At 36.6% G+C, this 144,179-nt stretch overlaps 1 protein-coding gene and 2 long non-coding RNA genes across 5 annotated transcripts in view; all 3 read left to right on the top strand.

Annotated features, from left to right (window-relative positions):
• CTNNA2 (catenin alpha 2) overlaps nt 1-14,773 on the top strand; it is a 473,612-nt gene extending 458,839 nt beyond the window's left edge. For all 3 annotated transcript variants that reach the window (XM_084518226.1, XM_084518227.1, XM_084518228.1), the window contains one exon: nt 13,624-14,773. In XM_084518226.1, the coding sequence (XP_084374352.1) occupies nt 13,624-13,911 (288 nt within the window). In that variant the 3' untranslated portion in view covers nt 13,912-14,773. The remainder of the gene's footprint in view (nt 1-13,623) is intronic.
• A 10,996-nt stretch (nt 14,774-25,769) lies between these two features.
• Nucleotides 25,770-109,446, top strand: LOC311436236. The gene is made up of 4 exons (XR_014692685.1): nt 25,770-25,839; nt 50,557-50,593; nt 98,364-98,507; nt 108,406-109,446. It is a non-coding gene; the product is annotated as an uncharacterized lncRNA (long non-coding RNA).
• On the top strand, nt 62,099-78,527 carry LOC311436235. Its single transcript, XR_014692684.1, has 2 exons — nt 62,099-62,292; nt 75,892-78,527. It is a non-coding gene; the product is annotated as an uncharacterized lncRNA (long non-coding RNA).
• Nucleotides 109,447-144,179: the final 34,733 nt, after the last annotated feature.

Below are 144,179 nucleotides of genomic sequence, written 5' to 3' on the forward strand. Positions count from 1 at the left end.
AGCCTGATTGATTAAATACTTTATTTTCAGGTGACTAGGTGGCTTTGAGGAATTGGGTATAGGATGCAGAGCTTTCCGTCTTCTAGTCACTGGCATGTATTGGGAATTTGTCAGTAGTGATGGATAGATAGACTCAGCGATGCTCTTTGTATGAATGCACAGGAGATCTGAATGAAATTCTGGGAAAGTCTTGTTTACAAAGCTAACAGAACTTTCACTAATGATTGTTTTCCTTCCTGTTAGAGAGAAAAATAACGACCAAGAAGATAAAAATTGGCTCCCCAACAGGTGGTAGCTTTTCTGGCTTTGAATAACATGCTCAAGGAGTGTTATTGTTACTGCTTATTCCTTTTAGTGAACCTAGCATTGAAGTCTCCAAATCTTGTTTTGCAAAGTCAAGAACTTGTCTAGCAAATGTAACTTCCCTGGCAAACTCTGATCTTTTAAGTAGAAAAGGAAAAGCAGGTTAGTCAATTTAATGTTTCATTGGGAAATCTTTATAGGAATAGGAAGTGCTGTTGTTAAAGAGGGTTTGAGGTTTGTTCTTCTCATAGGCAAATGCTTTGAGGTAAAACTTAATTTAGATCCTAAGCACGTCCTTTGCTGATGAGTTTACAAAATTGTTTTTTCATGTAATTATTCTTGCATAATGCAAGAGACTTTAATTTTTGCACAGAATTGGCAAAGCATAAGGACCAACTGAACAGTGCCCCTAATCTCACTGATATGAAAGCATATTGGTAGCACAGTGAGATAAATTATTTTTAAAAGTGATATAAGGATTGGGAACAGGAAATCAGAATTGGTATCATTCAGTAATTAAGGTGAATTAGAGATACTGATCATCACTGGGGGGATATAATGAAACAGAGATGTCAGTGGATTACTTTAAATCCAGAGAAAATTGCTCTCTAAATTTATCTTATAAGATGAGCAAATCAGCAGTTAGTTGACTTATGTATAGGGGGGAGTTTGTAGAGGGAATTATACGCAAAATGACATAAAGTGTTGTAATAATTAACCTGGAATCTGCCTGTGCAAAATCTAGTACCAATTTTTTGTCATGCAACCCCAGGATATGTGTTTGCCTGAGTAACTAGACACTATGAGAATAAATAGCCTAATTTTACATTTACTGAGCTAATTCCCCTCTCAAATTATTTTACTGGCAGATATCATTTAATAAATAAATAAATAAAATGTCTAGAATACACAGGTTCCTGCATTTTCAACGTTGTCTTAAAGGTGTATTTTGTCACCTACAATGTTTCTTTTAACTTCATATTATTTACAAATGTATAGACATAAAAGTAAAATATAATCAAGCCTAATTTTCATGTGATTTCACTTAGTATATAATACAAAACCTTTTGAAAACAAATATGTGAGCAACTTGTTCCAATATATGCTAATTTAAATTAGTTAGATCTTAAGTGTTATGTAAACTTAAATCTATTTTACAGCACTATTTATTTATAAAAATAAAGATGTCTTTAAAATTGCCTAGGTTTAGGTAGCTAACAACATGATGTGTTAGTGGCTTAAATAAAAAACAGTAATTGGTAAATTTATACATTTATATTTTAGCAGGTCACTATTGAAATTACAGGCTTGTTCCTCGGTCATATTGGCAAAGGTGTGAACAATACCTTAATAATGGAGATCATATGTAGGATCAAACATCTTCTCAGTATGATTAAGCTAAGTGTAATTCCCAAATTTTTTGTATTTTACAGGCTGATTTCTCTCACAAGCTGAATTAAAACTTTGTGGGTTGGTTCTTACCTTCTTCTTCTATATGAGAAGTGAGGGAGAGCTGTGAAATGCACCATCTGTTCACAAATGGTGTCAGCTGGCAGATAGATGTTCATCACCCTGCCCTCTCTTACTGTAGTTTTAGGCTGTTTTGACTCAAAATGAATTACTTTTGGTTTAATCTTGTTTAAGCAAAAGAAGTCACAATGATAGTGCACGAGCATTCTAGAGGACTCTTCATGTTGATTTAAACTGCAATCCTCTTAAACTTTGACCTCAGCTCATTTAAATTGTCAACAAAAATGCTCAACAGCACTTTGAGTATAGGGTTTCAGAGGAATCTAGGACTGCCTTAACACTCAAGACTTTTTGTTCCTGGGACAGTTCCATCTCAAAGACATTAAGCATGATTCTGTTCAATCATAATCCTTTGAATTTTTATCCATTCCATCTGAGTGTCTCAAAGCAAACACAATAGAGTATCCTTGATCTATAGAATTATGAATTTGAAACAGACTTGAGTCCTTCAAGACTTTGGCAATTTTCAAGACCACCTCTGTCTTACATTCTACATCTTTCATACATTACAAGAGTAATAGTGTAATGAAAAATGAGTATATTACTATTAATATATATATATTCTTATTGAATTATGGAAAGGCTTTGACTATTCTCTCTAATGTTTTGTGGAGAGTAATTCATCTAGCCAAGTGTAAATAGCAGATAGGCAAAGGCCATATATTGTTATCTACAGCTACCTAGCAGGAGGATGTAGAAGAGCCAGATTTCTCAAAGGTGGATGGTGACAGGACAAGACACAATAGAGAGAAGCCTGAACATGAGAGATTCTAGTTAGGTAGAAGGAAAAAGAGTTAACTCTGAGGATGGTCAAACTGAAGCACAGGGTGCAGATTTCAGTCTAGAGAGGCAGGAGACTACCCATCTTTGGAAGTACTCAGAATTTGAGCAAAGTACTGAAAAATCTCATCTAATGCAACTTGCTTTGTTCAGGGTATTGGGCTAGATAACCCCCAAAAAGTTATTTTCATCATAAAGTGTTCTATGATTATATGAATATTTGCATAGTTGTATGTGAGTAATGAAAATGATTTTTTACAACTCAGAGCAAAATTCTACTCATTTTGATTTATTATTTTCTGTCATCTTTGCTTGTTCTTTCTTTGTGCACTGCAGCATCATTTAAGATTTGTCTCTGCTTTATTCTGTTTTCATTTGTTTGCAGTCTCCAACAATTCTTTCCTGTTCTTGATTATTACTGTTATTTTATTTTTCAATAATATTTAGTGTTAGCTAAAGCTAAGCACACAATGAACAAATACATTCACAAATGATGTATTTACTGTTTTACCAGGAAAAAAAAAATGTAACAAACACTTATTTGTTCATGTTGTTTAACCATTGATTAAATTGCTCAGACAAATAGAACAGTTAATTCAAATACATTATTCACAATTAAAATGTCAGAATTTCCTCTACAAATAATTTGCCATATATTATTAAGTCCGTTCTTTCAGTGCTAGGGCTTTTCCTAAAAGCTGAAATGTGTCTCTTGAAAAACACTTCAATTTTGTTTCTTATTTTGTTGTATACTGTTGTTAAAGTTGTAAAAAGTGCTCAGGGAATCAAAGAAAGAAATGTTTCCATTCACTGAGTTGAGCCACGTTTCCTCAACTCCAAGGAAGTAAAAGCCTTTTAGCACCTCAGAAATGATCGATATCTTGAATGAGCAAGCCTTTTATATGCTTCTATGAGATGTAAAATATGCATGAAGAGCAGCAGGTACAGATTAGGAAGCAATGAACAACGTCCTGGTAGTATCTTCCCAGAGAAAGATTTTGTTTAATTCATTTTGACTCTGTTTGATGCATGCCCTTTCCCAAAAAAAGCCCTTTCCCAAAAAGCAGCTTGCCAAGTCTCTCTGTGCTGAGATGGGCAAACATAACTTTAAAGGTACAAATGTAGCTGAAGGAGGAAGTTTGTCTCAAAATGTGACAAATGCTCACAGTAGAACACGCATAGATAACTCACATACAGCTACCATTCTGACATCCCTACGAATTAAAAAATAAGTTGGGAAAATGTCACATTTTTCAGCTTTGCAGTCTGAAATCCTATGTTATCCTGCTTTGCTTTTAGTTTTCATCATAACAAAATCAGGAGAAATAATAGTAGATAATACATTCCCATGTAAGGAATATAGTTCTTCTGTGCTTTATTAATTATTTGTTTATCCAAATTCTCCTGCATTTTATCACTGAGAGTACAATTTCCAGCTAACCAGGCATGTTTTGGACTTCTTGGAGGTAAGACTGTAAAAAAGACATACTTCTCCTGTTATATTCTCTAGATAAACAACAAAAAGTTTGCTTCCAAAATTCTGTTTGAAGAATTGCTAGATTTTTGGGGGCTTTTAAAAATAATTACTATCTTTAAATTGCATACAGGTCAAAGGTTGGTAGCACAGACTAGTTAAATATCCCATATTTCCTATTTCAGATTTAACTGCAATTGTATGTGAAAGAAGGAATTTATACACAGATGCGTTTGATGGAGTTGTAATTGCACCTTTCAATCTGTGACGTCAGGTTCAGATTATTTAATATTTTGTTACACTGACCACTTACACAAAGTTTTGCACTGACTTTTTTATTGTGACTGATAAAGAGTTTCAGTAGACTTCTTATTCTAGTCTTCTTTAGTAAGCCTCCTGTCAATATCACAAAACCTTTGACAGGATACGCTAACTGAAGCCATATCTAGTATATTTTTTACTTCAATTTAGTTGCATTATTTTTTTTGTTCTCCTTGAAGATTAGGTAGAATCATGCCTTCAAATCATTCACACCAAAGTCTGTTTCCTGTCAGGAATTCCATCCAGGAATTCACACCCAATCATTACCTAGGACAGAATGATTTTAAAGATGTAAATGTGGTTATACTAATTTTGCTAAAATTAGTAACACGTCTTTGAAGGCCATTAAAGAATTTTTTTTTTTTTTTTTTTTTTTTTAAGATTATTCTTAGGGCATTTCTGTTATAGGCATTATAACAATACATTGTTCTACACAGAATGAAACAGAAGATTTAGAAGAAGCATTTCTTCCTCCATCTTCAACCTTAGCAAAGAAAAGAGTGTAGCATACACAATCATAGTGCTGGAAAAGTCACTGGGTGAAATCCTGTTGTCATCTACAAAACTCCTTTGATTTCATGAACAGAATTTCTTACTTGGTCTGTGGAGTTGTTCCAGATGTTTGGGCGTTCAGACTGTCTAATATCCTAATGCAGTAACAGAATCTGAAAGTTTTGAGGCAGTATTATAGCATGAAAATGGCTGATAAAGCAAGCTAATTTAAAAAATTCAACCCCAGATATGATTGCTTGTCCTTACAGCATTTCTGGTATACGATATGAACTGTGCCATTTTAGCATCTTTTCCCTGCCGTGCAGTGACAGATAATGAGCAGAAGAAAAAAGCGATGGTCTGAGAACTTTTTCTTTTTTGATGAACATACACTAATGTGTTAGAATTGTTCTTGGTAGCCCACCATAGTCAGGAAAATAAATAAATAAATAAATGAACAAACAAACACTTTGGCAACATTTACAATTGGGTTACTACAGTATTACTGATTTACACTAGGTTACTGGATACACCCAGTAAGCAATTGAAGTGCATACATAATTTCTTAGAGCTGGCTGAACAGCAGAGTTGGAGATACCTAATATCTCTAGTGCTATAATACATTCTGGGGCCAAAGACAACCAGATTCAGCACACTTTTTTGCTTACAACTCCAAGATCTGAGGATACTTAGAGGATTACCAGACTGTAACTTGTGAGTGAGACTTGCATTGGTAAGGGGAGAAGAGAGAGCAGAGTAAAGTAAGCATACGATGCATGCTTGTAAATAATCATAATTTTGATGCCCACATTTCAGTCTCTCAACTGGGAAGGCAATGTTATTTTTCTTCCAAAAAAGAATTTTTTCAGTGCTCTCTGGTAGTCACTATGAAATTTATGCCCCATGTCTGCTGGATGAGCATTTGAGTTGGTGCATGGTGCACTACTTTGGGTGCTAACTGTGAAATGAACAGTGTGCAGGGCTCCTGTTGTTTCAGCAAAGTAGCCTTTATGTCTAGGATAATAAAAATATTTTTTTTTCTGTAGGACTGCCAGATGTATTTGAGGATGTGGAGGTTGTATTTCTTAGCTTTACAGAGTTATTATTCTTATTTTATCAAAGACTTTGAATACTGTCAGTTAATTCTACAAAACTCTTCACTTAGGGAATGAAGTATGTCCCACAATTTCAGTGATATCAAGCGCTGAGTTATCTTTAATGATTATAGGCATATCTGCATATTCTTCCTTTTTTTTTTTTTTTTAATTTCATATTAAGCATTCTCTTCAAAGCAAATTAATAGGGATATCATTTTTTCTTATACCTTTCTGCTTTTAAAATAGGCTGGAGTAAGTAAATCAACTGTGTAAATGCATCTCTGCAAATTGTCTAAATTATATTTGCGTATTCTATCTTTTATTCTGAATGCCATTATTCAGAGTATTTTTTTATATATATATAGGCTCTTTAAACTTGTATAATGGAGTTGACTTTGTTAAGTAGATCTGTGTTTTCAAGGGGCAGTTCATAAAAGACAGAAGATGTCTGTAGTTCTAAATATACATGTGCGCTTTCTGTTGTGCTAACAGTCAGCCTCTGTTAAATGCAACAAAATGGATTTGGGAGTCCTTATAGTTTACTTACCTGTAATAGAAAAAATGTAGATGAGGACAGCTGTTGAGCGGATGGGCCAGTTATAAAACACAGCTACCCCCAGAATTAATAAAATATTCAGCATGTCTGAAGGAGTAAGTTAATTGCAATCAAATGTGAAAATTCACAGTTAGGAAAAGAGGAGCATAATACCATTTTCTCTGTGTACCCACATATCCCTTTTTAACCCCATTGTGACCACTTTACATCCCAAATTATTACTTTTTGCTTGTTGTAGAATTTCAAATGCATATGATAGTTTTCTCAGAATAGACGCACATCGAGTAAAATCCTTATGCACATCTTCAAGTTACTGACTGAAATATGGCTTCAGGCATTGAGTAGTAGTGCTGATAAATAGCAGATGTCTCCCACCGTAGGGATGAGTGCATCTGAATACCGAATAGGCCATTCTTGCATTGGCTGTCACTAATAGTATCATGTTTTATGCATGCACTGTGCTACAGAAGTGTAAGATGAGTATTATGAATAAGAGCTTTTTCTTTTATTTTTATATATATTTTACTTATATATGTAGGACTAGATTTATTATTAAGCACAGCTGAGAGGAAAATGTTCTATTGTGTAAGACTATCATCTGGAAAAATGTTATTTCTGATTCACCCTCCAGATTCAAAATTGTTTCATGTAACCTTAGTTGCTCTAGAGGCTATTAACTAACTTTTGGATTGTAGTAACAGAACCTATAGCTGTCCAAAAAACTAGCTTCAAAAAGGAGGAGAAGCAGGGAATGCACCTAGAATTCTCAGATAGCCTTAATGGCTTGACCATGCCAAAATTATTTTCTAAAGGCATAAAATCAAGTCTTAGCCAAAAGTATTCAAAGGGTTGTGTGTTCTTTTCCAATGTAGAATCATAGAATGATCTAGGTTGGAAAGACCTTTAAGATCAACTGCTGCCCAGGGAAGTGGTTGAGTCACCATCCCTGGAGGTCTTTAAAAGACATTTAGATTTAGAGCTTAGTGATATGGTTTAGTGGAGGACTTAGTGTTAGGTCAGAGGTTGGACTAGGTGATCTTGGAGGTGTCTTCCAGCCTAGATGATTCTGTGATTCTATGATCATCAAGTCCAACCATCAACCTGACCTACTGAATCCTGTCACTAAACCATATCCCCTAGTGTCACATCCACACATCTCTTAAATCCCTCCAGTGATGGGAAGCCCACCAATTCCTTAAGCAGCCTGTTCCAATGCTTAATCACCCTCTCATTGAAGAAATTCTTCCTAATGTCCATTCTAAACTTCCTCTGGCACAACGTATTGAATAGACAATTCCTCCTCCCAATCTGTACCAAGTAAAACAGACTAAATTCTATTAATCAATAATTTTTGACACTAATTTTCTGCATTCATACATTTCAAGGTCAATGTGGGCCATTGTTATCATTTAAGCTACCTGCCTGCATAAATGATGGGTAGGCTCCCTGAAATAATATGCTTTGAAAATCTCCGACAGTTATGCTAAACTAGAGTATACATATTAAGCAAAAACACCCAATATTGATTTTACAATTTCTAGAGATAGAATCACCATCCTTCATGAGTTCTTGTGATTAATTACTATCACTACTAAAACTTTTCATCTAATTAATAACTAAAATTACATGCTTTACCTTCTAGCCATTAAATTCTGTTATATCTTTGTCTTATCTGTTAAACCTGAAATATTATCACATTTCTGTTACCATGTACTTGCTGATTTTGATCAACTCATTTTTCAATAATTTTCTTTATTAGTGGAAAACACAGAGCTGCCTGAATCTTTCCCATAAAACATGTCTTTTTTTCTTGATCGTTCTTTCCATGTCTTCAATGTTGTTCCTACATTGAGAAGAGAACTGGGTACATATGACATATTGAATATGATTATTTAACCTTTTTCATCAGCCTCCTCCTTTTTATGTTCTCAAGGTTCATATTATTCCTTTTCCACAATTTTGCTGTATCTAATCTAATTATCTGTACTGGTTCAATGAGATGCTGACTTACTCCTGCCTATGATAAAGTTCCTTATCGTGTAAGTAGGTATCATCTGCTATAAAGTTGTCCAAAGTAAAATCTACATTTCTGACTTTTATCAGCTTATTAGATATCAATCACTCGTCCTCTTTACCAGCATCCCAATTGTTATCTGCAAATTTCATCAGTTAAGTTAACAGCATGTTAACGAAAATAACATAAAGGTGACAACAGGTTTCTTCAGGAGACCACTGCAAAAGTCATGGTGTAGCAATGATTTCCCTGCCTGTAAATGATTTTGGAAATTTAGTTATTATGATTTACAAGCATTCTATAAGTGCCAGGTTAATTTTGTATCAGCTGAGTTTTAGTAAAACTGTTATGCAGTACCAAGGAAAACACCTTTAAAAGAGCCAGTTATACCAACAGCATTGTTATAAGCAACACAAAGTTAAATCACATCAAAATATGATGTAGGTTACTTTGAAAATAAAATGGTTTTACCCACAAAACCATTCAGTTACCATTAACTGCATTTTGTTCCTCCCTTTATTTACTGAGTGCGTATAGATTTTACATTATTTTGTCTGGAAGTGCTCTCAGCTGAGCTGGCCTATAATTTCACAGGTCATTCTACTTGCCTGGCTCAAATATTCCCTGACTAGCAACTCTGTACAGTTCTCTTCTACTTCTTCAGGTATTTTGGTACTGCAATTGCTGGTTATTTCATTTCATGTATAGGTATAAGAGGCATTAAATCCTTATTGTAACAAGATTCTGGAAAATTCTTCAGATAGTGCTGGAAAAATGCACCACAGTTTATAAGCAGATAAAAAACTCCTCAAAGCGTTATGGATTTGGAGAACCAAAAAAATAAATAAATAAAAAATCTTGGCAGATAATAAGCTCTGCTGCTTTGCTGCTTCCAGCCTTGCATTCATTAATTGCAAAGTTAGCTGGTAGCATTTTTTTTTTCTTTCTTTCTTTTTGATTTTTTTTTTCTGAATGATTTATGCCTTCCCTGAGTAGATGGCAGTTTTAGCCTGCATAACTGACCAGTTCCAGGTTCTTCAATGATTCTGAATCTTCCCCGGTCTTCTTTTTTCTTGAAGTTTTATGGCCCAATAACCTAGATTTATTTCTTGTGTTTGAAAGGGATCTTTTTCCCAAATGGATTTGTAAACAGATCTGAGTAACAGAACACTCTTACTTTGTGTAGCTAGTCAAAGACTGTTAATTGTTTGTACAGAAAGCTTTCATTATATTCATAATTTCCTAAAAATTGGTAGGGAGTGAAGTTTGCCTCCTGTACCGTGCAATAATTTCGTAGTGGTACTTTTATATGAGATGTTAATTCCCCCTTGCTTCCCTGCCTCCTTCCTCCCCCTCTCCCCTACACTTTATTGTTATTATTATTATTGTTAACAACATTAACTGTTTGGAAAAATGTATGTCTCTACACATGGATTTTGTAAGGAATTAACGTACTGCTGCCTCATGTTACCTTTATGACACTAGCTCTGCCGATGCGAAGTACAGCTTAAAATTGATGTAACACAGCGGTGTATTAAGATCTAAATGTTAATTGGAGTGATGTTCATTCAGTTTAATTCTTCTTTACTGAGCCAAAATGCAAGCAACGAGCTGGAGGCAATAAGAAAATCACTGGAAATGCTTAGGTAGCCAAATTAGATACATTGGGTGGTTACCAGCGGGTTTTGGAGAACACTCATATCCTAATGCTATTATGGGATTTTTATGTCTCTTTTCTGATTCCAAGACTTGAAAGCATATTACAATATGAATGGGTATTGAGGACAAGGACTAAGTACCTGCACGTTAAAATTAGATTAATAATGGTGAAGATAGGGAGCTCTTATCTGCTATAACAGCAGATTGGAACTAGAGGTAATTAAAATGGCATCAGAATATGTAACATGGTTTTCTAAAAGACATCAATACAATTCTCATCTGATCTTGCAGAATTACACGTGCTTCTGCACAACCTTATCAGTAAACACCATAGAATTATTAATGTGTTTAAAGATGTAGATTGCACCCTTTGTATAGATTTAAGCATCTAATTTATGTGCCCCCTCATTTCAGCATGCATTCTTTAATCATTCAGTTCCTTAGAATATGCCCCGTTTAAAATAACTTCCAGAACTCTTTTCACAAAGAAATGCTGGAAAATGTGAGACTATTAGAAGTCTTCAACAAACGGAATTCATGGGAATGCACAATATAAGCATGATCCAGTCAGTTTATCCACATTGATTACAAAGTAAATGCTATTTGGCGGTATCACTTTATATTCAGAATCAATCCACTGGTGTTTCAGAAAGAATTATTTAACAATGAATAATGTGTGATTGTAGATCTCAACAGTAAATTACAATATCCTAATTTAATAGAGTATGATCTGTTATTTGCCAACAAACATACAGATTGCCTTATAAATCATGCAGTGGTGCAGTTATAGAATAACACTATACTGAATTATATTTCATTACTGCCTATTGAACAGTCATGTTTTTGCTATATAATATAATTTTCCATCTTTTAACTTAGTTTCTTTTACTAACAGAAAATGCAAATTAGTCCCGAGGAAAAATATTTTCTGGGGACAGGCAATTAACTATGCATTTCAGGGAATGGCACCAACTACGTGAAAATCATCAAAACGTTTTTCTGTATTGGACCTCTCTGTATGTAACTGTTTATGTATTTAATGAATTATATTGAATATAAGACTACAGCTGAGGAAATCAAAATAATAGGTAAGTCTATAGATGAATTTACTTCCAGGTACAGGATTTCTGTAATGTCTATTTTTGTTTCATGTTGGTCACTGACATTTTTCAGTATGAGGTTTCTCCTGCAGTTATAAACTGAACTCTCTTATTCAGTTAATGATTCAAAGTATTTGAGGTGAATTGTAATATTTTTTTATTATTATTGCCTTGTGGGTATTTGTCCCAGTTACCTTACTTAAAATTCATGTTAAGAAATTGTATACTCCCAAAAGATATAGAAAGAAAGGTTTGTAGGGAGACAAGCCTTTTGTTCCAGTTAAAAATAGCTAAGAACTTATTGTGAAAGCAGGGTGGAATTACAGAATCATGGAACAGCTGAGGTTGGAAGGGATCTCTGGAGATACCTAGTCCAACCTCCCTGCTCAAGCAGGGTCACCTAGAGCACATTACACAGGATCATGTCCAGACAGGTTTTGAATATCTCCAGAGAAGGCGATTCTACAACCTCTCTGGGCAGCCTGTTCAAGTGCCCTGTCACCCTCATAGTGAAGATATTTTTTCCTCACCTTCAGGCTGAGCTTCCTGTGTTTGTGCCTGTTGTTTCACATCCTATCACTGAGAACCACTGAAAAGAGTCTGGCCCCATTGTCTTAACACCCTCCCTTAAAACACTGGTATACATTGGTAAGATCCTCTCTCAGCCTTTTCTCCAGGCTAAACAGGCCAAGCTCTCTCAGCCTTTCTTCATAAGGGAGGTGCTCCAGGCCCCTAATCATGTTTGTAGCCCTCCTCTGGACTCGCTCCAGTACTTCCGTGTCCCTCTTGTAATGGGCAGCCCAATACTGGGCACGATACTCCAGGTGTGGTCTCACTAGGGCTGAGTAGAGGGGGAGGATCACCTCTGTAAACTTGCTGGCAGCACTCTCCCTAATGCACCCCAGGATACCACTGGCCTTCTTGTCCACAAAGGCCCATCGGTGGCTCATCATTAACATGCTTTCCACCAGGACTCCCAGGTCCTTCTCCAGAGAGCTGCTTTCCAACAGGTCAGTCCCCAGCCTGTACTGGTGCTAGGGGTTATTCTTCCCTAGGTGAAGGACCCTGCACTTGCCTTTGTTTAACTTCATGAGGTTCCTCACTGCCCAACTCTCCAGCCTGGCCAGGTCCCTCTGAATGGCACTGCAGCCACTCTTCCCAGGTTTGTGTCATGGTGAATCCATGCTGACTAAAAATAAATTGCATCCAAAATAGTTCCTTCAGACTAGGAAAGAGTTCTAAAAATTTAAGCCAGATTCCATAGTAGAATTTAAAGGCTTTATCACAAACAGTATATACCAATTTTTCAACATTGTAGGAAAATCCTAAATAGTAAATTAAATTTTTACAGTACTTAAGATCATATTTTTAATACCTATTGATTTGAGGATGTCTAGTTGGCAAGTGCCTAGTTTGTATTTTGGAACATTGAGATATTGGTTTGGAAGTCCCATTATCTGCTTACCTTTTTTGAAATATTTGAGCAGGGACATGTACTTGATTTCAGTATATGATGGAAGCCTGTTGACTGGAAGTCCAAATGGTTTGAAGTTCAGCAAGTTCTTGAGGCCTCTTCCACAGGACCTAGGCACCTAAGGCAGTCTCATGCACAGGAGAAACACAAGGGTATATGTACATAAAGCCTGCTAACCATAAAGTATGATTCCTTGTGAATATGAGTAGCTCAAATATTATAGTAACTACAAAAACCTGCACTTAACTGTTTCATCTTTTTTGTCCTTTAGGGGTTTCAAAATCTCCTTTTGTCTTTTCAGACGGTGTTCCCTAGCAAGCTTTAGACTAGCCTCACACTACTCCTTTAGACATCACTGGGGGTGTTATCCTGGGCTTCACAGGAATAGTTAGAAAAAACGCTTGGGCACTTGGGAAATCTCTGCTGAGCTATTTTGCTGTTTCTGACATTTAAAAGTAAATTTGTAAAGGCTCAAGTGAGAAGTAACTTTCTTTTTCTTTCTTTTTTTTTTTTTTTTCTTTTTTGAGGAAAAATTAGGAAACTGGATCTTCACCCATAGGAAAAGAATCATTAACAAAAAACAGCCAACACAAACTTTTCCTCTAAAGTATTAAAATAGTTTATGATAGTTTATGTGAAGTACCATAGTCTTCTTACATGGTGCATGTTGCTGGTGCTTGTTACTACAAGCATCTTGATTAATCCTCAGTGTACATTTCATCTTTAATGAGATCTGAGAGTACCCAGACTTCAGTCAGGAAGTGGTCCAGTCACCCTGTCATGGAGTAACCCTGCTGTATTTCATTGTGTTTTCTTTTCATAGCTGGACAGTGCCACTTCTCTCATCCAGGCAGCTAAAAATCTGATGAACGCTGTGGTCCTTACAGTGAAGGCATCGTATGTAGCTTCTACTAAGTATCAGAAGGTCTATGGTACTGCTGCAGTGAACTCACCGGTTGTATCTTGGAAGATGAAGGCCCCTGAGAAGAAGCCTCTAGTAAAGAGAGAAAAACCAGAAGAATATCAGACAAGAGTGCGAAGAGGGTCCCAGAAGAAACATATTTCCCCTGTACAGGCCTTAAGTGAATTTAAAGCTATGGATTCATTCTAAAACACTAAGCTTTACCAGGAGGGTTTTATATTCTTTTTGTATGCATACCTGCCGACTTGTATGCGTCTGGCATGGGGTGGGGGGAAACTGTCAATCTGCATGCAACCTGAGACTCTATTGAAGTTACTAACTTTCTGCAACGCCAAAATTTATGGTGTTCTCTTCTAATGTTCAGTGGACTTATTCCAAGCTTACTTTTTAATCTAAACTCTAGTATTAATTTGGCCAAAGAATTTGCATCACAGGGGTATGTGTGAATTAAATAACAAATTCCAGTCTAAACCCAGAAATTTTTATGCATGCAAGAAACATTAGGTTGGCAGGTATATTAAGTGGAAAAAAAAAATAAAAATGGAATTGTAATGGTAGACCATAAAGCTTGTATTGCTTCTGTTCCAGTGCAAAAATGTACTAGCCAATATGCTTAAATGTGTGGCCCAATAATTAAATGATATAACTTTTAAGTCATCTTCATCATAGTATGTGAATTTTTAAAACAAATACAAACTAATTCATCTTAAAAATGCTTCTTTTAAACCATATTTTGTTCTTTATATTCTAGTAGTGTTATGATTGCTCACGTTTCAATTAATCCCATTAATATGAAGAGAGGTTTACTTTTGCCAATTGAATTCCTTATGGTGGAGTATGAAGCACAATATGGTGATTGACATTGCCTTTTATATTATGATTATGATTATGATTATTATATTAGTAATAGAAGACCTGGTGGTGGAATGTTTAGAGACACGGAAACTGACAATGTGAGAATTTAGAGGCAAATATGTAGGTGTAGCTTGGATTACAGGTATCTGACATACCGTTGTAACCACTAACTCAATAAACTCATTTAACCTTGGAATCCTCAATATGGTTTGTCTCTTAATGAACAAGTATTTTCTGCATCATAGTTGAGGTAGAGAGATTAATTTTCCTCATGTTTCCTTTATTTATTTAGTCAAGGAAAACCAACATTACACTCATTTTCTAATTATTATTATTTTTTATAACCAGGATAGCCAAATACGAGCAATGGGTCAAAAAGATAGTTTAAATCTTTACGTGAGACATACATGCTAAGAAGGTGATGACATTTTTTGTTCAAATACACCACCTCAGAAACAGCATGAAGATAGTTCATAAGTTTTAATAAGTTTGTAAGCTTGACATCTAAGAAACTTGGAAATCATCATCATGCCACACTGTATAGATATGTATAAAGACCACTGCATGAAGAAATGCAGTACCTGCGTTTATTCCCTTTTGATCCCTACAGTTTTCTGAACTACCGAGGTTGCATTATAATTGTGAAAAGGTCATGGTATATTTGAAAACAAAGCAATGAGCATGCATTTACTTTTCTTGTAATTATATAATAACAACATAAGATAACTTTTGTGATATCATAAGGGATATGAAACACTGTGAGAAAGTGAGATATACCATAAGTGACACGGCTATTCCTTACAGTGTTTTTGAGAGGTGTTTGGATGCTTATGTCAGATTTATTATTCCTCAGAATAGCAATGTACCTAATTCTGTTCTATTGCCCTCCTACACAATCTAAAGAAAGAAATATATTCTCCAAGGCTTTCTAGGAAATGATGATTTTTGCTTTGTTTAGTTCTGTATAATAAAAAGGTCTGACATAAAGTGTAGGAATAAACTAATGGATGAGGATTTGGGAAATGTTCAGTACAGCCAGTCCTCTACAGCAAAAGGGAACTCATCACCAGTGTAGTGTTATGAAGAGCTATGATGGACCATGGATCAGAAAACTGTGTCTGTTTCTTTGCAACTATCATCTTGGTTCACAAACCAAATGTATGGGTACCATGCATATTCTTGAATACATACAACCTTGAAAATTTTATCTTCAAATTTTATTGACAATGCATAAGAAGCAATTATATTGCTACATCTAGAAAGTACAATTGTAAGTTTCTTAATCACAGAAATCAGTTATTTTTAACTAATGATTTGTTTCTAGCAGATGAATGTGCAGAAAATGACTGGTTTGAAGATCAGTGTGGAGGTCAGGCAGGCATCCCTGAACGAGGGGCAGTTTTCATTCCAGCCTTGTCTTCCATGCTGTGGTCACTCTTCACATTATTCACATGCCAGCAACTGTTTGTTCTATGTGAGAAACTAGAAACTGGAATTACAAGAGTGACTTATATGTTTCTCCCAGGAATGGCTGTATCTTTTGATCTGCAGCCATGAGGAGAAGGCTAGAGAAAGGGCTTTGGCTTAGTTCCCACCTTAAAAAGCTGTGGAAAAAGGGCTAGCAGAATATTTCAGTTTTGTAATTTACTTCTTCAGCAAGAACTGCAGCCAATTTCTGAATTAAGAAGTCAGAGAAAACAGAAAGTCTGAGAACTTTTAGATAACTTTCAGAATCATTTTCCTAAGATTATTTTTCCATGGCGGTTTATTTATTAAATTAAGAGTTTAAAAATGAGAAGAGTTGAAATGGTTAAATAGCTTTACATCAATTTGCTACTGAACAAAGTGTAGTAATACAAAGTAGTAGACGTTTTGGATGGGACAAAGAAATGAAACCTGAGTGTGGTAAAGTAACTCACTGCATTACTCATAGATAGCATTTCTTATCCTTAATTCCCAATGATGTCAATTACATCGTTAACCATATACATGAATTTAATTGCTTGGCTGCATATAAATGGCAGTATTCATGTGCTTAAAGTTGAACAAATGCTTTGATAATAAGGAAGTAGGGGATAAAACTCAACACAGATTCACTTTGATCCCATATTTTCTTGCTACCGTGTTATTAGAGTGTGAAATACTGATCAATAGTCCAGCTCTTTTGCATTTTAAAAAGAGGTGGAGCAAGATGTTGAAATGCAGTATAGGAAACAATCCCACATAAACAAAACACTGGGTAGATATATTTTTATATATATATATATATAAAACATTTTACACATCAACATGGAAGCTGGTCAAAACAAGTTTCCTCTGTCTTTATGAAACTCATTTAATAAAGAAGATGTATATTTATAGGCTCAAAATGAGCCTGCATTTGAAAATGTATATGTCAAGGGGATTGTCAAGCAAAAACCAGAATTGCATTGTTTGTTCGTTTTTTAAACTAGCTCTCCAACATCAATCTAAACCAATGGCTTTTAACTGAAATAAGGCAATGTAATGTATCTCATTTCACTCGATATGCCTTCAAACAATCTTTCACATCAGACTCTGTTGTTCAATTATTTTTGCAAGACAGAGAAAGAATTCTTGTGAAGTCAGGAGACTGGAACAGAGTATGTTTTAAACTTCATCAGTACTTTGTCTGGAAGAGGAACGTCACAGCTGAAGCTGTTTCCAAGGATGGACAGTTCATCCTATTGCATCTTAGTGATCACAGCAATGAACTTAAGCATTTATTTGGAACATATTGACCTTGCTGTTGAATTGCACCTGCAGAGATCAGGAATAGTCTCAGGGATTTTTCTGGTTTCTCACTGAATGACCAAGTGCAACCTCAGGCGAGGGTTCACACATTTATCCTGCTTTAGATATTTTTCTCTTTATGACTCAGTTAACACCAAGCTACGGAGAACATGACAGCTTGATAAAAGCTGTGGGAGGTAGAAATGTTGTATTTTCCTGCTCTAGTTATAGTTTTAAATGAATAAATATTTAATTACTTATGCAATGTTTCTTTCTTTTGGTAATGTCAGGTGGGGTGACATAGGTGAGAAGCTGCTACCTAATATTAGTTTCTCTTGGTAAACCTTCAAAGGTCCAGTTTAGTAATTCCTGTGTAAAATTAGACTTGAAGCAGAATGTGAAATTTTTTACCTACCTGCTTTGTCCGTGCTTGCTAAAATTAAATACAAGGAAGAAAGAGAAACAAAGTGATATTTCCAAAGCCTTCTGTAATATTCAAAGGTAATTACTTTGCTAGAAGGATGTATTCAATCCTTTTTTTTTTTTTTTTTTTCTTTCTTTCTTCAGAAACTTCTCATGCAGAAATTATTAAAGAAGGGGTTTTTTGGCCTGCATTTGCAGGAGGTCATATTAAATTGCCTTAATGTCTCCATCTCCCCACCTAACCACAGATTTGGCTGCTAGAAGGAGGATAGATTAAAAACAAACAAACAAACAAACAAACTTTTCTCTTAATATCTTCAGTGATTTTTCTTTAACTCTCTGTGTTTGTGTGTACTTTGAGTGAGTCTATGCATGTACACAGGAGCATTCCCAAGATACACGTACATTTATGTGGCCAAAAATCTAGCCAGTAGCAATCTACTCCTCAAGAAACAGTTGTTGCCTTTATTTAGCTTGAATATCTTTAGGGTTTCACAAGACCTTCTGTGTGGGCTGTATTGAGTTTTTAAGATCTCTGAAGATCCTGATGACCAGCTTTTCATCTTCAATACGTATATGTGTATGTATATGTAGAATCATAGAACAGCCAGGTTCTGAACAACCTCAGAAGATCATCAGTTCCAACCTTTAGTGGGAAATAGGGGCCTAGATGAGATTATCTAGAACCCACACCAATCACATCTGGTATTTATGTGTGTGTTTATATATATATAAATAAATATTTGGCTATATGGAATTCAAGCCTGTTTCAGACGAACCACAGGCTCCTTGTTTTCATTAACCTGCCAGCAGTGGTACTGCCCAGCATTAGTCAGCCAAGTGCAGGGAACCTGCTGGAGCTAAGAGACCCTGTTCTCATATACAAGTTTTATTATCAGTTAGACCCTGGACTACAACTGAGACCTTAAGGAATATACATTATTTGAGACATAATTGTGGAGTAAATTAAGATCACAGGGCTATGTGAAAGACTGCACACCTTGTTGTTTCATTTGCTCCTGAAGACAGGATTTTAAATCTTCAGTATGCACAGCTAGCAGGTCAGAGAAGCTCTATGGTATTTCAGTGAGCCATTTGCTTGCTTTGGGAAGAAAAGCTCTGTGCTATTCCGTAGTGCCATGATATAAGGTGATTTGTACACTTGTGTCATTGTGTAGTGTGTCTGTGTGTGTTGGTGGGGGAAAATAATCTCTTTTCTCTTTATGGACAGTGACTACTAGAAATCACATTACCTTCATCTCAGACACTACAAAAGACTCACTGGAAGCAGTTTATATTTATATATATATGTATAAATTACATAGATTATATAGATTTATATTAGCATGGCTTGGTGGGATCATTCCCTGCATGATACCATGGGGTGTACTACATGTATATTACGTCAGCTATATTACATATTGAGTAGTCAACAGCACTCCATAGGAAGAAAATTTAGCTTTTCACATTGTGAACCTTCAGGTGCTTCTGTTGTTTACAGAACTCATCTTAATTTTTCTTTTAGATACAACACTGACTTGTTAAGTGATTAAGTGAAAATAAAAAAATCACAACTTACATCCTAGCACCTATTCTGCATGCACACACTACGAAAGAAGTACCTATGGGAAGGGTAATATAAGCTCACAAATCATAGGCATTTTCTTGACTGACAAAAATTGTATTAGGTAAGACCTTGTTGGCAGCTTTCTCTCTTTCTTTCTTTATAGCTTTCTTCCCTGCTTTGATTGATCCATCTTAGCTGTTCTTTCTTTTTTACAGGTACTACCCATTTTTAGTTAGAAAGCTTTTATTTCAGCATGAAAAAGCTGTAGTGTGAGTGTTATGGACAGGAGAGCTCATCTCAAAGGCTGGAACAGTGGAAAGTCTCATGATTGAAGTGGACTTATGTAACTGTTTCACCTAGTAACATTTTAGGGCTAGTATTTGAGTTTTAGACAATTGAAACAAACATTTTCCTCACTACTTTACTTTTAAAAATGTCACGAGAAGAGTTTGTATTCTGTTTCTGAAAAATAGTGTTTGTGCAAAAGACATGCTATTTTGTACTTTAATAACACTTAAGTGAGTAACTTTGGGAGGAGGAGAGTAGAAAACACATTTCAGCATCCCTGGAATGAAATCTGGACCACATGAGAAATGGCACATTTATTAATGTGGTACAGTCATCTCAAAGCCATCACAGGATCTCGTCAACTATGACTATTGTCTTGGAAATCAGTGAAGAAAGAAAGGTTGAAATAACAAAAATAAGTGTTTATTTTGATGTAGCTTACTTGAGGTTAAATTTTGAAGAGAAGGCATATAGACATCAGCTGGGCACATCATGCTTTCCCTGGCTGATGCATTAGTTCCTACTTCACTTTGTGCTAATACCATGGGTCTACAGAATGGTGTTTGGACAGGTCCAGGCATCACGGCTGCAAGAGTAAATGTCACCTATAGCATTTTAGAGCTGTGCCAACCTTGTTCAAGGTAAACATCTGCAGTCTGACTCCTATAGCTAGAGTGTGGCTGTGCAGGACAGGACATGGTAGGCAGAGGTCAGAGACCCCTGCAGAGATCTGGGGGGTCTCTGACCTCTCTGACCATGCTGCTCGGTCTGTGTTCCATCCCTGGTTCCCAAAGCAGCAGACAGAGCAAATGTAGCTTGCTATGCAATCAAGAAAACAGATGAGAAGAAAATAAATAAGTAAATAAATAAACAATAGAATAAAGCCTGCTAAGCTTTCTCATAAATTCGTAGATGGAAAAAAAAAAAAAAAGTCTTGATCCACTAAAACTGCTGTCTCTTCTGAAGTAATGGAGGCTCCTGTTTAAACACAATCATCCAATGCATGACAAGAAAAACAATGCTGAATGTCAAGTAGTAATCCAAGTCTACACACACATGCACAAATATTGTGTTAGTTTATTATTGTACTGTTGTGGGCTGGCTTTTCAGACATGCATTTTTATTACATTTTAACCATCATTTTCATCACCCAAATATTTTTTAGTTAGTGGGATTTCTAGGAAGCTTAGAAGAATAAATAAATACAGTTCCCACCACCACCACTGCCCTGATAGATGTCTCTTAATTCTTCTAGATATCAAACATACCAATTTTACACCTCAAACAAAATCACTACACCTGCAAATCATCTCCTCAAAAGCCTGAACTATGTGCACACTAGCTTTCAAATTCAAAACATTTTATATTTCTCCACCTAAGAATTCTGTGGATTAAAGGAAATTTTCAAGACTAGGTCTATGATTATTACCTCATATGTGTAAACTGACTGGATAAAGATATTTCACATTAATACTTGTTTTGGCCAAGATGAATCTAAGCCCCAGTACAAATTAGACTGAGATAAAATGGCCTGACTGATGATGTTCCCATATCATGGAGTTATGTATAACTAGTCAAAGTTCTTTCCTTCGGCTACAGAAAGATAAAGCAGAAACCTTCACCCAGACTCAAATAGAGCTGCAAAAGTCTGACATTTGTCTCTGTTTCAGAAGTTACTGTCCTGGTTTAATGAAGATGGGGAGAAATCACTCCTTAAACTTCTTTTAAATAAATAAATAAATAAAAATTTCTGAATGCTTTTCAGATGTAAATATATATATATATATATATATATATATATATGTATGTATGTATATTTTGCTAGGGCAGTTCCAAAGCCTGATAATTTATGCTGTTCTTACTAACAAAACTGTCTGGCAGAATATGGTTTGTTAACTGACCTTATAATTGACCTGTAGAGCATCATGTGCTGGGCATACTAAGTTGTCTCATGATAATGCTTTCCCCCATCAAGGCTTATTGCTTTAGTACAGCTCATTAGTAAAAGAGGACATAAATTATACTTGAAAAGAGAAATGGAAATGTTGATGTGGGAATGTCTCAGAGTATCTCATGTGTTGCAGAGGGTATGTAGGCCTTTTCTTCCTGATGCTTTGGCTAAGGAATGCATTTATTTAGGAGTTACACCTCCCATTAAATTTAATTGCTTCCCAGGAGGCTCCTGTGGTAGAAGCCTAATTCATTCAATGAAAGGTGGATCTTATCTGAGAGTATGTGGTAAAGGTATGGCTAATGCAAGGGAGAATTCATGTTAACACACTATCTTATGTGGGCTTCCATAATGTGGGTGATGGTGGTAGTTTCAGAGGCTTATACTCAGATTGTCAGACATAGCTGAGCAGCATAACAGAGTACATATTTTATGGTATTACAAAGGTTACGCATGGTAGGTAACCTATATTCACAATGCTTCTACAGGAAGCATTGAGCTAACCTGCATGAACTAATTCAAAAATGGATTTCATTCATTATTGATGAGCTAGTTTAGATTGCAGAGAAGTTTTTATTTTTCCTTTCAGAACTGGTGTTTCTTTATTCAGGAGTTCTTTTCTACATTATTAATTCAATCATGCAGAGCACCTTGCTGCTTAATTTATTGCTTTCAGATTCTTCTCAGTCCAAAGCCATGGGATTTTAGGTTTGCAGCAAAGCTCTATTCTTACTAAAATAAATACTTTATTATTTCTGATTTTATGGCTTTAAGGCTCTAGCATCATGCCCCAAATACAGCTCCTTTCACCATTTGTTTTTGTTCGTTTGTTTGCTTGTTTGCTGGTTTTTTTTGTTTTTTGTTTTTTGTTTTTTGTTTTTTGTGGTGTTTTTTGTTTGTTTTGTTTTGTTTGTTTGTTTGGTTGGTTGTTTTTTTTTTTGGTGGTGTTTTGTTTTGTTTTCCTTCCAAGCATTTTGTGTTCAGGAGGCATCATTATTTATGATCCCCTAATTGTGTGGACATGTTACGATACCTCGCCATAATAGCATTGGGAAGACTTCTCTGTAGCCTACAATTCAAGAAAGATAGTTTCCTAACATTTCTATCTTTTATCACACATTTCTGCAAGAGAAAGCTTGGACATGGTCTGAACTTTTGGGTAGACCTGTGTGATGTCAAGAGTTGGACTTGATGATCCTTAAGGGTCCCTTCCAACTCAGGATATTCTATGATTCTATGATCATGTGCCTCTATAGCAGAGAGGTTTTGATAACACAAAATGTTTTCATAGTTCTTCCTCTTCCGCCACTCACAGCATAACTGCCTCTTGAATACTGCCTATTCTGTACAGGTAGAGCCCTGATGAGTACCATGGGTTGAAAATGCCCAAATTATTCAGTTTAAACACAGAAATATCATATTTTTTCCCTATAGTAATCTTTCCATAGGAGACCAAAATAACATTAAAGTCAAGATTTGTGAGGATACATACAAAAACATTTTTCAATGTAAATAAGATAAAGAGGTGTCTTGAGTAAACAGAATAGTAATTAAAAAATATATATATATAATAAAAAAAAAGGCAATGTAAGCAACTTTCCACTTGTCTACTGCATTATTGCAGCTGGTTCCTTATGTTCAGGCTTGGTTTCCATCAGTTATTGGCAGCAAACACAATCCTCAAATAATCTTTCTTTTCATCTCCTGCAATTATTGGACTGTAAACCTATTGTATTGTATGTACATCTGTCTGTACATCTACTACACATCTATTACATGCATTGTGCAGATATCCTTCTCTGAGCTGCCTGCTCCCTTGTTTTTCTCCTTTCTTTTTCTGGCCCCATTCTGGAGGCTGATTTACCCTTTCTCCAGGGGAACCTGCTTCTTCCCATCACTCTTCCCAGCATTTCTCAGTCCACTCAGCTGAGATTCTCAGATGAGAGACTTGAGATGCTCTGCCCTGTTTGCTGAATCACAACTGTCCAAAGCAGGGCTAACCCAGGCCACCTTCAAAGCATTGTTTGTCAGAAGCAAAATGTTCCCTCTGGGTTACATACTTTGTGCTGATTGCAATGAGAGGAGGAATAATAGCTTTCTCTGTATTATCTTGTTGCAATACACTCAGCAGTGACCCTAGATTAATCTCTGCTGTCACCTCATTCAGTTTGCTCCTCAGGCACCTGAGAACAGCTTGGTTGGGATTCCCCATGAAAACATCTAATGGGTTCTCTGCTGTTGGTCAGCAGGATAAATGCTGACACAGCCAGAGGAGAGGAGCCCACTATTTCTCTACAGCAGTTCCATACACTTCCCAGCTGGTTCAAGCTTGAAACCAGGCTGTTTTCCCACTTTTTTTTTTTTTTTTTTTTTTTCTTGTTTGTTTGTTTTATGTTTTGTTTTGTTTTGTTTTATATGGTTGATATCCTGCCAAGATGCAGTTCCTCCATGTAGCCACTGAAGAGAGAGATTAGTTTCTGTCTTCTGTGACAGGTTTGTGAGTGTGTCCTACTAAATGAAATTTTGCTTTGCATGGCAGGACTCTGTGTGCACTGTCTATTCAGCATTGGCCCTATTATCAGATCTTTTGCCTTTAAACTTCTTATTCTAGGCTTTTAATCTCCAAAAGTACAGGTAGACCCTGAAATGCTTGTATATTTGTTGTGGTTGGCTCCCGTTCTGGGCAAATGCCTTAATTTGTGACACTCACAAAACTTTTTAGCAGTCTGCAGGATAGAAAAGTGAGCAATTAATAACATTTTTTTTCCCCTGTAAATAAGGCATATAAAACAGTATTGGGGGGTCTAAAATGATCATTGGTGTTAGGTTGGATTTGGAGGTGCAGCTAAGATTTATTAGGTGCTTTCCTAAATGTCAGATTTGTTTTTAAAAGACTTCCAAAAAGAAAAGTAAAAATCTGGCAGACCTGGGAACTAGTATTGGTGGGAAATAAAACCAGACACCCCTGAAAGATAGGTGAGGATGTTTTTCTGGTCTCTTCAAAATAGCCAAATATCTAAACTGAGGGAGTTTTGGGATGTCTTTTTTGATCAAGGTGGGGAAGAAGTTCATCTTGCTGACTGGTCTCTGTGTTTAGAATGAAACCATGACTGCACAGAGTGCTAGGGCTGGCTGAAGAGGTCCCAGAAGCAGCCTGTGTACAATAGCATGAATCTTGATAAGGGTTTGTTTAACCTCTTTGCTTCGCTTTTATTCTCACTTCTGTCTGCCTTGTCTCATTAACCTGCATGATCTTACTGGATGTTTGCACGAGGCTCAAACTCTGAAGCTCTCTGCTGGAGGAAACTTCAGAAATCAATTTCAATTTGACAATAAGTGATCAAGAAATTGCTGAAGACCTACTTCTGAATTAATACAAATATATCAAGGTAAAATAATAACAAAATAAATAGGATGTTAGGTAATATGCTATGTAAAATCTATCCACAATTAATTCTATATAAAAATCCATACATTGGCAGATTAGGTCCCAGTAAAGAATGGCTAATATTAAGGCAATCACTCATATCACCAATGCTGCAGCTCCTTATGAAGAAACTTATCAGGAAATCATATTAATCTTATTTGAAATTGTCACAAACATCCTTTATTCTAGTTATCTTTGCCGGAGGTTCTCTTAAGAAACCATGTACCATTTTGTAATATAAATGCTTCACAACTGGGTTCTTGTCCTGTGCAGTAACATTAAAGTGACTTTTTCTCACTTATGTATAAAAATTGAATGGAAGAAAATTCAAAATATGCTCTTTAGCATAAAATGCTTATTTTGTCACAATAACCCTTCAGTCATTTTAGCTTATAATACACTCATAGCGAATAAAGATCTGGTTCTTATAAATCACTACTAGTAAAGAAAATAGATATGACTCAGATTTAAATTTTCATTATCAAGGATATCTTTTCCATGAGCATTTATTTTTAAGAAAAAATCAAAAAGTATTTATTTTATTATTTTAATCAATTTAATATCAGTGAATGGCAGCTCACTGCCTTTTTTCAATCTTATTGCCATTTTAGTGGGTTTTGGGGGTGAAATTTAAAATATTCACCCAGATTTTCCTTTGGTACCCCTAACACACAGTCTCAGGAATGCTTGACCACTGGGACTTGGCTACTTGGCCTTACAGGGATCAGAACTAATTGAAGTAACCTGTGACTAATCCATATTATGGAAGAAGGCAAGGAGGCACCAGAGAAAGTACGTGGGAAGCTGCTGGGTAGTACCCGAAGGCCTGTTTCGTCTTTTTTGAACTCAGCAAAGGTAAAACAACTTGAGAAGCAATTTACCCTGTTGTTGAGTTCCTCTCTTTTACTAGAGAAAGAGGCAAATTACTGATATTTAGCTAGACTAATGCAGGGTCTTCTATATATAGATTCATCTATAATGGTTTGTGCTTCGGTGTACACCTTTTAAATTTGTATATCTCAAAAATTTGTGAGATTCTCATGATGAAAGCAAGAGCTGAGTGTGGTCCTAAATAGATTTAGAGAGCTTTGGCTTTACCAGCAGGCTGTTTGAATTAGCGTGTTCAGGTGAGCTAAGAACATTAAACTACCTAAATTTTCCAGTGAAGGCATTCAAAATGTAGGAAACAGTATTTATTTGATGAAGTCTCACCAAGAATTCTAAATAATAGGTTCATATCAAATAATGGTACTCAAGCACAAGAACATTGCAATAGTTGCATGATGGCTGAAGGTTTATTGTTGAATACAGCTGTCCTCATGCATGTGCCTTTTTATTATTAACTTCACAACAATTGTAACTCCACAACAATTTCTGAATTTCTGTTTTTATTCAGAGGTCTTGCTGAAGGCATTTAAACCTACTCACACAAGCATACCATGACTACAGGGCACAGCACCATTTCAGTTTGATCATAAAACTAAAAACAAAATCAGAAAACCTTGTTACTAATGAGTATGTGTCCGTATTAAAGCTGGGGTATTTAAGATTACCTCCTGAAACACAGAGCACCTTGGCACCAAGAGACTTAAATGTCAAGTAGGGGAAACATACAGATGGGTAAGAAAATGGTCTTGAAGTTTGGAAACAATAGGGTTTCAGAATTTTATAATGTTTCAGAGCTAAGTGAAGAGCCTTTTGCTATGCTTTGTGACCCCAGGATAGTCAGTGAACCCTTGTGATGCTCCATGTGAGAAATTGTAATTGGCAGCTCTGAACTCTAATAAACTGGCCAGTCTGGCTATTCATTTTCCTGGAGGAGGACAAAAAATAAGACAGTAATCAAATCATATGTGGTATCAATAGCTCTGCCATGAAAAGGAAGTATAATTTTGCAATAATTTTACAAGAGGTCGATGAAGATTTAAACTTATCAAATACATCCAAAGCTTGAAAGACTTCTGTGCTCCACATCTACCTAGTAGTACAGTAGCCAATGCTATAACCAATAGAAAAGCTATATTTTGATATATACTTAAGCAAAATCCTCCTTCCCTCTTCTCAGTTCTTCCTTAAAATAAGTATAGGAAGACTTTAGATATAACAGACCTGGCTAGGAAACTGCCAAATTTACTTAGAGGAGGGAAAAATATTTATTACATTCTTTCTTTAATATTTTCTGAGCGTTTCATTTAGGGAAAAATAAATCCAATAACCATTGTTTCCCAAAACACCAAATATATTTCCATTCTCAGTAAGCAAAATCTATACTGAGGCACTGAAGGATTACAGTGAGCAACTGATCTTCCTGCTGTCATTTTTTTTTTTATGCATAAAAAGTTTTCTTTGATTTAAAACGTGTTTTTTTTTTTTTTTTTTTTTTTTTTTTTTTTCTTGTTGAAGAAAAATTTAGGAATATATTTCCAACTAGTTCTGTTTTGAAGTGAATCAGAGTCTCTCTGATGAAGCAGAGTCTGATCTGATTTAAGCCAGAATGGTCATGCTGATATCGGAAGTTAATTTCTTTAAGCTGTTGTAAGTTACTAACAACATGATGGTTTACTGCTTTCTTCACCTGAAATACAGGCAGGATTCATCAGTCTGCCTACTGGAATAGTTACCCACTACATCCCTTTAAGAGACCCACTTTTTGAATGCTGTACATTTTGTTAAGCCATAGTCTTTAGGACTGACATTTTCTACACAGTGTGTTTACAAACAGTCTGAAAAAAAATCATCTGGACCACTTCCATCCCTTATGAGGATGGGGAGGCAGTGTGTGTATGTTGGGGAGAAATACTCTGCTTTGGTCTGAGTAAACAATCAATATTGGTTTTGCTGGAGAGCGGGTTTTCTCTCCATTGTCTGCAGCTGAGCCACCATCCCTGGTCCTGTTTTGCCTGAGACCAGTAGGTACTTCTGAGAACCACTGTCCATCACATCTCTTCAACATATCAATGGAACATTACAATATGTCATTGGTGTCATTAGCTCAAAAGGCTTCTAGGGTAAACTTGCGTAGCACAGATCAGCTTTCATAGAGATGTACGTGACTTTGAGGAAACAAGAATGGTCAACAGAAATAAGAGATGTTTTTAATCCATCCTTATACATGGTACATCCTCTCAGAACTGATTCTTCATTTAGAGTTGCATTTCAGTAGAGAGGTAATCTGTTGGCTAGATAGTTGTCAACACGTTAAATATTCCTCCTGAGAGTTAGGTATTCTTATTTTTAAACCAAATAGTGTATGATCCCATGAAATAATGCCTTGTACAAATCTTGAGTATTTAAAACTGACACCATAAACTTTTGCAATCAACCAAATGTGTAATTGCATGAAAGAATGTATCAAATTAGTTTGATAGGATTTGCTTTCAGAAGAAAATGTGAATTATATTACCTTCCTTTAGGTCTTTATCTGTTATATGCTGTGTCAACCATTATTTTACTCATAACCACTGTCAGGCTGATGTGCCTGTAATTACTTTGTTTATCTAAATACTAACACAATCTCCAGCTGAAGAATGTAGATGCAGGGCATATGGGATTGCTATGTTTTCAGATTTATATTTTCAAAGATTGGCAATTGCAGACATTCATCAGACATAATGTGGATGTATAAATCTTCCAGTCAAAGATGACACTGCTAGGTACAGCTGAGCTCCAGTTCATTACATCCTAACATCCTAACCATGAAAAACATGATATTAACTGAGCCCTCTAGAAATGCTTATTTCCCACTATTGGTTATGAAGGGAGTTTAGGATGATGTGGTAGTTTTACCCAGCTGGGCAGCTGAACTCCACCACAGCTGCTCTCACTCTCCCTCCTCAAAGGGAAAGGGGGAGAAAATACAATGAAAAGCATCCAAGGGTTGAGATAAATACAGGGAGATTACTCCAAAATTACCATCATCGTCAAAACAGACTCAGCATAGGGAAATTAATATAATCAATTTCCTATTACTAACAAGGTAGAGGAGCGAGAAACTAAAAGCAAGCTAAAAATACCTTACCCCCACCCACCCTCTTCCACCTTGGCCCCCTGAGAGGTGCAGGGGAACAGGGAATGGGGACTGCAGTCAGTCCACGACACTTTGTCTCCACTGCTCCTTCATGGTCACTCTCTGTCCCTGCTCCTGCATGGGGTCCATCTCATGGGCAGCAGCTCTTCAAGAACAGCTTCCACATGGCTCTGTACCTCGGGGTCCATCCGCCAGGAGCAAACTGCTCCAGCATGGGTTCCCCATGGCTGGCAGTTCCCCCCAGACCCTCTGCTTCTGCGTGGGCTCCTCTCCACCATCTGCAGCTCTGGCCCGGGGACTTCTCCAGTGGGGGCTCTCCATGGGCCGCAGCTTCCTCCAGGCCACATCCACCTGCTCCACCAGGGGCTCCTCCATGGGCTGCAGCATGGAGATCTGCTCCATGTGGGACCCATGGGCTGCAGGGGGACAGCCTGCTCCACCAGGGGCCTCTCCACAGTCCTCAGGAGAACTTCTGCTACGTGCCTGGAGCCCCTCCTGCTGCACTAGCCTTGGGGTTGCAGAGGTGCTTCTCACTACTTGCTCTCCCAGCTGCTGTTGCTCAGAAGTTTTTTTCTTAAATAAGAAGTTCCCTTTCCTAAATAAGTGCAAACAATGTTGGTCGCTGACTCAGCTCTGGCCAGCAGCGGGTCCCTTTTGGAGCTGACTCTGATCTGACATGGGGCAGCTTCTGGATTCTTCCGCCTCTGTAGCACCCTGCTATCAAAAGCTTGCCACGTAAACCCAACACAGATGATTTGCTCATAGGTATCCACACAGCCCACTTTTCAAATTAAACATTGTTCAAAGAAAGTAAATAGGGCAGTGGAAGGAAACCAAAGCCTGTCAGTTGAGCAATGTTTCTCACAGAAGTAGAATGTGATTAAGTGACTGCCAAGGTGGAAATAGCTGTGTTTAGTATACATACATCTATGCATTGATAAGAGTACATCCTTAACATTGTGAAATTTGATACTAAGAGTTAGGAAATCTTGTTGCCTTCTACCTGCATTTCTCAGTTTCTATTCCTTGTTGAATCTACACTATGATCCAGTCTTTAATTACATAAGTACAGACAACTTTATTATTATTATTTATTTATTTATTTATTTATTTATTTATTTATTTATTTTACAACATGCTCCTCTCTTATTCCACATGTATGATGGACTTTTGGGCGTAGGGGAGGAGCCTGTAGTCTGTGACAAACTTCAGTCTCACTTACTGTCAGAAGCTGTACTGACAGAGCCAAAAGATTGCAAAAAGAGGAGATAACCTCGTGGTAAGCTAGCTGCATGCTGCTCTAGGAAGTTAATTATATTTTAGCCCCTATCTTTGACATGTGTGATACACAGAAAGTCATTTAAACCAGACTTTGCATAAATGGTCATTAATTGAGTGTCCCTCACTTCCTGGTCTCTTACTTTGAGACCCTGTGTGATGACTGGACGCAGTCTCACCTCCTGTTGTAGCAGCCAAATCACTGGGTACTGTGCTTGCAAAAAGTTTGATATACAAGGAAAAGTACCCTGAAAAAGTTACATTCCAGGTGTTTCACTCTGGACATTCCTAATTAGTGCATATATTTGTTTTAATCTCTTTGTGCTTCTGTTGGTAGAATGGAGATATTGTTTCCTCCCAGCAAGGGTATCTTAATTAATATTTATGAAGTACTTGGTTTCTATAGTGATGAGCATCCTAGAAGGTTCAGGAAGAACTGAATAATTATGCTTTTGAAGCTAGAGTTTACTAGGGCAGCGTAGCTAAAATAAGGGCCAATAAACTAAGAGATGAGAGTATCAAGTGGCTGCTGATTAAGTGGGCATTGTCCTTTTTTGCTGAATGAGCTGTGAAACAAAAACAATTAGCTTTCTGTCTGTCATGAGCAGCAAGTAATTAGATAAGTGCAAAATTGGGTGGCTTTTGCTATACAGCAAAAGCTTCAAAAAAAAAAAAAAAAAAGGAAAAAAGCTTTATCATGAAAGCTTTTTAGAACATTTGCTATCCTGTGGAAATAGCTATTTTCCCATATTAAAATAATTAGAAAATCATTCAGAATTGCCATCATTCAACTGTAAAAGCATTTAACTCAAGAAACAGGTTTCAAACTTTAGAGACAATGATCAAATTCCAATTCTTTCTTTTTTATTGTGTAGACTTCCATGATGTCTCAAAGCAGAAGATACTCATAACATATATTAAAAGTGTACACGTAAAGATCACCTGATTTTCTGTCCCTAAGAAACACAAGTTTGTCACCTCATTGTTATGATGTGGGAAGAAACAAGGTCAATACAAACAAGATTCACTTGTTCAGTCAGTAGTTAAATGAAAGCCAGAGGTATAACTACAGGAACTTATTTTGGGTGATATTATGAAGGAAGAAGTACTTCAGATTCCTTACATTTCATGCATTCATTGTGCATATGAAAATAATTCTGCCCTGCAATAACTGCAAATAATCATTGAGAATGCCCTTTTTTAATCAAGATACAATTGTACTGAAAGTGTCTCAGTGGTACATGCAACCACTGGCTACTCTGCAGCCACACTTGTAAATTCATTCAGCAGCTGCATTTGAGACCTGTGTTGGGAAAACAAAACAAAACAAAACAAACAAACAAAAAAAAACAGAGAACAAAAGAATTCTCATATGATGCATCTCATCATTGGAGTTTTATTAAAAGAAAAAGAAAGAAAGAGCGGAAAAAAAGAGGAAGAAGAAAAAAAAGGGGGGGGGGAGGGGAGAAGCACAACCATATTTTACATGCAGAGAAATTGAGGTCACTTACATTACAGACAACAGAAAGCGAAGTATCATAAAATGCCATTTCCACAGTATTGTACATCCTAAAGGTAGAATAAAAAGATGTTCGTTGCTGTATTAAATAAACAAAGAATTGGTATAATATACAGCAGATCAGACAATCTTCTTGTGCTAGATAAGTCATCATCCTTCAGTGCATTACCTATCTGCAAATGAAAAGACTGAATAGCACTCTGCTATCATATTTAATAGAGCAGTTTGAAAATGTTCTATTGAACATTTTTTCTTAAAGTTAGTTTTCAGAAATCTGACAAAAAGTCTAAGACTTTTTTAAAGTGAGAATTATCTTTTTTTTTCAGTTTTCAGATGAAAATCTGCATATGGGAACAATCACATCTATACTAGTTAAAGAAGAAAAGTAGTAATTTATCTCTGTTTCCCTGAAAAAAGCTCCCCCTCCCCCCCCCTTTTTTTTTTTTTTTAAATCCTGGAATCCTGGATATAAATACAAATGTTTGCTTTGTCTATCAAAATTTAGATCCAGATATAATTTTCCAATTGACTATGGAGAGCATGATGTTCAAGAGTCTTGTTTTTTTATTATTTATTTATTGATCCTAAGACTAAATGAATGACTTGTGTACTGCAAAATATTGAGGGAAGATTTTACAATCTTTACCCTGAGAATGAGGCATTTTCTGAGGGTTAAAAACATTGCTTGGTAGGAGCAAAGGTGGAAGAATCTGCTCACTAGCAGAGATAGCCATGAAATGTCGTGACTAATTGGAAAAGCTACTCTGAAATTAGCATTTGCTGAATGGTTTAATAAAATCAGCGTGGTATGAAAAAAATAACAGCAATTACAGTGTTACATAACTCCCAGGAAACATCTATCAGACATCACAGACTAGCTGAAGATGTATAATTTAGCATTCCCCTTCCTCAGAACTGCTTGTTCTTGCTCAAGATGGTCTCTTTCCACCCTATCCCCCATCTGCTCCACCTCCGCTTCCTATCCTGTCTGATTGCTTTTACTTTTTTTTTTTTTTTTTTTTTTCTTTTTAATTATTATTACTGATCTTCATTTCAAGGAATCAATATCAGTTCTGGGGTTGAATCTTCAAACTGCTGAAGGCCTCTTCTGCCAGTTAAAAAGTGATTCCAACTCTCATTATCTTCAACTCACTGGTTTCAGTTTAATCTACCAATTTATCTATCTAGGTTCTGATATTACTGTCTACCAGTGCTAGTGGTGTTCTGGTTGCAATTGTGTGTTGACAGGAAAATTTCACAAGAGGAATCTCTTCTCAGCAGTGCTGCTTTAAATTTCCTGTGTGTGAGTTCATAGGAGTTCAGAAACACTGAAGAATGTCTGGGAGACACCAGTGTGCTCTCAGGTTAGATTTACCCCAATGAATATTAATTCTTATATCTTCTTATTTTTATTTTTCTTATTATATATAAGATATAACTATTTGAATGTGTTTGGTACAACCTAAATTGAACTTATGAAAACTTAACTGAGGCTTCCACACGCTGGGTCATAACTCTTTAGCAGCATTTAGGAGGGCATTAAAGACCATTCTGGGATGTGGTTTGTACAGATGGCATTTTTGTGAAGATAAGCAATATAAAACTCCCTGATTCAATGCTGTCACAGCTTAGTGTGGGAAGGTGATGTGAAGAGATGGGTACAATGATCAAATCCCTAGTTCCCAGCAGTGTGACCCTTATCATCAGTAACCCAAAATGCTCTGAATCCCCTTCCATACTCTTCTGCATTGCACAGCTCCTGGCTCTACATCTGCTTTTTGCAGGTCATCTGACTACGCAAACTACCTGAAGGCTTAATTTCAATGAATGGTGCTTATAAAGATATGTAAATCACCTAAGATAGGACAAAAGTTTAGTAATAGCTTTGCTGCCTTGAAGATCAAACTTTTTTTGTTGAAGAAATTTTGATGGAATAATCTGATCAATTTACATACTTTTAGATGTATCCAGATGATTTTCTAGCGGTAACCCATGATCTGTGAACAGAGAAAAAGAAATAACCCCCCTGCCCCCCCTCTTGCATAATCTCAGATGTCTGCTATCAATGTTTCCAATTTGAAAACATCTCTGCCAGACCACACAGCCTCCTCCTTAAATGTCGGCAACATATGAGTTTCCAGCTCTTACAGAGAATACCTTTTACTGTGCATAGATTCAGCATGTGATAAAACAGACAGAGGCTTAAAAATGCTTGTTTTTATTTTTATTGAGTTTTGATATGTGTAAAATTACTGTAATATAAGGTGAGTTAACAGTAGTCTGTAGTTGAGAGTGCTAAAACAGTGTCTGAAAATGAATGGCTGTTTAATAATCACAGGCAATTAAATAAAAAGTAAAAGGGTAAGAATCTTGCTTGCCTAATGAATAGGTCATTAGAGAAAAAGTGGTAAGAGGAAAAAAATCAATGATTTTGACATGAGTAGAAAGGTAAAAACCACTGAAGACTAAATTTTCAGACCTACTCTGACAACATCATTTCCCATGATGGTGTCATAATTGTGCAATTTTGTGTGACAACAAAATTCTAGTTATGCTGTAAGAAATTTTATGGTATGCTATTACAGCTTTAAGTTTCCATGAAATGGTCACTCCATGAATTCTCCTGCAATTTGTAACTTACACTTTTGACCACAGAAAGGACTCTTTTTCTTGTTTTCTCATCTTATTCTACTCACTCATGAAAATTTACACTTGTCAGTAGCAAAGAAACAGGATTCAACCTTGAGGACAAATGATTGTTTTGCTCAGCTTTTCACTGGATACAAGGAGTATATAGAAAAACCCAAATTGTCCAGGAAAGTCATAGAATAGGATCATAAAATATCTTGAGTTGGAAGAGACTCACAAAGATCATCGAGTCTGACTCCTGGCTCCACACAGAACCACCCAACAATCAGCCCGTGTGTCTGAGAGCATTGGTCCAAATGCTTCTTGAACTGTGGCAGCTCAGTGCCCTGACCACTGCCCTGGGGAGCCTATTGCAGTGCCAAACCACCCTCTGGGTGCAGAACCTTTCCCTAACACCCAGCCTGACCCTCCCCTGTCCCAGCTCCATGCCATTCCCTTGAGTCCTGTCACTGTCCCCAGAAAGCAAAACTCAGTGCTTGCTCCTCCAGTCCCCTTGTGAGGGATCTTCAGGCTGCCATGAGGCCTCCCTCATCCTTGAAAGAAATTTAAAGAAAAACGCTTACTCTCACAGATGGTTTTTTAGATGAGCCAAGTGAGCACTTGTTTTTGTGGAAGGAAATAGATTACATATTTATGTAAAACATTTTGCTGAAACTACATCCTATCACAAAGTAGCTATACAATGAGTAGTAGCAAATATCATACTAGAAAAAAAAAAATAAGGGGCTCTAAAGAAAATAGCCTCACTATGCTTTTTTAATTGGCATCACTATAAAAAAGCTTTTGATTTGTACTCGTGAAAAGTCTTGTCTATTGGCATGTACAGTGGGAACATGGTGGCTACTATTATCTCAGGTTCCTTGTGGTGATAAATAATTGTTGTCATCACTTAGAGTAATTCTACAGAGAGCTTATGTCCTTTCATATAATAAGTCATATGGTATTACCTGGGCATTTATCTACAATTACCTTAAAGGAGGCTATAGTGAGGTGGGGATTGGTCTCTTATTCCAAGCACCAAGTGATAAGACTAGGAAATGGCCATAAGTTGCACTGGGGAGGATTAAGTTGGACACTAGGAAAATTTTCTTCACTGAAAGGGTTGTGAAGTATTGGAACAGCCCAACAGAAGTAGTTGAGTCACCATCCCTGGAGGTTTTCCAAAAACATGTAGAGTGGAGTTTAGTGACATGGTTTAATGTTGGAATTGGCAGTGCTAGGTTAAAGGTTGGACCAGATGATCTTAGAGGTCTTTTCCAGCCTAAATGATTCTGTGATTCTATGGTTCCATTTCAGCAAAAACAGTTGAAATTATAAAGATTCTTGTATGAAAATTATTGTACAGTATAGATCTGTCTGATTTGTGTCTAACAGAGTAAGTCTTGATGTTCCTAGTGGAAGTCTAAATGATCAGAGATTAGATGTTCAGAGTTTCACTGGCTAAAATTGCATTGTATGAATCTGATATCAATGGTAAGGTTTTTCTGAATAAAGATAGATTCTACAGAGCAGCTATTCAAGTTATTATGGCTATTCACTAAAGACCTTTTATAATAAAGGAACACAAGCAAGAAATGGCAGGGCTTTGTTAATTGCTTGTTAAAGTAGGTATTTACCTTTGGTCAAACAAATCACACTCTGAGATATTTATTTTTTTCCTTTGACTAAAAGAGAACCTGAGGTGACTTGATTAAGTGTGGAGGTATCAAAAGTCAATCTACGTGCTCTGGAAGAGACAGCATTAGTGAGTGTATTGGCAGGTGGGGGACTTGTATTATTTTGTTAATAAAAATGAAGAAAAAATGCCTTATCTTATATAAAAACTAGAAAAAAATCAAAAATTACTCTATTGTGATTCTTACTGACTTTCAAGTTTGTTTTGAGATGGAAATGAACTTTATCCTTCAGTTGGAGAGTTGACAAATTAAGCATGATGAGGGCATAGATCAGTAAAGTATGTGACATCTTGTGAGAAGAGTTTAGTTTTTTCAAGCCTTTCCACAGCTAAGGATTAGCACAACTACTACAAAGTTTTTTAAGCAAGTTCAGCATTTCCTAATGTAATATTTGCTAAATTAAAAAGAAGAGTGCTCTGTGACAGCATTTAAAAGGCTGCTTATTTTATTCCTTGAAAGCAAGGTATGGTTCCTAGCATGTTGCTATTTTTTATAGGACAAATATGTCTCAGTGTGTAGTCTAAGATTACAATAGTTTTTCTCTTCCTGATTGTATCTATTCTTCTTTAAACATCAGGAAGATCAAAGATTTCATGTCATATATAAGAAATATATAAAAAGTATTTTCCTGTTCATGACATTATTCATAAGAAGAGTCAGATGGAAGTCAGATAATACTCAGATGGATGTCTTGTGAAGATGGGTTGTTCCATCTAGTTGTTCCATCCTAGTGGTTGATGGAACAACCACTAGGATGGCGATTTAAACTCTCTTTCCCTGTCTAAACTAATGAATCTTTAATTGTATTATATGAAATTAAACAGACTCAAAAGGTCAAGAATTTCCTTCCCTCTTTTCACTCTAGAACAGTTGTTATCTGGAGTTTAGTGCATTCTCCTGGAAAAAAAAAAAAAAAAAAAAAAAAAAAGTTGTTTTCAGTCCTCTCAGGGAGAGTAAATCAGGCATGAGGCATGTGTTCCACATCCTGGATGAGTGCACTAATTTCTGAGCTGCTGAAGAAAATGGAGACAACTATCTTTTTTGGGGTAAGCACAAGAGCTGAAGAATAAACCAGAGTCTATTTGAGTCATGAAGGCTAGAAGGGACCTCTGGATGTCAGTAAGACTTGCCTTCTGCTTAGACCAGGCCACTGAAGTTGGATCTAACAGTTAAGTTAGAATAAATGCTCAGGGCATGGTCCTGGGATTTCTTCAGGGGCAGAGATTCCACAACTTCTCTGTGCAACTTGTTTCAGTGTTTGAATATTGTTGTGGTTATTATTATTGTTATTATTATTATTATTATTTATTTATTTATTTATTTAACTGATTTTCCCTTGCCATAATTTATGATCATCACCCTACAGTCTGTAGTTTTGAATATGCTTGTACTGATGCACAGGATAATTTCTAATTTGCAGGTTTAGAAACAAAATCAGAGACAAGCTTCCCAATCTATTCTCCAAACAAGTCTCCTGGAGGTTGTGAGCTGATAAGGAGATATCCAACTTTTTCCTAAGGAAGAATAAGCCTTCATTACCTGAAAACATCATGTAATGAAGGTGCGCTTACCTATAGACTCTTTCTTGTTCAAGAATACAAGATGTGCTTGGTTGCACACAGTCTGGATCCACAGTGCCTGTGATTCTTACTTACATGAATTCAGATACCTTTTAATGTTATCTGTATATCTATCTCCTGGAGAGCCAAGGAATTTTTCAGTGTTTCCTGATTCTGGGAAGTACTATCAAAATACCAGATTAGAACTGAGCATAACATAAACTCATTTTACACATAATGCACTCATTTTACACATAATACACATATTTTGGGGAGAATCTGGGTCCAGAGGAGACCCTTACAAAGACAAACAAACAAACAAAAATCATAAAATAGAATGGAATAGACTCACCACGAGCCACCTCCTTTGAACATAATAGAGGTTGAAGACTTCCCTTGAAGTATAAAGTTTTATGAAAGAGACTTCATTTAATTGGATAAGATTAAATGAATGTCCAGGATTTTGAACTTCACCTGTACTATATATAGTCTTAAAAACTGGGATAAATTGAAATGTTGCTTACCTTTAATCTCAATTGATAAATTTTGAAGAGTCATTATATACTATCCCCCCAGGATCCACTTTTTTTAAAGCAACATTGTTGAGATTGCTTCAGAAATTCAACCTTCCAGTGACTTAATCATCAGTGTATTTTTCAGGTCATACATTATCATAGTATCCAGCATGTCTCTTTTCTACTTTTCTAGAATATATTTTAAATACTTTAAGTTCTAGTACATAAAAGAGGAGAGGAAAAAAAAAAAAAAAAAAAAAGCAACCCTTGAACAAGGTACCTCAGTACACAGGAAAACAAATGAATAAAACTATTTTCTGTTGACCATGCATGATACTGATATAAGAACTAGATCCAATTATATTTGCTCTTTGACATGGTTCACTTGTTCATTTTCTCATTCATTTTCTCTCCTGCACTAGAGTTCTGTCCTCACTAGATAACGAAAATACTTTGAAATCTGAAGAAACACTGAGTATGCGAATATAACATCTAACACATGTAATATTCTTCTATTCTGAAAAATTGATCTGTGAAGAAAACCTACAAAATCTTGTTTGTGATTTGAATGCTTTGGACTAGTTTTATAAAACAGTGTGACCAGCAGGGCTAGGGAGGTGATCGTCCCCCTGTACTCAGCTCTGGTGAGGCCTCACTTCGAGTACTGTGTTCAGTTTTGGGCCCCTCGCTACAAGAAGGACATCGAGGTGCTTGAGCGGGTGCAGAGAAGGGCGACAAAGCTGGTGAGGGGCCTGGAGAACAAGTCCTATGAGGAGCGGCTGAGGGAGCTGGGCTTGTTCAGCCTGGAGAAGAGGAGGCTCAGGGGCGACCTTATCGCTCTTTTTAGGTACCTCAAGGGAGGCTGTAGCGAGGTGGGGGTTGGCCTGTTCTCCCACGTGCCTGGTGACAGGACGAGGGGGAATGGACTTAAGTTGTGCCAGGGGAGTTTTAGGTTGGATCTTAGGAAGAACTTCTTTACCGAAAGGGTTGTTAGACATTGGAACAGGCTGCCCAGGGAAGTGCTGGAGTCACCATCCCTGGAAGTCTTTAAAAGACGTTTAGATGTAGAGCTTAGGGATATGGTTTAGTGGGGACTGTTAGCGTTAGGTCAGAGGTTGGACTCGATGATCTTGAGGTCTCTTCCAACCTAGAAATTCTGTGATTCTGTGATAAATTTAGTTAGAAGAAAGGAGTAAATATTTTCTTACGATATTAAGTCACCCTAGTTATTGAACTTTATAAGTAATGATTTATATTCCTGTGATGACTTCTAAGCATTCAAAACTAGGTTTTACCAGTACCAATAAAATCTCAGTCTGTAGAAGACAGTTGCAAATCTGCACATGTCCAATAGTATAGAAAAAGATATAAACTGAACATGGGCAGGAAATTCAGAAGAGCTAGGACATTTTCTTAGACCTGATGCATAATCATAAGAAATATATTTTGTCCCTCTGCTCCACCTTCTATGCCTTTGTTTATGTATTTAGAAAGCTATTTGAATAGTAATGGTCTTCACAATCTGTGCAGTACCTGTCATCACTGCTTCTCTGGTATTGACTGAGGACTCCAGATGTGACTACAACATAACTAATAACATAAAAACAACATAAGAAGGTGGGATAAGAACAGAAACTGATTTTATATTGTCCCCAAGGGCCATGTTTCAGAATGAAAAGGAAGAGAAAAATAAAAGAAAAAAAAAAAAAAAAAAAGAAAATGCAGCAAAAATGCTTCTTGAGAAGAAATACAATAATCTTGTTTAATCCTGAATCATTGTTGCAATCAATTCAATTTTGTAGGTAGACTCCCATGACACATCTATTCCAAGAGTTAACAAGAAACAGAGCTGAAATACCAACAACTCCAACAGGCGACCAAATTTTCTCTTATGATGAAAATATCTGCTTGGAGAGGTTTCAGATCTGCATGATCAGTGTGAAATTGAAATTACTCCAAGTGATTTTGATGAGTGACTGTCTTCACAGATGAACTGTTTGATGTTAATGCAAGAAAGAAAACAGAGTGATATGAGAGTAAATGAAAGCTTTGGGGGAAAAAAAGGCAAGAAAAAGCTTTTTTTTTTTTTTTTTTTTTTTTTTTTTTTTTTTTTGTCTAATCATAAATGTGTTTGATGGAGTAAAAAAATATTGAAATAGGACTAGAAAGGTGAGCAGGGTTAGACAGATAGGTGGGCTTTATTCTTTACACAACAAAAGAAGAAATGAACAGCAGCAAAAGGTAATGTTCAACAGCACATAAATAGCTGAAATATGCATATATCCACTGTATACCTCATGTTGAATTAAAGGAGAATTATATTAAAACAAAAGGGTTCTCATGCAATTTGTGTAACTTATAATAAAGATTCTGCCTTTAGCAGCAATAAGACCTTTTGATCTTAAGAGGCATTCATAATGACAAATAAGCCCAACTTCTTCACCTCATTTTTGTTACCAGCAGCTCTGACAGAAATTGGGCCATTCTTAATTCAGAAGCTGGTGCTGTGCAAGGTGACACGTACTCCTACTTTCCTTTCACTGTGGATAACAGCTATTACTCTGGAATTAACTCTTCAGTCTCTTCCATAAATAATCTGACCTCTCACTAGGGAGACTGATATTTCAGCATAAAACCTGATACATTTGCTGTGTAAGGAAACTTCAGTCTTAGTCTCTGAATGTAGGTGCAAGTATATGCTGGCAGTTTTTTAGGGATCAGTATTGAGCTTCCCCAGAACTGAAGCATTTCAGTTTTCAAAACTATTGTTTATCAATGTAGCACATTGTATTGTCACTAGCCTTTACAGTGTAAGGTCACAAAGTATTGGAAATGTGCAATAAATCTCCTGGTGTTTATGCATCTTTTTCATTTTGACTTGACAATATAATATATATCCTTTCCCTAAGACAGAATTGCCTGCTGTGTTGTAAAAGTACAAAATACCTTTAAATGCTGCTAATCAAACTCTGGGGGCAGCTAATGGAAGTAATCTTAGCCCATGCTAAGGGGCTATGAACAGTTTTGCTGTCTACCATGCAGAGCTGCATCCAAATTGTGAACTTCAGGAGTTCAAAAACTTGGTCCTTGCTTAATCCTTACTCTGGAGGACAGGAAACTATGCCAACTCTCTATTTGGCATGGCTTAGTTCCTCTTACATGCTCACTCAGGTTGGCTCAGCTCCACTAGCCAATGTCTTGGCAAGATGGAATCAACACTCAGTGTTGTTTGTTTTTTTTTTAATGATTTTTTTGTAAAACTCATCATCCTCTGTAAAAGCTATCCTCCCTTAAGCAGAGAATGCTAACATAGATAAAAGCAGTACAAGGCTACCTTTCTGCCTTTTTTCCTTTACAAATCTGTAAGTGACTAAGAAAAAAAAAGAAAAAAAAAGAAAAAAAAAAAGAAAAAAAAAAAAAAGAAAAAAATAGTTTTGTATACTTATGGGGCCAACAAGATTTAAAATTTTATTTTTAATTTTTGAAAGCGGATGGCCAGGACAAATATAGACAAAAAAAAATGTAGTTTTGTTTGCAGGAAAACCCCTAGGTCTAATTCTTAATGTCATGGGTCTTGACTGACTTGTTCAAAAAACATTTAATTCTTCAACATTGCTTGCATTTAATATGGCATATTGTACAACTATTAAAAATGATTTCTTTTTCTACTTTAAAGAGATTTTTCTCTTCTCTTTAGACCAGAAGGCTATGTAATTGTCAGTTCTACATCCCAGCTTAAGCATGACTGTTTATGTCATGCAATTCATTCCCTGCTTGGTCTGGTTGAACTGAAAATCATACTGAATAGAAATTAGGTCTGTAGACAATATTACTGTAGTTTCAACATGCAGTGATACCATCTATCATATTATTTTCTAGTTGCAATAACAAAAGACCTGAATTTTCAGAATGCTTCAGTGCCCAAAGATGCCAATAAAGATCTAGAAAGATACCCAAAAGCAAGAATGTTAGTCAAGTACAGTCCTTCCATGTCTTTCCTTCATTCAAGTCATACAGAAAGATGGAGGTGTTTCTGAAATATCCCTTTATGTTTGCACCTCATTAGACAGTTGCTTTTAAAAATCTGGTAAAAGCTCAATACAATGAGCTTCATGCCTTTCAAAGGTAAGGAAATAAAGAATGAAGGGAATCTTATGAAACTGGTGGTATGGAACAAGTATAAACTAATAAAGAGCTCTGTGAAGTATATTACAGTGGGATTAATTTTCAGATGTGCTCAGCGCACACAGCTCTTCTCCAGCCGGAAGATGCTGTTGTTCCTCTTTGCTTTGTGATGTCCTTATGATATTTGTTTATGTTAAGGCCACAACAAACTGATATTATTCTCTTCCAGAAAGGCATGTTATGGACTATAAACATTTTCTAGACGTCTCTTTAGTACCAGGTTATCTACCAAATAGATTTTGGATATTAAAGGAATTTAGAAGAGAGCAAACCAAAGGAACAGATGTGTGAAAAGGATGAGTATTTGCACCCTAGACCCTCTGTGTCCTGTGGCTGAATAATCCAAGTCTGACTAGTCTTATTATTTATATTTTTTAGAAAAAAAAGAAAAAAAAAAAAAAAAAAGAAAAATGTAGAAGTTTTATTTGAAAAGAAGTTAAGTTTATCTTTTCTCTCATGCTTGCTTTATTTACAGAAGATTGACACAAAGCTTCCAAATGTTAAGTTTGCCCCATCCCTGGAAGTGTTTAAGGCCAGCCTGCATGGGGCTTTGGGCAGCCTGGTTTAGTGGAAGATGTCCCTGCCCTTGGCAGGGGGTTGGATTTAGATGGTCTTTAAGGTCTCTTCCAACATGAGCCTTTCTATGAGTCTATGAAGATTGGAAACCATCCTGCAGATAAACAGGAAATTGAATACGTTTGTCTCTGTTTTACTACATATGTAAAGAAAATCAGCAGTCATTTGATCTTCCTAAAATACATTGTGTAAAACAGTGAAAATTTGAACAGGTAAATCTGTCTTTAAATATCACCATTGAATCAAGACTTGTTCAATGTGGAGGAACTTTCAGGCATGTGTTATCTCCAGGATAGTACCCATAATTACTGGTAGATTTTAGAGGAAGGATGAATGACACATTCTGAATGAACATGCTTAATGAATCCCTGGTTTCTACTTAGTGGCCTCTGCAGTGGCAGTGGAATCAAGAGGTTATTGAAATAAATTACTGAATCAGTACACAATGAATCAGTGGCTGGCTTTTTTACCCAGGGTAATAACCTTTCTGTCTGCTGCAGGGATCACAGCACTTGGAAAAAAATTCACATTTTTTTTTTCTTTCAGTTAGACATACTTACGGGGCCACCTAGCTAAACATGTGAATGGCAGTGACAGTCTGGGACAGTTTGCATCTCATCAGCCTCTGTTGGACAATTAGTTTCATCAGAAGACAGTTCTGTTGCTAAAAGCACAATCCAGACCTCTTTGAAATAACTGGAAAAGCTGCCATAGGTTTTGGATCAGACCCCCTAATGCAAGCTGGATGCAAGAAAAGCTGCTAAATTCAGCTGGTATTCTTTTCATACAGATAAAAGATAAGCTCTTACTCAAGCTGTGAACTCCCAGGGGGAGAAAAATGAATAGAAGAGTTGTTCAAACACAACAGGCTTGATTGTGCCTGACCCCGTGTGGGTGCAAGGGAAATGGGAGCCAAGTGCAAATAAGCTTTCCCGTCTCCCTCCTGAGAGTCTACCCCAGGCTAGACACGGTTGTGCTCCCTGAGATCAGGGAGACCGGGGGCTAGCACAGAAAATGATGCCTGTAGCAGCGAAGAAGAAAGGGATGTCAGGAAGTGGAACCGTTTAGCCCCATTGGCACATTGTGAATCCTTTAAATTGGGGCAGCTGCCTCTGCACGGAGGGAGGCACCAGCATCAATAAATCTGTTCAAATAGGCATGTGCTTAGAGTTGTGCATAAACTAATCTGCTTAAGGAGATTTGTTTCTGTGGTCCCAGAAAACCTTGCTGGGATGGTATGCATTGTAACTGTGCTTTCTGCACAAGGTTAGCACAGCAAAGAGATCAAGCAGTTTATATTTATATATATATACATATATATATACAGCTGCTATGTGTGCTGTTGCTCTTTGAGGATGCACCTGGTTCTTCAGTAAAAGACAAAGAGGACCAGGACCGATGGGTAAGAGTAGAGATGCAGATGGCAAATCCAGGCAGGAGATGGACACAGAGTGTGAGGACTAAGCATCAGCAACAGACATCTGGACTGGAAACGTGGTGGCTGAAGTGGTGGACAAAATGATGGGATGTGTGCAGCTCTGAGGCTGTTTCAAATGCCTGGATGCCAGTGAGTGCTCAGCATCCTCCCAGCTGCAGCTCTATAGAAAAAAGCCATGATCTGTCCCGAAAGTATTCTCTGTTTCTCCGCTAAAGAGGACGATCATTTATGCAAGAAACATGAGACCACCACAGCTGTTCAGAAAGGATTTGGAGAAAATACATGCACAGAATGATACTTTGGACTGTGCTTTCTGTTACTGCATTTCTGTACTGATGTATTGAAACAAGTTCTGGATGTTTTCCTGATCCAACAGATCAGATTAAGGCTCTCAAATTTGATATTATATTTGTAGCAAGAGAAGAGTCTGCATCAGTATTGTTACTGTTATGGGGTAAATAAAACCAAAGAGAAGGTAGCTAGTGAACCTTGCTAAGAGTTGATGTAAACTAAAGCAAAGTGTTTGGTGTCAGTGATGGTTCATAGCTCTTTAGTAAATTTTTTTGTTTTCTTTTATTTTGTTTTTCTGTCCATTTTCTGTATTTTTTGACCTTTATAGTCAGTAGGAAAGGTTGTCAATTCTGTCTCCTACTGAAAGAACATTTCCCTTTGTCACTGAAAGAGAAGTCAATGGGACATTTTTTGTGAGCTGGCATAACTCCACAGACCAATGTATTTCCAGCTAATTCAGGACCTGTGATGACAGACTCACTCATTTAATGACAGAACAGGCAAGCACACCAGAGGTGATGGCAGTAAAATCTTATGTGTTCTTCAGGATTGGACCATGATAAGAAGGTTGTCATTTCATTCTCCAGTTTAATTCCTTTCTTCTACTGAATTTGCCATTCAGTGCCAGCTGAATGTGCAACTCATCTAGAGCTGTGAAAAAAGAAAAAAAAAAAAACACGTTTCAGACAAAAACTATCTGTTTGGATGTCACCTTTTAAAACTGTTTTATGCTGATAGTGGGTATAATGAAAAGGAATATTGTTTCAACAAGCAACATTGAGTAAGTCTGCTTTGACTACATCAAATCAAAAGAGTTTGGCCTTCCTGAAATTATCATAGAATCATAGAATCTCCTGAGTTGGAAGGGACCCTCACCTTTTTTTTTTTTTTTTTTTTTTTTTTTTTTTTTTTTTTTTTTTTTTCCTGTTGAAAGCATTTAAGAAAAGTGATATCACTTTTCAAACCTTTGGAGTACAACAAAATCAGCATGTTTTGAATGTCAATACCATTTGACTTTAAAACTTATTTAAGATAAAGCATTGAAAAATTCACTGAGCTTACATGAGTTTACACCTATATCTTAATAAGTAGATGAGTATTGTTAGTGATTGACACAGTGCCTAATACACCATGTTATGAAGTAGTTGCCAATGCAATCAGGTTCTGAACAGGCACTGACATGTTAATCTGGGAATAGTGATATGAGATCTTTATGAGCCCTTTTGTCATTTTTTCAGCCTCCTTTTCTCTGCCCTTGTACCTCCCTTTTTCTATAACCCCAAGCCAGGACTTAGTCAGCAGCATTAGTCATTTGACTTCCGTCCTAACATTCAAATACAAGGAAGAAATCTTGGCTCTGTTTAAATGCACTGCAGAAGTCCTTCTAACTTCAGCATGGCCAGATTTTCACTCTGAGGTGTTGGATCTTTATAAAAGCAGAAGAGTCAGTGACATTTTGCTGCATCACTAAATCCATGCAAGCAGAAGTTACTTTTGCCAAAGTGAAGAATATGCACAGTTAAGCTTTAAAGGTTATGCCAGAACAATTCCTTGAGTCTTTTTAAATCCAGCTGAAGGTGGCATCAGATTTATTTTCATAAGTCTTATGCAGGAGAATGAGACTGACATATCAAATCTGTCTCTGAACCAAGTCTCTCTATTTGGTAATCTATACTTTGGCTATATATTCAAGGTGTTTATATATATATATATATATATATATATATATATATATATATTTATAATATATATATATAATTTCATTGAATTGTTGAAGTTAGTGGGAGTTTTGTGATTTATTTCATTGTGTATAGATGCATTATGTGTCACAGATTATTGAATACATTGTTCAGCATACATATTTAATTTCTTATATTAGAATTCATAACCACACATAAAGATAAGGTGTTTGAAATGAATTATTGTATCTTCAGTGGTCACATCTTGACTAATTTAAGCTACAGTGCTAAAAATTAATAACAGGAAAACTGTGTTTGCAGCTGTTAATTGTCTATTTTTACAGAGAAATACTCTTTCAAAGGTGGTTGGTTTTGTTGTTTTCTTTTTTTTTTAATCTCCCTTTAGAACATTCTTCCAAAACGGCTTTTAAGCTACTTGAGGCAACTCTGGTTCTGTGCTCTATGCCCAATATTTTTACATAAATAGCAAGAAAAAATTGTATTAACTGTATTTCACAATTTCTACCCGTAGCTGTAGTTTTCTGAGTTATTGCACTGTTTGTGTAATCTTTAGAAAACACTTACATGTTTACTTATGCTTAGCTCTCAATATGCCTTCATTATGTTCACAGTGAATATCATTTTTCTGTGTGGGAATGACATAAAATAGAAGTAGAACAAGTTAACTGAAGCCGTTGCAGAGGAACACAGTCCACTGGGTATTTCTTGTGCTGCACCAGTTGTCTCTCTCATACCTTCCTGTTCTTCCCATTCCCTTGAAGCCAAGTCCTATAGGTAGTTGCTTGTACTCAGGGTCCTCTGGAAGTGTGCACTCCTTACCTCCCCCAGGGAATAGTGGCTTTTCATGTATACTGTAAAACACCTTTCTGTTCTTTGGCAATGCATAAGACTCAGGAGGTTTTCAATGGTGCCAGATACTGAAATGACCTATCAGTACTGCTAAGTACTTAGAGACTGTTTTCAACCCCTCCAAAATGATAGCCTAAGTGTGTATTCATATGTGGATAGTGGATTTATAAAATGACATATGAGAGGAACAGTTTTCTCCTTCTATTTTCCATTTTCCATGAGGTTAAGCTGTAACTGGGTACTCTGAGGACATCCTTGGCTGACGTAACCACATGGTGAGGGAATTCACTGTTTATGTCAGATACAATTTGTGCTGTGGTTTGTCTTTAGGAGGTACCTACTTCTTGTTTGCAGGGAGAGATAACACATCACATTTAATTTAGAAAATCCACATTTTTTATTTTTTTTTTTCATTAGTATTGCTGACAAGTATCAAGAAACTGAAGTATTTTTGAGTCCAGGCAGAAACTGAGTACTTTAAAGCAGAATCATTTTATAAAAAAAAAAAAATAATAAAATAAATTGTAAAAATCCCCAGCTACTGGGTTGGTATATTCATTAAAATAAATTGGTAGCAATAAATAATGCTTAATTTTAAGTGGAAGTTTAAAGTAAGGTAAGTGGGAGAATTTAATAATTACTACCTATATGACCACAAGACAATCCTGTCCTATTTACTCCCAAGGGGTTTAGGCACACTACTAGAGTGTGCCTAGTTTACCTAGGTCGGTTTAGGTGTCTTTATTTGTTGCATTCCCTTTTCATTCATAACTGATAGCTGTAGTTCTGAGATCTTAAATTTCACTTCATCTTTGCACAATATCTTTTTAGGTCAGTTAAGTATTTTTATAGTAGGTGGTTTCCAATTATGATTAAATTTACATGATTACCATAACTTAATTTGGCAAACTTTGTTTGCCATGCGAGATTTGAAAGCTTTTGTTTAGTTCAGCTGGTAGGGGATTTTGGCTGATGTTGTGGAGATGCCAATGCCATTTTTGACTCTTTTGTAGTAAATTATTCAGAAGTATGTGGAGTGGTAATATTTAATAATAAAAAAAATAAATACCGGGAAGATCTCTGAGTCTTTATTGTTCACACATTACTGCTTACTGGTGATTTGTGATCTCCCTTCATCAGATTATGTCAAATGGCTACACATTCTGGTATGCCATTCTCATCATGGAAGAACAGGTTCTGCCTGGTTATACCTCCAGATCTCTAAGCTTCTAGTGCTTTAGCAGGGATGGAAATCTAATTCCATAGCTTAATCTCTCACAGAGGCTGTGCGTGTGTTACATGTGACCAAGTAATTAAAATTTGTCACATTTGCTCAGTGGTTTGAAATAGACATTTTCATAAAATTTACACTTGGGATTGTTTTGCTGGGTTTGACTTATCAATTCCTGGTGCAGACTTCTGAATAAATAAAACATGGACTGGTATTACTTAATATCATTTCATACAATTGGTGAAAACTAATTTGATGATCTTGTACAGGGATTTCTTATTTCCCAGAAGAGCCAATAGATGACATCTACCTAATATGCCAGTTAAAATTCGTACGTGTAGTTTATATGAGAAAATTGATTGGAACTCATTTGACTATTGAATAAGATTCACGTCAGTAAATATAGTGACTGCATTAGTATTAGCTAACCTTCCAAACCACAAAATACATTTTGTCTCATTTTATTTGTAGAAGAAAGGCACAATTATTTTGTGAATAATTTACTTCTTAATCTACTCATAATTACATCCGGTTATAATAATTAAAATCACACCCTTTGATTTAGATTATTTGAATGGAATAATGATTTATAAGCTTAAGGTTTAACTAGATCTATTTTTCTCTCCCAATCTTCAAAAAGCAAGATTATGTAAGATCATCTGTTGGTTGCACACTTCTGTTCAGTTTTCATCTAATTTGACCCACAGTACCAAAGAACAGATACTTGAGTACCTGTGATTGAAAGTCAAGAACTGTATTATTTGGGTTGCTCTTGGTGGAGATGAAATTTTCTTAAGGTTACTTCCTCACAGAAATATAATTGTCATTAAGCTATGACTGAACTTTAATTTACTTCAAAATCTTGTGCTTTTTGGTGTCTGTCAGATAGTGCAAAATACTGTACAGTACGCAGTTATTTTATGTATGGCATCAAGGAAAGCTCCTTAGAAAATGTGGAGGGTTTATGTATATTCCTAATCCTTATCTGTATTCACTATTTAAAACTCTTAAGTCTAAAGACTTAAATATTTGCTTTCTGTTTTTAAATGCACTTTGATCCACTTATGAATTTAGATACCCTAACTGCTGTGTTGGTCCTACATCCTACGTTTCAGTAGCAAATGAGGTCTGAGGAATATTTGCTCAGCTGCAGACTTAAGGAAAGATCCTTTCCCTGTGTCACTAGCCTGAAGGAGGACGGTTTTCTAAGTAATCCCTTTGCTTGATCCACATTTCAGCACCCAAACAGGGCAAAAGACAGAAAAAACATACACATGCCTTCTCTCTTTCAGTTTTGGTGATTTTCTTCATGAATTATTTTGCTCTCTGGCAAGCGTCAGAACTGATATTTCACCTAATTATGTTCAAACAAAGAGCAGGCTTCCTGCCAAGCCCAGTCCCTCATAATGCTCTAACAGATCTGATACAGGTGTTGATAGACCTTCTGATGTTTTCTGCCATCACTTTTCACAACAGCAGCAGAACAAGATGATTGCCTTAAACTTCCCAGTTTCAGCTTGCACAGCTGTTCAAGCAATTACTTACCCCAAAGTTATGTAATGGGTAAGCTGATGTTATACAAAGATTTGTTTGGGAATGTTAATGTTTAAATATATATGAATTAACCTAAAGGGCATATACGAAGTCAGCACCCGACCAAGTCACCTTAATAGTCTCCTATTTGCTTTGGACACAGCTCTGGTTACTGCACAAAGTCCCACATGGGTGTAGTCTTTCATTATTTGTAACACAGCTATGCAGACACTTCGTAAGAACAAAATATCACTTCAGAAGGGATGAATGCCTACTTTTTGTTGAAAGATATATACTGGATTATTTAAACATAAATAGAACTACCTTGAGAATGTGCTGCTTTCTGCATCAGTAATCTCAGTGCCCGTCTAAACACAAACCACAATTTAGTAATCAAAAAGCTGCAGGGTATATTAACATTCTATGATACTTCAGAGCTCCTTTTTTACATTCATATATATTATATTTCTGCATATGTGTTTGCACAATTTAAATTATGGAGGCATCTAATTTTCTTTCTCTTCTAATATATGTTGTTATCCTTAGCTTTACCAAATGAAACTGTGAGAAGAAGACGTAGTAGGTAAGATATTCAATATTCTGAGTTTCTGTATGTCTGGTCATCCATTTTATGAAAGTTGAAATCTAGCATGTAAAATGTCTAAACGTCTATACTACATTAAAAGTAGCACCCAGCAGTACTGCATAATCAATTAGTACTTCATGAAAATGCCTACTATCTAGCAGTTTGTATTCGAAGCATAGTCTTGTGGTCTGAACAGTACTATAGCTTTAATTTTTGACCATGCTTCAGGTTTTGAGTATAATAGGCTCAGCCCTATCTACTTAATGGGAATAATAACGTATGTCTGTCTCAAAATGGGGTTTTAAAATGAGGTTATAGAATATACATATAACATCAACACATTTTAAACAATGTCTAACCAGTGCAATATCATACACTCAGCTTCCAAGTCATCTCAAAAACTTCCTGTCCTTATAGAGAAGCTTAGAGTCTCAAGAGCCTCAAGACATTGTAGTACTGTCACATATGGAATTCCAGGAAATCAAACAGGTTTATCTAGACCCTAACTTTCCACAGTAAAAAAAAAATAAATAGTATTTTTATATGATCATGACTAGTCCAAAAAATAAAAATAATATATGGTTTTACTTCACACATTTATTGTTTCCACAGATTACATGCTTAATTTCTTTTGAAGACCTAAAAAATCTGAAGGCTTTTCTTCTAGGCCTTTTCTTATTTTCAGTCCTGAAGTAATCTTTTTATGGTTTGCACATTTTGTTATTTTCTGTCATAACTGCAATTAAAAATATAGCAACCAGTGCTAAATTTTATGCAAACCCAGAGACATTGACTAAACAAGCACTGAAGAGTTAGCACCCTCATAAACAATATAGGCAGAGAATACGGGACCTAGCCCTTTAATGAACAGAGAGAATAGTAAAAGGAAAATCAAAGCTCTGGCCATGATAAACAGTAATGGCATAACATGCAAGAACAATGTTTATGCAAGGGAAATAACTAAGAAAAAGGAAACATGGAGTGAACAGGATCCCATGAGGTCTATAAGAAAGACAGGCATGGAGTGACATTGATGCCAATGTACTGTAAAGCAGCGTAGACAGTCAATTGGTGTGAGAGACAGAAAATTCAGTCAAGACTGTAGGTAGAATTCTGCAAAAGAATAAAATTCTGCAGAAGAATAAAATTTTGCCTGCTTTTAGCTACTTTTATGTTGATTTTCCCACCAGGTGCAAGCTCTTTTAAGTCCTCTTAATTTTTTCCCCTGGTGACAATGCAGGAAGAAAAGATGCCATAGATGCCCTGATATCAATAACACATGTGTGCCAAGCAGTTTGGGGTATAAGGGCCCAGAAGCAGATTTTACTCTATATTTCTCTCCTCCCACTGTGACAATATCTATTTTATTTGATCCTGCTTCTTAGACTGTCATCAGAATTTAATTCATCTACTGGCATTATCACTCAAAACTGTGAGTTTTCCATCAGCACTTTGAGAAAATATTGATGATCTCATCAGCTTTGAATGCTGTTTCTGCTTCAGTTGCTGAACACTACCAAGTTGTTTGCACAGACATTGCCCATCTCACCTAACTATATGCTTTATGTGAGGTGCTAAATTTGGTAAAATTGCTCCTCATGTCTCAGTGTGTGGAGGGTTTTGAAAGAGTAATATGGAAGAAAGAGGATGGTGTTTTTTGTTGTCGTTCATTTCTTTATGTGTTGATTTTGAATTAATAGGATAACTTCCCTAAATTAAACTTGTGTCTTGAGATGACAGAGAAATAGAATAGATGTATCCCTGCTTGTGAAGAGATATTCCACTCAGGAAAGTCTCTTGATCTCATGATGCTGAAGCATCATGTTGGAGATGGTAGTGGTTTCTTCTTCAGAAGAAATCAGAAAACTGAAAACTGAACTTGTTGAGAAAGTTAAGAAAGATGCTTGTGAAGTTGATATGTATGGGAGAGCATGTGGTAGGGAATAGGAGTTTCCATTGTGTATATGGGCTTGCTGGGAGATGTGGTGACCAATTTCTGCACCACAGTGAGGCATTGAATAGCACCTAGGAAGTTACTGGAAAGATCTGGAAGAGAAGAAAAAAAAAAAAAAAAAAAAAAGAAAAAAAAATAGAAAAGAAAAGAGAAAATTAATCAGGAAAAAAAATAGCTTTGTCTTTTTGCTATAACTGTATATTCAATCTCCCACCAGCATAATTTTGAAAAAAAATGATACAAGTGTGGTTTTTAGAAGGTAAGCTCCCAAGAACATGATTATTTGGCTATTCTTGTTGCTATAAATAACAAAATTGGAAGTTTATGATAGTTAATCTCGTGCTGTTTCTGAGGGTTTCCTCAATGATTTGGACTCAGTGGGGCTGATTTGATGAATTAGTTTGCTGCCTGCCAAATGGCTGGAGTTGAGTGGCACTGGGATCCAGCTACCTGCAGAGCTTTTTCTAGCTAGAAAGAGCCAGCACAGTATTGGATCTTGCTTTATGCAGCGGCTGCTGCATTTGTAACTCTGACCCTAGGCTGAAAACGTGGCTCTGACAGGGGTCTATTAAAGTCCCTGAATGTCTTGGTGTAATCCTGACAGTTTTTATTTCATCTGCGATGTCAGGCAAGACAAAGTTCCTTAGCCACTAAAATTCTACCTCGAGAATCCAAGCTTTAGGCAAAATCTCATACCCCAAAGCTTCTTTTTTAGCTTTGAGGCTCAGCTGGTACAAAATCCCATCCTAATTTAGAGTAGTTGTAAACTAACTGAAGAGCAGATTGCTATGCTGTTGCTGTAGCTAAATGCCTGTGAATGAAACTTCTGTCTTATTGGAATCTAATTTATAGATTCTATTTTATAGAGCTTTTTCCTATTTTTAAAACTCTTGTGTGTCTTTGGTCTTTTTCTCCTTCATGGTAGCTGAGCGTATGACCTCCACTTCAAATGTGATAGATTGCAACGACAGGTTGAGATTCTGGTGCTTGTTTAGTTTGGAAGTAATTGCCACATTTCTTCACCTGGGATCCAAAAATCTGGGGGGTGGGGGGAGATAGGGGGGAGGGAGGAGGGTAGATAGGAGAAGCACAGAGACCTTGTTTTTCTGTAGAATGTATGGTTTTAGCACTGGATTCCTGTGCTGCAGGCTAAACAAGAAATTTATTTCAATACATAAAGCAAAGACAGAACAGGATAAAAATTGGCTTAGTGAGATGAGTGCATTATAAAACCCTCTTCAAATATGGTAAGTGCATTGTTTGCACCAAAATATGTAATCCACTTACTAATCAAGAAATACAGATAATAAAAGTAGTATTGAAATGGTTCAATAATATTGTTTCCTGACTCTTTCTGTCCTAAGGTTGTGTTTTCGGCTGTTTATAACTCTACAATATTTATCCTTTCTTGGTGGCTGCTCTGTGCTGAATATTTTAGGGTAGGATTTTGTGAAGAAAAGACATGTTCAGAAGTCTTAGCCTTTTTTTTTTTTTTCTTTTTTTTTTTCCCCTATAGAAAATAGAAAGTGTAGGGATGCTAATTTAGAGCAGGGACAAAACTATCTGATAAAAGCAACTTAATAGGGTTATAGCCTGTGGTGTAGGGTCAGTAAATGAGGAACAGAATATTGGGAAACAGGAGAGCTGGCAAGAAAAGTCCCCAGAAAAGTCCCCAAAAGATTGGGGACTGACTAGCTGGACTAAGAATGGATATCTGCTGAGTCAGCTGGAGAAAGAGAAGATGACCAGTCAAGGAAGATGAAAAAAAAAAAAAGAAAATGGGGAAAATGGGAATGGATGGTCTCATTACTGAATATAGAGTTAAGAAACATGATGGGTCGATACTAAAATTCAAGAAAACAGAGATCATAGAAGAAAAACTCAAATCTGGGAATAAAAGTGCGTGTACCCAGAGGCCTTTAGGGCTTGGTTTCAGGTCTCATATAGGAAAAGAGTTCAATGTTCAGTAAATACCTGAGAAATGCACTACATCCTATTCTGCTCTTCTGTATATTCCTGTGAAGGATGATTACCCACTTAGGGTTATCAGAAACTTTGTTAGTTTACTTAGCAGAGAACCGTGTGATGGAAATGAGTCACTAAGCCCACTCATGAACCACGTGGTTGTCAGTATATTTTCTTATACTGGGATTGGATGGATATTTTATTTACAGTTAGCTGGTCTGAAAAAAAAAAAAAAAAACACAACACACACACACATAAAGCTAGAAAAACATAAAAAGTATTTATTATTTTAAATTATATATCTTGTGCTTTAATTATGTCTTAATTCAAGCACTAAACATTGAGAAACTGTCAGAATAGATGTTGCTTCTGCAACTTTCATTTAGTTTCTGCGCATAATATAACACCGTTAAGAGTAAGATATGGTGCACTCCCCTCTACACCTTCTTGAGATTATTATTTTGTTCACTGACTGCATAAAAATGCCTTACCTGGAGATGTAAAATTAAACCAAATCTGTTGCTGGACAGATTTACAAAATGAAAAGTAGGGCTGACTGTATTGTTTCATGATTGAAAAAGGTTAGGAACTCCTTGGAGATGGATTCTCCCCAAGACAGTCTTAAGGACTCGTGTAAGTTTAGGAAAGTTTACTAGCTGCTGCCACCTCTGTGAGTGCTGGCTTAGCTGTGAGACCCTCAGTTCTTCAGTACTCAAGGAAAAACTGTGTCATCCGCAGAAATACTGAACTAAAGATGGTGAGAGCTGTTCTTTAAAGAGAAAAATGCAAATATGCCTAAAATGTTATATTGAGATGTTTTGAAGGGGAGATCCAAAATGAGTGGTCTTAATCTTCCTCTAACTCAATTCCCTTGTAGCAAAATGAAGGCAATAGTATTTTTCATGCCAGAGAGATGTCTTGAAAATTAATTAATGTTTATGGAGCATTTGGTTACTATAGTAATGAGCATCACTGAAGAACTCAGGAGGAAATTGAGCACTATGTACTCTGTGTAACAGTAACAAAAAACAGAATTAGCATGAGTTCATGTAATTAGAAAGTATATTAAAATGGACACTGGAGTGCATTGGCTGACTTTTGTAGTTTTGATTGTATGACCTTACTAACCTTCTGGTCTTTTATTTATTTATTTATCTGTTTGTTTGTTTGTTTGTTTGTTTATTGTATTATAAATGCTATAGTGGTGGTCTGGCCAGCTATTCCTGACTATAAAATATTTCACTTATTATGTTGGTGCTTAAGGTACTTTCTGTTAAGGCTTTGTGAGAATTCTTAGAGTGCCTATGCATAAATAGCAGACATTGATATACTGCTTTCCCTGACATCTAATTTGTTATGTGTGTAGCATAAGTATTGGTCAAGTGAATCGATAAACACTGAATACATTAGCTCTTGTATGAAGAAAATGAATCTAGTAACTATTCAAGCTGTATTACTTGTGATTTCAGTCACTTTGACTGATTCCCTTTCTCTTTTATTTGGCTGTATATTCCCGTGACAACAGATGAACTTTGTCCAGAAGATGTGATAGGAAAGTGTTTAAGACCAAAATATACACTGTACCCTACTTTTCTTCAGTTTTCATAGTTTCACGTCAGTCAGTACGAAAAGTTATTCGTTGCTAGTTTAGCCATGTTCTGTGAATGAACATAAGGAAAATAATAACACTTCCTAATCCCCCTTTGTGTTAAAATGAGGACATTAAAACTTGACTTTCTTGCACCTTGTACATTTGCACATTGTTCTTGTTTGCTGCTTCTACCCATATATTCTGGATTTTCAGGTGTGGATTTTTACATCCTCACCTCCACTCTGTCCCTTTAGGAAATAGATTAGAATTCTGCTTTCTGACCCTGAATTGAATCCTTTTTTCAGCTCTAATGGTTCCCTACCTCTAAGAGAGTGTTTTATACATTCTATCTTGCATTAGACGTATATTGGCTTTAGTAGGTCATATTGGTAGACTAGCTTTTGCATTTTGAAATGCAATGAAAGAGTTAAAACAAGTAGGACCATATCCATATCCATTTTTTTGACAAGTTTGTTCCACTTCACTACATTTTCAGAAGTCTTTGCTGGAATAGCTTGATGGATCAGGAAAGTGGTATAGAAGAAAGATTTTTTTTTAAGGTATTTTTTAATGGCTCATGGGGAACTGAGTGGCAAAGTGGCAATTGCTGGTATAAGAGGAATGACACTTTAATATGTAGGTGACACACTTGATTCCTGTGTGGGAATTTTAAATTTTTTATAGACCAAGAGTATCACTACATTGCACTTGATGTTGTGATCTCTGTCATTACGTCAGGGCAGTGTATTAAGAGGATATATTTTTGTCCCTTTTAACTAACAGTGTAATGATAACTAATAGGGTAATGGTCAGTGCAGGTAGATGATCACTTAAAGGGAATCCCAATTGAGGCAGAAAATAGAAGGTGTTTGGGTTAATTTACAGTCTTTTTCTGGGCACCGAGGCACTCAAAATAGCAGTTGCAGAAACTCAAGGTCACATTTTCTTCATGCAGCGCTATATGTTTTAAGGACCAGAATAATAAATCTCTGTGATATTTTGAAAACTCTGGCTTTAGCTTCCACTCAGCAGCCATCCATCTAGGAGACATACAACTCACATCACCACAATATCTGAATGCCTTGCATCTTTAATGTATTGATCCACACAGAATTCCTGAGAGGCAGAAAAATGCTATTATCCCTATTTTAGAAATGCAGAACTGAGGCATAAGGAGAGATAAGGACTTAAACAAAGTCATAGAACAAGTCTGTTTTAAGTTGTGATGTGATGCCCCAAACATCCTTCACCCTTCTTAAATGAGCTTACAACCTCTAGTATAGAAAAGGCTCTGCTATGCTTTTTAATATTCCCTATTCTTCATGAAGACTTTAGGTCAGAAAAAAATGAGAGTTTAACTTCTAAATCTTTACACCTTTTCCTAGTATCTGTATAAAGATATACTTATTTTCCCTGCTGCAAAAACAAATCTGAAAATCTTGCATATTCCTTTTCAGGCTTTTGATTTTTGTGTGCATATATTACTTCAGAGCTACTTCACAAATTAATTTTCACTGATACAGTTTAACAGTTCACCATTTTCAAAGCAGACAAGATCTTGATAACATAGAATGCAATCAAAAGTTTTTAATGTTAATTTGGTAATCTGTGTTGAGACTGTATTCATTCAAAGTAGTATGTAAGAATTTTTACATTGTTCTTATCTCCCCTTCATTATGCCCCATTATTTGGACATCTACATAAATTACTGTCAATTTATTACAGTCTTAGTACTTAGATCAGGCAGTCAGTCAACTGGGTTTGTTTTAGAAGCCTTACTATGCAATTCTTCATGTGACTTGAAGATCATATGGACTTGCTATGAGTCTTGTTTTATAAGACAGGCCAACCACACTGTAGAAGGGAGATCCTGTCTGTGATGATTTTAGTTTGATAATGGTTGTCGGTTAATTTGGGGTTAAAATTTGAGGAATTTTAGAGGAAATGTTATTATCTAATAACTAAAACTTGGATTTTTTCTTGGGTTATTATTTTTGCTCTGGATGGCTCAAAGCATTTTTTTCCAAAGAACTAGTTGAGGTGTTTTAGATTTAACTGCTGTGAGAGCTAGATGTAATCTTTTGAAATGAAATGTAGAATATGTTCTAGACTGTGTAGCCTAGTTTTACTTTTAATGCATAAATGTTTGTTATAGCTCCAGTGCTTCAATCTGCAGTTTCTAACAGCAATCCAAGTTACCAGCTTTCCACCATTATCTTGAAGCTGTTTATTTCTCTTCTTCTTTTTCTCTTTTTCTCTTCTTCTGGGGTTACAGCTAATTCAGGCTTTCTTGGAGGAAAGAATACCCTAAACATTAGTTCCAGCTCTACTTGTGATCATATATGCATACACTTTACAGAAATGAGAACAGAACTTTCCCTCAGAACTTTCTCATCAGAGAAACTCAGAGAACTTTCTCATCGGCATTTTATGGTAATCCATCTCTCATCTAGCCAATATACTCATGTCTACACAACACTTAAAGCTTTGAGTTGTGATTTAAGCTGGCCAGCAGCTGAGAACCGCATAGCCATTCTCTCACTTCCACAGCAAGTGGGGGAGAATGGGGGAGAGAATAAGAAAAATGTAAAACTCGTGGGTTGAGAAAAGGATGAAAATTTCTGTTTAATAGGACAGAAAAGAAAGGGGAAAATATAATAACAATAAAAACAATAAATATATATATATACACATAAAAAATGTATAAAGAAGTGATGCACAATGCAACTGCTCACCACTCAACAACAGATGTCCATCCCAGCCCTGAACAGTGGCTGCCCTTCCCTGGACAACTCCCCCTAGTTTTATTGTTCAGCATGACGCCATATGGTATGGAACATCTCTTTGGCCAGTTTGGGCCAGCTGTCCTGGCTCTGTCTCATCCCAGTTTCTCAGTTTCTTGTGCACTCCTAGCCTCCTCACTGGCAGGGCAGCATAAGCTGAAAAGTCCTTGGCTCTGTGTAAGCACTACTCTGCAACAACTAAAACATCAGTATGTTATGACACCCATCATGATGAGTCTAATGGGAGAGGCTCTCCAGATTCCCTTACAGACCCAGAGTAGTTACTGCCTATGGGATAAATTATGAGACAGTTTTATAACTGATGTTCATAATTAAGAATCTTTATCTTTGACATCGGTTGAGAATTTGGCCATTTTATATAACGGTTCTCTGAATAACCTTGTTGATGTGTCTGTTACAGAGGACTTAGGAACAAAGTCCTCTGTAACAGTCACATCAACAAGGTTATTCATGTCAGTTCTTTCTCTCTCTCACCCTTTCTCTTATTCTTAAACCATAGGTTACTAAATCATAAACGTAGGGTTCTATAATAGGTTAGGTGGAAAGTATTCAGGCTAAATAGCTTTATATTCTGATCCTTACTCAAAAAACATTGCTATTCTGGAAAATACTTGGGGCTGGTTAACTTCAGCGAGACTGGCACCAGATAAAAAGCAAACAAATAATGTACCTTATTGAGTTAGGACCATTATCTGGTTTTCCACTAATGCAATTCCACTGAGTTAAACTGATTTCTGACAAATGTAGGGAGAAGAAAATCAGTGTCAAGGTCCCACACTGCTCTCCACAGCTGGTAATTTATGGGGGAATGTGAATACTGACATGAAATCTCCAGACACCATTAAGTTCTTTTGAAATCATGTTCCAAAAGTGAAATGGGACTTCCCATGAGTGACTGATATGTGTAGCTTATGGAATTAATTCTGGTGATGGTGTTAAACTCCGTTCATGAGCAGAAGCTTTTGTTGTTATTTGTTGATTGCCTTTTTAATATGATTTTTGGAAACAACCTAAGAGCTTAAGCAGCAGTTGTTCCAAAAATAGAGTGAATACAACCTTTTGTTTTAGTGGGAAAGAGGCTAAACCTTTGAGTTCTTTCTATCCTACATCTGTGGGGAAAATGTTGTAAAAGGAGTCCCGCGAGGTAAGAAAGAAATCACTAGGCAGGAGAAGAGGTGTCTGTCAGCATATAGAAGGGAGAGCTGGAAGAATTAAGGAGATTTTCTGAAATAAGCTTACACTTATTAAAGGGAAATGATTGGAAAGTAATGAACTTTTAGGAAAAGTTTGAACCAACATATGTGTATATGTGGGTAACCTGAAGATAATAAGACAGTGATTTGTCAAAGACTCAGAAGTGATAATATACTTCCCTGAATATACATATAAAACTTTGATTTAATCAATTCAGATAAAGAAAAGGTGTTTTCAGGAACAGAAATGGCTAAAGCCCAACAATTTCTCCTCAGTCTTGAAGTGGTTGCTTTTCACTTCCTTTACCTTAATCAGCTTGAGGAGACTGAACATTTCATGCAATTGAATGGGTTCTGTCCTGGAATTGTTAAAAGGGTATGCTAAATTTGTTTGAGATTAAAGCAAAGAATGTAACTTGAGAAGTAAAACAGGAGCTGAGATCTCAACTGCTATTCATGACACATCAATTTGAAAATGACTAAAGCCAGCACACTGGTCATGATATAAATTACTTTAAAGAATTTTGAAAAAAAATATCCTCTTCAGCTGTGATACATGCTAAAAATAAAAACAAATTTTAGATTTTAGGATTTAAGCATTTCTTGAATGTACTAAAATTGTTTTGTATGTTCTTGCCTTGCTGGGTGCTTTCAGCCCTTCTAAATTTGATATATTTCAACTGTATTAAAAAAAAAAAAAAAAAAAAAAAGTTTTTTTTTATTTATTTACTTTTTTTTTTTTACTTTGAGATAAAGGAAAAAGAGGGAGAAAATCACACCTATTTTAAAAATGCTTGCTTAGCCTCTCCACTTCTGAAATGTGAAAACCTGAGCTCTGTAAGTAGCTAAAAGCAAAACAAGGAAGGAAATTTTACAAAAGTATCGTCAAATTCTTTCTTGCCTATTGAAAAGACTGATGTTCACAGTATTCCTATTTAACATACTCTTCTTATTCTTCCTTTTATGTCAGCCTACGTAGCATGGGTATATATGCTAGTATATAGGTTGTAAACACGAGAAATTAGAACAGACTTTTTGATAAGTCTGATGAGGTTGGAAGGAACAAAATACGAAAATATGAATCTGCCTCTGAATGTTCATCTGTATGTTCATTCTGGGATCATAAGTTATCCTATATTTTTATTTTTTTATGAATTCAATGTTTCACTAATGATCATTTAGAAAAATATAAATAAATTACTCCAGAAGAAGGGAGACTGTAATTATCATTTTTGGCCCAGAAGGAGACCAATTGTAGACTCCACTGTTCTAAGTCCTGTGCAAAACCAAAGCAAAAAGGTGTTACTTTTGCTGAACTTGAGGGTTAAGTGTAGGAGTATATAAAATAAACTGAGTGTTACCAAGTGTTTGAACCCCACTATTTTTGAATGAGAGGACAGCAGTTTCAGGGTAGCTTTTGACAATCAGCCAAGAAATCTCAATTTTATTTTTGTTTTGCTTAAGTCCTTCTTCATGAAGCATTTAGTGTGAATTTGTTCTCTGGAGTCTGGTTATTTGTACTGTCTTTATTACAATGGCTACAAAGTGTCACACTGAAGGTAGGTAGTGATGAGAATATAGTAAGTTTTTTAAAAGAACTGTCATAGACGTTAAAGAGGGAGAGCCTTGAGACAAATGAGATAAGGACAAAAAGTCACTGCAGAGATTTCATAGGAAAGGAAAAAGAAACCTAACATGTTCTGGATAGATTTGCCTTGCTGTAGAAATGGAGAGAAGTAAGTTAAGGATGAGTGTTTGAAGTGGCCTTTTTGCAGACACAGACATAAGCAAATCAAATTCTATTAGAAGGAGATAGGGAGTGAAGTTACCCATAATACAAGAAACTGAGAGGAAACCTAACTTAGCCCTTGGTGAAACACACACTCCCATCTCTGATTAAGAACTTTTGGGTTCAGGTTGCAAAATGCTTAATTAAAGTAGCAATTTAAAGATAATTGCCATCAGGGAAAGCTCATTTTGTGCCCCTTCCTTTAGGGCAGCAAAATGGTTGTCTTACCAGTACACAGCCATTGAAGAATTTCTGACTCAGTATTCCTGAGGACCCGACATCTTTTGGTGCTTTCATTTTTGTTGTCTCTTTTATGAACCTATTGCCCTATGGACAAGAGGCAGAAGAAATTGTGTGAATTTGCCGAAAGGATGGAAATTCGGCTAGGATGTTACAGCAGGTATGATATATTGCTCATAACTGCAGTATGTAACACCTACTTTGTAGCCAGGAGAAAATAATTACTCAAGAAATCAGCATGGACAGAGCTGTAAATAGACCATTCTATCTCTTAGTAAAAGGAAGGGGGATGAGAAGAAAAATGGGTGGGTGTTATGCTGAGAAAGGTCAATGCAAGGGAAGACAGGAGAGAGGTAGGTTATGTTATTCAACTGTTAAATCAAAAATCTAGACAATTAAGCTTTAATAGTTTTGTTGTTCATTGAACTGCTTGTTAAAATGATGTTCCATGTTTATAGTTAAACTGTAAAATTCCCTCCTGTATCCAAGGCTAGAGATGAAAGGTTGTATCTCTTAATTTTGAGAAGATGCTTACAGCCTTATTGTCAAAAATAAAATACTGTGTGGTGAGGGGAAGTTCTATTTTCAGAGAAGTCTGAGTTCTTCTTTCCCCTATGTGCTTTTGCATATGGTCAAGTTATTTCTGCTAATCTACTGGTTGTGTGCATTCCTCTGTGGCTGACTCTCTGCACAGGTGCTTCTGTATGCAAAGAACATATATAATATCAAGTATTCTGATTAAAGTCAAATGTCAGATTGGAAAGCTGTGTGTGACATTGACTTGAAGCAGGGAATGTGGTTTTTGAAGTGATGGTTATTAGAGTTTTTTTTTTTTTTTTTTTTTTTTTATCTCAGTGATGCTCAGTTTGATAGCTCACACTGACACTGCCATGAGCACTTCACTTCTCTGTAATTACTGTTTTCTGCCTTTGAAGAACACATAGGGGTAGTGCTGACTGTGCTCCTCTAGCTCTTGTTGACCCAGTGCAGGTGGAAAACATGTAACTTAAATATATTCTATGAAAGCAAGTGCTTACAAAGTCTTGAAGGGGTTGCTCCTATCAAGACACCACTTATGCCATGTGTTTTCAATGTGCAGTGGCTCTTTGTCCCTAAAATCCAAGTGGGGGCAAGTAGCTGAATTTCCTAATTTGAACATTCAGAGTTAAACCTCCCCTAAAGTAAAGGCAAAGGGGACATCCCAATGACCAGGGACTAGTTTAGAAAAGCGTGGGCTTGAATTTGTATCAAGAATCATGTCAGATCTGGAGAGGGAAGTTGGTGGGATGGATGAGAAAGATGTAGCATTAATATATCACTGTATGGCTTGTGATAGAGCCCCATTTCAAAGGCAGTAAGGAAAGCAATATATCATGAGCTGACTCTTGATTTTTTGCTGTGTCTCTTGTGTTATATTGCCTGACCCCCAAAGCTGCTGATGTACGCTCTCCTGTTATGCTATTTTCTTCCCCAGTTGCCCTGCTTTCCACTGGCAGCTTAAAAGTTGAGGAGTAGTTCAGTTTTAATCAGAGTTTGAAATTTAAGCAGAGAGAGTTTTAGAAGTTTATGTTAACAGTACTATGGTTTATTCCCATTAAGGTTTATTTTTCTGAAGGTTGTTGGGGTATTGATGGCGACAAAGAAAAACGTCATAAAAGCTGATTCAGATAGACTTGCATTTCAATCTTAATACTGCTACTACAGGTTAAAGTTTCCTACTCATCAATAAAGCTAAATATAACAATAAACACCACTATTAATATCTAATTATTAAAATATATATATATCCAAAGATGTAATCTTTGAGGGGGACATTTCAATATGTAATCATTGTAGTGACACCAAAAAAAAAAAAATAATAATAATAATAATACCAGAAATGGTATTAATGGGTAATTTCTAGCAGCAGGACCTGAAATGTTAATGAATATGCCCTTGCATACTAGCCCTTGGAATTTTTGCCATTACCAAATTAAAGGTAGAGAAAATGAGAGAGAGAGACACAGGTCCTGCAATTTTATGCATCTAGTATAGGTCATCTAACTTCTTTCTCTATAGATCCTGGAGACAGACCAGTGCTTACAGTGAGCAATTCAATTTCTTTTAGTTGGCTTTCTGAAGACATTGACAGCTTGACTACAAGTTAGATTTCGATGAGTCTTACTTTAAGTGATGCTTTCAAGGACATGTAAATCTCCTATGGCCATCTGGGGAATTGAATGCAAATCTTTCTTATGCAACTCAGGAAAGCATATCATTTTTGATAACAGTACCATAGATATTAGAAAGGACTAGCACCAACTTCTGAGAGCCACCGAGAGCTTTGATGGAAATGAGGTGGAAAGAAACAAAATATGTGAGTGTCTTTACAGCTTACAGAGGCTCACAAATACTAGCAGTTGAGTATGGAGACTAAAGCAATGTCCACACAGTGAATCAATTTTCCAAAATTGGAAGAAAAAAAAATATTTTTTTCATCTCAGTGGGGGAGAAGAATTTTACCTCTGCATTAAAGAAACGTATTTAATCTGCTTTATTTTTATTCCAGTGCCCAAAACAAAAGTCTATTATTTAATTTCTTTAGTTCGGTTCCATCAATTTAAAATATATTTTCTTTAAAAATTGCTACTCTTCTACAATCATGGGCCTGTTTAATCAGTATTAATATTCCTTAGCTTCTACAATTCTGTTAGTGACAGCCTTGTCCGTAGTTTGTTGTGGGACTTAAAATGCTGCAAACGCTAATCTAAACTACTTAGAATCAGTAGCTATTATTTGACATAGTCATTTCTCTGCTTGAAACCTTTGCTCTGTATAGTAATTAATCAAAGCTTTCAAAAGTCTAAGTAATTAAGAGCACGACAGTTCTAATGGAAGAATTGTAAGCTGTCTGTAATACATCTAAATAAGGCAAGCAGTTAGTGTAATTATTTCCTTGGCACAACATAGAACATCTGACCCTTTCCTTCTCTACCTTGCCTCTAAATTTCATGTGTGTCCACTTTTTTTAATATTTAGAGAGAAAACAAAGTACTGAAGTGCTCAATTGCTGGGGGAAATGACCTTGCTGGAAAGATGAAATCTGAAAACTAACCACCTTGCCACTTGTGAGTGTAGAGAATAAAACCTGCTATTTGTGAACCTCTCAGGATAAGAAGTACTTCAGTAGGAATGGTTTTAGCAGACTGCAGTGTTCCTTAAGAAGAGGGGAGAAATCTCTGTTCTGCTCTGATCATTTGTTTTTGTGCTACAGTAGTGCATTCAGCTCAGCAGTCGATCATGCATTAATAAACTTAATGCAAGTGAACTTTTGTGAAGTGTTCTTAAAAGCACGCAAATCCTGTCTGAGGATCTGCAACATGTAGCTGACGTAGCCTCCTCTACCTGAAAACACATCAGTCATTAACCACTTAGTTATGTCTCTGGATGAATTTGGGGAGTGAAGTGAGGAAAAATTAGATATGGAAAAAGAAACCTAATTGGGTGAAAGCTAGTAATTAACCTTCATTGAATTTGGCAGGAAAGCTAGTTAATATGTATGCTTCAAGATGTTTCAATTTTAGTTCTTAATGGTATTTTTGTAATAGGTTTAAATTTCCTTGAGCATGCTTTAAGTGATCAGCTATATCTTTGACCACTGTTACCTCCGATAAATACCCAGATCCGATTGCTTCTACTCTATCACAGCACAGCACCTACACACCTGACAACAAGCTCTGTGTTTAAAGGCATGATCCAAAGTTATTAGTCACAGGTATGATGTGTGATTTTGTAGGATTCCTCCTATGGTCCTTGACTTATTTTGACATGATTACATGATTTGACATGATTACATGAGTGCTACAGGTATGTACTGGAGGATGCTGTCCGATTTACAGCACTGCATGTATTCCATTGCAGGGGACTCCAGTCAAAACTGGGTTAGGTAGAGCTGATTCAGCCTAGGGAAATGATGGTGGAGTGGGTGGTACTTTATGCCACTCTGAAACCTTATTATTTTTTTATATGTCTTTAAAGCTGAGCTCTCAAAGCAAAGTTAAGAAAAAGAGATCATTCCAAACTGTTCTCAAGTCCAAATGGATTTGGAATCACTTTAAATCAGATCTGTATCTCTTCTGTACTGGAGTTAATGCAATAATCTTCCCATAAGACCTTCATAAACTGTTTTTTTTTTTTTTTTTGTATGCTTTAGTCCTGCTGCTGATTTTGATCTTTTCAGCTTGCATAGCTGCACATACTGAAAAGCTGTTCAGTTATATCTTATTTTTATGTTTCACTATCTTATCAATGCACTCATGCACACAGATGGAAAATAATAAAAAAAATAAATCTGAAGTACAAAGTTATATTCTATGCTATAATGTGATCATAGAGACAGGTTTTCAAAGAACAGTACCAGACTATATTTTTAATGCCTTTGGCATTTATTTCCATTATGCTGTATGGTGCAATTCTGATAAAACTTCATCAGACACATTCAGGCTTTAAGATATTGCTGTGAAGTGTTGGTGTCACTCTGAAATCCAAATGAATCCTGCAGTACTTGTTCTGTACTGACAATAATAATTAGTGGTAAATATTAATGTGAATGCAGAAGTGTAAAAAAAACATTAGATACAACATCAGTGAAGGCTTTATGCTCTATAAAGCTCCAGAACGTGACAATTTTCAGCTGTATATACAGAAATAATTGCAGAGAGATCTGCCTTGATGTGGGTAACTCCTGTATGTTTTTTGGTAGATGAAGACAAATTGCTACCATTTATGTACCAGTTTTAAAATAAATCTCTTAAGGAGCATATGACCAGCCTGAAACAGGAATAGGATACATTACATCATGCTGTAGTTCAATATTTAATTACTGAATGTTGGAATAACCATGCTGTTGTTTTTTTTTGTTTGTTTGTTTTGTTTTGTTTTGTTTTTTCTTCCAATTTTCTTTAAATATAAACCCATTAATTATTTCTTCATTTAAAATTAAGTGGTTTGAATGCTGAATTTGTTGCCTGAGATTTACTGTCTGGTGACATGTAGGACCAGTTATACAATTCTTTTCCCAAACACTACTTGTTCTCCTTCTCCCCATTCTGTGCTCTCCCCAGCCCCCAAAGCAACCCATGACAGTCTCCATATGTGCATTGCATGACCCAAGAGATAAGCGAAGTTGCTGCTTTTTTAATGATGAAAGCACAAAAACAAACAAACAAACAAAAACCTCCTAGGCTCTTGGGAAATAAATAAGCAGTGAATGTGGAAGCACACAAACAATGTGATATTACGGAATCTGTTCTCTTTCTAGCTAACCAATAACAATAAAACCGTGATAATAACTATGAATTCCACTTTCTCAGTACAAAGAGACTATTCTAATACTATTGCTAATACTAATACTATCAGAAAAATAAATAAAAACTTAAATTTAAAAATCCAGACCAGTTCTTTTATTCATTAGTACAAGCTCATTAGGTACAGTTGACATTGCTCTCTGTTTTCTCTACCTTTCCAGAAAATCAGCAGTGACACTCCAATATTTGAAAGAGAGAATACCTACATGATTAATACTACTGCTGTGCAAGCCCTTCCCACAACCACACTAGTGATAATTCCTGGTGTCTACCTGCAGTCACTAAAATATTTCTACTTTTCCCAAGGTAGCTGCAATGGGAGCAGAGGGATTTGCAAACAGCAGTGTGTGAGATGAGGAGGCTGTGCTGACAGCTATGGGTGAGGTTCTGCTCTTTCTGTGTGATCGAAGGTACATATCTGTCAGGGTGGCCATGGATACTGTCAGCTGCAAGGTGTGAAACTTCTACAGTCTGTAGCTACAGTGGTAAGTAGAAGATCACAGCATGGAATAACGAGCAATGTGTTGCAAGAGGTGTGAAAGTGATCCTGGGAGAAAATTAGAGGGTTCAGAGAAGTACAGGTATCTTCTCCAGTAGAGTTCAGTTAGGGAGGGAGCTAGTAGAGAGTTAAGCTAGTGGATTTCAGCTGCTTAAGAGGGTGGGGTGATTTAAATGGGGAGCAATAATTATTATGAACCCTCCGTGTAAAGTCTGCGTGCACGAAGTGTTTGAGGTTATCAGTGAGCATACAGTCAGAATTTCATTTCCATGTAATCTAATTCTGTAATCTAATTCTAAACAGCAGTCATTGCCTGGCTACATGGCTGCTAAAGTTAAAGAATATCTCATATCGTACAACACTTGTTAGAAGCAGATCATTTTCCTTTGTAGAGGTGGAGAAGGGAAGGAATGGGAGGGTGGGAAAGAGGTGAAGTACTTCTCCAAGGCCACTCTGCAGAACTAAAAAGTAAAACTGGAAACTTTTGAGTCCCAACTCAACAGGCTATTTACTGGCAAAATAGCTATTTTGTGATTGCAGAGTATTATCTTCTTTACCTCTACTGGTCTTATCCAATTAGTCATGGTACAGTGTAATCAAAATTTCCACTTTGAAATGTTTGCAGCCTTATTTGACTGGAAGAGACTGAACTTTCAGGAATAGTATAGAGTTTGCCTAAATTTAGCCACATATATAGCCAGAGAAATAAATGGAGAAAGTATTATGTCATGGGTACAATAATAAGTGCATGAAAGAAAGCATAGTCCCTTTGATATACACACCAGGCTGAGTATCTCCCCAGCAACAACCACTCTTGCAATACTCCTGAGTGTCTTCCCTGTCCTCAGACTGTTTTTGTTGTTGTTGTTTTCTTTATTTTTATTTATTTTTTCCTCCAGTATTTAAATTACATTGTAGGTTTTAAAATAAAACATTGGTAGCAAATAATTCTCAGAATGTCTGTAAGTCCAAAGCCTACCTTTGGCAGTGTGTCTGACAGATATAATGATTTAAATTTTAAGATTTAAAGATTAAAATCATGCTCCCTTGATTCACATAGGTCACTGTCCTGGTTAGATATCTTGATATCTTGATGTGCAATCTGCACTATGCTACCTATATACAAGAGTCTCTCTCTCTCTCTCTTTTCTCTTTTTTTTTTTAAGAATCTTGTTTCAGTATTATTTCTTCACAAAAGCACTGGACATCATATACCAGATGAATACTGAGCCACTATAATCATTTGGAGCACGATCAGTGTCATTTCTATATCCTGAAGTGTGAAGGGGAGAAGAAAAAGTAGATCCTCTGTGTAAACTTAATGAAATAAAGCTTTTGGTTAGGAGCATGCTGGGATGATGTGTAGGAACTAGCTTTTTCCAAATCAAGTTGTCAAGGTTGAGCAAGTGGGGACTACATGATGCTGTCGCTTAACCTGATATAACATGACTGCAGTACTGACAAATTCACTGTTGTATGGACTTTCTCTTGGTTTTGGCTGCTTAGTTTTCACTGTACAGCCTACTCATTTTTACAAAGGCATTTTGCTTCAGGCATAAATCTGAAGCTTTGTGACTCTGTTCAGATCTTGTAGTAACACTGGTTGTTGTTTAAAAGATCATCTGGATTATTTAGGATCATTTGAGGAAAATGTTCTGTCACCTCCAGAAGACATAGCTCACAGGAAATCAATTCAGGCAGTCATTTAGATCTTGGCATGTTTACAGAAGACAACTAAACTGAGATGTTCCTAAACTTTCTGTGGCAGAGCTGTTCTTCTCTCAGTGCTGCTTGACAGGTGTCAGATATCTCAGTGTGTTTTCTCAATGGCAAATACCTATCTTGCAAAACATGGGAACTGATATAGTGGGTGTCTGTGCTCATTGTCCCACCAGAGATATCAAGGACTGGATGACCATGAAAACTGAACTTCATTGTTCCAGAAATGTCATCCAGAAACTCTACATTACCTTTTTATTTTTTTTTAACCTTATTATTTTTAGTGTTTTTTTTTCACAGACCTTGAGAGAGGTTTTATGTTGTTTCTTGATGCTGTGATGTGGTTAGTTGATTCCTAAGATATAAAATGTTATGCATTAGTTTGTTCTCTTTCAGTAAATGTTGGTGTATCAGTTCATGTGATAACAAAGGATTAGTGATTTACATTCAGCTATGTTGATCATCTAGTTCAAATAATTAAATAATCTGAACTTCATCTTTGTTTTTTTCTTTTTTTTTTTTTTTTTTTTTTTGTCATGAGGGTTAGAGTCTTGAAATTTTAAATACTAAGTGGTATAATTTTTAAAAATTGAGCACATCAGCTGCCACTAAAATAACTTGACTTCATATGTTAAAGCTTGAAAAAAAAAAAAAACAAGGAGTAAGACTAATATTTATTTTTGAGAAATTGAGTGAGTTAATCAATATTCCTCTTGAATTCTTTGAAATTTTAAATAAAGAAACCTGAAGAGTTTGGGTGTCACTTTTTCCTCCATCTCAACACACACAGTTGGAGCATTTTAAGATTGTTTTAATCTGCTGTAACAGCAGAGAAAAAAGACTCTTGTGTTCAGTCAGTCTTTGAGCCTACAGTCCTTTTTTACTGTAACACAGCTTATAGCTTGCACTCACATAATCTCTCTCTCTCTTTTTTTCTTTTTTTTTTCTTCTTCTCCTCTCTTCTCTTTTTTCTTGCTCCAAAGTGTAAATTGTTTCCTGCCACTCTATAGAATTTTTCTCCCTTAATGATATGGAAGGAGATAACTACTCACAGTGCTGACAGAGGTAAGAGTACCAGAACAAGTAATGCTTCAGACACAGGATGATATACTGCTACTGGGAGTAAACTCAACAAAGATTCATATCCCAAAACACCAGTTAGTCTATCAGCACTTCTGCCATTATCTCTTAGACCACAAATCTGAGAGAAAGTTTCAAGGTCAGTTGTAACTATATTGAAAATCTGCAGATCTAAGAAAAGTCCAGTGAATTAGCAACCTCTTCCTTCTTGAATTGTATTTCTAAAGTGAGGACTTAGATGCCTCTATTTAACTGGATGGGTGTAATAGGATAAGGGTAAATATTAAAGCCTGTGCACATAAAAGACATGCTCGGGGAGGGGAAGGAGTAGCATTTGACAGAAGCATTGGGTATTTTATACCACAAAAAGTATGAGGTCAGAAGGAGTTAGGAGTTTTATGATAAGGAGTTTTATGATTACCTGTGTAAATAAACTTATGCTAATAACATTGATGGAAGTATGCTAACTTGTCCATAACAACAATGAAGTGAATTGGATGTTTTAAAACTGTCTTTAATTGTTTCAATGACTCTTTAAAAACAAAAACAACAAAAGCCTAAAGCACAAGTTAAAGTTGCAACTTATGAGCCACTGACCTCTAAAGGAAATTCAGGTTTTGTTGGTTCCTATAAGAATTAATTAATTTTTATATTAACTAGAAAAACTGTGTGTTCTACAGTGTTCACTTTTAGTACATTAATACATTTTTTCACTAACTGATGTGAAAAAAAAAATCATTCTAATCCTTGGAAGTCTTCTCCACCCTTCCCCTTCAGTTTATGGCATTGGACATATTACAAACATAAGTAAATGCTGCCAAAACAAAGGAAAGACAGATAGCATTGTAGAGATGAACTTTAAAGCAAAAAGTTAAGGAAGCTAAGGATCATATGCATTATTAGGAGGGAAAAAAATAAAAGTCTTGATTATTCAAGACAGATCATAAGAGTGAATATAGAAAAGTCCAAATCAAAATGAGAGAGATCATTTGGTCTTTGGGAATGCTTCCAAGATGATCTTCAGTTTATTAGCTGGAAAAGAAAATAAAGTGAAGGTGCTGGTCCACAACATGAAGAAGAGTAAATCTTTTCTACAGATAGGAGACGGGAGGAAGGAAAAAGGCTTAAAGCTATAACACTTCTTGCATTAGCTATTCTGGGAAGGAAAACTGCACTTAGAGCCATTCATATCTGTCACAGATACTAAGTTCTTTTCCTGCGAGAAGGACATGAAGCAAAAAGTGAAATACGTATTTGGATTGGCTGGGGTTGATGAACTTAGGCTGCTGAATAACTGTGTGTCTCATTGTCAAATATTATTTTCTCTTTTAAAGGAGGTATCAGGAGGAAAAAGAAACAATATTTCATATAAAATTCTTTCAAAAGCAAGTATGATTCAGGTCACTACCAGAAATGGTGCCAGCCACCACCATTCTTTTTAATAGTACCATTCTCCTCTACTCATATTTGTACTTGGGGAAATAATAATAATAAAACACCTTGTGAATCCCTGATGAGTATAAAATTATGATTGAGGAGTGCAAAAGATCTGCTTTGGAGAGTATTTAAAATGAGTCACAGACAGAAAAGTAAGCATGAATCAAAGGAGGCTCTTCAGGGACATATCCTAATGTGGTGCTATTAAATATTTCCATTAAGATCCAGATGATGGAATAGAAACTTTACTTATTGAATTTCAGGCAGCACCAAGCTGGGAGAAACTGCAAGTACATGGGAGGACAGGGTGAGAATTCAGAATGATCTTGACAAATTGGAAATATGGCCTCAAAATTGGGTTGAGATTCATCAGGGATAAGTTCAAAATTCTGTATTTAGATAGAAATAATCAACTGTAGTGTGGACCAACTGAAGACAAAAACAGGAAGAGTGATAAGGAGTCTAGAAATGTTGCCTCTGAGGAAAAACAGAGGAATTTGGGTTATATCTTTTAGAAAAGAAGAGACAGCATACAATAAAAGTGTTGTTACAGAAAAAAAAAAAAAAAAAGACAAGAAAAAAGGTGAAGGGACTGGAGCGGAGAATAAAAGCTTAAACATCTCCAGCAAAGAGCTGGGTTAGACACTGGAAGGAGGAAATCAGGATATAACAGTTCATTTTCTGAGCTTGTGTTGTACCTGACTTTTAAGTATTGATTACAGAATTATGGTGTGTGATACAAGCAAGCCAAGTCATATGGAAGCCAATGACAAATGCAAGGTTACAGCTACTTTGTTGGCCAACTATTCATTATGAGCTTGCTCTTGGACAATCTTGCAAAGTTAAGGCTTTCACTGCATGGGGTAGACCTGTCTAAAATGAATTTCTTACTGGTATCAAACCTTGAGTCTTTCAAGAAAGCATAACATCTTTTGCTGTATTTTGCTATCCTTTATTTCCCTGGAATCTATTAGCATGAAGTTGAAACATATATAATTTCTACACATGAAAACAGGAACAGTAAAGTTATTGTAGGAATATTGTAGGAGTTATCTGTTCTCTTCTGTTGTTTGCTTGAAAGAAGAAATATTTGTATCTATCAATGAATTTGAAACTGAAGTGTACATGCTTATAGTAAGCTTTAACCTTCATCTTAACTTTTTGAGTAGCTTTTTACATTAACATTCTGTAGCTTTCTCATAGCCTAATATTGCTATCTGAATTTAAGACTGAAAGTACATCTAACTTCAGCAATTGCTTGTCACTCACCTGTTGAAATCTGCATTTATATTGCTAATTACAGTGAGCAATTTCTTTTCCCTAGCACTATGCCCACTAGACTACCTACCATTTACCTGAATTTTCAGAAACCATTTTCCATGATAGGTCAAGAGAACTTCAGAATAATATCCACTCTGCTAATGCAAAAAGTATTTTCTTCTTTAAAAGTGCAATAGTTTCAGCACTTTCTCCTCTTTGTATTTGTTCATGCTCCCTGGAGCTTAGTATTAAATGAAACAGAAGCATGTTGGATGGATTCCTTCCTTCTCATGACCTGAAATTAGCTTTAAACAGCCATTTAGGAGCAACTCTTGCTCATCCTTACTAAACTTTAAAGACTGTACGTGATTATGTGGTCGTGTAGCTTCTCAGACTAATCATTTATACCATGTCTTATCCCTTTCCAAAGTGGCTCTTTGAACACAAAATCTTAAACAGCAATCATGATGCTATGTTTTCTTAAAGATAATCTGTCAGGTATCTTATAACTGTGATGAAAACAGTAAGTTGTCTTTGAAATTAAATAAATTGTGCCCCTGTTCATGGGATGCTGGTAGGGGAATGTTAAATAGACTTTTAAGTGTTCATATGGTAAGGGGTTCTTTAAAGCTACCTTGTGTGAACTATATTATAGGAATATTTTGGTAAGGAATATCTAAACAAAGCATTAAGTTAGCATAATTATAATTACAAAACAAACAAAAAACACTAAGATTTTATTTTATTTTACTTTTAAGTAGTCAAAGAAGAACTAGGAATGCAGTGGAATGTACCATTGTCTGTACATTCAATGGGGAAAGATATTGGAACAGTCATAGGATGACTGATCTCAACTCAATTTGGGATTTTAAAAACAAGGTCTGAATTATCATCCAGAAGATTACTTCTCTTACGAATATTTTATATATATATATATACATACATATACATATATACATACATATATATATATGTGTATTTCCTGTTTTTAACTTTAACCCTACAATTGAAAATATCCAAGAGCCACATATCTCTTCAAAGAGACTGTTATATTTAGCATTTACATGAAATGGGAGAATCTTGTTCCTAATTTGAACTATTTTAGATGAGTTTTGAACGACTGTAGCAATGCCAGTGATGGTATGGGTGTGCTGTTGGCTGCAGGGCTGAGGCTGCAGTCTTACAGTGTTCTGAAAATCCTTGGAAGCAGTAGAGTGATCTGAAAATCATGGGTAGAGTTGGACATCATTTAATTCAATTTGCAAAATCTGGTGTTTTCTCTCTGCACCTAAATATCAGAGGCTAGAAAAACAATCATTTTAATTTTCTTTCCTTATAACTCCAAGTAGTGCATTTTGATAGCAGCTAACATATGGAAAGCTGGAAAAAAAAAAAAAAAAAAAAAAGTTCTTTGAAATGTAAGTCATGCTTGTCAGAAATAGAAACCATGTAATGATCTGACAATAACTAAAACAGTTTGCGTGGCCCCTTAACTATATTATTTGTTTTGATTTGACTGCAGTAGAAAGCACCCATGCAAGTACTCTGCCTGGCTTGTCAGTTATTTAAAATCACAAGCTCTAAATCAATGCCATCAGATCCTTCTTTCAGCTAAATAACAACACAATCAAATACTACCACCTGCAGACCCTGATCTGCATCTCTGTCTACCTTCTTACAGAAGCCAATGAAAAACACTATACAGAGTTAACTAAAGGTCTAAAGAATCTCTTCTATATAGCTGTGAGTTTAATTTGCACTTGCTTAGTCCTGTCTTCAGTTGGCACCCTCATGCAGTCTGTGTCCTGCAATCATAAAAAAAAATTAGGTTGGGAGGATCTGCAGTCCAACCTCCTCAAAGGACTAATTTCAAAGTCAGAGAATTAACCATCTGAGTCTTCACAGTTTTCAAAGATAAAGATTTGAGCCACTCCTTTGGAACACTATTCTTAACAAGTTCATGGTGAACTCCCTTCCACCCTTTACAAAAAACAAAGCTAAGCAGAGCTAAACAAGCTCTGTTTCCTCACCATTCTGTGTACAGCCCTCCAATGTCTTAATCGGTGTTGTACTGGGGTGGGGGCACAAAACTGCACGTGGTACTGCAGGTACCTCTGCATCTCACAAATGCTGAGAAGAAGACAACATTTCCCCATGATTGACTGGTTTCACTCTTTCAAATGCAGTCAGCTATGCAGTTTACCATCACTGCTGTTAACACACACAATAACTCACATTCAGAGTCTCCACCATGATACCCAGACTCTCTGGCTAGCCAGCACACAGCCTGTGCTGTTTGCTTTCTAGAGCTTACAACTTCTGTCTTTCATCTTTGTTCCTATTCCTGTCAATGTATTTCTTGAATTTGTTAACCTGCCATCTAGCTAATCATCTCTTCCCTAATTTTGATTTAACTTAGAACTTGATGAGATTTCCTACAATCACTAGGAACCTGAGATGAAACTTCTCCCCTGGTCCTCCATCCCTGGGAGAGATGGGAAAGAGCTTGAGTGAAAGAATCTAACAAATTTTGATACCTGCAATGGCAACTGGAAAACACATGCTGTGGATTTGGGGTGCAAGTGGAAAAATTTTTTGCATTTAAACATCATATCAGTACCAGACTGTTGATGATTTCCACATCAAGGGAAAGGTAGCATTCAAGTATATTCCACAGATAACTATGCAGTTGAAAAACTGTCCAGAGGTGATGCCAGTGGAAAAGATTAAAAGAACAGTTGTGAAGGAAAAGGAACTAATTTGGAATGGAAGCTGTACTCAAAATCACCATGTCCCAGTAAGGCTGATCGTGATTCTTTCTGCTTCAGATCTGAGCTTCTACATCTGAGCTACAACAGAAGCTGCATTCACCGTGGAGAGAGGAAACATATTCAAAAAAATCAAATATGCTTAATGAGATATATATTTGGAACGAATTTCTCTGTGAAGCTGAGAAGGAAATGGCTTTGCCTGATAGCTCCTCCTGAAGGGACTTTGGCTCAGAGCAGTATCATACTTGCCTTCATCTTTATAGTGAAGCAATCCTGGAAGCAGATAAAGTGGGCTGAACGAACACAGAAGAAAGGTGTAAGTTTGCCAGTGAAAAATGGCACTCATTCAAAGCCAGAGAGAGTTGTTTCAGTGGGGTTCCTCTGCTTTATTTTGTTAAACTTCAGTCTGATTGCAGCTTGAACTCAACAGCATGTTAAAAGCTATGACAGCACAAAACCAATCATCTTATTGTCCACTCTATGTCATCTTATTTTGGTACAATACAAATGTGTATGTGCTGTTGTATGCTCAGTGCTGTTGTATGTGGATTTAGTTTAGTGCTCAGCCTTCCTTTACAATTCCCAAACTAAAGATGTTAAAGAAAACCATCAAAAGAGAAGTAAAAAAAAGCAACAGCACCTTTTCATTTGCTCTGTGAATCCATATGGATTCTTGTGTTTATGATGTTATATTTTGATTTCTCTAGGAAAACATCTCCCTCTTGGATTGATCAGGCAGTGGCAATAAGGCATAGATTTTATTTTTAGATACAAAGCAAGTGGCTCACAGACACCTTGTTTAATGAGCTTCTATTATATACTGCAACAGGGGCAAAACTTCAAGTGCAGGAGTGTAAATAAAGAGCTCTCCCAGCTGAGGAAGTAACATTGTCACTGCAATCCTCATGTAGGTTAATTCCTTAACCCAAATCACTGAGGCGTCTTCAAAAGTGAAATATTTTCAGCAAGGCAGGCTTTAGAAAGCTGCTTAAGTATTGGAAGCTGCAAGTAACTCCTTCTTCTCTTTCCAGAGGACTAAAGAAGGTTTTCTAACGGTTGTAGATATCATTAGCCATCACCTTCCTCCCCTTTGCTACCTCCAGGACCCAGAACATAGGTTACATCCATATGGTGGATTGAACTAGGACCCTAACACACTAATGAGCTTCTTGTGAAGAAATTCAGAGCATGATTTAGGAGTCAGGACACTGCTAAGGTCATTCCCAACAGTCTACAATCGGCTATTTATTTATTTATTTTTATTTTTTTTCAGACCCTGGAGCTGCATATTCTTTCCCCTGTATTTAGCTTTGGAGGCTGTGTTAGCAGAAGTACTGAATCTAGTATGTAGCTATAACCAAAACCTCTTTGACAAGGTGGTTCAGGAGTAAGGTCACTAGAAGTCCATAACTATTACTTATAGTCTGATTCCTGGTCAATAAGACTACCTCCATGGGTTTCTGCAAATTTCAGCTTGCTTTATGTTTGGCAGCTCAGTCTATTAAAACATTGGTACTTCAGATGGATGATTGTGAAGTCTAAGAAATATGATAGTACCTGGTTGTTTGAAGTCACAGAGTAATGAAGAGACTTCTGAAAGAAGGTCAGAAAACGCTCACTGAAATCTGGTGTTTTGTACATGCAAAATTGTTGGTATAACAGAATTAATTTCTCTGGGCAAAAATGTAAGGAAAGAAAAAGAGCAAGTTAAAGAAGTGAATGATGTTTTGAATCAATAAAGCTGCTTTTTTTTTTTTTTTTTTTTTTTTTTTTTTTTTTAAGGCAGTAAAGCAAGTGTAGTGGGAACGCCATTAAAACTGATGATTTAAAAAATGCATTTAAAAAAATATACACGATAGACAGGATTTTAAGACTGTCCATACTGCTATGGGCATAAGAATACTAAAATGTATTTCTGTTTAAAGACTGACTCTTTGCAAGGCTAAAATCCAGCAATTTTTCAAAAAATGACACATTTCATTTAGTTGGGTTTTGGAAATGACACAGGCAATGATCAACAAAAGTTACATGAATGGTTACCTGCAGAAACTTAATCTCTCCTCCTGCACATCCCTTGTAATGGAAACTTAACTGACATTTCCTGGTGATCCTTGGTTATATGAATATTTCTTACCTTTTTATGAAATAAGAAAGAGCTGCATTTTCAGCAGGGAGCAGAAGACTATATATGAATCCTGTATGATGTTCTCCTCCATTTGACTGAACCTTAAATTCCATAGGTACTAAATCAAAAGAAGAAAATAAAGACTGCACGTTCCTGGCCTGTTTGAATCCATGTTCATTGGGATATCTCATATGAAATTTAGCAGCACACTGTTAATCAGGGTCAGAGTTGTTTTTATTTATTTATATATTTATTTATTATTATTTTTTTACTGATTAAGGCTTATCTCAGAGAAGAGATTTCCTCGATTGTTTGTTATTCATATTTTATAGGGATTGAGATGCCTCATGACCAGAAAAATGCTCCAGCCTGAGGCAATTTAAATGGATACTGTGACTTCAGCAATGGCTAGAGTTCAACTTTTGCTACACTTACTGTATGGGTTTTTCTATGAGAAACACTGTAGCTGTGAGGATGGGACATTGCCAATGGGCACATTATCCTGATTTAGAGTCAAAGAATGGTTTCAGTTGGAAGTGACCTTAAAGATCTTCTAGTTCCAACACCCCTGCCATGGGCAGAGCCCCCTGACTTCCCCCAGCCGCATCCATTCTGGCCTTGGGCACTGCCAGGGATAGGGCAGCCACAGCTTCTCTGGGCAACCTGTGCCAGTGCTTCACCACCTTCACAGTAAAGAATTTATTCCTCATATCTGATCTAAATCTACCCTTTTTTTAGTTTAAAGCTATTACCCCTTTCCTACAGCCCCCTTTACGTACAGGCAGGCTGCTGTAAGGTCTCTGCGGAGCCTTTTCTTCTCCAGGCTGAACAACCCCAGCACCCTCAGCTTGTCTTCATAGGAGAGGTATTCCAGCCCTCTGATCATGGCCCTCCTATGGATTTACTCTAGTATGTCTATGTCTTCCGTGATGAGGGACCTGGTGCTAAACACAATGCTTTGGGTGGGGTATATGTCTCTTTCGACCTTCTCTGTCTGAAATACGTCAAAGTCACTTTGAGGGCAAGAAACTTTCAGAGTTTTCCAGGTGCTCCTCTCTCTACTTGGCCTTCAAGGAAGGTCTCTTTTTAAAGATGAGGTTGGTAATTGTATAAGAAGCATATCATTCAAACCTTACAGCTTATTGGCAGTAGCATAACAATGTATGGTAGCATATTTTAACGGCTACCTTAAAAAATGGAAAACCTTAGAGAGTCTCTCCACTCCGAGAAACTGGACAAGTCTAGCAGAGAGGATTTGGGGTTGGAGCACAGGACATACATGGGATGATGATCCTGTACAGAATGGGATGAGAGAGCTGGGAGAAGGGAAGGTGCAAAGGGAATTATAACAGTCTTCAACTACCTATGGGGGGATACAAAGAAGACAGCAGCAGACTCCTATCAATGTTGCACAATAAAAAGTCAAGAGACAAAGGCTCTGGGTTTCAGCAATTGAAACTCTAATTTGATGTTAGGAATTCCTTATTCTCCCCCAGCAGTGTTTACAAATAGAGATAGAGGTGCAGTAAGGTGGTGGAACCTTGGTCCCTTGTGATTTTTCCAATCTCATCTGAACTATTTCCCAAGGAACCTGATTTATTTTTGAGGTTTCTCCTGCTCTGAGCAAGAGTTTGTAGAACAAACCTCTGGAGGTCCCTTACAAAACAAAACAAAACAAAAAAAATACTCACCTTATTCTGTGCTTCTAATAGTACGTAATCACTCTTGGGGAAAAGGAGACCCCCTCTGCAATAAACAAGAAGCAGTGATTGCAATGCTTTTTAATTACGAGGATGAGCTCAAAGGGGTTGTGTCAGCTCAGTTCAGAGCAGCTATATATGGCATAGTACAAAAGTCAAGAAAACCAAAGTTGCAGGGATCTATAAATACTTCAGAGATCTCAAAGGGCTGTCCAAAGTGTGTATATCTTCTGTTAATAAACCAAGCATTTCTAATTAGTGTAAGTGACTGCAAAACTCAAACCAAAGAGCACAAATTAGAGCGAGCATAGTCTAATTTAATGACTCTAGAAGTTATTACCTGTCTACATGAAGCCTGACATAAGGCAAGTATTGACTGAATTATGTGGATTGGATGAGAATTTTGGTGGTTTTGTTCCAAGAGAAAGCAGGGAGGGAGTGACGGGTGGAAGAGAGGGGAAGCTTTGGTTTCTGATGGTGAAGCTCAATTACCCCAGATATGAAATCCATATGCTTGTTAACTAGGAACTGGCTACATCCCAACATGAAAAATGAAGTTTACATTGTGTGTGTGAACCAGCAATTTGCATTGATTTGCACATGATTTGTGTCTAATTTGCTAATCGTTAAACTCCATGTGATATGTAAATAGGTAGGAAGTTAAAACTGAGGTTTTAAATTCATTCACTTTGACAATTTAATTTTGTTGGCAAGAACTGCCTTCTCACACAATCTGACTCTGCTGAAGTTCACCCTATGCAAAAGGCAGGCAAAAAGATCTTTCACTCATTCTGTTTCCTTCCATTACTAGTGTCCAAAGCTTGATTAAACTTTTTTAGCAGTGACCAGTTTTTTGAGGTATTTGAATTATTCCACAGCTATTTATATGTCTTGTGGTCCATCTACAGGTGAGTCTGACCAGCACAGCTAATTATCATTGTCAGATACATGAAATATAGATGAAATGCAAGGCAGAAAATGTAGAAGGGGCAGAAGTGAAAATAACTGCTTGCAAGATGCTGAAACGCTGGTTTTAATGAGAACAGAATAACACCCCAAATTTGCAAACAGATATTTTATTTCAGATAAATATATTATTTTATTTTTAAATGATTATAAATGCAAAAAGACTGCCACCGCAACATGTGAAAAAAAAATAATAATAACTTGTTCTTTTTTGACTGAAATAGTTATGAGGTGGCTAAAACAGGATGTCTGATACTATCAGTGCCTCAGTAATCTTGAGTGATTTCAGGATCATAAGAGAAGTGTCATTAACAAAGCTGTAACAAATGAAATGAAAAAGAAAGTGCCAAAGTCCAAGTATCTTTTCCTTTTTTCTAAAACATTGTTTTAATAAGACAGAAGGATTTTAATCTGCTTACCACCAATGGTGTACTTTCTTCTCATCACAAATGTAATTGCAGAATGATTATTACTGGTAAAAAGATTTGTCCAGACCAGTAGGAAAGCTAAGATCCAATAATGAAAAAAATAAAAAAGGAAGAAAACTAAACAAATAAACAAAAAACAACACTTATCTGAGAAGTTGCCTATCATTACCAATCTGTGTATTTGGACCACCTATAATAAGCAGTGCTGAGGTCATCTGACATGCAGGCTCAGCAGTATCTGTTTGTATCTGAACAGAAGGAAAATGGGCCTTCTGGTTCAATGTCTGTATATAGAAAAGAAAAAAAAAAAAAGTGATTTCTTCAAAGACAAGGGGAAAACAGTTACCTATTTGTATTGTTACCTATTTGTATGGTGCCGTGTGACATGGAAACTTCTAGGCAAGAGGATGGAAAAGACAGAACTACCCACAGCGTGTTGTTCTGAATGGTTTTCAGGGTAGAGGATCTGGCAGCTGATTTGAAGATGTGAAGATAAAACACAGTACAAACAACACCCCACACAGTACCCCCCAACAATTCTAGGTCAAATTGGTGGTACAGGAATTTTGTTCAACTAGCTGGAACTTAAGTACAAAATTTGTCCTTGGGGTGCCAAACTCTACAGCTAGAGTGAATTTGGGATTTGTTTTAAAAGGAGCCAACAGGTGTTTTAAAACACATCTTACGTTGACCTATTTATAAACGCTATTGCAACCATGAATAGAAAGAGTTGAAAAACTGATGTTTAGAAGTACATAACAGATCAGACAATAGGTAATGTCAGTGGACATAGTCCTTCACCAGTAAAGTCAATGGTCTTTACAATACCAGACTTTTGAGTCTGAGGTCAGCCTGGATCATTCCAGCAATCCCTTACGAGTCCTATGAGTGCCCTTCCATTTTACTGCCTTGTGCCTTGCAGCCTTTAAATATTGGAGTATTTAATTGATTTAACACTATTTTGATAGTCTTACAATGCGAATGCTGACCTTGATAAGGGAAATCTTTTACTTCTTGACTTTTTTTTTTTTTTTTTTTTTTTTTGCAGTTGTCAGCATAGCAATTAATACATACTTAACAGAATCCAAAATTAGTCTCTCCTGAAAGTAATTATGTGTTAATTATGCAATTATTTTATTTTATATAGGCAGAAAAAAAAAGTACTTCAATTATAGTTTTTTTTTAAATGAAAAATCAAGTCAACTACTACTTGACTTATATATTCATTTATGAAATAATTTGTCACTTGACATTTTAATTCTTCAGGTATTTTTACAGCACAGTTATTGTGTACATAACAAAACTAGTTTATCTGAGACTTTTTCCAGTGTTAAAAATTTGACATAGTTTTATCTTCTATATTTGCTTGAAATTATGACTCTGGGAAGTTTGGGCTGAGTTTGAAATTACTCTTTTAAAGTTAAACTTGAGGTGAGGAGAGGGATTGGATTAATTTCTTGTGTAAGGAAGGCTGATTAGATCAAAGTCTTTGTATATCTTTTGCTTTATTTCCTTTTTATACATTTAAAGTCCGTTGGCTATTGTTGCTACATTTGTCAGAAGTGGCATCATCTCGAGAAATAGAAAAAATTCTATTTTGAGAAAATTCAGTGAGTACCCAAACTAGTGCTTACAATCAGAGAGAACAATATAGGCTCAGTCTGTTTTATTTGGCAGCCAGAGTGTCAATCAGCATATACTTTATGCCTTCTGATCGTGAAATTTCTAATTTTATAGGTAGACTGAAACCAGTTTCAGAGTGAGCAGCTCCCTGGGGAATAGCCTGGATCCATGATGAGGTAGATGGAGAATTGCAGTGCCTTGCCCTGGACAGAGCATTGCAAAGAGGAAAAGATTTTGGGAAGAGATGATGAGGGAAAGCAGAAGGAGATAAGACTGAAATCCACAGGAAAGCAAGCTGTTTTGGTTCAGATGCCTATGAGTTATTTTAATTCTCCTCTAAAGGATGTCTCTACAGTGCTTTATCTCCATAACAATATTGTTCAAGACAGTATCTGCTGTGCTCAGAGGGAAACTCTCATTTGTGTACAGGAAACAAATAGCGTCAATCAAATAACACTTATGACCCTTTCTGCATAATACTACAATAATATGGTTCTGATTTACGATTACTCTGACTACACTGGTAATTAGGAACTCCAATGAATTTGAAGCCTTATTATTGTAAACAATATAGGAAGACATTCATAGAAGATTTACAAAATAATATGCTGTTCGATAGTTGGGAGTCTAAGGAGGAGAAGGGTAATTTATAAACCTGATATTAAGTCCTTACTGACTCTAGTACTTAATAAGTCTTCGTAGATACTAAGTGAACTTTATCAAAAATCAAGCAATATTAAGGAGTTCACATTTACTAATGAAGAATTTGGCAAAACATCTGTAGGTCCTGTATAGAAAAGCAGTATTAATTCTGCTACCCATTTTTCCAAGATTGCTGGCTGTCCTTTGATCCATGGGTATTTTTACCATCCTCTTGTCATGCAGCTAGTCACAGTCTACTGTTTCCTCTGGATGTGGCCATACTGTTGTTTTGTCAGAAATTTTAGCATGGAAAGGATAATGCCAATTTTATATTTAAGTGTATTGCTGGGATGAAAAGGGAGGTTTTCCATGAGTCCCTGATCCTCCCACCCAGCAAAATATGCCTAGATAGTTTTCCCTGAGGGTCTGTCCCTGTTGGGTATCCTATAACCCAACAATACTTGCTCTTTCCTAAAGGAGGGGAGACTGGGGGGGTCTCATCTGAGCTTTATGTTGAAAGAAATAAGCTGTATGGATTGGATCTTTATCAGTTGCTGCATAAGGAATTACATTGTAGGGAGTCTGATGATACTGCTAAATACAGAAATATTCTCTGCCATCTATCTTTTCCTTTAGTGCATTCTGTAATCAGCTCCCTTATTCTGTTTTTACCTCACTAACTCATACTGCTGTGATTGACTGGCAGATAGAGACCACAGCGTTGCCAATTTGCATTTGCAATCAATAGAGCACTTAGATTTCCAACGACATTATTAACATACATTTAATAAACAACAAAGTTAACTTTCAGCTGACATTTATGACTATGTATTGAAGCAGAAACACTTAACGCAGAGCTCTTCATGCATTCAACTGCTTCGTATACCTCTACTTTCCATTTTCCTTCTCACACACCACTCAGAGAACTCCTGCTGAAAAGCTCCAAAATATTTTGCCTTCTGGCATCAGCAAATAAATGTACACTATTTTTATTGAGAGCTAGGTAACAAAGAAACAGATACACAGACTTCAAACTATGGCATAATTTCCTTATTTTTAATTTATTTATTTATTTATTTATTTTTTCTGGGAGCTTTATAACATTTCTTTTATTCTAGGCTATGTTTGCTTTGCAAAGTCACTTTAAGTAATCACCACCCAGATTTGAGCAGGAAGGTTAAGCTAAACCACCACTAAGCACCCACACTGTGAAGTTGACTTACTGGGTTAAATGTAAGGAATTTGCCCTTCTTGTATTAAGCTGTAATGACAGGGTAAGCTTTTTTCATCAATTTTTTGCGTCAAAGAGAAGCTATTACACAAATCTGTGTTAAGACAGTGCATCATTTTCTGTGACTCCTTGGGGTATATCACTGTGATAGGAGATGGATCAGGAGACAATGCGTCTGGTCTTGAGCGTATATGGGTGAAATGGAAAGAAAACTGGAGAGCTGTCAGTGCAAGGCCTTATTTCCCTTCATTTTCAGAGTGGGTATTTTATTGCTTTGAACTTTAACAAGCTGTCCCAAATCCAAGCCTCTAGCTAGGCCAAGTCTATGAAACCATAAATGCAGGATGAAGGTTGTGCTTGATCAAGGGAGGCGAAGACTTGTGAATGAGTGAGAGCAAGACTCAAAGTACACACAGGAAATGCTCCAGGAAACTGCAGTGAGAATATAACTTTACTTTAACATCGGGGGAATGGATGTTGGGAAAGAACAAAAGAAAAGCTAACAGGCAAAAGATCAGAGGATGAATGTCTCCTTTGTTATAAAGTGCAGCAGCTCTGAGAAACAACTGGACTGTGCAGTCAGCTTAGGAGTTTGCCGAAGTCTAGCAGTGAATTGGATAGTAGCTATTGTGGTTTTGTGGCTGTGCACACCTCTTTCATGTTCAGGCTCATGATCTGTCACTAGAACTGCTTGTGCTAGAAAGTCAGTAGAAATTTCAGTTAAGTAGCTGAAAGCTAAGTGGATATACACAAGTTGAATTGGCACTAAGTTGAATTGGCCTTGTTTTGTTTATAGTTTTTGTTTTGTTTTGTTTTGTTTTTGAAGAGGAAGCAAGAGTTCCCAGAAACATTATTTTAAAAAGGTAAAATCATTCAGGAAAGGAATTCATTCAGTGCTTCCCATTGGCAGGCAGGTGTTCGGCCACTTCCCAGAAAGCCAGGCTTATTATGCATAATGCTTTTTAGGCCATCACACCCAATGTCTTCTCCTTCCTCCTCCTTTAACCCAGCTTTTTTTTTTTTTTTTTTTTTTTTCTTCTTCTGAGCATTATGCCACATGGTAGGTCAGCCATCCTGGTTCTGTCCCCTCCCAGCTCCTTGTACACCCCCAGGCACTTGCTGACAGGGCAGCACGAGGAGCTTAGAAGTCCTTGGCTCTGTGAGCACTGATCTGCAACAACTAAAAACATTGCTGTGTTATCACCACTATTTTCATCAAAAATCCAAAACACAGCATCATACCAGCCTTTATGAAGATACTTCTCTCAGCCAAAGCCATGACATACCCTGGCCTCTTCTCCATTCACTGATTCACTGAGAAGCATTCGGCTCTCTTCTCTTTGTCTCCATCAGGTGATTGTACATGTTAAGAAGTTCCCTCTGAGCCTTCTCTTCTCCAGGCTGAAAAATTCCAGCTGTCTGTCTCTTCTTGTATGAGAGATGCTCTAATCCCTTAATCATCTTTGTGGTTCTTTGCTGGATTCACTCCAGACTATCCATGGGTGTCACCAGTGCTGAGAGGAGGGGAAGGGTAGTATGTCTGATCGTTGCTTTCTACCAGCTGTGTTTCCAGGCTTTTTGAAGTTTTAGGAAGACAACTTTCCTCTAGGTATCTTTTATTTCATGTTTTGCGGTTCTTTTTTTTTTTGAAAGCATACAGAAAAAATAGTCTATATGTAAGTGGCAGTGGAAGGGAGGACATGGTGGGAGAGAAAGCTTCAGCCTAGTATAACAGATTTAAATTCTGGTCCTGGGGAGGAAAAATAATATTTTTTATTTTATTTATTTATTTATTTATTTTGTAACAGAAGATGGATGTTAAGGATATCAAGTTTGGGGAGCTCTTCTCATGAGTTTAAATACTTAAACTTATTCTAAAAGTAAAGAAAATTATAGTGAATAATAATAATAATAATAATTAAAGAATGTGAACTTTTTTTTTTAATAGAAAATTTCAGGAGAAGAAGTTTTAACTCAGAAAAAAAAAATCTAGTGGACAAGAAAAGCAAGATATTTTAGCAGATATGTTTAAAAAAGACTGTTTCTTTTTATGGTGTTGTTTTCCTTGTGTAAAATTTAAAATATGGACTATACCAATGTTTGAATGACTGTGTCACAGCAGAAATAAGTAACTATGTTGTCCACTAAAATAGATTTATTTTACTTGCTGGTACTAATCATTCAGACATGAAATCAAACATGCCACCTGCAATTCCTATTAAGATATTTGATCTTTCTCTACTGTTAGGCTTTCCTATAAATACATCCCTAGGATCCTTTGGGTCTTGTGTCTTCTTGTCTTAATACTAGTAATTTGAAGATTAAGGAAATGCATTCTTAGGTTTTACAGTTAGAAAACAAAAATATGAGTTGATTTTGTTAACATATAACAAAGAAAAGGGAAAGGAAGAAAAAATCATGAGTTGAAAAAGTAAGAGCCTAAAATTAAGTTTACTGATAGAGAAATTGGAGAATACCATTGCAATCCATGTTGGTTTGCGTTAAGTATATGTTCATTTTTTGTCAAATGAGTTTCCTTTCATAATCAACTGATCTCTGAACCCTGTCTTCCCCTTCTTCTTCTTCTTCTTCTTCTTCTTCTTCTTCTTCTTCTTCTTCTTCTTCTTTTCTTCTTCTTTTTTTTTTTTTTTTTTTTTTTTTTTTTTTTTTTTTGTTCTTTAAATCTGATGTATTTTTAAATTTTAAAATGGGTGATTTAAAATTTATTGTGATATATGGGCTTGTATCTCCAATAAAAGAGAAGAGTAGACAGGGTCTGGTCCTTAGAAACTGCTACACCCCAAGAGCTAAAATGACCTCATGCTGATGAATGGTAATCCTTGAGGTATATGCCTGTTCTGTTGAGTGGCTTCTGTTTTCTTTAGTTTGGTCTCTTAATCTGTTTTTTACTTAATATTGATTTCAGTTCACTGCTTTTCTGGAAGTACAGTACCAAAAGATTATCTTTCAATAGTCTCCAAGCATGAGTGGCTTAATAGAAATCTCTCATCTTATTAGAGGTTTATATTCTTACAGCAGTCTCTCTTTCTCTTCTAACACATAGGCTGTACTGCAGCCAGGTGTATCTACAAAGACATTCTTAACTCTTTACGTTAATGTTTGCAATGAAAATGAGATCTGGGCATGGATAATTTCTTCATGTCCATATTTTACTTCGAATTTTGTATCCAATTTCTTTAAAACAATTTCTCTCAGAATAGTTTTGGAAGAGATTTTATGCAATTCCTGTTTGAAATCCACTAGGAAGATTTTTTCAGAATAAAGCAGGGGTAGTGGACAGTGGAAAATTAATTAAGTGGATTCAATTAACTATTCAGGCAGACTGATGTGTGATTAAATAGATAGTATCCAGGAAAGTATTATAATAACCAGGCATTTCTTAAATCTAGATAAGTCTAATAAATTTTAGTTTATTTCAGTCTCTAATGTTATATTTCAGTTTTGTGTTAGAGTGACGGTGTCGTGGTTTAACCCGACCGGCAGCTAAACACCACGCAGCCGTTCGCTCACCCTCCCCCCTCCCTCTCTGGGACGGGGGAGAGAAATGGAAAGTGAAGCCCGTGAGTTGAGATAAAGACAGTTTAATAAGACAGGAAAAAAAAATAACAAAAATAATAATAACAATAATAATAATGATGATACAATGGTGATAATACGAAAGTAATAATAGTATTTACAAACAAGTGATGCACAATGCAATTGCTCACCACCCGCTGACCGATGCCCAGCCTAACCCCGAGCAGTCCCGCCCCCTCCCCCCGGCTAGCCACCCCTATATATTGTTTAGCATGACGTCAGATGGTATGGAATACCCCTTTGGCTAGTTTGGGTCACCTGTCCTGGGTCTGTCCCCTCCCAGCTCTTACTGCACCCCCCAGCCTGCCCGTTGGCAGGACAGAGCAAAGGCTGAGATGTCCTTGGCTTAGTATAAGCACTGCTCTGCAACAATTAAAGCATCGGGGTGTTATCAGCCCTCTTCTCATTCTAAGCCAAAACACAGCATTCCACCAGCTACTAGGAAGAAAATTAATTCTGTGCTAACTGAAACCAGGACAGACGGCAAGATGAAAAGTCCTAGACTTGGACTTTACTCGACATCTCCAAATGAAATGACCAGAGATAGGGATAAAATCCACAAGAGCCCCAGGGTGCTTTTGGGTGACGTGATTTTTCCTGCTCAAGTCCAGTCATGATCTTCAAAACTCATAACTAATTTACTAGGGTTTGTCTACATGGCAGGATGCAGTACAGCTGAGAGATGCCCGAGCTATTTGAGAATGAATTAATGCCAGGACTAGAAGCAATCATGTGCAGCTTGTCTATAGTCCCTTGTCTATCAGAGAGTAGACTTAAATAACTTGGGTCAGTTTGAACAGCTTTGCATTATGCCACGTTCATAGGTATCTAGCACTGTTCTTTTTTTGTGCCCTGCAGTGGTCCCTCTTGGTATGACAAACAATCTTAGAGTGCTTGAGCCTCTGTGAGTCTGCTGTGGGGTCTGGCCTTCTCCCTCTGGGCCTATTTAATGCACCGCTATCTAATGCACACACACTGCCCACCACAACCCTAGACTAATTCAAATTAAAAAGAAAGCAAAGGCTAAAAATTTCATCCAATCTAAGTAGAGTTGGGCAGTTTCACTGTAGAAAAGAGATGTTAAGGTTTTTTTTGGAAGAAATGAAACACAGGCTTGTTTCCTTGGGATGGGGGGAACCTGAATTCAAGCTCTTCTAGGAATGTTTTCACTGTGTTTATAAAAAAAAAAAAAATCATCACTGGGTTTCATGTAACACAACTTAATGCAAAGATACTTCTTTCTGTCTCTTAAGTGATTTTGGCAATTCTGTAGCTTACCTGTACAAACATGAAGGCTGGGATCTGTGAGCTGCAATCTTTCCATTTCTGAATTCTTTAGACTGCAGAAAACAGTATCACTGAGAGGACATCCTTACGGGACAGTTTTTCTGAGAACATTGCCCAGATTGTAGGTCTCCAAGTCTGCCACACAGACATTTGAATCACAGAGACAGGCAAGATTATACATAGGAATTGTAGTATCTGTCTCTCTACCTGGAAGCTATTAAAAATCGCTTAGAGGCAAATTATAGTCAGGAGACAGTGGGAGTGTGATAAAGCATCCTCACTAATATTAGTCTGCATGTCTGGATGTGCATTTAGCCTTTACATTACTCTTATTTCCACTTTCAAAATTTTGTTAGAGCAGATTTGAGGATTTCTTGCCCTGCTTTGAAATATATGGAAATCTGATAGTCTTAACAGAGGAAGCATTGCAGCAACCAGACAGTTGTGTATGGAGAAACTTCAGAATGTTGATTGTTGGTATTAGTGAGTCCAACAGGGAAGAGAAAAGAAGCTGTGCATTTATGAAGAAGGTTGGACATACATGTTAAAAAAGGCCTCTGCACACCTGCTGTACAATGTCTATGTCTAGTAGCTATTTTGCTATGATTCACATCTGCATAAGCCAAAAAGATACCAAATGTTTGTGCAATGATACCTGTGCTGAAAAACTGTGGAAGATGTTGTTAGACTAAATTTATTCAGTTTTTCCTATAGGCCTCTTCTTTTGTCAGAGACTGAATTCTGATAACAACTGCAACTATACAGCAGTAAGTCCCTGCCAAAATGCAACTGTCTTGAAAGCCTTTTGGGAATGGCTTATTAAAAAGTAAGAATATGAATTTCTTGAGAATTAATAAAATACAGTTTAATTACTTGAAAATTCAGCTCCTAAAAAATATAATAATAAAAAATAGAACTCCTAAGGGTATATTCAGAATTCATGCAGAATTCTGAATTGATTTGATTAAAGTAATAACAGCTACTCTTCCTTCTCACAGAACTCCTCCCCCAAAAAATGACTACAAACAGTGAAGAGGAAAATCCTCATTTCTAATTTGAACATTATAAAGACCTGACAGATCCATCTGCTTCATTCTTTGTAGGAGAAAATAGATGCCGATTAATTCTGACTTTATTAATCATTAAAAAACAAATGATCTGAATTCTATACCACATAATCCAATACATAAAACAATTCTACTTATATTGTCCTTCCTGCCCTTAGTTAATGTTTCTGTCTTTTGTGGAATTACACCAATCATCATTTTTTTCTCTTTATTTGCCAGATGTGATTCCATTTTTCACTTACTGTTTCTTTGCCATATTGGAGTTCATTTTCTTTAGCTTGTTGGGTTGTGGGTTTTGTTTGTTTTTGTTTTTACACTTCCAACACAAACTTTGATTGCTTTTTAACAGACAGCTTTTAATAAGGCTCTTTCTATTAAAATCAGACTAATGTTACCAGGATTTAGTATGCCCATTGTATGAAATGGGATTTTATATGAATACATGAATTTCCATTTGAAAGGGAACAATTCTAGTTTCAATGTTTCATATTTATTCATAGTGGCATTGGCCACTTCAGTTAAACCATGATATGCATCAGAAAGCAATCTTTCCCAGCATCAGATAAATGTTTGTCATTTTGGATTAAAATACTTTTTAAAAAGACATTTCATAATTCTTTTTTCAATTCAGGACTTTTCTGTCCATTCTTGTTTAGACAGTTGCAAAAATTCACCTAGAATGGTCAACCTTGCCTCTTAAATGCCAAAAGTATATCAAATAAAATAAAGTAAATATCAAAAGCCTGGGCTTGATACAACTTTCTGAAAGATCGTTGATCTTTAGTAGTAAGTATAACATAAATTGTGAGGTAGGAGTGTATCTGACACTCCTTAGAATGTTTTAGAATGCAACTACTTTGGATTAAACTGCTCACTCTTCTCAGATTTGGAAACACTATGATAGGAAAGTAAACAGATGTAGGTTGTTCTGATTTCAGATTTGGTAACTTCTCATTATGAGTAAAGTAGATGTATTTCTTTTTTGTTGTTGTTGTTTGTTTGTTTCTTCTGATAGTTTTCTGATGGGAAAAAGGACACTACATGAGGGAAATAAAGCAAATGATTTCTTATATTCCACTGCCTAATTTTATCTCAATGTATATTAAAGAAAAAAAAATAGTGTCTTACCATATTAGAGAAAAGAAATAGTGCTTGCAAATTTCATGGTTTATATTCTCCATGCAGATCACAGCATTTGTGCTAGAGCTGTTTGAAAACTGCAAGCAGTATTCACAAAGCTCATTATCTGGAATCTTTATTACTACAACCTCCTCTTCTTGTGCCCTTGACAACTGCTGTCTTGCCCCTCAATTTATTTGAAAGGCTTCTCTAAGATGTTCTTTCTAGCTCAATGCTCTGATCATATTATCCATTTTCCCCAGATGACAATGACTCCTCCTTTTTCATATCTAACATAATCTATTTGTTTATGTTAAGGTCCTTCCTGATTTAGTTTCCATTGAACTGTGGCTTTTTTTTTTTTTTTTTTTTTTAAATGGTGCCATGTGATAATTCTAGTATAACTCAGTTTCCTAGTTCTTCTTTTTTAGCTCTTACACACAGACAATTTGCAAATAGAAAGCCAAATGATCAGAGAAAATTTACTCTAGGCTGCTCACTCAGCTCTAAATCATCTCCAGGCTAATTCACATATGGTGGATTCATGTTCATACCTGTTCATTTTTTGCCAACTAAGTCTTCTTTAGTGAACATAATGTTTTAAATGTTCAATATTTTAAAGAAGTTCATGTATTTTATGTTCTTGATTGTGTTCCATATTCCTGATCCTCTGGATTGCTCATAAATCTAGGCCGGTGGGTTGCCATTTTCACTCCAGTACTTCCTGTAGCCTTTGTGGGATAAAACTGGATAGTTCATCACATTTCCAGTCCATTTGAATGTAACATCTGTCACACAACATAAAACTGTTTACTGTCCTCAGCTGAATAAGACATTCATAATGGGGGGAGAAAAAAGTTTTCTTGAGGCTGAAGTAGCTTATTTATTTATTTATTTATTTTTATTATTTTTTTGAATGATCACATTAATCATAAGCTTGGTTTTGATTTCCTGGTGGACTGAGACTGCCTTGAAAGTAACAGCAGCAGCTACTTCTGCTCTTTGGAGGGAGAAAGAGGGGGGGAATAACATCATTAATTCATGCCTGTCTCTAGCAATAGTCTGAGTATGGGAAAAAGAACTGTTGAATGAAAATGCTTTACTGCCCTCAATAAAGAGAACAGGGCTTTTACTGAAACACAATTCCAGCTCTTCTCCATACTGTTCAGTTGTACATGGGGATGTATGTGTTGCATCCAAGAAAAGATAGTTGATTATTTTCAACATCTATAGCTTTCAAGGGTCTGTTCACCAATGGCTTTCTTCATTTGATATGTCTGTGGGATATAGAGCAGGTGGAGATTTCCTGAATCCTTGCACCAACCCCAATTCTTTCACAGACAAACAAAATCAGCATGCTCCGTTTTGAAAGTGGTGAAGTATATTATCCATGCCACATCAAATTATACAAATGCTTCCCCTCCATGTTCCAATATATTATCTGTCAGGTTTCACTTCAACATAGTTTTTATGCCATATATTAAAAGTGTTATATATTAAAAGTATATATATGTATATATATTATACCAGAATATAGTCATGCATTCCTCTATTAGAGCTATAACAGAATTAAAAGAAAGATGTTACAACTACCTAGGTCATCATAACTGATGTTTAAAATTTGTTTTAAACATTTTCATTTCTAAAGCACTTTCTTAAAATGATGTAAAAATTGTGTTTGAAGAAGCCACTTATTTGTATGTCAGGGAAATGACATTATGGCCTTCTAATGTTGTCATTTTCATATCACAGGCCATGTGCTGACACATCATAACAGCTATATCACACTGTGAGAGTAGCAGGAGGGATTATCATTCTTAGCACATGAGTCTGTCTTTCTTCTGGCACAGCTGTCCATAATAAGGTGTACTAATCTGGTTTACATACTCAACAAATAGTCCTTTGTTTTCTTCTCAGGTACCTATGTTTGATGAGTTTTCTGGTAGCTGAAGTTGCCAGATATATCAGCATCATTTTGAATTGCAGTCTAATTTGATACATTGAGGCAAAAATAACCTTTAGTGAATTTCCAGGTGGTATTATTATTATTGTTATTGTTATTATGGTTTTTGTTATTCTATTTTATTTTATAACAAGGCCTGTTCCTCCCGCTGCTGCCTTAATAGAAAAATATATTTATATATATATATATATTTTTTTTTTTTTCATGCTTGGTTTTCAGATACAGAGTGATAGTTATCTTCTCTCCCCTAGCCATCATTCAGCCATGCTATACATAATTAGCTCTTTTAATCTTTGCTAATAATATTTCATTTGATTAAAAGCTAGTAAGGCATTTATTATAAAGTGCACTTTCATTTTAAGTCAGCAAAGCCAAGTCATGTCCTAGAAAAGTATGTCAGAGCAGCCTCAGTTCTCTCCTTGCCAATTTTTAAAAGGGCAGTAGGGCTTGCAGGTAATAGAAGATATTGGATATAATTTAAGCTGGAATCACTGTTTTCCTTCAGTTTAGATGTCCTGACTGCTTTTTCCTGTAGCTGAATAGAGAATATAGACAAAGAAAATGAATATTAATAAGATATTTAGTCTTTTTTATTGTTGTTGTTCAGACAAAATTATTTATGTGAGCAGATTTGGTGGTATATTGTGTTACGAAGAACATTACAATCTTTCAGCAGATGTATTTGAACAAAGTCCTTATGGTGGTCCCTGTTTGGCCATGCACATACATGGACAAGTTGTCTCTGAAGAATAAATCTCAGCTGGCTTAGAGGCACATTTAAGAGTCCTTGGGCTATTTTTTTTATGTCTGTCTAGCCTTTTCTTCATGTCTCCTGACAGAAGTGCATACTATACAAGTAACACTGCACCTGTTTCATCTTTTTTATTTTATATTATTATTTTTTTAAGACTTTTTAATGTGCAACTGCAAGACATTGTAGTCTTTACATTAACACTTTATGTATATACAGCAGATATGGTTACTGTATTTGGAGTTCATTGTACCTATATGCAGGAAAATATTAGGAAATATCACAGAGATAGGCAGATTAATTGTCAGATAGGGCCAGTTACTTTTATAGGATTTATAGGATAAAAGGATAATTCTCAAAATACATACCTGTGTTCCTAACTTAGTTCTCATTTTGTTCAAGATCAAGATTTAAACCACCTCTGGGACTCTTTAAAATCACTGAAGAAAAAAATATGACAAGAGGCAATGTGTTTGTACAATTTGTTTTCCATGCACTTTTCCTTATTGTTGAGATTTTGGTTTAGTGGATAGCCTTTCAGTGGTGTATGCAGTTTAAGGTCAAGACTGTTGTATGGTGAATATTCTCTAACCTCCCAAACATAGAAGTATATCTTTTATTTTATTTATTTATTTGTTTGTTTATTTATTTATTTATTTCCTCTTGGTGAAAGTATTTCTTTTGCAGAGAGATCTAACAGTGTCTTAGTCATTCCTGCTGATGCTCTAGCTTTTACGTCTGTAAGCAATATTGTTCTAAACCTCAGTGATACTTGCTTCTTGGGGACTTTGCATTATTTTAAATGTGAATTTTTCCAGATTCTAATTCAAATATTCCTCACTATAAGTTATCTTCTGTTTCTTTGGTCATTTTTATTTGTTTTCTTTCTTCAATATAGAGACACACAAATGGATGACCTAGCTTTTTATTTCTCTAATAAGACAGTTTTACTTAGCTTTGCATTAATACCAGTTTTTACAGAACATGTGACGTTGTTTCCTTCTTTGATTTTTCTTTGCTATATTTTTATTTGTTTCGCAAACTTAGGCGGTGGAGCTGAACATGATAACTCATGATAGTCTTGCATGATAGTCTAGAACATGATAGTCTTGCAAAAGAAGGAAATGACCCTTCAGTTCTACTAATGCTTCCTGTACTAAACATCCTATAATTTTATCAATCTTCTTGTTGCAGTGCTGTACTGAATACTGCACTGTATAGTGCATTGAGGTGATTATCATGATAACCTCTGATTTCTTCTCTAATTCACTGTTTTCTGAGCCAATATTTTCATACTTTCAAGAATTACTTGAGTATTGGGTTCCCAAGTGTCTTATTCAGCCTCACCTTGCACTAATACCCATTTTGTGGGTTTACAACTGACTAATCAAGTTACCTTGTTACCTTTTCAGTATAAATCTGAATTTGAGTTGAAGATCTATCAGAAGAGATTTTTCTAACATTTACATATAACATTTTGTTAGAAAATACTGCCGGCAGTAGACCAAGAACAGATTATGGGGAGACACTCTTCAAACTGGTCTCATTCACTGATATATCAGCAACACTACTTTGATATTCAAGAGTGATACAGATTTTAAATGATTTTATGTGGAGTAAAATGTTTTCAAATGTGTGTCCCTTGGTACCTGCTCAGACATACCCGTCTTAGTTAACAAAGTAGTAATCTTGTCAAAAAAACAGTAATTCTAGCATTTAGGTTGACACTTTCCAGAGACAATGGTGGCTTTCACTTACTGTATTTCTTTTGTTTTCTTTTTGAGGGTATAAAATGAATGTCTGCTTCTTAGCTTCGTAGTTTCTTAGCTTCATTAGTTTTTAATTTCTGTTTCTTTATGTGAAAAGAAAATATAGAAATAGGGTGTTGCAAAGCTAGTACATGTATTTATGTATAAGATTTTTAAGGTGTTTTTTCCTTCAGCATTATTAATTAATATTTTTCTCGGTTAGTGTGCTTTAGTATTTGAAAAAGAAAGCTTGTGTGTTGGAATCCTTGAATTTCTTTGTCCTCAGGGAATCCAGTTTCTGTGTTTTACTACCCTGTTTCTAAGTAGAAGATTATAAAGTCCCTGCAAATTTTGCCTTGTTCATTATTCATTATCCTTTGCACAGTAGATGGTGACAAATGTCATTACTTTAATGGCCATCGTTATCCATTGTCATAATTATGGGAGATCATTTAATGAAATTGAATATAACATTGCTTAATGTAACAAATTAAGAGAAGATGTCATGGCTAGGTACACAACATCACCCATCATTTTTACAGATGAATCAATAAATTAAACAATTCCTCCTTATTAGTTTGACAACATGGTCTTGCTAAAGATTCACAAGGGCAATGACAAAGGATGCCAGATGGTCCTTTTCCCTTATTGCCTCCCAATTTGGTGATGACACGGGAAGCTGGATTCTTCTGCCACTTTCTGGGGCTTAACCAAGAATATTTTGTGATTGCCATAATTATGCCTGGCTTGTGTATGGCTGCACCTCTTTGAATAGTCCATTAGGCATGTCAGCTTCAAGTAGCTGCAGCTTGATATTGCTATAGCCAAGAAATGTCTCCTTAATTTAAGAGACAAACATCTGTGTCCCTGCAACAGATGGCCATGAGCTCTGTACCATGGATTACTGTGGGTGGTCTGGCATATGTTTCAGAGGGCTGAAGCAATCTCAGCACCAGTCTTTTCTGCAGAATCCATGCTATATGAAGTGCCAATGCTCTGTAATAGATATGGTGATAATCCTGGATAACGAGGGAAATTTATTGAATCATGGCAGCTTCCACTTCAGCCAGTAAAGTCCACTGCTGAGAAAGCTATTTCACCTTTGTAGGGTAGATGTACCTTTCAAGAAGGATCAGCATGAGTGAGACAGAGTTGACTGTTACGAAGTGAATCGAGTAAAGCAAATTCAGTAGGTTGGAATGTGAACAATGAGTCCACATGGAATGTGGAATGGAGCAGGCTTCTGACAGCTTCTTTGGCTCTAAGTGACTTCAGAGTAACACAATGCTTATGTCTATATCTGATGGTCAGAAGATTATGACATGGGTCAAAAACTTATTTTATACTTTTACTGAACCAGAATGTGCTCCTCCCTAATGTAACAGTCTCTTCAGACACCTATGTACACGAAGGCATTTTATTATGTAGGTGGATTTCAACTGTATTTTGTGTATTTTTGTTAAGGTAACAGAGAAGTGAAATGGCAATGTGGTATGTATCAGAGGTGCTAAGTAGTCCATGATTAAAACTTCATGCCCCTGGTGTGTAGTAATGGAAAAGCAGATGCCAGTGAATACAGATTGAATTATTTTGTTTCCTAGGGATAGAACAGTAGTCATACTTTTGTAGTATGCCTGTAAGCAATTTAAAAAATCAGTAATGATTCCTTGCACATTCAGTTGTTGATATTTAATCAATTAACTGTGTTGGATTTTACAGTCCTATTAGTATAAATCCTTGTACAAAAATATTTGATTCGACAACACAGACAAATTTTACCTACTGTTGTGGTGGTTTTCACAAGTAGTTACTATCCAGATGTATAGGAATTTCTTGCTGCTGTATTACATAAAAACTTTGTCTTTTTCTCCAGGACACTAATTTGGGTGGATACTAATGGTCTAGTCAATCTCTGAGATCCTGTAGGCCATCTGTGCTGACATAGCACAGAACATGTGCTGATCATGGGATTTTGGATTTTGATTTGATAGTAAGATCAGGAAGAACAGAGCATATGGTAAGTGGGCACAGAGGAAGAGAAATCTAAAGAAAAAAAATAAGGGGGGGGGGGGGGGGGGGGGGAGGAGGGAAGAGATCAAGAGGGAAGGACTGAAAAAATCCATGCAGCATGGGTCAACAAGTGAGGAAAAGTATCTGGCAGGCATGTGGGAGGGGGATTTAGTCATGGATGATTCTGGCTTTGGAGCACGTTAAGGAGGTCTAGAGTCATTTATATGGTCTACATTTTGTCTACATGATCAAGGGATAGTCACAGAATCACAGAATGGTGAGGTTGGAAGGGACCTCCAGAGATCAACTAGTCCAACCCCCCTGCTCAAGCACAGTCACCTGGAGCATGTTACATAGGATGGCGTCCAGGTGGGTTTTGAATATCTCCAAAGAAGGCGACTCCACAACCTTTCTGGGCAGCCTGTTCCAGTGCGCCAATCATCTCAACATCTTGCAGAAAGAGAATTGCCTCCTCAAAGGGTACGAGGTTCAGACAGCAATGAATATGTGATATTTAGAAATTGTTACCATAGACAGAAAGAGCTGGAGAGGAATAGATGGTAGGGAGCAATTAAGAAGATGATATATTCTGTTAGAGCTCTTGCCAAAGGAATCCCTCACCTCAGAACTAAAACAACTATTAAAACTACAGTGATGTAGGCAACTCATGCAGATGTGTATATGTTAATAACTCGGAAGACTTCTGTTAGCAGGCACTGACATTGTTTGTTTTGTGAATCCAACAAAATCAGGCTAGTAGCAGAACTAATTGGCTGCCTTGCCAACATATATTTTCAGATACAAAGGAAAATATCTTCTGGTCTGCAGTTCTGATTTAAGAATGAGCCTTAGTTCTGACAATGAGGAGTACACCAGAGTTTAAAAGATTAAAAATTGTAGCGTTCAGGACTTTTTTTTTTTTTTTCCCAGAACACAGTCATTTCTTAAAAATATTAAGGGTTGTCAGTAAATCAATGGACATTTAGCCACATTGATTGGGATTGATAGACTGCAAAAAGCATTGCACTCCTCGAGGAGTTGTTTTTTTTTGTTGTTTTTTTTTCCTCCCTCTTAACGGGAACAACTCTGAGAATGTTTTCAGCCTCAAGGACAGAATACATAATTGTGTTCATGAGGTACATCTATCACAATAGAAAAGAAATTCCCTTGTGAGTATTAAATGTGAGATATAGGGAAAGAAATACTAAGACAAGAAAAAAAGAAAAAAAAGAAAAAAAAAAAAGAAGATTAAAACCCATTCTACCTTCACTTCATAACCTTTAGATCTCAGCTTTCACTATAACTTAACTACAGCAGGAAGTTGCATAATGGGTAATCTCTTTCCAGCCATTTTACATATCTCATTGATTCCTGGATTATCCTAAAGCACGATAAAGTATGTGTATTTCTAGTAGCCAACAAGAAAGTACAGATCTCATTAAAAATAATAATAATAATAAAGACAAAACAAAAAGCACCCAAAAGGTAATGACTCCTCAGGAAACCCATCCTTCATTTTCACTCTCATCTTTCTGAAGCTTAAGAACAACCGTATAATTTACGGTTAGCCTTAGCGTTATTTTGATTTATGCACTGTTTATACCTAAAATATCACAAGAGAGCTGTAAACACTAGATCAATTCTATTTAGAGAAAAATTCCACTGATGCTGTCCACAATGTTTCCTTCTTGGTTTTCACTTTTCAGTACCTCAATGTTAATGTAAGGTTTTCAGTCAAATTTTGTTTCATTACACTGAGATAATACAAAGTGACTTCACTCAAATCAGTGGAGATATTGAGAACTTACCCCATTTTCATTACAGTAAAATTACATTTCAGTAAAATTAATAATTTCATTTATTCATTTTGTTATGGAGACTCTTTGATGTTAAAGAAAGTACCATCCCATGACACTGAATATTCAGTCAACCTCTGCACCAAAATGAGACTTATAATCAATTGGGTTTGCAAGCACAGATCCGTAGAAAAACTGGGCTGTAAGTGGTTCTGAATAGTTGTTTTTCAGTAAATTCACAGGGTTATCTGAATGTTACTTCACAGCACACTTTTCTAATTTCTGTGTGTTGAAAAATCCTGTTTAAGATGACATTTGATAGAATAGGAAATGCACCTTTTCATTTCTGAGAAGTACAAAACTTAATTGATTGCTTAGAATACAGAAGGGAAGAAGGAAAACCAATTAATGCAAACTATCTCTTTACCATCTCTTTTTTAATTTAACAGACAACATAAATGTGTTTCCTCAGAACTTTCATGGTGCCTCTGAATATTCGGTGTTACATGTAACTTAGAACAGTTTTATTTAGAACTGAAAGGAATGTGTTGGGTGTGATTTTTTTATTTTTTTATTTTATTCTTTTTTTCTTTTTATTGGCCTCTCAGGAGAGTGGTAAGATTTCATAAATATTTTTAAGAGTTTTAGATCCTTGGATAAAGTCCAAGGAAGATCCTTGAAAACAACAACAATAATAAATAGTGTACAGAGTTCAAGTGAGATTCTTTGATTATTATTATTATTTTATTTTTTTCCTGCAATTTATCTTCCTTATCCAGTATTCTGGCTGGCCTGTGTACTTGAACCTACACCAATTCTGTGCTTACATTTCCAAATTAATGTAGACTTCATATAGAAATAATATTTTCTTGTTTATGGGCAGAATCTTTCAACAACTAAGGAAATGAGTGAGCCATGTGAACAGTTGGGAACTGAATGCTTGTAATAAGTAAAAAGGCAAAGACTTTTATCTCCTACAAACAGCTTTGGACTAGAAGAAAAGTTCAGATGTCCAAGTTTTACATTCTACCCAAGTAGAATACTTTCATGATGTAGCAGTGATCTTGTGAATATCAGGTTGCTGCTTCAAAACAGAAAAGTTCTCTGACTTTCTTGGTTCTATCAGACAAGCTGTGGGAAAGAGTTAATTAATCAACTCAGACAGCAGGAAAAAAAATATCTACTAAACTGTAATATTTCTTTTTCTCCTGAGGTATGTTCCAAATTTTATGTATACATATGTTCATATTGTGCTTCACACCAGTTTAATTTTTAATGCCAGAGGGTTCAGATTTATTGTCTCAATTTGTCCGCTTAGGTATTAGGTCCTGTGACTGTCAAGAGGCTCCCCAGGAAGGTAGCCCTGATGTTTGTATCTTGCTTCCTGCAAATTTGTGGGTGTTCTGATTTGGAGTTTTTACATATAACCTTTTTTTTTTTTTTTTTTTTTTTTTCTCCCCTGCTTGAATAATTTACTTAGGTGCCAACTTTGTGAGATAATTTATCCTGAGCTTCAGAGTTCTTTTTTTTTTTTTTTTTTTGTAAGTGCTGAGTGTGATCTTTGAGCATGCTGAATGACAGACCTGAGAAATTCAGCTAGAGTGGTTCTTTCACTAAACATGAAATTGTGAATAAGAGGTTGTTCTTACCACATAAAAGCAATATCCAATGGTATTTGTGCTCAAAGTGTGAGTATGAACTGGTAATTAGAAAGCTGGTTTCCTCTCAAAGGAGGCACTTCATGGTGACATTTATGCCTTGATATTCTCCTTCTAGGAGTTTTAAATTTCAAGAGTGATGAGCTGCATTAGATGAAATATATTTTGGAGGCTATGAGCATCATTGTGATCCTAGCTCTATAAAATATTCTGCAGTTCCCTTCTCCTACGCAGTTATTTAGTTCTTTCTCAGAAAATAGAACAATTAAAAAAAAATAAGTCAGTGGTACTTCAGACAATTCGTTTCAGTGTTGTGTAGTGTGGGTTAAAATTTGGCTTAATACCACATCTCAAAAATTAAGTTTAAAGAAAATGATGTTACTGTATATTAGTGATGGTCTGTCAATTGCAGTCCTTCAGTGACTAGTTTTATATATAGTTTTATATTCAGACTAGATTTATATCCGCTTTTATCCATGACTTTACTCATAATGTAGCCTGATTTTGTAAATTTTGTGGTATCCATGCATAACATAAGTATAGGCTTAGAGATCTCCTGAAAGAGATACAAGAATTGCTCAAGAGCTTGGATAGTTTTATAAAGAATGGTATAGTTAACTTCATAAGACATAGCAGAAATGAGAAAATATCTGATGCTGGAGGGGTCTTTGAATTAGAAACAGAAGCATCTGAATATCCAATAGCTCAAAGGCAGAAGATGGCCAAGCTACAGGAAGTTCACAATGTGGCTTTTGAACTGTTGGTGGAAAAATAAAGTAATATCAGTACACGTTCATTTTGAATCAAGAACATTAAGAATTAAGAATCTCTTCTTAAAAGAGATTCCTTCATTCATCTGTAATTTATTGAGGCTGGTGCTGAAACTGGATGGACCCTGAAGATTATACTACCTAAAGTTATTAACTGTTGGCAGTCTAGTAGGAGATGTTGTATAAAAAAACAAACAAACAACAACAACAAAAAAGTACAGATAGTTTATCTAGTGAGTTCATAAAATGCACCAGTAAGATTTTTAGTAGGTTTATATCAGCATATCTTCTTCAGAGACAAAGATTATACGGATTTGGTACTCTTCAAAATTTAAATAACTATTTTTCTTATTTTAACCAACTTCATAAAAATACTTGCCTACTGGAAAGGTTTTCAGGATTGTTCATACTGCAGTTTCAAAGCAGGTTAACAGCAATTATTTTGTTCATTTGTAGAAGCTGACACCTAACTTCTAAATAACAGTCATACTAGGACTGCAGGGCAACCCAGCACAAAAAAAGGGTGTTTTCATTCTTCATGGAGAGTTTCAATACAAAGTTTGTTTTCTGTTTATGTGTATTCTATTAGTGGACCAACTTCAGGTATGAAGTGCAGCACAGTAGACATCTGTTACAGTTTGTATTATGATGGTGACTTATTCTAGATAGATAAAGTTCATTAGCACTGTGGTTCTTATGATCTTTCATCTGCACTACATGTAATTATTTTATGGAACCCTACCAAGTGTCTGATGCACAGCAGTGCTCAGTTGTCTGTATTGTTTTCAAAGAGATTCACATTTTTTGTGGAAACTAAGGCACATTTTACAACTCTGTTTTCCCTCTGAGTTTGTGGGAGGGTTGAGTAAAATGCCAAAACATGTGATTCTTCACACAGAATCACACTCTGCTGATTTTCTAGACCATATCTCTTGCATATGTTTCCTACATGATTCTACTTCTTCACTCATGATCTGGAATTTTGTTGAAACACTGCTTTTCTTTCTGCCCTGGTACTAAAAGTCATTAAGGATTTCAACATTTTGAGCAACTGAGATGATAAATGGTGCTGAATGACTGGCTAATTACTGATCTTTCTAACTGTATTTTGTGGTCTCTGGGCAATTACACACCTGGCAGAAATTAGTAAGCTTGGAAATACACTGTCAGGAGCTCCATGTCCTGACACATTTTTCCATTCCAGCTTTCTGATTATCACCAAGTCAATGTCTTGCTCACTGAAGCTTATGTTATTTCACAAAAGTTCAAACTTGTAGAGATGCTAGCAGGTGCAACATTTCAACTCTGCTACGAGCCAGTAAGGACACACAGAAGGTCAGGTTACACGTTTATTATCACTTAATGCTCAGAGTTTGAATGAAATGGATGTCTATCAGGTCATGGACTCTGAGAGATTTCTGAGCAAATCAATCACAGAATCACAGAATACCCTGAGTTGGAAGAGCCCCACAACTGTCACTGAGTCCAACTCCTGGCTCTATACAGAACCAACCAAAAAACAGACCATATGTCTAAAAGCATATAGTTGCAAAAGCAAAGATCCTAGTGCCACTAGAAGGATCCTAAAATGTCCTGGTTGATGTCCATTTATTAGTTGAAAGGGATATGAGTCTTTTCCAAATCCTGCACCATATATGCCATCCCCACCACACAGTTAAGTTTTGGTCACAGTAGACTGTGACCTTAATTTTAATGCTTAATTTCCTTAATTCGGTTTTTATTTCTAACTTCATATTTTTTCTATAGTATGGAGCTTTGACATTCAGAAAATATGTTTCAAATCGTGATCTGATACAGGAAATAAAGATTCTTTTCCCCAGAATTCTTGTCTTTGTATAGGAGAAGTAGTAGGGTTTAGAGGATGTCATCGTTGCAGTGACAATTACAATGCTGCATGCAAAATCAATTTAATACTGACTAGAAATACAAAGGTATTATTGCTAATAGTTAAACCATTAAAGTATGAACATTGCAGAATTCAAAATGTTCAGAAAAAGAAAGACTACGCTTGTTCTGGGAAATCTGCCTAACTATAGCAAATGAATAAATAAATAGATAAAGAATTCAAATATTTAACTTAGCAAATTATGGTCAGGAGAGTATCTACTGATGTTCTATATAAATTCATCCACATGAAGAGCAAATTTCTGAAAGCAAAGGGCGCTTTAATCCACTGGGGAAAAAAAATAACATAAGAAACTGTAAAATGCACAATTTCATCAATTAGTATCACTACTCATTACATCAACAACTCTATCACTTTTTTTTTTTCTTTTTTTGAATTGAAAATTAATGACACTCTAAAAGGTGTTCTAGGTCAAGTACAATTTTTTAATTTTGATGTAGGAATAGTTTGGAGAAATTTTTTAGTGACATATTCAAAACATCGAGTTAATGAAGTAGCTAAACAGAGACAATTTACTGATGAAAGGGTGAGAAAAAGTATTCTTATTGTCTAATAGATGATCTCTTCTGCCAGGATCAACATGTGACAGACTCTGTATTTTGAAGAACTAGATAAAACTTGACTTATTGTTGAGATTTATCCTTTCCTTTTTCTTTTTCTTTTTCTTTTTTTTTTTTCCTTTTTTTTTTTTTTTTTGTGTATTATTTATTTATTTATTTATTTATTTTAAATTATGATTATTTGTATAGTTAAATGTCTATCTTCTACATAGAATTGAATTAGTTTGGAAAAGTAGTCTAAATGTTAGAATAGCCATTTGATAGTTCAAAATCAAGGAGGACAAAAGATATGCAGTAGCTTACCTACATATTAGTCTTGGAATTAAACTTATAGTTTATAATTATACATATTTCTGTGTTTGAAATAAAATTTTGGACTAAAAGCAAGAGAGGAAGAGACTAACTATTTTTGCTATTTACATATGCATATGTACATTGACTATCAGTGTATTACTTTGGTTATTAACAATTCTAACTCCTAATTTATTCTTTTACCTTCAGGTTTCCTACAGTCAATTTGAACTTTAAGAAACTGTAAGACTGTTTGTAAGCCTTGTAGTCGAGGTCAGTTGCCTTGGAGCAGGCACAGATGCAGCCACAGCACCTGACCATGCATTATGGGGGGATCTCGGGCCTTTGTTTTGCCAGGGGAGAGTTGGGAGAGCAGCGTGACCTGGCCACACTCGCCAGGGCAATAGCAACTGCGCCCAGGCCCTTTGCCTAGAAACAGCCTCTGGGAGGGCAGCACTGCATCGCTGCCCACCAGGCACAGGGAGGGGCACCCAGCGTGTTATAACCACTCACAGCATGCTGCAGTTGTGGGTGTGGGAGTTCATGTGGTGGGGCAGAGGGATTCTGTCCGTTCTCCCTTTCAAATCCATCCTATCTACTGGAAGTCTCTGTGACCACAATTTTTGCCATGTTCTCCACCAGGCCAAGAGCTTGGCTCAAAAAGGCTGTGGTGACCCAAATGAAGGGCCTACCCAGGGAGGGCTGCCCAGGGAGGTTGTGGAGTCTCCTTCTCTGGAGATATTCAAGGCCCATCTGGACTCCTACCTGGGCAGCCTGCTCTAAGGGACCTGCTTTGGCAGGTGGGTTGGACCCAATGATCTTTCGAGGTCCCTTCCAACCCCTTCAATTCTCTGATTCTGTGATTCTGTGAAATGGCCACAAGTTGCACCTGGGGAGATTTAGATTCAGGGAGATTTATCAGGAAAAGTTTTTTCTTTCAGAGTGGTCAGGCACCCAGGGAGGTGGTGGAGTCACCATCCCTCATGGGGTTCAAGAAGGGCTTGGATGTGGTGCTATGAGATATGATTTAGTTGCTTGGTGGGTAGTATTGGTGATAGGAGGATGGTTGGACTGGATGATCTTGTAGGTCCTTTCTAACCTTGTGTTTCTATGAATCTATAATTCTATAAACTGTAAGACTGGCACCAAATTTTTATGTACTGGGACATTATTCTTAGAAATATTCCACTACACTTTGTAATTCAGTGTAGGAAAAATGCAAGAAGGAAAGAATTAAATAATGAACTTTGAGCATCCATTTTTTAGTTCCCATGCACAATAAATCATATATAGTGAAGCCTCTTACTTAAGAGATAATTAAATTTGGGATTAAGAAGTATGAGGTGCCATGTTGGAGACAAAATGAGAATAGTTGGAAAAAAATAATGATTCATTATTGTGATCCATAACAGAAAGAGAAAAAAGGGGAAACAATCTCTCAACACCCTCTGATATAAGAATTATAAGAAAGCTACCTACTGATGATGGTTTGTGGGACAGATGGATGGAATTCACTTTTTATTTGTTGTAATTTTTAAATGTCACATGAATATATAAAGACTATATATTTAGTTTTGCTCTTACCATCTTCCCTTTATTTATAAGCTCCATCCCACCGTCAGTTTTGTAAATCTGAAACTGGAACTACAATCCTTGAAACTCCTCCATTCAGCTGCTACTTTACCCCAAATACTCTTAAGCTGTGGTGTTCAATGTTAATTTCCAAAGCACATGAAGTTCCGATTTTTGTCATGACCACACTCTCAAAGCCCACATATCATTATCAGCCTAGATGCATGTATCACACCTCTGTGATATTGTTCCCATTCCCCTTCAAAAAATATTACTGCTGGCATTTTTTTTTTCCTTTTTTTGTTTGAATGTGCCTTAGAGAAACACCAGGTGAGTGGCCATGAGCCCTTTTCAATACTGGCTGCAGAGAATATAGTCTTTTTTTTTTTTTTTGATTAAAAAAAAATATATATCTGACACTATCGTCCTTACCATTGTTTGTTTTCATTAAGTCTCCCACTAAAATGACATATCTAAGCCTTATCAGGAGCTACAAATTAGATGTTTGTTCATGTCAACGCAGGAGTTATGCTGGCTGAGTCAATGGTTTACAGAAGTACACATTCATCACACGATAACTTTTCCTTCTCTAGAACAAAGCCTAGAGGTTTCTATCTTAAATCCACACAGGTGAATATTTTAACAGTAGCTTGAAGAAGAAAGTTGCTATTCACTCAGACATTTCTCTGTTCGGTGGAATAGCTTCAATAAGAGAGTAAGAGGGGTGGAAGCCACTCCCTCCACCATTTTCCCATCCCCTATACAACTGTTGCAAACTACTCACTAGGCTTTTATTTAAATACTTTAATACTTTTCTTTCCTTTTTTTTTTTTTTTTTTTTTTTTTTTTTTTTTTTTTTCCCCTTCATTATTTTTCTTTAAAAAAATGGCATGTCTTCTGCTCTGTTATTGGATCAAAGATCACAAAGGCCTAGCTTTAGGAAAAGCTTGTGTTTTTGGTGCCCAGTGTAATTTGAATGTTTGAGTTCTGGAGAGTAGTTAGATTTAAAAGGCACTTTATTTCCAGTGGAGGACCTAAAGTAACCCACTCATAGAACTACTCGGCAAAGAACATAACAGAAAAGCTTACACTGTAATAAAGAGCTATTTGTATTCAGTCTGGCTGTTTTTACATATACTTTTTGGAAACTAAAAAAACAACTAACCAACCAACCAACCAAAAAAAAAAACCCACCAGCAGTAACAAAACAAAAACAAAACACTCAGAAATCAAATTAAGAAAAAGGAGCAGGTGATATGAGAATCAAAAACACAAGAAGTGAGAACTAAATTTTGAAAATGGTAAAGCTGAAATCTTCTCTATTCCAACAGAGAAATGTGTTCCACAGTAACAACTAGGGATCCATAACTGATAATTAGAGAAGAAAATGAAGAATGAAGCAGGTTCTGGCCTATATAACAACAAGAAATAACACAGGGACCCACAGTCTCCTGTGGTGACGCTTAACACTTGAAGTATATCAATTATAGCCCTGCTAATTTGTAGTGTTTGCTAAATAAATGTACTCTATCCTGTAGTCTTTGATAGCAGAATACTGGTGAAATGACATGCTACTCTATTTGTGCTTTGGAGTCTCACAGTAAGCTGGAGCTGGTATTTACCCATGTTGATGAGAGTGCCCTGCTTGTTTTTCTTTAAGTTCTCCTTGGTGAGCATATCAAAACTGTTCCCCTAATCGGCAGCCTAAATAAGATCCTTATGTGGGCAATAGAGATGAAGACAATTAAAACTAACTGTTCTAATATTGAGTATGATGGTACATATATCCTTGTCTGTATTTGAAATTTAAGATACTACCAGATCAAACATGTCTAACAGTAGCTGTGTATTAATTTTAGAGTCACTTTGGATACACCCTGAATACTTGATAGCAGAATTTGATTTCCATTAGTATAGGCTTAATTGTAGAAATTATAAATGTGAAAGTGCTCTTAGTTCATGGAGCAAAATTGTTCCCAGTGGTGTCTCCTCATTTAAAACCATTTTTCTTTTAAGATGAAAATATGCCTCATTGTTCTTCAGATAATCTCAAGAGGGTCTGGCAGCTGGACTAAGCAAAAATTCAACCTGATGATAACACAGTGATTGAGGCACTCTGAAATAGTTGCATACTTACCCAACTTATTTCTATAAAGCATTCTGCATGTGTTTTATAACCAGAATAAATGTACTGGCAATTGAAAACTGGAAGCCTGTTGCTAGAAATTATTTTTGCAAACTGTACTTATCCAATGGCAATAACACATTTTAACATCTGCTGTTACCTTGCTGAGTGTATGAATTTAGCTATTACTAGGAATTTAATAAACCCAGTGCCTTCATCAACTGCTTTCCAAATTGCTGTATCATATGAGGAATTCTTCAGAGAATCAAAGTCATGGTATGTCATAATGCATTTAGTGAATGACAAATGCAAACACTTTGAAATATACATGCAGGTAAGGGGAAAATACATCTCCTGGGTTGGAAACATATTGAATTGTGAAAGCAGTCTAAAAATCAAATGAAGACCTAGAAAGTATATGATATAAAATATCTCTATAAAAACAGAAAGACTAGATGATGGTTATAAAACATCTACAGAAATGGGCTTGGTTCATCAATACACTCCAGCTGTTTTACAATGATGGTAAAAAGCAACAGTAAATGCTAAATTGGACTTATGGCTGATTTGCATTGTTTGACTGAGTCAAAGCCTCTGAAGCAGAATAGTCCTAATAGTTTGTGTTCTTGCAAATACTGTCATGCTCTTTGCATTGTATGGTCCATCATAAAAGTTGTATAACCTTGCTCTTTTATAAATTATGCTTAGTACTAGAGACCAAAGACAAACATTTTCTACTGATTCTTAGGCTGATAGTTGCAGGTTTATATAAATTGAGACCTAAATTAATTTCTTAGCTTCTGGACCCTGGTGGGCCCTATCGGTGCTCTTGTGCCACATTAAGATGAGTCTTAGAAGCTTTTCATGCCAGGGAAAGAAGACACCTCATCTAAAGACTTTCGTTTTCCAGCAGTAGTTTGTGCAAATCCTTCCTTATTGCTGACTTTGTTTCAAATGGCCTGTTGGCTGTTCACCAATCAAAACAGTTTAGATAGTATTGTCAACTTACACACTGCTTGGTTCTTAAAGAAGATGGGCAAGGGAATCAGCTACTCTGTCTTCCTGTGACACTTCAAGAACAAGTACAGTGGCACTATTTCAGTAGTCACTTCATGTGTGACAGCTATAAGATTCATTACATAAATTCTACTCTTACTAGAAAGGAGCAAAGCTATAGTAGAGCAAGACTGTTTTGTTGCTATTTTGGTTCTCACATCCAAGTGTTGCTGCTTGATAGTGTGCTGTTTCTTATTATTATTAAATTTTTTTTTTTAGGTTAAAACCAACTTTCCTTTGTTTTCATCTCTCCTCTGCTTCATTACTCATTTTTAATAGATGATTTAATAATAAACAGGGCTAATTTTGTCCCTGGACAAAATCACATCCTCCATGAAGAATTCACTTTTGTTTTATTTCTTCTTCCACTTGCTGCACACTTCAGTATAGTTATCACTGAGATATATAAATGCAGTTAATATTGTTCATTACAAAGTAATTTTTGCCTTGTGTCCTTGCTCACAGCACTCTGTCTGGACTCTTTTGGGGCCTGAAAACTATCTGATAACAAAGATTCTTCCCACTGATTATACAAAAAAAAAAAAAAAAAAATGCAATGCTTTTGAGGAATTTTATCTACAACAGCTTTTGCAAATAATTCATGGATGTTGTAGGTTGTCTGTGTTCACTCCTTTTCTGTCTTCCTTTGCCTGCCTGTCTTGTATTAACTTGAAACTACAGAACTTGAAACTACAGCTTTCAGATCTTGAAGCTGTAGATGTTTAAGGTAAAGTCTTTTTAGGAGAGCTTTTAGAGAATCTTCTCTCTTTTCTGAAAGAAAAGCCTTGAATATATTTTATATCAGAACCGTATTATCTCAGCATTTCTCTGCTCATGCCAGCAGTTCTGATATCCTGCAGTTACAGAGAAACTGTAGCTTTGGAGGCTTTTTCAAGAGAGAAGGAAGGAGCATTGTCCTCTAAACCTTGAGTAGTTCAGTTATTTCTTTTATGACCAGTCCTGGTGTTTTGGAAGAAAGTCATCAAAGGAATAAAAAGTCCAAAGGGGAGAAATGATTGGCTCCATCCTACTCAGTTTGTTCAGTCTGTTTGGGCTGGATTCTCTTGGATAGGCATCTTCTGAACCATACTGGGAGAAAAATCAATGTTGAAATATCACAGAATCACAGAATCACAGAATTTCTAGGTTGGAAGAGACCTCAAGATCATCGAGTCCAACCTCTGACCTAACGCTAGCAGTCCCCACTAAACCATATCCCTAAGCTCTACATCTAAACGTCTTTTGAAGACTTCCAGGGATGGTGACTCCAGCACTTCCCTGGGCAGCCTGTTCCAATGCCTCACAACCCTTTCAGTGAAGAAATTCTTCCTAACATCTAACCTAAAACTCCCCTGGCTCAACTTAAGCCCATTCCCCCTCGTCCTGTCACCAGGCACGTAGGAGAACAGGCCAACCCCCACCTCGCTACAGCCTCCCTTGAGGTGCCTATAGAGAGCGATAAGGTCGCCCCTGAGCCTCCTCTTCTCCAGGCTGAACAAGCCCAGCTCCCTCAGCCGCTCCTCATAGGACTTGTTCTCCAGGCCCCTCACCAGCTTCGTTGCCCTTCTCTGGACCCGCTCAAGCACCTCGATGTCCTTCTTGTAGCGAGGGGCCCAAAACTGAACACAGTACTCGAGGTGCGGCCTCACCAGAGCTGAGTACAGGGGGACGATCACCTCCCTAGCCCTGCTGGTCACACTGTTGTGTGACCATATATGTATGTGTTGTATGTGTTGTGTGACCATATATATTGTGTTGTGTGAAATATATGTATGTGTTGAAATATATATTAACCGTGGCAGCACAAATGGGTTTCTCTACAGAAACTCCTAAAAAGTAACAGGTTTGCATAAGGAATTACAAAACAATGATGTGTATAATAATAAAAGTTTACCATTGCAAGTGTGAAATACTTGCTGCAGCATATTAGGCACATACTAATAGAAGAATGTATCCGCAAGTCTAAATAAAAGGTGAAGCTTTCAAATATTTGCAAGTGCTGTCTATGGTAGTGATCTGTAAAAAGAGAATTTTGTTGTTCTCCTAAATAAAGCATACAATTGATTGTCTGAATTTCAATTTCCTGAAGAGACACAATTTCTGCTGATTTAAGAAGATAGATTTGATTTCCTTTGTATACATAATTAGCAACCCTTTTCTAGATTACTGAATTTATACTTCTGACAGTTTATAAGCTTTTTTTTTTTCTTTCCCTTGAATGTGGTGTAGCTGTTTGAGACTTACGACATATAGCAGAAATAAGTCAAATGTTCTAAGAGGCAGATACAATGCAAAGCTCTCTGTACAATATGTCAAACACTCTAATGAACTTGAATCTCCATTCATCTTTGCTAGCTTTTAAGTTGAAATAGGTAAATGAATGTGAAATCACCGAAATTAATGCCTTTTTGAATATTCCCTTTTCAATGCTGTAATTTTTGGAGGTCATAGGCTTTAGCAAAGAAAATTGAATGCTACAAAGCATTAAAAATGAGAGAAAGAGAGGGTGGAATTTTAATGAAACTAGACTTCTAAAAAGTTGTGATTACCATCAGATCACAAACAGTTTTACTTATCAGTCCTCAGAGACAGCAGGAAGGTAAAATTTTGACAAATAAAGACACAATCTTGTTGAAAGAGTGATAGATTTAATTTCTTTAGGAATGGACATTTATGTTTTGGCAGTGGGAATTGACAGAGTGCAAAGAACCGTGGTGAGGAATAGTACTTTACATGAATGAGTAGCTGGAGGCCAACCCATAATCTGTGTGCTGTACAAAAAGGAGTTTGGTGATGAACTTTTTTTTTTTTTTTTTTTTTTTTTTCCAAAAGAAGTTCCAGGAAGGTGAAGCTTTGAAAATACGCAGAAAGTACTTGCCTTCATATTGCTTCATAGGGGGCAATTTTCAATTTTATCATGGCTGACACAGATAACTTGCTACTGAGATCAGCCTGGGTATAAATGGAAATCTCCTCCCTTCCTGTTTCCTACTGCTAAATGTATAAGGTTAGCACGTTTTCAGAAATCTTTGCAAGATTACACAGCAGTTGCTGGAAGATGAACACATTACTCCCCTCTCTCTTTTGTCAACTGACATTAACCTATTAGAGGACATCAGTGTTCAGGAACGTGAAGCCCACATACTCATGAACCTGACCACTATCACCATCCTGAAGGCTGTACTCTGTGGTATCATCACGTCAGGCTCTGACTGAATACGTCTGTTTCGTAATTAATCATTTCACAATTTCTGGATGTTTGCATCTGGGCTTGCATGTTTACCTGAGCCATCAAGGTTAAATTTTAATGTATGACAACATAAGCTATGTTTTGTGAAGCAGAGATGTCCCTTCTTGAATGTTCTTGCAAACAAAAAGATCACAGAACTGTCTCACATTTCCATGCTTTCAAGACAATGCTTACTCCAAACCTCAGTATCACTCACATCTATATTCATGTACAAGTGTACATTTTGCTGTCTGCTCTTACTGCAGGGAGACTTAGACCTGAAAGCACATTTCTGTGACAAGCCCTCTTATAAGCTCCAAAGATGTGGATTTCAGTATTAGTGTATATCAGGGAGAGACATAATTAATGAACTCCAAGTGAATCAGTGTTACAGATTTACCCAGCTGATATAAAATATGTTGTGATCCTTTGTTATAGATCATGAATCTACTAGAAATATTATATGCCTTCAGGTATGCTCAACTCAGAGCGAGAGGTGGCTATTGTGAAGAGAACAGTGCGGTATTTTTCTCAAGCAACTCTTTATCTAATAATACCTAGATTAGGTTAGAAATATAAGTAATTTGTGATTTAGTTTGTTCATTCTCTGAAAGAACAGACTTTTGAAGAGACGGTTAAAATTAAACCGGAAGGTAAAAGACATGTTATCTCAATACTAATAGCATGAAGTGGTTACTGTAGCAATAAACACTGGTCTCAATAAATGGATATGAAACAAACAACATTTTCATGTTTTTAAAAAACATTTATGTGATTTAGGGATCAAAATATTTAGCTCTGAAGATGCCAAAACTCTGAATTAATTTTGGTGGTTTTGATAATTTGAACACACAGATTTGCATGTTGGCTCTGTTGGGCCAGTACAAGTTTTATCAAGTTAAAAGGCAGTACAAATTAATGTCTGAGGAAGATCTTTTGACCAGATCATGAATCTAATCACTGTGAAATATGATGAGAATCAGAGTCCTGGAAATAAACTGGTTTTTTTTGGATCTACTTATAGATGTTATCCATGCCTGGGAAGAGTCAAAAAGAACTACATTATACAGAATTACATGACAATGAATATTACAAAAAGCTAAAGACAAGATAGTTGCATATACTTTCACGAAATATACTTACCCAAAACCTTCAATTAAACATATGATAAATTCATAACATACATAGAAAGTAAATTCCAGTCACTCAGCATTCATTTCCCCGTTCTTGACTTTCTGTGCTTAACTTCGTGAATATAATATTGTTTTTTGATGTAAATATACATCAAAGATGACTATAATTAGGAAGATCACAGTGATTTTTATCAATGATTTTATTTCATGAATGCACAAGTGTATCCAAATGATAGTTAACGAATAGTGTTCCATTAATCTCCACATTAAACTTCATTAAAGAGCCGGTGTAGATGAGCCCTTTCCTACCTAAATATCTTAAGAGAAATCCTTCTGACAATGTGTCTAACAAAAAGTAAATTTCCCTGAAAAAAGTTCCACTATTTCAACTTGATGGAAATAACAAACTAAATATAACTCTGTATTTCTTACTTATATATATATGTACATATATATATATAATCTCCTCCTTCATACATAAGCTTGATTATCAGTATTTTATCAATGCCTCTTGTAACTTGAGGATTAGAATGGCTGTGTGTATACACATTTTACATTCAATGTGCAAATCATTATGCCCTATGCTTGTTTACTGATACAATTCAAATAACAGCCAGAACATATTGCCGACACTTTCTGTTTTTTCTTGAGATTTTAACATGCCTGGTTTCTTCTGTCTGTGCATGGCATGCTTCATCCTTTAAAATGGGAAGTGTGTGGCTTGCTTGCCTTCACTCTTTTTATGCCTTGCTTATTTTAAATGTGATGTGTTATTATAATACTTATCACAATGAAGCTCCAGTCTTATTTTCTATTGTAAGGTAAATGACAAATATTGCTTATTTGGTGTGGTAAATATGGTATAAGAATAATGAATTAGGTACACTTTCAAACCATTGTATTGTAGCTACAACTATACTCTATTTCACTTTTGTTCCCTCTTGCAAATGCTTAAGAAGGTTTACCTTGTGAACTGGTAGAAAGAATAGTATGAAGAATGGACTATTAAACAAAGCTTCAAATTAGGGATAGCACTGAGCATATTGAAATCTTTTCTTTCATAAGAGTGTATTAGTAAAGAGTCAATTATTAACTCTGCTACTTGATTTATTGATTTATTCCAACATTTTGAATGTATTAGAGGTCAATGTATTTAAGGGTGGGTTTTTTAATTATTATTTCAAATGGAAATTAGGTTAGTAGATTATAATAGATCCCAACTCCTGGGCCCATGCACTGGTATGTCAGTAGGATTTATTATAACTTGCATAAGTATTACATGTAATTTTCACTTTTAGTTAATGAGATTATATGTGGTTCAATAGGTATTTTCAATGTGATTTGATGGTGAATTCTTACTGAGAGATCTAGTTCTTAGCTTTATCTGTATGACTTCTTAATTTATGATCACTTATTTTTAAACCTCTCTAATTTAAAGTCACATTCACAGTTAAAATATGCAAATGTATCACTAGGTTCATCCATACTGCATCATTTATGAGCGTATTAATTTGTGCAGGTCCAGCAAAAGCTCATTGAACATGAAGGCAGAGAGTCTGCAAAATGTGAGTTTCATTTAAGAGTTAAACAGGTAAATGATAAGCCATAAAAAGGAGGAGGATGAAAGGCCACCATTGTACTGCTGGGACAGGAGCTCAAAGTGTAAATGATTCTGACAAGGTCTAGAACATACATTGTCCTTAAAGGATTTTTAATCTACTGAATTCATTAAAGTGTTATGAAGAAGAAAGATAAGAAATTTGATTTATTAACTGATTTCCTATTTAATTCCAAACTGAAATGATGTACTTATTTATTGAAATATTTTTGGGGGTGGATATTTCTTCCTTAATTTAAGCAAACACAAACCAAAGGAGTTGCAGAATCTATTGTAGTTACTGTCAGAAAATGATATGACTTTTTAGGCACAAGAAGGGATTAGATTGCTCCAGTCTGGGCATCAAGTGGGTAAAATGCAACAGCAAAGAAAAATTATAGTTAAAGATTTTCACTTCTGTAAGTTGGTAAGCAAAGTAACTTCTTTCCTGCAAGTCTGAAATGAATATTGTTCTAATTGCTATTGAAGTCCCCCAAAAAGCTGCTCTCTAACTTAGGTACAAATCTTTTTTTTTTTTTTTTTTGATTGACAGTATCACTTCGAATGCAAGTAGTAAATCTCATTCTGTTTCATTAGAGTAGGGAATAAAGGGAGCTAAAAACTTCTGATATAAAAAAGGTTGTTCTTCAAGATGACATGAATCAGAAATTCTGATTTGTCTGGGGTTGTTTTTTGTTTTGTTTCTTATGCAATCTACTCTTAACTTCAAAGGAGAAAGAAATCTTAAATTACACCAGGTAAGGATGTCAGGATAACAGTAGGATCTCATACGCATCAAATAAATCAATGTAAATATTGTAATACATAGCACAGGGAAATTTCGTCGCGTAAGTGGGATCTGAAAAGGAAAATGCAAGTTGCTGGTTGACAATATTACAAATAATTTAGATAATTATTTATTGCTGGAGAATTTAATGTCAAGATTGTTTGGTGAATTAAGTAATTTCTCATGTTGTTAGCAGTTTGTGTCACAGAATTGTCATCTCAAGTGCTAGTCTAATGGTGGTGTTCTTATTATTAATACTTACTATTTATTAATATTGTCACTGCAAGTGGTGCATAAGTACAAGTTCAAGGCAGTTCTTCCCTGGTGAGACTTGGATGAAGTCATTAGACAAATCCTACCTGAGCAAGAAATTCAAAAAATAGGGGAGACATAGTCTACAATGTGGTTTATTCAGTTTAGATATCATATGTATGCAGATGAAGAAGTTATATCTGGGCATGAACTGGGGTTGATATCACATGTGATGAAATGGAGAGATGTAGGAACAAAGAAGATAAAGAAGATAAACTGGTATAGGAATGCTTCTTCACTATGTTCTGAATTGGCTGATATGTTCCAACATGATTTCCTCATTAGATGGAAATAAAATAAAACATTGCTTCTATTGTTGCTTGTATTGGAATGGTCTAATAGATAGAAGAAAGAGTTAGAGGCATATTTCATCTGCATATTGGTGGTGATTTAGTTTTTATAGCATTATTTCCTAGAAATAAGATTGACTCTTAGATACATAAGCTGAGAGCTTTTGGGAACTAACTTGTGCAAAAGCATTGTTTGGGGCAGTCATCAAAGAATATTACCAGAACCCTTTCATAATGGTTTACTGTTCCTCATATAATTTTAAGTTGATTTTTGTGCAGAAATTATTCTTGAAAAAGGCTGTGAAAGGAAAATTTTGTTGTTCTGAAATAATTTCATAACAATGGTGACTTTACTAAATAATTTAGTTCAAATGAAATGCAAGCAAGTATTTGTGAACTTATATTACCATGTTATGTATGTACAAATCTCAACTTTGTTTATAGTAATTTGTAATACTTCCTGCTAATAATTACAGAACCACTGTAATTATTAGCAGGAAATGTTCTTTATTCATTATCTGGAAAAAAATATTCAGAGTAGAATTACTTCTAAATGCTTATTAGTCTTAAGATTTTGACTCCACTTCCTCCCCAGGGGTGGATAGCTGATGACAGAATTCATAGTCTTTATAGAAAGCAGATTTTTTAAGGAATGACTGGCCACAGCGTATTTGAGGGCAATTGTGAGTTTCTTTTCATAAGGCCCCAGGGAAGCTAGCAAAGGACTTTAAATAATTCATATGGCAAAATGCATCCAAAGAGCTTAAAGTCAATAAAGCCTCTAGCTCCTTATAGTACTTTATGACTGAGTCTTAGTATATTAATTCAAAGCTCTCAGAGGCAAAGACACCATATACTCAATCTGCTTGGGTGCAAATGTGAGATACCATATGGGACTTAGCCCCAAGAGGGAGGACACAATAAACCCACAGTCAGAAATCTTAAATAAGAAGTGGGATTTGTTTCTTTAGCATAAATAACACTTTTTCTACCCTGTATTTCATGAGCCTACATTTCTGATGTGAATAATATTGAGTTGAAAAAGTGTGATAGAGTAGAATTCTGTGTGGGATGGAAGATAATTTTAGGTCTTTAATGAGGGACAGTTTGAATTATGTGCCCAGTGTATTGGTTGTTAAATACATTTTTCATTGATGCTAAAAATGTTGAAGTTTCAAAATGTTTTCCACCCAACACTATTTCTTTCACTTCCTATGGATGTTGTGGGTTTTTAGAAAAGAGAAAATCTGCAAATAATACAAAAAGATGTACAGAACTCATGATTCCTTTTCTGTAGCCTGTACTCAAAGGAAATGAAATCCAGCTCTAATCAGGCAGTTATTTTATATAAAATAATATAACACTTCAGGAAGTACCAAGAGTACACAAGACAGATTTCTAAGAATCACTGAAAACAATTACTTTTGTTTGGGTTAAAGTTAATATTGTTTTATTAATTTCAACATTTTTTGCAAATTCACTAGGAAAAGATACTAATTTTAATTTCTAACTATTAATTTTTTAACTATTCTAACTAGAATACTAATTTTCTAACTAATTTGAAAGGTAGTCAGAAAATATGAAACCTAGTTATTCATAGATTACATCCTTATATCTGTACAGTATAGCTAAATTAGATCTTTGAACAAAGCCATAAGGTTTTTGTGATATCTCTGCTGAGATCAGTCATTCAGGTCCCAACAAATTTTAGGTGGAAAGAGCCAACTCTAAGACAACACCAAGTTAGGCTATGAAAAATGTGATTGTTTGCTATTTAGGCAGCTACTATTTGTAAGAGAATTTCTTTGCAGACTGTGGTTGTTTGAATGTAAGAGCGACTATCCCATGCTCATAAAAATCATGTGAAGATGCGCAAAAAATAGTAGCATGGTGAAATTAATGAAGATCTTCAAGAATGCAGTGTGGAAAAAAAAAATGCAGTTTTGGAAAAATAACTGTTCTCTGCCTCAGTCTCCAAGTCTATAAAAACAAGTAATAATTATTCGTCTTTCTGGGATGACTAGCTCAGGTTAACTGAAATTTTCAGGAGTGCAAAAGTCTTCACTGATTTCTGTACAACTCTTGCTGTTAAAGTCCCATATGTGGTGAAATGATCTCAGTTGTCTAGATAAAACTACATTTGCAAGTAGCTAAAGTATGGTTGTTAATAATCTTTCAGAACTTATTAGCACTAACTACTATAGCTCTACATATTTTTGATGGTAATGTCAATGCCCAGTCTTTCTTACATTTATTATACTTTGTGACCTGGAAGGTTTATTTTTGTTTGTTTGATTGTTTGTTTGGCTGTTTGTCACTCATGTTGCGATATTTGATGCTCTGTGTTGATTAGAGCTCAAGTGCAAGACTCTTGTGCTTGCAGAAAGTGCCACACATAGTCTTTCAAGTTTCTGTTATGTACCACCCTTTTCATAATCCTTTTTACTGACTGACTCTTTTAATAATAGGAAAACCTTGTACACTTTGCTACAGGTTCCTCTATCCTTGTGTCCACCATGCCCATTCTCACTAATATGTCAGGATAGGTAAGAAAAAGTCTTAGCACAAGTAATGTCATTTCTTTCAACTTTTAATTTTCCCTTGGAAAGTGCTGGGAGGTTGTTAAAAGCAAAATAATTATGAATGCCAGAAGCCCCAGAATCCTATTCTTCATCTGTTTTAAACTTCAGTGTAAATGTAACACATTGGTGGGTCAGGTCCTCAACTCAGATGCCAACAGAGGATATGAGAGCTGGGAGGTGGCATGTTCAGAAGTTGTCACTTGAACAAAAAACTCCTCTGTTTCTTTGGCAGGTGAATTCTGAAAGCTCTGTCCGTCCATTCACCCACCCACTTATAAAATCATTCAGATCTCCTTCTGGTGTCAGCAGATGCTTAAGGGAGTCATAGACTGTTTCACCCTCTAAAGGCACAGTTAATGAAGAACACACAGAGAGATCTTTAATGAGTGAAGTAGACAAAACTGCCCAGCTCAAAACAAAATGAAGCATGGATTTGACTAACAGAGTATCCGCAATTGGCAAATATAATGAAGGAGATAATGCTAGAGGAATAGCCAGAGCTTGGATGTCAAGTTGGGGTGATATTACATCAGTTTGTTCCTTTTTGGGAATGAAGGCAAAAATCATGACTCAGGGATCAGCAAGACTGTAGAATGGATAGAAAATTGAGGTTGTCTTTGGCTCCATCCATATTGGACTCAGTGACGCAGAATCTGGAATTGTTTCTCAGAGTCTGGAAAGCTTGAATGATCTGGGTAGAAAGCTGAAAGTTAAAAATACCCAGGCTATCCATTAATTTCCCAGAAAACCCACTGTCTTGCTGTACAGGGAGGAAAGGAGCCAGGTGAGACTGAAATGAAGTGTTTAAATGGCACAAGACTTATAATTTTTACTGAGTAATATTGGTTCAAGTATAGGGAGAGTAGGTTTTAAGAGTGTTGTGGCCTTCATCTAAATCTTTTCATAGTTGAGAGACCTTTAAACAAATAAGAGGAGGCTAAAAATGGACTCATCATGTATGGGTACTCAGGCATGAAAGCTGAACTGGAAATCCTTTACATTTGACAAACTCAGACCTCAGCTTGCCTATTGAGAAAAATATGCATGCACTGTTGCCAACATTGTACTCAGAAAGTAAATGCAGTGAGGCTTGTGATTCAGAAGAAAGAGAACAAAGGGGGAATTCCTGGAATCACTATCAGATACTCATAATCAGAGACTACTGAGAATTACAGGACTCTAAATACTAATTCATCAAATTTATGTGTAATGAAATTGCTGGTCAGGGGTTTATTATAGACTGCCTAATATGGCTAAAGATACCTAAGCTACATCAAAAACTGTGTTGCAACAAGCAATTTTAGCTGAGGAATACTAATCACCATTACAACAAAAACCTCTGAATTCTCAAAATGACAAAAATACTGAAAAGTCTTGTAGCAAGGGATACTTTTGATATTCTTGGCAAAAAGTTAATCACTAACATAAAATACAACAACTCTGCAACTAACCAGTGATTATGGCTGGGTCATCTGTGCTTTGTGCAAAGCATTTGTGGCCAACAACAAACAGCAAGTACGTTGCAAATGAAACCAAAGGAAGCAATGAACTTCAATAGGCAATATGAACCAGGACATCTTAAGAACATATATAACTTCTCCCATATGTGAGGATAATAAGAAGGTAAGGAGTATTTGTGCTTGTGTAGAAAAAAAGGGACAGCTGCTTGTTCAGAAGGTGAAGGCAGTAGCTTAAGTCAAATGCAAATAGGCTGCATTGATGCAAATGATGATGGCAAGTACAAAGACAAACTGATGTTCTCTCTTTGGGAAAAAATAGTTTGCTTCTCCAAGTACAGTTTGAAAGGTGCAAGTAGGAAAACACATATCATCTATTATGTAGGTAGAATGGATAGTTGTCATTAATTACAGAGGCATATATTGATACCACCTAAAGTTGTGAGAGGAGGAAAAATAGGCTCCTGTCTCCTTGACTTGTGTCAACTGCAGAACTTGGATCTTTCTGTCCCTGCTGGAAAAGATGATCAAGCACACTCAGTGATGTTGTAGATGGAGTACAAAGCTTACAAAGCCTAATGAACTGGTAAATCAAGGTAAGTATTAAAATAGACGGCTGAGGGACCCTTTGAATCATGAATGTTTGTTTGTGACCAAGTATAAATTCTTAAGTTTGGAAGATTTATATTAATTCCAATATTGAAACAGGCTAGAACAAATGAGGCAGGGAAACATGTTGCATCAACCAGGCAATGTTTTCTAGATAAAGTAACATAACTGGTAAAAAAATGGAAGCACACTCCAGTAGCGAAGGGCAAGAAGGTAAAAACACAAGATTAATGTCAGCCAGCATAACTTCAAAGAAAGAAGTTTGTGTAAAAAAAGCACATGATTTGTTTGACAGAATTTCAGGTCTAGCTGAAAAGGACTGTTTGTGACAGAGAAAATTTGATTTTCGCTAATGCATTTGATTTACTACTGTCTGACATTTGAAGAAAAGAAATTTTCCATACATAGAATGAACAAAGAACATTAAGTGGATTAACAACTTTACAGCAGACAGATCTCAAAATAAGTATGTAATGGTGAGATGTCATTAAAGAAATTGTTTCTCATGATTTCTGGTCCTATATACAATTACCCCTAAGCTGTCAAATCCTGTGTTTGGCAGACATTGCTAACCCAATAAATAATGTTGCCGTAATCTGAGATACAGAAAGAAATGGTTACAATTCACCAAAATATGTTGTGATACATTTGGAAATAAAAAACTCAGTTTTTCATGCAGAATAGGTGAATCTCTTGAAGAGCAGGAGCCTAGAGAAAGTTTAAAAGTTATTCCAAACAATCACCTCAATTTTCATTCAAAGATTTTTAGACAACAGACTGCAAGAATTCTCATCTATCTATCATTGTCCTGGTTTCAGTTAGAACAGAATTAATTTTCTTCCTAGTAGCTGGTGGAATGCTGTGTTTTGGCTTAGGATGAGAAGAGTGCTGATAACACCCCGATGTTTTAATTGTTGCAGAGCAGTGCTTATACCAAGCCAAGGACACCTCAGACTTTTGCTCTGTCCTGCCAACAGGCAGGCTGGGGGTGCAGTAAGAGCTGGGAGGGGACAGACCCAGGACAGGTGACCCAAACTAGCCAAAGGGGTATTCCATACCATCTGACGTCATGCTAAACAATATATAGGGGTGGCTAGCCGGGGGGAGGGGGCCGGACTGCTCGGGGTTAGGCTGGGCATCGGTCAGCGGGTGGTGAGCAATTGCATTGTGCATCACTTGTTTGTACATATTATTATTATTTTCCTATTATCACCATTGTAACATTATTGTTATTATTGTTATTATTATTTTGTTATTATTATTTTCCTGTCTTATTAAACTGTCTTTATCTCAACTCACGGGCTTCACTTTCCATTTCTCTCCCTTGTCCCAGAGAGGGAGGGGGGAGGGTGAGCAAACGGCTGCGTGGTGTTTAGCTGCCAGCTGGGTTAAACCACGACAATCTATCTATCTATCTATCTATCTATCTATCTATCTATCTAATTATTTATCTATTTAGAGACCTTTGGGTGTATATTTAATTATAGAGTCAACATTTTAAACAGGTTTTGTGCATTGGATCTCCACAGTGTTTCAGCATTGATAAGTTTTTGAAAGAAACATCATTTCAAAATGAGTCCATCCAACCCCCACCATTCTATTCTGTAGTATTATATTAATTTATTTATTTGCCTGTAAGAGAGAGGAGATTGGCTTGAAAACATTTTATACCTAAAGCTTAGCCACACTGATTTGTCTTCCTGTGCTACTCTTTAAGCAAAATGGATCTAATGGAGGATTTAGTAATTTGGCTGCCTGTTATGAGTCTATATTGAAATAATGACTAGTCAAATTGCATGAATTGTGCTTTTCTTCCTACAGACAGGTGACTGCATTATACTGTATCATGCATAAATAATAGCCTACATATTCATTAAGAGAAGAGAAAAGATGAGATGAGATGAGACGAGAAAAAACTTGTATGTCATGAAAGAAGAAACAATACTAACTGCCAGAATAATCAAAGAGAAGATAACAACCATAGCTAAATCCTAAGCAGATTTAAGAGCTTTTTGGCTGGCAGGTGAGCTTGACTCATATGTACTTCCTAGTGGAAATGGTATTTATACTCCATCAGTCCCTTCAGGTGTTCTGGTAGACTTATTCCAATTATTCTATCATTATAATAAATTTGGTACAATCCTATTGTGTCCTATCTTTCTTGCTGAGAGATGCAGAATGGAATGGTTATTGCTGATTGGTGAGCTACCAACTGGATCTCTATTATAGTTAAAAGGAATATTTTTATTCTGTCTTCCTATATTTGTCTATTAAGGCTGAGACATTCAAAGGAATATGACAGGTATTCAGCTTACAAAGCTGTGGGAGTGAAATGGGATCATTTATGCTTTTAAAGATTTTTCTTTTTAGGATATCTAAATGTATACCCCAATGGGAACATTATTACTAAGATTTCCTAAAAAGACAAGTGCCTCCAAAGGTGTTTTATAGTTATAACCTGCCAGCACCACTTTTAATTGCTTCTAGTGTAAGATCTTTTCAGATCTTTTCAGATCTGTAATATCTTATACGGAAGTTCATCCAGTAAAACCACGTCAAACCTCCGAATATGGCTATTCTTCAAGCCTATGCATATGCTGAAAGCATGTAATAAAGCAATGCTGCTCTCATGCGGGAATGAATTTGAATCACCTCTATTGCTTGTAAGTGCTCCAAATTTAAACTTGGGCACCTAATTCTCATTTCTCTATTACCAGAAAAATCCAGCCCAGATTCTTATCCCATTAATAATTCTCTGGTGTTGAGGGATTTTTTTTTTCCTGGTGGATTTCAGTGATAGCGATTTGCCTTGGAAAGCAAGTAACATGTATTGATACTAGAGCAGAGCCAATAAAAATCCGTAGTGCTTTGATTTCAAACCAGCATTGTACAGATACAGTCAGGTCTGTGAACACAGAACCTATAACATCAAGAAAATAAAGCAATCACAATCTTAAAAACTCAAGCATTTGTTGATGTGTATGAAAGAAACTGAGTAGCTTCAATACTGTGTACAATTTCACCTGATTTTGCCAATATCTTGAGCTTAATTCAGTGTGCAACTCTATTTCTTTGACAGTGCAAATCTGAAGAAAATATTGGAATTACAACAGGTAGAACTGGAGGCACAAAGCAATCATTTTTTATCCTCTTCCTGTCCTTCAAAATGACCACTGTCAATTAATTGCTTATTTGAGTATTTGAGTATTTGTTACTCAATGCCAAAATGTTAATTCAAGGTACTGAGTTTTCTGTTTCTATTTTTTTTATTCAAATGTTCAAAACAGTACTAATTAGTCTGGCTATATAAAATAACAGTCTTTAACTGGTTTAGAGTTCCATTTATTCCGTATACACAGATCTCCTCTTTGTCTTCTTTTTGGTATGCGTACATGAGTATGTACACATATTTTGCTTCCACATAATTGTTCTAGTGGCAATTAGAACAATTGCCTCACCTCAACTAACATCTCCATTGCCTTCCACATTGCCAACTTACAAGCAGTAGGGATTCAGCTTTTCTCTCCCTGAAAGAAGAGAAGTAAAGGGAAGGTGCAGCTGCCCTGAGGGGCGTGGTGGGGTCAGCTGAAACCTACCCAGATTGTATGGCATTTCCACCTGGGGTTGCCCAAAAGCCAGACTGGCTTTTGAAGATCACTGTGCTTTGAGGACAGTCAAAGAGAGTTAACAAAGTGGCTGTAGTGAGTGATGCTCCCCACACCACGCCACTCGAAAAAAATTATTGAAAACACTTAACATTTTGAGGTTATTTTAATGGAGGTTTTGCAGTCAGTGTTTGGTAATCTGCAAGCCTTTCATTGATAACTGTTCTTTTATTCTCTTGGGTATGTTTTTAAGTGTCAGATGTGAGATTTCTGCATCTTTTCCTCCTGCTTTATAGATTTATTGCCTGAACTCAATATTTTGTTTTGAATCTTGTTTCCTTATGTGTTTTTGCTCTGATTTTCTCTATAAATAAAGCAGTTCAGAGCACTTCTAATATTATCATTCAGTGTATGCAAGCTGCTATACTAATTCCAGCTTCTTTTGCCACCCTGCTTTTATAGACGCATTCTCATCGCTTAACACTGCAGTTTAATTGGTTTCTAGCTCACTACATATCTCTGCCTAACTCACTTACACACACACAGACTCCAATCTGCCCCTCCTCTCCCCATAACTTCCCTTCCTGCTCAGGACGCAGCCTGAACATAAGAAATCAAAACCAGGAACAAGGCTGAACCTGTTTGAACCAGTGGGTGCAGTACTGATGGGTATATTGATTTTCTACAACTTCCAGGGAGGTAACAACAAACATTTTATCATCGACCGTACTGCATGTTCTTAAGTCACTCCTGCATGCTGTAGCCCAGATAGGCTCTTTGCTCAGCATGGTACTGCATACCGTGTTTTCATTTTTGAAATTCAGTATCTTACCTGGAGTCTGAAGAATAATGCCTGCTTCTGCTGGAAATACAATGGAAAATCTCAAAAATACATTTTTTTTTTCACCACGCTTACTTGGAACCCACTGCTGTATTACATATTTTTCTTAATAATATTTATTGTAGTTATCCTCATAATTTATGTGACAGAGAATGTTTCTTTTATTCTCCTTTTTCCTGTTAAAAAACAAAAGCCTAAATCTTCATGGTTACACAAGCCTCCAGTTCCACTGGGAATCAATAGGGCTAAATAGGATTAAACAATATATTCAAGGACAAAATGGTAACCTGTAGCTATAAGCTTAAATCTACAGCTAACAAGTCCTGTTCTGAGTTTTGTGCCTTACCGGTGTCTTAAAGCTGCATTCTGTAGAACTGAAAATTTCTGAAAATTTGTACTTTAAAACCATTTATATCATTACAATCCTAAATTTTCTGCTGATGTGTCCCCACCCTGTTACTGTTGAAACACTTTTTTATGTTAGAAGTAAGGAATCTTGGGAACAGAAGCTATGGGAAGACTGCTTTGATCTTTTGCAGCACTATCATTTTGCCTAAATGCCCACAGTGGCTGCCTCATTTTTCTCCTGTGTGTAATTACCTCTGGAGTTCACACAGCTTGGCACTTACCACTCTTGTTGCTCATTTTATCTTATACTTAGTAGCCCCAAGGCTCATACTGTGACTAATAATTCCATAGTGAGATTTTTGTATTATTCTGCAGGCCCTGGGTGCTAGTCTATCATACCTTCAGACATGCTGTGCCATAGCTGGAGAGATTCACAGGCTGCTATCCTGCTCTGGTTTGAGCACTTTGTAAGCTACAGGTGTCTCCTTCCACTTGCACTCACTCCTTTCTTTCAAGGGTATGACTTTTTTCTCTCTACACCAGTAAATCACACCTGAAGCATTCTGGTTTTGCTCAGTACTATTCCTCTGTTATCTTTGCTCCCAAACTGGCTTTGATTTAGTGGAAGTGCAAGTCATCTTTTACGATCCTGGAAGTTATGCTAGTCATAGCTCCACTGGCAGCACATCTCCTAGCCCGGACAGCTTGATGGCTGGGGTTTGGCATAGTGAGCCATGCACCTCTTCTCCAGACTGAGCATGAGCTGAGTGCCTTTATTCTCTTGAAGAAGGTATGACCTACATCTGTTAAAATCTCTATGGTGAAAACCTCAGTATTGTTTGAAAGTCAGGGCTGAAAAACACTGTCAATATCCTTCCTCATCTATTTTGTGTGGTTTTGAATCCTGTTCCTGCTCTACCTCAAAAAGCTTCTTGTAACAGGTACTTCTTTTTACATTCTTGCAAAATAGCAGACTGTTTTGTTGTTATATTTTCCATGGATGTTACCCTGGTTATTAATTGGGAGGTTGAGCTAAATTAATTCAACGTTGCAGGACAGATAGGTTTTTTCTTCTTGTATGTCTCTGACATAGATATAAGGGATTTCTGCTTGCTGCTTTCAAGTTTGGATTAGCAAATATTTAGCCATAATCCCTAACTTTCTCTGTTATTGAGATGGGTGATCAGCACTCATAATCATTTTTATTGGGGCAACTGATGTTTTGGGTACTGGACTCTACCTGCAATTAAAACACCAAAAGGCAGGGCTTAAAAAATAGAACCAAGTTTTCTTGTTTATGTCCAGATTTCTTTCTGCTGGAGGATAATACCTTTCTGTTGATGTATGTAGATGTGAAGGTGGCATAATACAAATAACAAATCATTCAGCTTTTCCCTTTGGACAGTTGTTAGGGATAAGGACAGCTGGAAGTCAGTAGCTCAGAAGTTTGGAGATTTTAGCCTTCCAAACTTGTATTGCTTAAGCATGCACTTTTTTTCTCTGCATGCAGGGGCAGTCACAAAATGGCTGATTCAGGAACAGGACTGTCAAAGGATGTGTGGGTTAAAAGAGGACAGTTGTTTCTGCCAAGTACTTGGTCAGGAAACAGTAACAATTAGAAATGAATGCTTTTCTTTTACAAGCCAAATATTAGCACATTTACTACGTTCCAAAATTATTACAAAAAAGCTGCAATAATTGTTATTAATCATTCAATTAAAAGTAATGGGGCATGATACCTATTACCTAAATAATGAATTCTAGTGTCAGAGAGTCCATCCATATTGCTTTTATTTGCTGAAGTTCACATCCTCGCTTAGTGATATTCTAGACTGGAAGTGAAATCTTTTGCCAGGAGATGAATTGATGAATTCTCTCTGAGAGTGGGCTGCATTAGCCCAGATTTATTTGAATAAACACATGGAACAATAGCTGAGAACAAAACCCTTTTTTTTTTTTTTTTTTTTTTTTTTTGAAAGCAAATGTAATTACCCAACAGAGCTTGTCACAGAAAGTAGTTGCCTTCATTTATGGCAAAGTGGAAACACCAAGGAAATTTTCATGATGGATTTTTTAAAGGTCAGAGTGACCGTTGTTCCAGCAATGTGTGTGTAAATACAGAGAAGCAAGAAGAGGAGAGATGTCCAAAGCATTGCAATAGTGCTCAAGGCCACCCAAATCCTTGTTCTCTGCTGTGGACTAGGGGCACTCCTTGTTTTCTCTTTAGGTCATTCATTTCTTCATCTGTAAGGCTGGGGAATGTGGACATTGCTGTGTCACTGGCGTAGTGTGCATGATTCACTGACACCTATGATTATACTTCAGACACTGGTGTGAAACAAGGGACCTTCAATAGTTTGGACAGTTCTGCAGAGCTGTTATTTTTCAATTGTTTCCTCTGCCAATGTTTCCTTTCCCCTTACATGTTTTCAGGGTAATAAAACTGGAAAGTCAGTTGTCATCAACTGTGATGCAACTGAAGTTTTCTGAGCATTCTTCAGGATTATGTAAGGAGTATTTCTAGGTTTAAAAGCATTATTAAACAGATGTTTAACCTTCCACCAAGTGATACTCAAGAGACATTCTTTCATTACATGGGATGTGCAAAATCTGCATGGGTTACATAAACTCATAAACTCTTTTAGGATAATGGTGGTATCTTGTGCCTTGTAACTTCAGCAGAGCCTGATAAGAAGACATCTCAGATTGCTAAAGTGAATGTTGCAGTTCAACATAGGATTGTGTTAAGACCTGAAGTAAAAGACTGAGAGACCTGTGGTTTTTTTTTTTTTTTTTTTTTTTTTTTTTTTTTTTTTAACAAATTATTTAGTCAAATTTACAAAGACCTATTTTTATCTTTGCTTCTTTCTCAACCAAGACCCACTAATGAGCTTCTAGCACCAATTCCATTGATATATGATTAGGAGTTTACAAGTTAATATGAAATATAAGGTTCAGTATGTAGAAAAAGCTTCACATAGAGATTTATTCATTGTCTGTCCAAGTCGGGGAGAGCTGTTAATATTTTTCTAATGTCTACTCAAGTGCAATAGTTAGTACCTATTTTTCTGAAGGACCATTATCATTTCCAAGGCAGTAAGGGCAGTCAATACTTGGAAGAAGGAGTGCTGAAACTGCCTCCTAAATAAATTAAGGATCAATAATGTTTGGTGGGAGGAAGGAGGATTTTAATCTAAATGGAGCCCCAGGGAGATTTAGGAAAAGGATTGAACATAAAAACTAGCACACTTTACCAAGTGTGCCTTCTTCCCATTATATCAACCCAATAACAAAATGAGCAAGTCACTGGCCATGGGGGTAAAGCAAACAACAACAATATGTCAGGTCAAACCCAAAGAAGGAAGGAAAGAGCTTTTGTATTTGATCTTAATATACTTAGACTATTCTTCAGTTATTGTCTTGATTTCCTCCTGTCCCTTCTGCACCATATCTCCTTCATTACCCTTTGTTCCTGTGTTATTGGTTTGATGATGGAAATAAACTTTAGTTCCTTTCATAAAAATTGGCTTCAGATAGGTCAGTCAAGTGGAGATCTGTATAGTTGGGAAAGGAAAGGGTCTGCTCTCTCACACAAAGCACCCTGGCCCTGTTCTAGATGTTGCACTGTGTACATCCACCTAACCCATACTAGCTACAAAGAGATGATTAGTGTAGGAGCTGAAGGTGGACATGTATTTCCTATGACCAGCAATATACTCAAAAAATCTTTCTTGTTTTGACAACATAGTTGAGAGTATAGATTTGAACTGAGTTTGTGACATTGCATGGGAAAACTGAAAAGCACAGAATACATCCTTTTTTTTTTTTTTTTTTTTTTTTTTTTTTTTTAATCCTCCACATGATTAAAGTGGTCAAAATGAGCAGGAATATTGCTGAGGTGGACGTAAACACAGCAGGTAAAAACAAGTCACTAGAGCAAAAACTTCATATATTTTGTTGCCCATACTTGGAATTGTGAATGCTGAAATCTACCTGCTGTCCCAAGATGCTGTTGGATTAGTAAAAGGATTGACAGAAATCCTTGTATAAATATAATCTAATTTAAAATTTGGGAATAAATTTTACCATACCAGCAGCTGAACTGAACTTGAACATGCACACGTTTTAATGAACTTGGATGATGCATACACACTTTCTTGAATTTGACATTTTAAACTGAGTCTATTAAAATGAAAATCTAAGACAGTCTTTTTTGTACCTAAAGTCACAATCACTTTCCTTGCAAGGTTTCTGTCAAATCATTTAATCTTTACATATTTTAACATGTCTAAATTAAGAAGATAGTATCTTGATCTTTCAGTATTTTTTTTCTTTCTGCAAAAAATGTTTCATTTGAAAGCTGTTTTGTTCTTAACTAGCTGATGGTTAAAAGACACTTATTGGATACCAATTGGAACTATGCTGATAACAGATTTTTCAAATGTTAATTTAGTTGACAAATCAGTAATTAAAAAAAAATATATATATATATATAGGACTAATCTATTTAATCAGAATATTAAATGAACAATTTTTTAGGCCATTTGAAAAATTAATTTTACTTATTGCAACCAAAAATGTGTTTTATACTCAGATAAAAGATGAGACAAATGTAGATGAAGACAGAAAATGAAATATTTGGTTAATATTCAGGATTAAACCTTTGAAAAGTCATAAGAAGAAGATATTGGCTAAAATAGTTCTTCAGTAACTCACTTTTCAGCTAATCCAAACTTCACTTTTCCCATGAAAAACATATCCAGAAAGTTATACCCATCTTTATTAGACATTTCTCATTTTTTATCCCTCTTTTGATTGATCTACAGAGAGCATTAAGCATCCAGTGTGAAACCAATTTCATTGTAGAGAACCAGAATCCAAATCTCTGATGATAAACACCATTATCAAACATTTATTATTCTGTAGTGTAGCTTCATCCTGAGATTATGCCATCTGTGTAAGTCAGTCGGTGGTAAAAAATATTGCTACATATATTGTAGATTGATATTTACTTCTAAGTTTTTTAGGTCTGCTTGTGGAAGGATTACCCACAAAGATGCATTCCAATCCATATGAATAGTTATGGACTCTCTTGTTTTCCAATTATTTGTAATATATTTAGTCTTTTTGTAGATTTGACTTTAGGATGCCCCCAACAATGAGAACTTCCTAGTGTAAGGTAGGAGAAAGATAATGTCTACCCTAACTATTGAAATAAGATTCAGGAAACATGGTCTTGTGAATCTTTTACGTGACTTAAATAATGTTAGAACTAAAAATTAATTGATTTTGAACTGAGGTGTCAAATACAATAGAACTTCCAATGACACATCTAATGACACATCATTTCCCCTCAGAAATGACCTATAAGAAATAAGGTAAACTAGGAGTAATCACTTCATTAATATTAAGCCATCACAATGATTTTAATCTACACAGCTTTGAAATCAAAGGTGGTTAATAAAAGATTTATTTAGAATAAAATAGAGGTCATTATTGAGTGTTCATCTTTCAAGATGGTGAGGAAATTATCCATGGTTAGGAAAGGATTATGCTTCATAATATCATGGTCTGGTTTTCCAATGAGGATTGTCTACTCTGTCAGCTGCTGTTTGAAAAACACAACCTGTTCAAGAAGAAATAATGAACAATACAAGCAATGCATCTTCTAACTCAGAATGAAAATATGGTATTGAACAAACATTGGTCTGAGAAGTATAAAGCATTTCAAACAGATATTACATATTTTTACTTCTAATTTAATAATTCTAATTCATATCCTTTTTCAGTCAGTAATAAGACAAAAGAAATTCTGATTTCTCTGTAGCTTTTCATACAGAACTTCAGAATTTAATACAAGTTCTAGTAAAGAATTCTCTGTACATCAGAGCAGCACAATTAGTGTTGGCATTCATTTCTATCACAAGCCTTTTTTATAGTCTATGTCTATTTCTTGAAGGTAGAAACAGAATAAGGCAGCAGCACAAAATTGTGCTATATTGTTTCATCGTATTCTCTCCCATCCATCATAAACGTTACTAAGATGAAAAAAATATATATGTAATATATAATGTTTACATACGGTTTTCTTTTCCTGAAGCACTGAATTCTTTTGAAGTATCAAAATTAATATCATCCTCTAAACCCAGATAAGTTTGTTTTCCAAGTCTGTCCTGAGGTGACAAGCATAGGAGTTTCAGTTTATAGAGAAGATAAAGGTGTTTGTTCCTATATGAAAGAAAAGAGGTGGAAGTATGTATATAATGTGTATAATGTGGCCTGAGAAGTAGGAAGGATAAATAGCTTTTTTTTTCTTTTTTTTTTTTTCTTTAAATATTGACCAATAAAATAAATTTTATTCTAATCCTTTAAGGGATCCTTCTTCCATTTTAGAGTTATCACATCCAAAAAGAATGTGATGAAATTTTGATAAACACCAACCCAACATTTACAACCCCCAAGTTGAATCCTAATGCCTACAGTTTGTCTCCACCTACCCCAGGACCTGGCACAAAAAATGTAGTTTGTTACAGATATGCTTCACTTCTAATAGTTTGCGCATATAGAGATCAATTATACATGAGACTCCCCTAGCATCAGTGTGAAGTATTTTTGTGAAACACTTAGGTGTTTCTGTATTTGACATCTTTACAGTTGTCAGCCTAATAACTTCAACAGAGCTCAGTAATCCCAGTAGAGCAAGATGCCTCTGTGAAAATTTACTGCTCCTCATTAACACATGTCCAGGAGAGATCATATAAAGTGATTGACTAGTTTTGTTCCTTATTTCTTCTGGTCATTGTCACATCTCATTCTTTCCATTTCATAATGGGAAATGAGCTGTCCTGATGGTATAACCTGCCCAGTTTTCTCTAATGATTAGTTGAGACTTTCAATACTCTTCATTCTGGTCAAAACCAGAATGAAAACTTCACCGTGGTTCTAGCCCTATAAATCTTAACTATGTCATTAATAAGTAAAGTATTCAAATAAATGCTTGAATAGGAACTAGATGCATAAGAAATCTCAATTGTCATGATAAAGATTCAGGTTCACTGTCATTATCATCATGTTAAGTTGGTATTGATTTCCTTCAAAAGTCTACTTTGGTTTGCAGCTAATAAGAGTTCTGATTAGTTGCTGTATTTCTTACATTCCTCTTCAGCCAATCATCTCCTACTGACGGTGTGTAAAACATTGTTCAGGTGACATAAATACATGGTATAATTTGTATTTTGAATCATATGAACTTAGTTTGGAACAGTCCTTTTCAATTAACATGCTCACTGTGCTGATGCATTGAGCTTAATTTAATGAAAGAGGAGACAATTTGTATATTTAGATTTTTGAAATTTCTGTGGAAGTATTAGCTTTGATAATACAGTACACTTCAGTGTTCAGGCATTAACAAAAGATTGAAACAAATAAACAAACCAAACAAAATCACTCAAAACAAGTTATGCTTCTGTCCTTGTCAATGATTTACAAAACAAGCTAATTTTGATTACACTTTGACAACATTCATTTCTCTCAGTGTGTTCATTAACACAGAAAAGCAGGAACAGCATTACTGGAATCCAGGAATAATGCATTATTTTGAATTATATTGCTTCTCATGTTCAACTGTTTACAGAATTTTAAGAAATAAAAAATTTTCTGTTTAATTATTAAGTGATGTATTTTTTATTCCAAGTGCAACAATTAGGTTTAGAATTTTTTTCCCGTCAACTTGATAAACTGCTTTTCTGCACTGAACCAGCAAAATCACAGCAGTAATTAAATAGAATTGTTTTGATTCATCCCCATCCATTAAACAAAAGAAATACAAAGTATTATCTGTAACTAACAATGATGTCTAAATAAAATTGTCTTCTTTAAATTCAGAACAAGAAAAAAAAAAAAAAAAAAAAAAAAAAGGGCATTGTATCTTCAATTCACCCTGTAATTGCCTAAACTCAATAGAGGAAGCTGGAGGATGAAGAGATGTTGGTTTGTCACTTAGAATAGGTGGTGTGATTTGGCAATCACAGCTTCTATTTCTGTTTCTGCCAGAACCTGCCCTGTGACCTTGTACAAATAATTCATTTCTATATTTTGTTTTCCTGATCTGTAAAGCCCAAATCTCCCACATAGAAGGAACGAAAAGAAATCAGCTAGGACTTAGGGTGTCATTGCATTGACTTGAAATTGGATTCCCCGGGGTACCTGTCAATGGAAACAAGGCTCAGTGGTATATCCATCCCAAATTCAGGTGTTGTTTCTCCATCTTTATTAGTAGACTGTCTTAACAGAAAGAGCACGCTCCCTAAGAAATGAAATAACATGTATTCTCCCTAAGGGCGTGTTAGCTGCCTTTTACTGGATATCACATTTTTTTTATGGTAGAAAGCAAGGTATTTAGAGGAGTGTGATCATGGTCTATGACTAGGATTTCCAGGCACTGTAATAGCCAGAAATATTAATGGTAATAACAATAGCATATTATGCAGAATGTAGGTTTTTATGTCCAGAGTCCTTCCAGGTTATCATTTGTTTCTTTTTGCTGTCCTTACACCTTGGCATTCAGCCAGATTCAGAATCAGCACTACTAGAAAGCAACTAGGATTAAGTGCTAAATTGTCTTGCAGCCAGGTGAAATGGAGCCAAGCTCTTCAGCTTCAAACACAATAAAGGATCAACACTGGCAGGCTGTAAAGCTGCATTCATGTAATTCTTTGTGGCCATAGATGAATCCTCTAGGTTCTTTGGGAAAAGAAAACAAACAAACAAACAAAAAAACACATTGTAAATTATTGTTTTCCTACAGTCTTTCCTGACCCTGCATACCATTTGGGGACTGGAAGAACTCCATAGTATATGACATGATCACATTCCTCATCACTCCATCTTCTTCAGGCCAGGACAAGGAACCCTTGTTTCCTAAACTGCAGTGTCCAAAGGGGATCAGTTTATATATGGGGACCAAATCACAAAAACTTATTTGAGCCAGGTGGGAAATTATTTCCTACTAGGCGTAAGTTTAGCATAAAAGCCTTACTTGTTTTTAGCGTCTGCTTTCAAGTAATGGAATTTTCACTTCTGCGATACCAGTCAAGAATTTCATAAGCAAACAGAATAATTTGCCCTGTTTGCAACCATCAAAAATAGTTACTGCAATGACCTTCACCTTCTTCTCAGACACTGTAGTTTCATTTCTAGTGCTGAATATAAGGCGAATTTGAATGAATATTCAATGCAGACTGTGGCTGTCCATGCTGCTGAATTAACAGCTCCCTTCCTAGTTCTCTGTTTTGGACTACTGTAGCTAGCTCTTTTGAAGACCAATCTGTTACAGACTGGGATAGCTCTAAGAAGGGTAAAAAACTCTGCAACACATGGTTCCAAGGTGTAACTCAGTCCTTTCCTTTCTTTATCATTGCAAACTTAGTGTAATCCCACAACATCTTGTCCTTTTCCACAGTATAAGGGCAGCTTCCCCTTGCACTTGTCCTGAGCAACTCTACAGGTACTACAGGATACAAAAGAGACCTAGGTTTTATTCTGTATACAGAATAATGTCAGACCTTATAGAAAAGGGAGCTTTTCATGAAATCCATAGAAGTTATAGACTGATATGTTAAACAACTGATATGTTAAACATTCTTTTGCAGCACTGAAGATTTTTTTAGCAGTTGGCATTAACTTGAGACCAACTAAAGAGATATAGACTTCTATGGTATGTCAGGAATACTACTATACTTCTCACAGTGAAAAATTTCATATTGTTAATATATGTAGACAATACGATACTTAAGGGAAATTACTATCTTGCAGAAACCTTTGACAAATTTAACTTGGTGCCCTAAGTCTCAAGCTAAGACATATCAGAATTTCCCTGTCACTGAAGAAGAATATTTAAATATTTGCAGCACTCCAATGACCTGGTTATTACTTTTACAATTCATGCATACCAGCCCAATATGTTGGTCTATTATGTTGTTTCTCATCTTGCTGATCCAGTATTTTGTAATAAATTGTGCGACTGTGTGATCAGGTTTACAATCCCACAGGTCTACATAGTAAATGTACATAGTGTATTGCTGAAAAACTTATTTGCCAAAAAGCAAAAAAAGAAATTCAGTTTCAGTTTCAGAGTAAGTGAAACTAATCACAAATTCCCAGTGAATTCATAGAATCATAGAATCATAGAATATCCTGAGTTGGAAGGGACCCTTAAGGATCATCAAGTCCAACTCTTGACACCGCACAGGTCTACCCAAAAGTTCAGACCATGTGCCTAAGTTCACAGTCCAATCTCTTCTTAAATTCAGACAGGCTCGGTGCAGTGACCACTTCCCTGGGGAGCCTGTTCCAGTGTGCAACCACCCTCTCTGTGAAGAACCCCCTCCTGACGTCCAGCCTAAATTTCCCCTGCCTCAGCTTAACCCCATTCCCGCGGGTCCTGTCACTAGTGTTAATGGAGAAAAGGTCTCCTGCCTCTTGACAACCCCTTACGAGGAAGTTGTAGACTGCGATGAGGTCTCCCCTCAGCCTCCTCTTCTCCAGGCTGAACAGGCCCAGTGACCTCAGCCGTTCCTCGTACGTCTTCCCCTCCAGGCCTTTCACCATCTTCGTAGCCCTCCTCTGGACACTTTCCAACAGTTTCATGTCCTTTTTATACTGTGGTGCCCAGAACTGCACACAGTACTCGAGGTGAGGCCGCACCAGCGCAGAGTAGAGCGGGACAATCACCTCCCTTGACCTACTAGCGATGCCGTTCTTGATGCACCCCAGGACACAATTGGCCCTCCTGGCTGCCAGGGCACACTGCTGGCTCATATTCAACTTGCTGTCTACCACGACCCCCAGATCCCTCTCTTCTAGGCTGCTCTCCAGCGTCTCATCGCCCAGTCTGTACATGCAGCCAGGGTTTCCCCGTCCCAGGTGCAGGACCTGGCACTTGCTCTTATTGAACCTCATGCGGTTGGTGATCGCCCAGCTCTCCAACCTGTCCAGATCCCTCTGCAAGGCCTTTACGCCCTCATTTGAGTCCACAACTCCTCCAAGTTTGGTGTCATCAGCAAACTTGCTCAAAATACCCTCTATTCCTACATCCAGATCATTTATAAAAGTATTGAAAAGTACCGGCCCTAAAATGGAGCCTTGAGGGACCCCACTGGTGACCGCCCGCCAGCCTGACGCAGCCCCATTTACCATAACCCTTTGGGCCCTGCCCGTTAGCCAATTGCTCACCCATCGTATGATGTTTTTATTTAGCTGTATGGTGGACATTTTGTCCAGTAGGATCCTATGGGAAACCGTGTCAAAAGCCTTGCTGAAGTCCAAAAAAATCACATCAGCTGGTTTCCCTTGGTCCACCATACGGGTGATCTTATCATAAAAGGAAATCAGGTTAGTTAGGCAGGACCTACCCTTCACAAACCCATGCTGGCTGGGACCAATGACTGCTTTGTCCCCCAGGTGCGCCTCAATAAGTCCGAGAACCAACTTCTCCATGATTTTACCAGGCACTGACGTGAGACTGACAGGCCTGTAATTGCTAGGGTCTTCTTTCTGACCCTTCTTGAAAATCGGCACAACATTTGCCAGCTTCCAGTCTACCGGGACCTCTCCAAATTCCCAGGATCATTGAAAAATAATTGAGAGAGGTTCCGCGATGACATCCGCCAGCTCTTTCAGCACCCGGGGATGAATCCCATCCGGACCCATGGACTTGTAGGGATCCAGGTGGAGTAGCAAATCCCGCACACGTTCAGGGTCAGTTGGGAGTTTGTCATCCCCACCGTCCCGGTCCTCCAGCTCAGGGCACCCTGGGTCCCGAAGCCCATCATCGGCATTGAAGACAGAGGCAAAGAAGGCGTTAAGCGTCTCTGCTTTGCCTACGTCATCGTCTGTGAGGAGACCTTCCCTATCAAGGAGCGGCCCTATGTTTTCTTTAGTTCTCCTTTTTCCATTTACATATCTAAAAAAACCCTTTTTATTTTCTCTCACAGACACAGCCAGCTTCAACTCTAGCTGTGCTTTGGCCACTCGAACTTTCTCCCTACAAACACGAACAGCATCCCTGTATTCTTTCCATGACGCCTGGCCCTCCTTCCAGTAGCGAAACACTCTCTGTTTCCGCCTAATCTCCATTAGAACGTTCCTGGTCAGCCACGCCGGCCTCCTGCCCCGCCTGCCTGACTTGCGATATTTTGGAATTACCTTATCTTGTGCTTCTAGGAGGCATCGCTTAAAGAGTGACCAGCACTGGTGGACATCGAGGCCTTCAAGAGCAGTTTCCCAGGGGACCTTACTGACTAGTTCCCTGAGCAGCCTGAAGTCCGCTTTCCCCATATCTAGGGATGAGGTTTTGGTGGCACTTTTCCTTCTGTCACCATAAATTTTGAACTCAACCACTTCATGGTCGCTATGACTGAGGCGGCCACCAATCACCACATCTCCCACCAGACCCTCTCTGTTTTCTAGCAACAGGTCTAGGAGGGCACCTTTCCTAGTTGGCTCCGTTAGCACCTGTACCAAGAAGTTATCATCTAGGTGCTTCATGAACCTCCTGGACTTGCTCGTGTCAGCCGTGTGGCACTCCCAGTTAACGTCCGGCAAGTTGAAGTCCCCCATAAGGACAAGGGGAGTTAATCTCGAGGCCTCTCTTAGTTCTGTAAAGAATAATTTATCGGCGCTATCATCCTGGCCAGGCGGTCTGTAATAGACTCCCACAACGACATCCCCTTTATTCGTTCGTCCCTTGATCCTTACCCAGAGGCTCTCAACTTTGCCATCGCCGACCTGAAGTTCCACACAGTCCAGCCCCTGCTTCACATACATCGCCACCCCACCACCTCGCCTACCCTGCCTGTCCCTCCTGAAGAGCCTGTAACCATCTATCGCAACACCCCAGTCACAGGACTCATCCCACCAGGTTTCGCTTATGCCGATGATGTCGTAGTTGCGGGACTGGGCCAGGACTTCTAGCTCATCTATTTTATTCCTCATACTGCGTGTGTTTGTGTAAAAGCACTTCAGGTGCGTCTCCTTACACTCAGCACCTTGTGGATCTGACCAAAGGACCCCACTGGCACACAGCCCCTCTGATTCTAGCGTACCATCCCTTAGGTCTTCACCGGCTCGCCTGGTTTTAGCCCCTTCCCCCTTCGACTCTAGTTTAAAGCCCTATCTATCAGCCCTGCCAACTCCTGACCTAAGATCCTTACCCCTCTCCGAGAGAGGCGCATCCCATCCGGTGCCATCAGGCCCGGTGTAGCATAGACCTTCCCATGATCAAAGAAACCGAAATTCTGCCGGTCACACCAGTCTCGAAGCCACGAGTTTATGTGAACAGTACGTCTTTCAGCTTCGATCCCCCCTATCGGAAGGACAGAGGCAAACACCACCTGCGCCCCTGATCCTCTAAGTAGTCGCCCCAAATCCCTAAAGTCTCTTTTGATCGCCTTCGGACTTCTCGTTGCTACTTCATCGCTACCAGCCTGAAAGACCAGTAGCGGGTAGTAGTCAGTGGGCCGTACCAGGCGCTTGACTTTCTTGGCAAAGTCTCTCACCCGAGCCCCAGGGAGGCAACAGACTTCTCTGCGGGTTGGGTCCGGTTGGCATATTGGTCCCTCTGTCCCTTTCAGGAGGGAGCCCCCCATAACAATAGCCCTTCTTTCTTTTTTGAAGGATGATGTGGCAATGCGACGTGTAGGTCGCATTGTCTTAGGCGCCCCCTCCAACTGGGACGGGTGTTTGTCTACTTTGTCATTTAGATTGTCTTGCTCTAGTCCTTCATATCGATTATTTAAGGGTAGATGAGAAGGTGAGGTGGGCAGAGAGAGGGCTCGCCTACCACCCCGAATAGGCACCTGCCTCCATTCCCCCCCTTGATCTAGGTCTCCTCCCGCTGCCTGGCTGGAGGAGTGAACCTCCGTCTTCTGTGTAACAGGAGACGCCTGTGCCGTGGCAGTCTCGTGAGCCTGCCTCAGAGAGGGTAGAGCGCACCTCCACCAGTCAATTTCCCTCTCTGATTCCCTGATGCTCCTGAGCCTGTTCACCTCCTCCCGGAGCTCCGCTACCTGGCTGAGCAGTTCTTCAACCTGGGCACACCTCCCACAGGCATACCCACCACTGCTGTCAGAGACCGACAGAAGGCTGGGGCACACTCTGCAGCCCAGGACCTGGACGGCTGCGTGTTTCCCCGAGCCCTCCGTCTGAGTAGCCACACTGGCGACCGTGGCTGGAGATGCCTCAAGAGATGCGGAGGCCACGGTTTTCTGCCTGGTCGATACCATGGTCAGGTTCTACGCAAGCAGGTTACAAGCACCGAAGGGAGAGGCAGCTGCAAAAGAGCGACGATGAGCCCCCCGCGCGCCCTGCCCGCGCGAACTGCCGTGCAAACTGCCACGCCCTTCGACGTGCCACGCCCTGTTTGCCCGTCCTGTTCGCCGCGCTCCTGATCGTTCGCGCTCCCTAGGGGCAGCTTTTGAACAGCCTGGGAGGGGGCGCTGCTGGCTCCGCCCTCGCCTCGTCAGCCTCCCTCGCGAGGACAGCCGGGTCCCGGCGGCTCCCCCGAGTGGCCTCGATGCCGGACAAAAAGCCCCGCCCGCCTCAGTCCCCTGCTCCGCTGCAGAACACGTCTGCCCCGGAGCCGATCGCCTCAGCAAAAAATTAATAGAATTGTTTTATTTTAGGAGTAGGAGAAGGGGTGGAGATAAGGAAATAAATTGGTTTTATGTCACAATTTTTTGAAGTTAAAAGTTTTGAAACATGGTGTTTATGTTTGGAATTTTACCTGGATTTAATTAAGAGACTATACAAATATGCATGGAAAATAGGAAAAATGTTAATTTCTTTCTGTGCTCCTCCTGGCCTTCTCTTGAGCTAAAATAATTTCTTTGAATAACCCTAATCTAAAGTGAATGCTGTATGCAGCTAAAGGTCTCATGCAGACCTGTGGATTGAAATCAGCCCCAGGTTCAGCCTGGGCAGTGACTCACAGCATCTCTGTGGGTAGATTTCTTCCCAGTACCACACCAGTGGGGGCTCCCAGTAAAGAGGGATGCCTGCTTGGCTTCTGCTGCCACGTACAAGTGTCTTCCATCATACCTAGAGGATTTCACTACACTGATTGGAATGAAACCACAGGTTCAATGTGTTGCTTCTTACAAGCAACATGCAATTATAGAGCTACGGAATATTTTTCTCTCATCTTAATGTTTCTGCCAAATGTCTCCTGTAAAAATCAAGATAACAGTGTGCTTCCATTGATGAATTCAATGAAAGCTATGATCATGCCTTGCTCAAGGCTACAAAAGTTAAATTTTTTACTCAGTCTAATTGTCTGTGGGAACTAGTCCTGATTAGCTGGTGAGATCTAATCCAACATCTACTTGACTTGCTCCCACTCATTTTGTTTTGTTGTTTATTTTTTATTTATTTATTTATTTATTAATGTGTGGGTTTGTTTTTGGTTTGTGCTTTTGTTTGTTTGTTTGTTTTTGGTCTTTTTTTTTTTATTATTATTAATTTTATTTTGAGATATACACCCTTATTTTTGTCTGGGGAAAGTCCTTTGATAAGGATTTCACTTTCCAGCCTTGTGCTTCCCTTCAGTAACTATTGCATATAGCATTTCTGTACTTGACTGCTATTAAAAATTCTCAAGAGGGAGTTGTCATCTCTTTACTTTTATGAGTAGCTGCTATAACAGGTCAAAGAGGTGAGGTATGAGGAACAAAGAAGAAAATGAAAATTCAAGAAAACTTGAATTTCTGATTATTCTGATTCCCTCTTTATATAATAAGTTAGTGAACATTGATTAAATAAGGGATTTTTTTGTTGTTGTTTTGTTTTGTTATTTTTTTGGTACGAGGAAAACGATTCCCTATATACTGTAGATACTGTTTTCTTCCACTTAAAATTATCTAAACAAAGGGGTGTCCAGACCTTTTCTCTATCTACCTACACATGCATTCACAGAAGTAGAATAATTCTTCAGTAAATCTTTGTTAAAACTGTTTCTAAACTAAACTAAAAATAATTTCTGGAGGTTTTTATATGTGAGTGTATTGGTATGAGGCCAATAATAACTTATGAGGTAGCATACTCTGTGTTGTGAGCAAGCTTATCAGAAGCTGTTTTTCTCTGGAAGTCACGCTCCTGTTACTGAGCAGTCACATAAAAGACAATCTGTATTTGGCAGAAATTAAAAAATCTATGAAAGTAGAAAGAAGAGAGAATTGAATAAGTGAATGATTACACTTTAATTGAGTAATGGTCCATCCAGGAACCTCTTAAACAGGACTTGCTATTAAGAAATTGTCCTGCTGGCCTTGTCCAATGAAAAATGTTTGCTGCAGATAGGAAGAAGTTCAACAACAAGCTATTTTGTTGGCACTACGATATGGTTAATTAACTCAATTTCAAATGGTGCTCTTCTAAAGTTCAGATCCAGTACAATATACATAATGGTAGTCTTCTACCACTGGAAGACTGCAGAGGTACATTTTCAAAGAAACAACAGAGAATTGGGTGCTTAACACAGTTTGTGAGCTTTTAGGGTCTTTTGTGGCCTTGATAATCTTCCCAGTAAGTATACAAACACCAAAAGCATGTTCTGATTGTCAAAACCCAGATAATGGAATGAGACATTATGGATTCTGATCCTGGTTTAACTCTTTATGCATTATTTGATTTTGCATAAATGATTCACTATCTGTATGCCATTTTCTCTGTCTGTAAAATGAGGAATATGATGCTGCAAGCTCTACAGAAAAATATTATTTAAAGAACACAATTACTTTCACTTGGTGCTACAGATTTCAGGGAATACCTACATACGTACTCTTGAGCCATCTGGTGGTATCTTGTCTTGTAATAATTTATGAGCGTAAACATTAGAGGTCTTAGTCACAATTTCTGGGGGAGAAGACAGAAGGAGTCTTTACTACCAGACGGCTGCTGCCATATCACCAGATCATCAGCATATTGAGTGCACCACATAGATCCGGACATATTTTCCTACAAACCTCCTTTAAGAGGGGCAGACTGTATTTGGGAAAAAAAAAAAAAAAAAAAAAAAAAAAAAAAGAGTTAAGGGGCAAAACACAGATAGGGATCAGATAGGGATATTCCTGTGAATTAA

Source organism: Aythya ferina, assembly GCF_964211825.1.
Source record: "Aythya ferina genome assembly, chromosome: 4".
NCBI lineage: Eukaryota > Metazoa > Chordata > Aves > Anseriformes > Anatidae > Aythya > Aythya ferina.